Source organism: Pecten maximus, chromosome 5 (genome assembly GCF_902652985.1).
Source record: "Pecten maximus chromosome 5, xPecMax1.1, whole genome shotgun sequence".
Taxonomy (NCBI): domain Eukaryota; kingdom Metazoa; phylum Mollusca; class Bivalvia; order Pectinida; family Pectinidae; genus Pecten; species Pecten maximus.
Window position 1 is genome coordinate 1,851,019 of NC_047019.1, and position 129,882 is coordinate 1,980,900.

The 129,882-nt window shown below is 37.9% G+C and overlaps 4 protein-coding genes across 5 annotated transcripts; all 4 read right to left on the reverse strand.

Annotated features, from left to right (window-relative positions):
* Positions 1-11,979: 11,979 nt before the first annotated feature.
* Positions 11,980-33,386, reverse strand: LOC117326818. Its single transcript, XM_033883554.1, has 2 exons — positions 32,972-33,386; positions 11,980-14,102 (listed from the first exon to the last, which is right to left on the reverse strand). The coding sequence occupies exon 2, from the start codon at positions 14,091-14,093 to the stop codon at positions 12,117-12,119; it is 1,977 nt and encodes a 658-aa protein (XP_033739445.1). The 5' UTR covers positions 14,094-14,102; positions 32,972-33,386; the 3' UTR covers positions 11,980-12,116.
* An 11,698-nt stretch (positions 33,387-45,084) lies between these two features.
* LOC117326819 (complement C1q-like protein 2) lies at positions 45,085-46,920 on the reverse strand. The gene is made up of 2 exons (XM_033883555.1): positions 46,298-46,920; positions 45,085-45,506 (listed from the first exon to the last, which is right to left on the reverse strand). The coding sequence occupies exons 1-2, from the start codon at positions 46,617-46,619 to the stop codon at positions 45,106-45,108; spliced, it is 723 nt and encodes a 240-aa protein (XP_033739446.1). The 5' UTR covers positions 46,620-46,920; the 3' UTR covers positions 45,085-45,105.
* Positions 46,921-51,632: 4,712 nt separating this feature from the next.
* On the reverse strand, positions 51,633-52,481 carry LOC117326697 (uncharacterized protein K02A2.6-like). Its single transcript, XM_033883418.1, has one exon. The coding sequence runs from the start codon at positions 52,479-52,481 to the stop codon at positions 51,633-51,635; it is 849 nt and encodes a 282-aa protein (XP_033739309.1).
* Positions 52,482-59,941: 7,460 nt separating this feature from the next.
* Positions 59,942-107,552, reverse strand: LOC117326820 (mitochondrial glutamate carrier 1-like). 2 transcript variants are annotated; one of them, XM_033883556.1, is made up of 10 exons: positions 107,391-107,552; positions 83,614-83,831; positions 82,748-82,882; positions 82,369-82,424; positions 76,199-76,289; positions 73,401-73,522; positions 69,272-69,456; positions 66,004-66,106; positions 64,240-64,315; positions 59,942-60,686 (listed from the first exon to the last, which is right to left on the reverse strand). In XM_033883556.1, the coding sequence occupies exons 2-10, from the start codon at positions 83,622-83,624 to the stop codon at positions 60,533-60,535; spliced, it is 933 nt and encodes a 310-aa protein (XP_033739447.1). In that variant the 5' UTR covers positions 83,625-83,831; positions 107,391-107,552; the 3' UTR covers positions 59,942-60,532. The 2 variants fall into 2 exon arrangements, with proteins under 2 accessions (XP_033739447.1, XP_033739449.1); XM_033883558.1 differs by lacking the exon at positions 107,391-107,552 and adding an exon at positions 106,277-107,290.
* Between the last annotated feature and the right edge of the window lie 22,330 nt (positions 107,553-129,882).

Here is a 129,882-nt window from a genome sequence, read left to right on the forward strand (position 1 = left end):
AGGGTAGTGGTTTAGTGTGAGGTTTACACGTATGATGTAGGGTAGTGGTTTAGTGTGAGGTTTACACGTATAGTGTAGGGTAGTGGTTTAGTGTGAGGTTTACACGTATGATGTAGGGTAGTGGTTTAGGGTAAGGTTTACACGTATGATGTAGGGTAGTGGTTTAGTGTAAGGTTTACACGTATAGTGTAGGGTAGTGGTTGACTGTAAGGTTTATACGTATGATGTAGGGTAGTGGTTTAGTGTAAGGTTTACACGTATGATGTAGGGTAGTGGTTTAGTGTGAGGTTTACACGTATGATGTAGGGTAGTGGTTTAGTGTGAGGTTTACACGTATGATGTAGTGTAGTGGTTTACACGTATGATGTAGGGTAGTGGTTGACTGTAAGGTTTATACGTATGATGTAGGGTAGTGGTTTAGTGTGAGGTTTACACGTATGATGTAGGATAGTGGTATAGTGTGAGGTTTACACGTATGATGTAGGGTAGTGGTTTAGTGTGAGGTTTACACGTATGATGTAGGGTAGTGGTTTAGTGTAAGGTTTACACGTATGATGTAGGGTAAGGTTTACACGTATGATGTAGGGTAGTGGTTTACACGTATGATGTAGGGTAGTGGTTTAGTGTAAGGTTTACACGTATAGTGTAGGGTAGTGGTTTAGTGTGAGGTTTACACGTATGATGTCGGGTAGTGGTTTAGTGTGAGGTTTACACGTATGATGTAGGGTAGTGGTTTAGTGTAAGGTTTACACGTATGATGTAGTGTAGTGGTTTAGGGTAAGGTTTACACGTATAATGTAGGGTAGTGGTTTAGGGTAAGGTTTACACGTATGATGTAGGGTAGTGGTTTACACGTATGATGTAGTGTAGTGGTTTAGTGTAAGGTTTACACGTATGATGTAGGGTAGTGGTTTAGTGTGATGTTTACACGTATGATGTAGTGTAGTGGTTTAGTGTGAGGTTTACACGTATGATGTAGTGTAGTGGTTTAGTGTGAGGTTTACACGTATGATGTAGTGTAGTGGTTTAGTGTGAGGTTTACACGTATGATGTAGGGTAGTGGTTTAGTGTGAGGTTTACACGTATGATGTAGTGTAGTGGTTTAGGGTAAGGTTTACACGTATGATGTAGTGTAGTGGTTTAGTGTGAGGTTTACACGTATGATGTAGGGTAGTGGTTTAGTGTGAGGTTTACACGTATGATGTAGGGTAGTGGTTTAGTGTGAGGTTTACACGTATGATGTAGGGTAGTGGTTTAGTGTAAGGTTTACACGTATGATGTAGGGTAGTGGTTTACACGTATGATGTAGGGTAGTGGTTTAGTGTAATGTTTACACGTATGATGTAGGGTAGTGGTTTACACGTATGATGTAGGGTAGTGGTTGACTGTAAGGTTTACACGTATGATGTAGGGTAGTGGTTTAGTGTGAGGTTTACACGTATGATGTAGTGTAGTGGTCTAGTGTGAGGTTTACACGTATGGTGTAGGGTAGTGGTTTAGTGTGAGGTTTACACGTATGATGTAGGGTAGTGGTTTAGTGTGAGGTTTACACGTATAGTGTAGGGTAGTGGTTTAGTGTGAGGTTTACACGTATGATGTAGGGTAGTGGTTTAGGGTAAGGTTTACACGTATGATGTAGGGTAGTGGTTTAGTGTAAGGTTTACACGTATAGTGTAGGGTAGTGGTTGACTGTAAGGTTTATACGTATGATGTAGGGTAGTGGTTTAGTGTGAGGTTTACACGTATGGTGTAGGGTAGTGGTTTAGTGTGAGGTTTACACGTATGATGTAGGGTAGTGGTTTAGGGTAAGGTTTACACGTATGATGTAGGGTAGTGGTTTAGTGTAAGGTTTACACGTATAGTGTAGGGTAGTGGTTGACTGTAAGGTTTACACGTATGGTGTAGGGTAGTGGTTTAGTGTCAGGTTTACACGTATGATGTAGTGTAGTGGTTTACACGTATGATGTAGGGTAGTGGTTGACTGTAAGGTTTATACGTATGATGTAGGGTAGTGGTTTAGTGTGAGGTTTACACGTATGATGTAGGATAGTGGTTTAGTGTGAGGTTTACACTTATGATGTAGGGTAGTGGTATAGTGTGAGGTTTACACGTATGATGTAGGATAGTGGTTTAGTGTGAGGTTTACACTTATGATGTAGGGTAGTGGTTTAGTGTAAGGTTTACACGTATGATGTAGGGTAAGGTTTACACGTATGATGTAGGGTAGTGGTTTACACGTATGATGTAGGGTAGTGGTTTAGTGTAAGGTTTACACGTATAGTGTAGGGTAGTGGTTTAGTGTGAGGTTGACACGTATGATGTAGGGTAGTGGTTTAGTGTGAGGTTTACACGTATGATGTAGGGTAGTGGTTTAGCGTAAGGTTTACACGTATGATGTAGGGTAGTGGTTTAGGGTAAGGTTTACACGTATAATGTAGGGTAGTGGTTTAGGGTAAGGTTTACACGTATGATGTAGGGTAGTGGTTTACACGTATGATTTAGTGTAGTGGTTTAGTGTAAGGTTTACACGTATGATGTAGGGTAGTGGTTTAGTGTGATGTTTACACGTATGATGTAGTGTAGTGGTTTAGTGTGAGGTTTACACGTATGATGTAGGGTAGTGGCTTAGTGTGAGGTTTACACGTATGATGTAGGGTAGTGGCTTAGTGTGAGGTTTACACGTATGATGTAGTGTAGTGGTTTAGTGTGAGGTTTACACGTATGATGTAGGGTAAGGTTTACACGTATGATGTAGTGTAGTGGTTTAGTGTAAGGTTTACACGTATGATGTAGTGTAGTGGTTTAGTGTGAGGTTTACACGTATGATGTAGGGTAGTGGTTTAGTGTGAGGTTTACACGTATGATGTAGGGTAGTGGTTTAGGGTAAGGTTTACACGTATGATGTAGTGTAGTGGTTTAGGGTGAGGTTTACACGAATGATGTAGGGTAGTGGTTTAGTTTGAGGTTTACACGTATGATGTAGGGTAGTGGTTTAGTTTGAGGTTTACACGTATGATGTAGTGTAGTGGTTTAGTGTGAGGTTTACACGTATGATGTAGGGTAGTGGCTTAGTGTGAGGTTTACACGTATGATGTAGTGTAGTGGTTTAGGGTAAGGTTTACACGTATAATGTAGGGTAGTGGCTTAGTGTGAGGTTTACACGTATGATGTAGTGTAGTGGTTTAGTGTGAGGTTTACACGTATGATGTAGGGTAGTGGTTTACACGTATGATGTAGGGTAGTGGTTTAGTGTAATGTTTACACGTATGATGTAGGGTAGTGGTTTACACGTATGATGTAGGGTAGTGGTTGACTGTAAGGTTTACACGTATGATGTAGGGTAGTGGTTTAGTGTGAGGTTTACACGTATGATGTAGTGTAGTGGTCTAGTGTGAGGTTTACACGTATGGTGTAGGGTAGTGGTTTAGTGTGAGGTTTACACGTATGATGTAGGGTAGTGGTTTAGTGTGAGGTTTACACGTATAGTGTAGGGTAGTGGTTTAGTGTGAGGTTTACACGTATGATGTAGGGTAGTGGTTTAGGGTAAGGTTTACACGTATGATGTAGGGTAGTGGTTTAGTGTAAGGTTTACACGTATAGTGTAGGGTAGTGGTTGACTGTAAGGTTTATACGTATGATGTAGGGTAGTGGTTTAGTGTGAGGTTTACACGTATGGTGTAGGGTAGTGGTTTAGTGTGAGGTTTACACGTATGATGTAGGGTAGTGGTTTAGGGTAAGGTTTACACGTATGATGTAGGGTAGTGGTTTAGTGTAAGGTTTACACGTATAGTGTAGGGTAGTGGTTGACTGTAAGGTTTACACGTATGGTGTAGGGTAGTGGTTTAGTGTCAGGTTTACACGTATGATGTAGTGTAGTGGTTTACACGTATGATGTAGGGTAGTGGTTGACTGTAAGGTTTATACGTATGATGTAGGGTAGTGGTTTAGTGTGAGGTTTACACGTATGATGTAGGGTAGTGGTATAGTGTGAGGTTTACACGTATGATGTAGGATAGTGGTTTAGTGTGAGGTTTACACTTATGATGTAGGGTAGTGGTTTAGTGTAAGGTTTACACGTATGATGTAGGGTAAGGTTTACACGTATGATGTAGGGTAGTGGTTTACACGTATGATGTAGGGTAGTGGTTTAGTGTGAGGTTTACACGTATGATGTAGGGTAGTGGTTTAGCGTAAGGTTTACACGTATGATGTAGGGTAGTGGTTTAGGGTAAGGTTTACACGTATAATGTAGGGTAGTGGTTTAGGGTAAGGTTTACACGTATGATGTAGGGTAGTGGTTTACACGTATGATGTAGTGTAGTGGTTTAGTGTAAGGTTTACACGTATGATGTAGGGTAGTGGTTTAGTGTGATGTTTACACGTATGATGTAGTGTAGTGGTTTAGTGTGAGGTTTACACGTATGATGTAGGGTAGTGGCTTAGTGTGAGGTTTACACGTATGATGTAGGGTAGTGGCTTAGTGTGAGGTTTACACGTATGATGTAGTGTAGTGGTTTAGTGTGAGGTTTACACGTATGATGTAGGGTAAGGTTTACACGTATGATGTAGTGTAGTGGTTTAGTGTAAGGTTTACACGTATGATGTAGTGTAGTGGTTTAGTGTGAGGTTTACACGTATGATGTAGGGTAGTGGTTTAGTGTGAGGTTTACACGTATGATGTAGGGTAGTGGTTTAGGGTAAGGTTTACACGTATGATGTAGTGTAGTGGTTTAGTGTAAGGTTTACACGTATAATGTAGGGTAGTGGTTTAGTGTGAGGTTTACACGTATGATGTAGTGTAGTGGTTTAGGGTGAGGTTTACACGAATGATGTAGGGTAGTGGTTTAGTTTGAGGTTTACACGTATGATGTAGGGTAGTGGTTTAGTTTGAGGTTTACACGTATGATGTAGTGTAGTGGTTTAGTGTGAGGTTTACACGTATGATGTAGGGTAGTGGCTTAGTGTGAGGTTTACACGTATGATGTAGTGTAGTGGTTTAGGGTAAGGTTTACACGTATAATGTAGGGTAGTGGCTTAGTGTGAGGTTTACACGTATGATGTAGTGTAGTGGTTTAGTGTGAGGTTTACACGTATGATGTAGGGTAGTGGTTTAGTGTAAGGTTTACACGTATGATGTAGGGTAGTGGTTTAGTGTGAGGTTTACACGTATGATGTAGGGTAGTGGTTTAGTGTAAGGTTTACACGTATGATGTAGGGTAGTGGTTTAGTGTGAGGTTTACACGTATGATGTAGGGTAGTGGTTTAGTGTGAAGTTTACACGTATGATGTAGGGTAGTGGTATAGTGTGAGGTTTACACGTATGATGTAGTGTAGTGTTTAGTGTAAGGTTTACACGTATGATGTAGGGTAGTGGTTTAGTGTGAGGTTTACACGTATGATGTAGGGTAGTGGTTTAGTGTGAGGTTTACACGTATGATGTAGGGTAAGGTTTACACGTATGATGTAGTGTAGTGGTTTAGTGTAAGGTTTACACGTATGATGTAGTGTAGTGGTTTAGTGTAAGGTTTACACGTATGATGTAGTGTAGTGGTTTAGTGTAAGGTTTACACGTATGATGTAGGGTAAGGTTTACACGTATATATGATGTAGGGTAGTGGTTTAGTGTGAGGTTTACACGTATGATGTAGGGTAGTGGTTTAGTGTAAGGTTTACACGTATGATGTAGGGTAGTGGTTTAGTGTGAGGTTTACACGTATGATGTAGTGTAGTGGTTTAGTGTAAGGTTTACACGTATGATGTAGTGTAGTGTTTAGTGTAAGGTTTACACGTATGATGTAGGGTAGTGGTTTAGTGTGAGGTTTACACGTATGATGTAGGGTAGTGGTTTAGTGTGAGGTTTACACGTATGATGTAGGGTAAGGTTTACACGTATGATGTAGGGTAAGGTTTACACGTATCATGTATGGTAGAGGTTTAGTGTGAGGTTTACACGTATGATTTATCTATCTTTTAGTTTATATTTTAAAGGGATTTTCACTCAAACTTAGTACATATGGTCTATGTCCGCCGAGCTTATTTATTTGTGTGTTAACATTCCTTTTAATTATTAATCTGTGTCAGTTCTTTAATAACATCCTGAACATAGACGTTTTCAAACTTCAAAACTCTCGTTGATAGATGTTTGTTCAATAAATGAGACATCTCACCTTTAGGGGGAATGCTTGTCACATTTAAAGACTACCTACATTGTTTCACTGTTTGCGGACAGAAATAAAATATCTCCATACAGGTAATGTGTTGTTCTTCTTCGACCTTCATGTCGCCCGCCACTTTGTGTACACGTGTATTCGAGTGTTTGGATTGATAAGCAAAATAGCGAGTAAAACTTACCGCAGGGTTAACAACTTAAATATACATATTGACACAACAGATGGACATTTTGGGCTAATATTGACCATGCCGAGATCAATATCAAAGTGTATTGATCTATCGCATTTACTTGTCTAACACATCCATATAGCTGTGTGTACAGTCAATCGTCATTATACACTTCAACACTCCCTCAACTAAACAGGGGCGCTTTGGTATTTGTTCTCAACAATATGGTATACTTACCTTAAAAGGGAAGCGCGAGGTCAGCGTGACCAGATATTCGTCCTATACTCCACGTTACGATAGGTGTAATTTAAGGTTTGGAAATAATTTCCATTCTAGTGCAACACCAAAAATCTATTAAAATTAGTATTTAAAAAACATTGAATCGTAGTATTGAAGAAACTGATGTTTCAGTATGTGCCACGAAATGATGATATACACCATTACAGATTCTGTTACATGGAGTTATCTCCCCTGTCAAAGGGTTCCTATATTAACAGGTTATACTGATATTTAATAGTAAGTTGTCTAATTTTGATTTTTTTTTTTTTTGCCTTTTGTGATTTGATGCAGCACCAACAACCCTCTAAATGGCAGCATGACTCACCGGTCAGTCACATAATGCTTGACCACACCTCTAAATGGCAGCATGACTCACCGGTCAGTCACATAATGCTTGGTCACACCTCTACGTGACAGCATTACTCACGCAATACAACTATCTAAACTTAGAGAGCAAAGTGCTAGTGCTACTTCCGGGCAGAATCTTTATCGTGACAACACATGTACAGCTAGCCCCGCAGCGAGAAAACCATGGTCTGGAGGAGGAGCTTGTTTGTGGCCAGTTCGGGCATTTCAGGAGGGATCACTTTGTCTGATTAGACCAATCAAAACACTGCTTACAAATAAGTAGAAGTTGATATGAATAGAAATATAGTTATCAACATAGTGTTGTACAATAAAGCACGTGACGTTATGTACATCAGACACTAACAACTATAAGATTGATAAAACAGCTTTATGTTTGTATTTACTGAATACAAGACTGATTTAACGTTTACAAATTACAAGTTTAGTTCATCTATAAAACCGTCCATTATGTACACATGATGGATGTCGCTTGAATGTTTTCTCTCCCTACGTAATGTGTGACTGTGTAGTCTGTATAATGTGTGACTGACTGTGTAGTCTGTATAATGTGTGACTGACTGTGTAGTCTGTATAATGTGTGACTGACTGTGTAGTCGGTATAATGTGTGACTGACTGTGTAGTCTGTACAATGTGTGACTGACTGTGTAGTCTGTATACTGTGTGACTGACTGTGTAGTCTGTATAATGTGTGACTGACTGTGTAGTCTGTATACTGTGTGACTGACTGTGTAGTCTGTATAATGTGTGACTGACTGTGTAGTCGGTATAATGTGTGACTGACTGTGTAGTCTGTATAATGTGTGACTGACTGTGTAGTCTGTATAATGTGTGACTGACTGTGTAGTCTGTATAATGTGTGGCTGTGTAGTCGGTATAATGTGTGACTGACTGTGTAGTCTGTACAATGTGTGACTGACTGTGTAGTCTGTATAATGTGTGACTGACTGTGTAGTCTGTATAATGTGTGACTGACTGTGTAGTCTGTATAATGTGTGACTGTGTAGTCTGTATAATGTGTGACTGACTGTGTAGTCTGTATAATGTGTGACTGACTGTGTAGTCTGTATAATGTGTGACTGACTGTGTAGTCTGTATTAATGTGACTGTGTAGTCTGTATAATGTGTGACTGACTGTGTAGTCTGTATAATGTGTGACTGTGTAGTCTGTATAATGTGTGACTGACTGTGTAGTCTGTATAATGTGTGACTGTGTAGTCTGTATAATGTGTGACTGACTGTGTAGTCTGTATAATGTGTGACTGACTGTGTAGTCTGTATAATGTGTGACTGACTGTGTAGTCTGTATAATGTGTGAATGACTGTGTAGTCTGTATAATGTGTGATGACTGTGTAGTCTGTATAATGGTGACTGGTACGTCGTTTAATGACTGTGTAGTCGTATAATGTGTGACTGACTGTGTAGTCGTATAATTGTGTGACGTGTGTAGTCATGTATAAGTGTGACTGACTGTGTAGTCTGTATAATGTGTGACTGACTGTGTAGTCTGTACAATGTGTGACTGACTGTGTAGTCTGTATAATGTGTGACTGACTGTGTAGTCTGTATACTGTGTGACTGACTGTGTAGTCTGTATAATGTGTGACTGACTGTGTAGTCTGTATAATGTGAGACTGTGTAGTCTGTACAATGTGTGACTGACTGTGTAGTCTGTATAATGTGTGACTGACTGTGTAGTCTGTATAATGTGTGACTGACTGTGTAGTCTGTATAATGTGTGACTGACTATGTAGTCTGTATAATGTGTGACTGACTGTGTAGTCTGTATAATGTGTGACTGTGTAGTCTGTATAATGTGTGACTGACTGTGTAGTCTGTATAATGTGTGACTGACTGTGTAGTCTGTATAATGTGTGACTGTAGTCTGATATGTGGACTGTGTATCTGTATAATGTGTGACTGACTGTGTAGTCTGTATAATGGATGACTGTGTAGTCTGTATAATGTGGATGACTGTGAGTCTGTATAATTGCGGTTGTAGTCTGTATAATGTGTGACTGACTGTGTAGTCTGTATAATGTGTGACTGTGTAGTCTGTATAATGTGTGACTGACTGTGTAGTCTGTATAATGTGTGACTGTGTAGTCTGTATAATGTGTGACTGTGTAGTCTGTATAATGTGTGACTGACTGTGTAGTCTGTATAATGTGTGACTGTGTAGTCTGCATAATATGTGACTGTGTAGTCTGTATAATGTATGACTGTGTAGTCTGTATAATGTGTGACTGTGTAGTCTGTATAATGTGACTGTGTAGTCTGTATAATGTTGCTGACTGTGTAGTCTGTATAAGTGTGACGACTGTGTAGTCTGTATAATGTGTGACTGTGTAGTCTGTATAATGTGGACTGACTGTGTAGTCTGTATAATGTATGACTGTGTAGTCTGTATAATGTGTGACTGTGTAGTCTGTATAATGTGTGACTGACTGTGTAGTCTGTATAATGTGTGACTGACTGTGTAGTCTGTATAATGTGTGACTGTGTAGTCTGTATAATGTGTGACTGACTGTGTAGTCTGTATAATGTGTGACTGACTGTGTAGTCTGTATAATGTGTGACTGACTGTGTAGTCTGTATAATGTGTGACTGACTGTGTAGTCTGTATAATGTGTGGGACTGTGTAGTCTGTATAATGTGTGACTGACTGTGTAGTCTGTATAATGTGTGACTGACTGTGTAGTCTGTATAATGTGTGACTGACTGTGTAGTCTGTATAATGTGTGACTGCCTGGTTAGTCTGTATAATGTGTGACTGACTGTGTAGTCTGTATAATGTGTGACTGACTGTGTAGTCTGTATAATGTGTGACTGACTGTGTAGTCTGTATAATGTGTGACTGACTGTGTAGTCTGTATAATGTGTGACTGACTGTGTAGTCTGTATAATGTGTGACTGATGTGTAGTCTGTATAATGTGTGACTGACTGTGTAGTCCTGTATAATTGTGTGACTGACTGTGTAGTCCTGTATAATGTGTGACTGACTGTGTAGTCTGTATAATGTGTGACTGACTGTGTAGTCCTGTATAATGTGTGACTGACTGTGTAGTCCTGTATAATGTGTGACTGTGTAGTCTGTATAATGTGTGACTGACTGTGTAGTCTGTATACTAGTCTGTATAATGTGTGACTGACTGTGTAGTCTGTATAATGTGTGTGACTGTGTAGTCTGTATAATGTGTGACTGACTGTGTAGTCTGTATAATGTGTGACTGACTGTGTAGTCTGTATAATGTGTGACTGACTGTGTAGTCTGTATAATGTGTGACTGACTGTGTAGTCTGTATAATGTGTGACTGACTGTGTAGTCTGTATAATGTGACTGACTGTGTAGTCTGTATAATGTGTGACTGACTGTGTAGTCTGTATAATGTGTGACTGACTGTGTAGTCTGTATAATGTGTGACTGTGTAGTCTGTATAATGTGTGACTGACTGTGTAGTCTGTATAATGTGTGACTGACTGTGTAGTCTGTATAATGTGTGACTGACTGTGTAGTCTGTATAATGTGTGACTGACTGTGTAGTCTGTATAATGTGTGACTGACTGTGTAGTCTGTATAATGTGTGACTGACTGTGTAGTCTGTATAATGGGGACTGTGTAGTCTGTATAATGTGTGACTGTGTAGTCTGTATAAATGTTTGACTGACTGTGTAGTCTGTATAATGTGTGACTGACTGTGTAGTCTGTATAATGTGTGACTGACTGTGTAGTCTGTATAATGTGTGACTGACTGTGTAGTCTGTATAATGTGTGACTGACTGTGTAGTCTGTATAATGTGTGACTGTGTAGTCTGTATAATGTGTGACTGACTGTGTAGTCTGTATAATGTGTACTGACTGTGTAGTCTGTATAATGTGTGACTGTGTAGTCTGTATCAATGTGTGACTGACTGTGTAGTCTGTATAATGTGTGACTGACTGTGTAGTCTGTATAATGTGTGACTGTGTAGTCTGTATAATGTGTGACTGTGTAGTCTGTATAATGTGTGACTGACTGTGTAGTCTGTATAATGTGTGACTGTGTAGTCTGTATAATGTGGACTGGTAGTCTGTACAATGTGTGACTGACTGTGTAGTCTGTATAATGTGTGACTGTGTAGTCTGTATAATAGTGATGACTGTGTAGTCTGTATAATGTATGACTGTGTAGTCTGTATAATGTGTGACTGACTGTGTAGTCTGTATAATGTGTGACTGTGTAGTCTGTATAATGTGTGACTGACTGTGTAGTCTGTATAATGTGTGACCAACTGTGTAGTCTGTATAATGTGTGACTGTGTAGTCGGTATAATGTGCGACTGACTGTGTAGTCTGTATAATGTGCGACTGACTGTGTAGTCGGTATAATGTGTGACTGACTGTGTAGTCTGTATAATGTGTGACTGACTGTGTAGTCTGTATAATGTGTGACTGTGTAGTCTGTATAATGTGTGACTGACTGTGTAGTCGGTATAATGTGTGACTGACTGTGTAGTCTGTATAATGTGTGACTGACTGTGTAGTCTGTATAATGTGTGACTGTGTAGTCTGTATAATGTGTGACTGACTGTGTAGTCTGTATAATGTGTGACTGACTGTGTAGTCTGTATAATGTGTGACTGACTGTGTAGTCTGTATAATGTGTGACTGACTGTGTAGTCTGTATAATGTGTGACTGACTGTGTAGTCTGTATAATGTGTGACTGTGTAGTCTGTATACTGTGTGACTGACTGTGTAGTCTGTATAATGTGTGACTGACTGTGTAGTCGGTATAATGTGTGACTGACTGTGTAGTCTGTATAATGTGTGACTGACTGTGTAGTCTGTATAATGTGTGACTGACTGTGTAGTCTGTATAATGTGTGACTGTGTAGTCTGTATAATGTGTGACTGTGTAGTCTGTATAATGTGCGACTGACTGTGTAGTCTGTATAATGTGTGACTGTGTAGTCTGTATAATGTGTGACTGACTGTGTACTCGGTATAATGTGTGACTGACTGTAGTCTGTATAATGTGTGACTGACTGTAGTCTGTGTCGTGTCTCCAACTCTGTTATGAATCCGTTCAATTGATTCCCGAAGATTTGAACCTGGGGTCGTTAGTCAGTTTAAATATTTTCACTAATATCACGCCTGGTCCTTTAACTCGGACATGTTGTTATCCCCATTCATTGACCACGAGTTCGATATAGTCTGTAGAATGTTATTCCGCGAATGCAAGCGCCGCAGTCGTTCCTGACGGATGAGCTCCACAGGGTCTGTGCTTTGTTCCTCCACGAGTTTGTTGAGCGCGCGTTTTCGTGCCATTTTAGAGAAAGCTAGCGCTGCCCTGACTACCGCAGTTACTGTCACAATTTTCTTCTGCGGCACAGGAGCCGTATCTGCGGCAACGTATTGTCGCCATTTGCTCGGACGTCGCTGTCCATCAGACCCGATGGAGTAAATGTCACTCATGCTACTGTACATGCCAGACAGGCGGTCGGACTGAGATAGGCTGCTGGTCGTACTCGGACGTCGGTGTCGTGACGTCAGACGGGACGATGAACTAGGTGTTGTTGATAAAACGTCGTCACCATGATTACGATTCACATTGCTCAATTCTTGAGTTTTTTCTTCTATAGTCAGTACCTTGTCCTCAGCAATTCCTGTGAGGACACGATTGACCTTTCGTTGTGACCTGGGATATTTACTGCCCATTATGTCACTGTGATCTGTAGGTATCAGTAACTGGTCAGCTAATTTGGGTTGACCACCATCTACCTTAGGACCGATGTCAGTTTTGATAATATCACTCGATGTTTGCATGACTTGTCCACTGTCTGTGTCATCGTGACTTTGGTTAAGATCTGAGATTGTATATGGTCCTTCATTACTCTCTCTTGTTTCCGATTCTGTATTTTCACTGAGTATTTTCGTTCCCTGTTGGTCGTTATTATCGCCATTTTCCTCTGTATTGTTGCCTGGCTCATCATCTTCATCATAGATGATAGTGACGGACGAATTGATATACGTTCCCTTTAACCTGTCTTCTACTTCCGGCATAAGAGCTCTCATACGATCCGATATAGTTCGTGGACTAGGGTTCGAAAAAGTAGAACTTCCTCCCTCACTTTCGCATTCGGACATTTCGTCGGTATGCGCACGCTCAGCTGTATCCATGGCGATATTAGATGAAATATCCTCAGAGAACTGTTCCGGTTTAAGAGACGGTTCAGTCATGAAATTATTCACGAGCATTTCCGTAGGTTTGTCTAAAACGGAATGGCTTTCTGAATTAGTTTTGACCAAGTCTGTCCTCTTTTCGTTAACCTGTGACTTTGACCATGCCGTCGCAGGTCTAGCAGGAATGAATCTTAATGGCGTCCTCTTTGTATGTGACGGTATTGCTGTATGCGGCCGGAATCGTAAGCATTTCTTTTCTTCTTTACCCAAATCACTATCGGACCGCACCTGGCGCGTCATCTTCAATTTTAAAACGTCAGAAGTCGATGGTATGCGCGTTTTATTAATAGATTCTTTATACTGCTGAAATATTTGCTTTTCTAGTTCCTGTGGATTCTGGTTGACCACACTGTCCGGCTGAGTTGTTGTAGTATTCCCATTACTGTTTGTGAAAACGTCATCATCAAGAACTTTCACCTCCGTGTAACCGCCGACTGATGATGTTGAGCGGTTAGAATATTTCGCACGTTGTGCCCTCTTGGGAAGTTTATTACCTTCAGGAGATGAATGGCGTCTGTGTTTACCACTGACTTTAGCGAGTTCCCATGCTGACTGATGCATGAACTTTTCTACTTGTTTTTCATTTTCGCGCCATTCTAACAGTCTCCGTTCACTGAGGCGGAGCCCCATCCGATAGTTTGGTGCACTTTGGTAACCCGTGTCCTTGTCGTTACGGGGCGGAACTCCCTGGTCACTCACACCGGAAGTACGACGTACCAGCGTCAGATCCTTGACAACGGTTCGTTTTTCCCGGTCTATATCGTGGGTCAAGTACATCTGTTCCTTGTCCATATTTTTCAATAGAATATCTAAACGAGATTTCTCCATTCGGTTCTTCCGGTCCGCCCAGAAAAGCTTCTCGTTTGACGAAGATGTAGGCATGGCTGCTATCTGAAACAAAGCAAAATACAAATAGAGTAGTTTAAGTTCCGTATTGAACAAAGCAATCATCAACAAACAAAAATGACATTGAGTATTAATTCTACAGTTATAGTCATATTGATGTATAATAGCATTGAGTGAGAATTGTACAGTTATAGTCACTTTAATGTATAACATCGAGTTGAGGGCCCAGCTCTGGTGCTGTATAATTAACATCGAGATAAGGGACCAGTTCTGGTGCTTTATAATTAACATCGAGTTGAGGGACCAGTTCTGGTGCTGTATAGTTAACATGGAGTTGAGGGACCAGTTCTGGTGCTGTATAATTAACATCGAGTTGAGGGACCAGTTCTGGTGCTGTATAATTAACATCGAGATTAGGGACCAGTTCTGGTGCTGTATAATTAACATCGAGTTGAGGGACCAGCTCTGGTGCTGTATAATTAACATCGAGTTGAGGGACCAGCTCTGGTGCTGTATGATTAACATCGAGTTGAGGGACCAGTTCTGGTGCTGTATAATTAACATCGAGTTGAGGGACCAGCTCTGGTGCTGTATAATTAACATCGAGTTGAGGGACCAGTTCTGGTGCTGTATAATTAACTTAAGGATTGATTGTCAATTTTCTTGCTTGCATGGACTGATGAAGGGAAGTGAACCTCGTGCAAATGAAGTGAACTGCGAAGCAGTTCATGTACCATTTGCACGAAGTTCTCTTCCCTTCATCAGTCCATGCAAGCAACAAAATTGTCAATCAATCCTTATATTTACGTTAACCAAATTAAAAACTTCGCCACCAGATTGCAAAATTCGGTCGCAACGGTGTGACGTAAGTATGTCACTTTGTAACATTGTTATACTTATCGTACATGTGTGCACAGTAGTTGAACAGCAGATAGTCAGCTATTCTCGTCGCCAAGGCAACACAAAATATAGTCCCATGCACGTCTTGATTATTACGATGTTGATACACATAAATACGATATTTTCAAGGTAAAATATTCATTTATAACAAATATTTATGATATTTTGTAATAAAAACTTAGCAATACCTATATAAATACGAATTTAAAGTGCAGTGTTGACAGTATAGTATGTGTGTGATTTGGTCACTCGAGACACAGGGACTCGGTTAAAAAAATGAGCTCAAGGTTAACGTGACGACAGTTCAGTGAAATATCATAACATTAAAAACAGTGTTTATATACTGTCTAAAGCCTTGAAAAGAAATCGATTTTGTAACGTTTTATAATTTGAATGAATGTTGGATTTTTAGTCTTTCGATTATTTATAGATGTCATATGTTACTCAAAATTTAACGCCGAACCCCTGTGACCGTATGTGATGCAGTCTAATAGCCGGGGTATTCAGAGCTCGAGAAAAACTGTAACAATGTGGATTTTAGTCGCAGGTTAGCTGATGATGTACATGGTGTTCTTGAAATATTGGATTTCATTGTCGCACTGGCGTTTTGGGATATAAATTCTGATAATAGTAAGTAGAGAAACATTGATTTGAAAACTGGCGGTATTCGACGGCCGGAAACTTGTGTCCTCCATATGTTTAGATTGAGTCAAATTACGACAATAATGTGTCCCTGTTCTCGATATAGCATACTGCTGCTACAGTCTGTTTTGTGTTGTTAAATAGTGTTAAAATTGAGGTTTATTTTCTGTGACCACTAAAATGGTATCAAGTATGGCATTCGAGATACAGCTAACGTTAGACCTACTGCGCTACGTAGGTCATGAGCTCGGTGCTATCGGGAGTGTCAGTGTTCTGTCAGATCCTGTTTTCTAAACTGTCTGCATTATACTGACATTTTTATTAGCACATAAAGCGACTATTTCACTTGTGTTCATATACGTTTATAACAATGTTACACAATTCACAAAATGAAAGTGCATTCAAGTCTGAGGCGGTACAGAACTCGATCGCCATTGTAAACTCATGCAGTGAATGTATTCACACGCCGGCAAGGAAGTGATTCGTCTCTCAGAACAGAAGCATGCGACCCAAAATCTTCAACGGGAAATGAAGTGATCTGAGTTTACTATGTTCATTAAGGCGGAGTGAAGTGAAAATGTAAATATATTGAGTTGAGGGACCAGTTCTGGTGCTGTATATTTAACATTGAGTTGAGGGACCAGCTCTGGTGCTGTATAATTAACATCGAGTTGAGGGACAAGCTCTGGTGCTGTATAATTATCGCCGAGATTAAGGACCAGCTCTGGTGCTGTATAATTAACATCGAGTTGAGGGACCAGCTCTGGTGCTGTATAATTAACATCGAGATAAGGGACCAGTTCTGGTGCTTTATAATTAACATCGAGACTAGGGATCAGGTCTGGTGCTGTATAATTAACATCGAGTTGAGGGACCAGCTCTGGTGCTGTATAATTAACATTGATATTAGTTATATAGTTACAGAGATGTCTCGTTATATAGTTACAGGGATGTCTCGTTATATAGTTACAGAGATGTCTCGTTATATAGTTACAGAGGTCTCGTTATATAGTTACAGAGAGGTCTCGTTATATAGTTACAGAGATGTCTCGTTATATAGTTACAGAGATGTCTCGTTATATAATTACAGAGATGTCTTGTTATATAGTTACAGATCTTGTTATATAGTTACAGAGATGTCTCGTTATATAGTTACATATCTCGTTATATAGTTACAGAGAGGTCTCGTTATATAGTTACAGAGAGGTCTCGTTATATAGTTACAGAGAGGTCTCGTTATATAGTTACAGAGAGGTCTCGTTATATAGTTACAGAGATGTCTCGTCATATAGTTACAGAGATGTCTCGTTATATAGTTACAGGGATGTCTCGTTATATAGTTACAGAGATGTCTCGTTATATTGTTACAGATCTCGTTATATAGTTACAGAGATGTCTCGTTATATTGTTACAGATCTCGTTATATAGTTACAGAGATGTCTCGTTATATAGTTACATATCTTGTTATATAGTTACAGAGATGTCTCGTTAAATAGTTACAGATATGTCTCGTTATATAGTTACAGAGATGTCTCGTTATATAGTTACAGAGATATCTCGTTATATAGTTAGAGAGATGTCTCGTTATATAGTTACAGATCTCGTTATATAGTTACAGAGAGGTCTCGTTATATAGTTACAGAGATGTCTCGTTATATAGTTACAGAGATGTCTCGTTATATAGTTACAGAGATGTCTCGTTATATAGTTACAGATCTCGTTATATAGTTACAGAGATGTCTTGTTATATAGTTACAGATCTCGTTATATAGTTACAGAGATGTCTCGTCATATAGTTACAGAGAGGTCTCGTTATATAGTTACAGATCTTGTTATATAGTTACAGAGAGGTCTCGTTATATAGTTACAGAGATGTCTCGTTATATAGTTACAGAGATGTCTCGTTATATAGTTACAGAGATGTCTCGTTATATAGTTACATATCTTGTTATATAGTTACAGAGATGTCTCGTCATATAGTTACAGAGAGGTCTCGTTATATAGTTACAGATCTTGTTATATAGTTACAGAGAGGTCTCGTTATATAGTTACAGAGATGTCTCGTTATATAGTTACAGAGATGTCTCGTTATATAGTTACATATCTTGTTATATAGTTACAGAGATGTCTCGTTATATAGTTACATATCTCGTTATATAGTTACAGAGATGTCTCGTTATATAGTTACAGAGAGGTCTCGTTATATAGTTACAGAGAGGTCTCGTTATATAGTTACAGAGATGTCTCGTTATATAATTACATATCTCGTTATATAGTTACAGAGAGGTCTCGTTATATAGTTACATATCTCGTTATATAGTTACAGAGATGTCTCGTTATATAGTTACAGAGAGGTCTCGTTATATAGTTACAGAGAGGTCTCGTTATATAGTTACAGAGATGTCTCGTTATATAGTTACAGAGATGTCTCGTTATATAGTTACAGAGATGTCTCGTTATATACAGTCGATATTTTTACAGACAGATACTTTATTAGTGTAACGGTCAATAAAACAGTGATGTAATTAAGATACAGTGTACAATACAGTGTAGAATCATAGTATTCGTGTTAGTGTATAAACGATTTCTTTACACGATTAACATACATACTACGTATTAAGTGGTGCTTTTATTCCGGTACAAAAAGTTACAATATCTGAAATAAGTGTGTAAGAACAAGTGAATAAGACACTTTAAATGTCCTATAGGAAGTCGTGTTTACGTAGGTATGATCATTACACTAGGTCGGGTATATATACATAGTGGACCATTACCGTGACGGCTCGTCAGGACATTTAAATCACCGTTAATTTCGTGATTATATCTTTCATTATATTGGAAGTCTATGTGAGTGTCCCTGATCCGTCCATACACCCGGCTTTATAATCCTGTCATGTTTACTTTTAACCATACAACCAGACGGAAATATGTTAGGTTCAACAAGTATTTGGCAATTAGAGTCAAAACATATCTACATGTAGATGTAGATTAATTAATAGGACTGAAGAAGTTTCTCTTTAGCCAGATTTAATCTCGATATAATGAAGTAGGAGGATTGTGTTTTAAAATATCCATTTTGATTTTGATAAACGTTCGCTTATATCACGATATCTAAAAAGATGAATATATATTCTCTACCTCATAATACAACGAATTACAAATGGTTATAATCAAATCCCCTGATATTAACTTCATGTGATAATCAACATTTACTGTTTTCGATCATTCAGAAAAACGCATTTCAGTTTGTGTTTTTCAACCAATCTCTCCTGAAATTCTCACAGTCTAATAGCAAGTATATATCGTGAAACTCTCCCAGTCCAATAACGTGTATATATCGTGAAACTCTCCCAGTCCAATAACGTGTATACATCGTGAAAATCTTCCAGTCCAATAACGTGTATAGATCGTGAAACTCTCCGAGTCCAAGAACGTGTATATATATCGTGAAACTCCCCCAGTCCAATAGCATGTATATATCGTGAAACTCCCCCCGTCCAATAACGTGTATATATCGTGAAACTCCCCCAGTCCAATAACATATTTATATCGTGAAACTCCCCCAGTCCAATAACGTGTATATATCGTGAAACTCCCCCAGTCCAATAACGTGTATATATCGTGAAACTCTCCCAGTCCAATAACGTGTATATATCGTGAAACTCTCCCAGTCCAATAACGTGTATATATCGTGAAACTCTCCCAGTCCAATAACGTGTATATATCGTGAAACTCTCCCAGTCCAATAACATGTATAAATAGTGAAATCTTAGTGAAGAATTGTTACCCCGTGGAGGAAATATTCCAACAGATAAAGCGATTTCGCTCCTAACAATAGATTGTTTACAAAGGAATAAAATCATTAATCTCGTAAATTCGTATTGTTTTCGAATATTTGCCTACGATAACGGAATTCAATATTCTACCAGTAAAATGTCCTCATCTTGATACAGCTATTGTGTCCAATCACATACAATAGCGTTGTTATGTCGCTATACCGTATTGTTTCTGGCCGATTGTTTGACTATATAGAGTGGGTTTACTGTTGCTGAAGCTTTTACAAAGCTGGCGTTGTTTTGTTCACTATGTTGTATTTACATTCTGTGTTTACCTATGTTACGAGGCTGTGATTCGGTCAGTGTAGGAATACAGCTCCGGGTGTTCTATGTAAAACAAATTAAACATGGCTGCGAGGTACTTTCGGTGAAGTCGTAAAAGCCACCACGAACAAAATAAAGTTATGACGCTATAAATGTATTGTAAGACATACAGTGGTAACACATTAATATACTGTAAGACATACAGTGGTAACACATTAATGTACTGTAAGACATACAGTGGTAACACATTAATGTATTGTAAGACATACAGTGGTAACACATTAATGTACTGTAAGACATACAGTGGTAACACGTTAATGTACTGTAAGACATACAGTGGTAACACATTAATGTACTGTAAGACATACAGTGGTAACACATTAATGTACTGTAAGACATACAGTGGTAACACATTAATGTACTGTAAGACATACAGTGGTAACACATTAATGTATTGTAAGACATACAGTGGTAACACGTTAATGTACTGTAAGACATACAGTGGTAACACATTAATGTATTGTAAGACATACAGTGGTAACACATTAATATACTGTAAGACATACAGTGGTAACACATTAATGTATTGTAAGACATACAGTGGTAACACATTAATGTATTGTAAGACATACAGTGGTAACACATTAATGTATTGTAAGACATACAGTGGTAACACGTTAATGTATTGTAAGACATACAGTGGTAACACATTAATGTATTGTAAGACATACAGTGGTAACACATTAATATACTGTAAGACATACAGTGGTAACACATTAATGTATTGTAAGACATACAGTGGTAACACATTAATGTATTGTAAGACATACAGTGGTAACACATTAATGTATTGTAAGACATACAGTGGTAACACGTTAATGTATTGTAAGACATACAGTGGTAACACATTAATGTATTGTAAGACATACAGTGGTAACACATTAATGTATTGTAAGACATACAGTGGTAACACGTTAATGTATTGTAAGACATACAGTGGTAACACGTTAATGTACTGTAAGACATACAGTGGTAACACGTTGATATACTGTAAGACATACAGTGGTAACACATTAATGTATTGTAAGACATACAGTGGTAACACATTAATATACTGTAAGACATACAGTGGTAACACATTAATGTACTGTAAGACATACAGTGGTAACACATTAATGTACTGTAAGACATACAGTGGTAACACATTAATGTACTGTAAGACATACAGTGGTAACACATTAATATACTGTAAGACATACAGTGGTAACACATTAATGTATTGTAAGACATACAGTGGTAACACATTAATGTATTGTAAGACATACAGTGGTAACACATTAATGTATTGTAAGACATACAGTGGTAACACGTTAATGTATTGTAAGACATACAGTGGTAACACGTTAATGTACTGTAAGACATACAGTGGTAACACGTTGATATACTGTAAGACATACAGTGGTAACACATTAATGTATTGTAAGACATACAGTGGTAACACATTAATATACTGTAAGACATACAGTGGTAACACGTTAATGTACTGTAAGACATACAGTGGTAACACGTTAATGTACTGTAAGACATACAGTGGTAACACGTTAATGTACTGTAAGACATACAGTGGTAACACATTAATGTACTGTAAGACATACAGTGGTAACACATTAATGTACTGTAAGACATACAGTGGTACCACATTGATGTACTGTAAGACATACAGTGGTAACACGTTAATGTACTGTAAAACATACAGTGGTAACACGTTAATGTATTGTAAGACATACAGTGGTACCACATTAATGTACCTTAAGACATACAGTGGTACCACATTAATGTACCTTAAGACATACAGTGGTAACACATTAATGTATTGTAAGGCATACAGTGGTAACACATTAATGTATTGTAAGACATACAGTGGTAACACATTAATGTATTGTAAGACATACAGTGGTAACACATTAATGTACTGTAAAACATACAGTGGTAACACGTTAATGTATTGTAAGACATACAGTGGTACCACATTAATGTACCTTAAGACATACAGTGGTACCACATTAATGTACCTTAAGACATACAGTGGTAACACATTAATGTATTGTAAGACATACAGTGGTAACACGTTAATGTATTGTAAGACATACAGTGGTAACACATTAATGTACTGTAAGACATACAGTGGTAACACATTAATGTACCTTAAGACATACAGTGGTAACACATTAATGTATTGTAAGACATACAGTGGTAACACATTAGTGTACTGTAAGACATACAGTGGTAACACATTAATGTATTGTAAGACATACAGTGGTAAAACGTTAATGCATTGTAAGACATACAGTGTAACACGTTAATGTATTGTAAGACATACAGTGGTAACACATTGATGTACTGTAAGACATACAGTGGTAACACATTAATGTACTGTAAGACATACAGTGGTAACACATTAATGTACTGTAAGACATACAGTGGTAACACATTAATGTACTGTAAGACATACAGTGGTAACACATTAATGTATTGTAAGACATACAGTGGTAACACATTAATGTACTGTAAGACATACAGTGGTAACACATTAATGTATTGTAAGACATACAGTGGTAACACGTTAATGTATTGTAAGACATACAGTGGTAACACATTAATGTACTGTAAGACATACAGTGGTAACACAGTAATGTATTGTAAGACATACAGTGGTAACACATTAATGTATTGTAAGACATACAGTGGTAACACATTAATGTACTGTAAGACATACAGTGGTAACACGTTAATGTACTGTAAGACATACAGTGGTAACACATTAATGTATAGTAAGACATACAGTGGTAACACGTTAATGTACTGTAAGACATACAGTGGTAACACGTTAATGTATTGTAAGACATACAGTGGTAACACGTTAATGTATAGTAAGACATACAGTGGTAACACGTTAATGTACTGTAAGACATACAGTGGTAACACGTTAATGTATTGTAAGACATACCGTGGTAACACATTAATGTACTGTAAGACACACAGTGGTAACACGTTAATGTATTGTAAGACATACAGTGGTAACACGTTAATGTATTGTAAGACATACAGTGGTAACACGGTAATGTACTGTAAGACATACAGTGGTAACACGTTAATGTATTGTAAGACATACAGTGGTAACACATTAATGTACTGTAAGACATACAGTGGTAACACGTTAATGTATTGTAAGACATACAGTGGTAACACATTAATGTATTGTAAGACATACAGTGGTAACACATTAATGTATTGTAAGACATACAGTGGTAACATATTAATGTATTGTAAGATATACAGTGGTAACACATTAATGTATTGTAAAACATACAGTGGTAACACATTAATGTACTGTAAGACATACAGTGGTAACACATTAATGTATTGTAAGACATACAGTGGTAACACATTAATGTATTGTAAGACATACAGTGGTAACATATTAGTGTACTGTAAGACATACAGTGGTAACACATTAATGTACTGTAAGACATACAGTTGTACCACATTAATGTACTGTAAGACATACAGTGGTAACACATTAATGTACTGTAAGACATACAGTGGTAACACGTTAATGTATTGTAAGACATACAGTGGTAACACATTAATGTATTGTAAGACATACAGTGGTAACACATTGATGTACTGTAAGACATACAGTGGTAACACATTAATGTTTTGTAAAACATACAGTGGTAACACATTAATGTATTGTAAGACATACAGTGGTAACACGTTAATGTACTGTAAGACATACAGTGGTAACACTTTAATGTATCGTAAGACATACAGTGGTAACACATTAATGTACTGTAAGACATACAGTGGTAACACATAATGTACTGTAAGACATACAGTGGTAACACGTTGATGTATTGTAAGACATACAGTGGTAACACATTAATGTATTGTAAGACATACAGTGGTAACACGTTAATGTATTGTAAGACATACAGTGGTAACACGTTAATGTACTGTAAGACATACAGTGGTAACACGTTAATGTATTGTAAGACATACAGTGGTAACATGGTAATGTACTGTAAGACATACAGTGGTAACACGTTAATGTACTGTAAGACATACAGTGGTACCACATTAATGTACTGTAAGACATACAGTGGTAACACATTAATGTATTGTAAGACATACAGTGGTAACACATTAATGTATTGTAAGACATACAGTGGTAACACATTAATGTACTGTAAGACATACAGTGGTAACACATTAATGTATTGTAAGACATACAGTGGTAACACGTTAATGTATTGTAAGACATACAGTGGTAACACGTTAATGTATTGTAAGACATACAGTGTAACACGTTAATGTATTGTAAGACATACAGTGTAACACATTAATGTATTGTAAGACATACAGTGGTAACACAGTAATGTATTGTAAGACATACAGTGGTAACACATTAATGTACTGTAAGACATACAGTGGTAACATGATCATTATAAGCGCCATTTTAAATAGAAAATATCAAAATGATCAACGTTGTCACAATGACTCGAGAAATGTTAAACACTGTAACATTAAAAGTCTAGCATTTATAAAACAAAAACAAAAAAAAACTTGTGAAAATCAAGGATTTCTACATGGCGCAGAACGAGTATAGCTGCTGGCTATTCATTAGTGTCGGAGGTCTACCTTACTTCGAAATAAGAAATCGAGCCCTTTTGGACGTCGTCTGCGATACTGATCTGACCAATAACGCTTTGAATATTTTTCAAATAAAATATCATTGGCAATGGAATTGTTGTAACCTATTGCCAGGACAACTTTCATTTAAAATATTAAAATTCTTCTTCAGTTCTTTTGAAAATAACGTAAATCCAGTCAATAGAAACAATTGAGACTGTTGGGTGCAAATCCCGTTAACGTCATATCCCTTCTATATGATAAATGTATATCAAGGTGTAAATTTCAAACATTCAAACATTGTTAACAATATTGTAGATAAACAGGAATTACTCTATGAAGTAATAAGTGAATAAGGCATAGCATACCAGAGACTATAGAGGTGACGTACGACATCTAAATCTGACTATAGAGGTGACGTACGACATCTAAATCTGACTATAGAGGTGACGTACGACATCTAAATCTGACTATAGAGGTGACGTACGACATCTAAATCTGACCATAGAGGTGACGTACGACATCTAAATCTGACTATAGAGGTGACGTACGACATCTAAATCTGACTATAGAGGTGACGTACGACATCTAAATCTGACTATAGAGGTGACGTACGACATCTAAATCTGACCATAGAGGTGACGTACGACATCTAAATCTGACTATAGAGGTGACGTACGACACCTAAATCTGACTATAGAGGTGACGTACGACACCTAAATCTGACTATAGAGGTGACGTACGACATCTAACTCTGACTATAGAGGTGACGTACGACCTCTAAATCTGACTATAGAGGTGACGTACGACATCTAAATCTGACTATAGAGGTGACGTACGACATCTAAATCTGACCATAGAGGTGACGTACGACATCTAAATCTGACTATAGAGGTGACGTACGACATCTAAATCTGACCATAGAGGTGACGTACGACATCTAAATCTGACTATAGAGGTGACGTACGACATCTAAATCTGACCATAGAGGTGACGTAGGACATCTAAATCTGACCATAGAGGTGACGTACGACACCTAAATCTGACTATAGAGGTGACGTACGACACCTAAATCTGACTATAGAGGTGACGTACGACATCTAAATCTGACTATAGAGGTGACGTACGACATCTAAATCTGACCATAGAGGTGACGTACGACATCTAAATCTGACCATAGAGGTGACGTACGACCTCTAAATCTGACTATAGAGGTGACGTACGACATCTAAATCTGACCATAGAAGTGACGTATGACATCTAAATCTGACCATAGAGGTGACGTACGACATCTAAATCTGACTATAGAGGTGACGTACGACATCTAAATCTGACCATAGAGGTGACGTACGACATCTAAATCTGACTATAGAGGTGACGTACGACATCTAAATCTGACTATAGAGGTGACGTACGACATCTAAATCTGACTATAGAGGTGACGTACGACATCTAAATCTGACTATAGAGGTGACGTACGACATCTAAATCTGACTATAGAGGTGACGTACGACATCTAAATCTGACTATAGAGGTGACGTACGACATCTAAATCTGACTATAGAGGTGACGTACGACATCTAAATCTGACCTATAGAGGTGACGTACGACATCTACATCTGACTATAGAGGTGACGTACGACACCTAAATCTGACTATAGAGGTGACGTACGACATCTAAATCTGACTATAGAGGTGACGTACGACATCTAAATCTGACTATAGAGGTGACGTACGACATCTAAATCTGACTATAGAGGTGACGTACGACATCTAAATCTGACTATAGAGGTGACGTACGACATCTAAATCTGACTATAGAGGTGACGTACGACATCTAAATCTGACTATAGAGGTGACGTACGACATCTAAATCTGACTATAGAGGTGACGTACGACATCTAAATCTGACTATAGAGGTGACGTACGACATCTAAATCTGACTATAGAGGTGACGTACGACATCTAAATCTGACTATAGAGGTGACGTACGACATCTAAATCTGACTATAGAGGTGACGTACGACATCTAAATCTGACTATAGAGGTGACGTACGACATCTAAATCTGACTATAGAGGTGACGTACGACATCTAAATCTGACTATAGAGGTGACGTACGACATCTAAATCTGACCTATAGAGGTGACGTACGACATCTAAATCTGACTATAGAGGTGACGTACGACATCTAAATCTGACCATAGAGGTGACGTACGACATCTAAATCTGACTATAGAGGTGACGTACGACATCTAAATCTGACTATAGACGTGACGTACGACATCTAAATCTGACTATAGAGGTGACGTACGACATCTAAATCTGACTATAGAGGTGACGTACGACATCTAAATCTGACTATAGAGGTGACGTACGACATCTAAATCTGACTATAGAGGTGACGTACGACATCTAAATCTGACTATAGAGGTGACGTACGACATCTAAATCTGACCATAGAGGTGACGTACGACATCTAAATCTGACTATAGAGGTGACGTACGACATCTAAATCTGACTATAGAGGTGACGTACGACATCTAAATCTGACTATAGAGGTGACGTACGACATCTAAATCTGACTATAGAGGTGACGTACGACATCTAAATCTGACTATAGAGGTGACGTACGACATCTAAATCTGACTATAGAGGTGACGTACGACATCTAAATCTGACTATAGAGGTGACGTACGACATCTAAATCTGACCATAGAGGTGACGTACGACATCTAAATCTGACTATAGAGGTGACGTACGACATCTAAATCTGACTATAGAGGTGACGTACGACATCTAAATCTGACTATAGAGGTGACGTACGACATCTAAATCTGACTATAGAGGTGACGTACGACATCTAAATCTGACTATAGAGGTGACGTACGACATCTAAATCTGACTATAGAGGTGACGTACGACATCTAAATCTGACTATAGAGGTGACGTACGACATCTAAATCTGACTATAGAGGTGACGTACGACATCTAAATCTGACTATAGAGGTGACGTACGACATCTAAATCTGACTATAGAGGTGACGTACGACATCTAAATCTGACTATAGAGGTGACGTACGACATCTAAATCTGACTATAGAGGTGACGTACGACATCTAAATCTGACTATAGAGGTGACGTACGACATCTAAATCTGACTATAGAGGTGACGTACGACATCTAAATCTGACCATAGAGGTGACGTACGACATCTAAATCTGACTATAGAGGTGACGTACGACATCTAAATCTGACTATAGAGGTGACGTACGACATCTAAATCTGACTATAGAGGTGACGTACGACATCTAAATCTGACTATAGAGGTGACGTACGACATCTAAATCTGACTATAGAGGTGACGTACGACATCTAAATCTGACTATAGAGGTGACGTACGACATCTAAATCTGACTATAGAGGTGACGTACGACATCTAAATCTGACTATAGAGGTGACGTACGACATCTAAATCTGACTATAGAGGTGACGTACGACATCTAAATCTGACTATAGAGGTGACGTACGACATCTAAATCTGACTATAGAGGTGACGTACGACATCTAAATCTGACTATAGAGGTGACGTACGACATCTAAATCTGACCATAGAGGTGACGTACGACATCTAAATCTGACTATAGAGGTGACGTACGACATCTAAATCTGACTATAGAGGTGACGTACGACATCTAAATCTGACTATAGAGGTGACGTACGACATCTAAATCTGACTATAGAGGTGACGTACGACATCTAAATCTGACTATAGAGGTGACGTACGACATCTAAATCTGACCATAGAGGTGACGTACGACATCTAAATCTGACTATAGAGGTGACGTACGACATCTAAATCTGACTATAGAGGTGACGTACGACATCTAAATCTGACTATAGAGGTGACGTACGACATCTAAATCTGACTATAGAGGTGACGTACGACATCTAAATCTGACTATAGAGGTGACGTACGACATCTAAATCTGACTATAGAGGTGACGTACGACATCTAAATCTGACTATAGAGGTGACGTACGACATCTAAATATAACTTAAATTTAAAAGTGTAACATATCACCGCGGTACAACTAAATGAACATCCTCGGGTGGCTTTAAATTTAATAAATTTAACGACATGAAAATAATCTTTTAATCATAATTTGTATTTCTAAGGAACACTTAACACTAACATTTTAATTGTGGAGATCTATATAGGACATACCGATGATTACTTGCCCTAGATGCACATCGTTATGATCTAACATGAAAATCCGATGGTTATCTGAATTTAAACTGGTTGTAGTGGGTCTTCCAACATGGACATGACATCATATGTATGTATGGCCCGTGGGATGGGAATTCCCCAGTGGCTTCCTCCTACAGTAAGACCCCTCGCGCGCCTCCATTTGGGCCAAGTTATTAATATAAATGCCTATAACTTGAGTCAAAAAGGTTGTGAAATAAATACATGTTAGTATAGTTTTGGGTGATCAGGTGTAGGTTAAATGCCTGATGTTTTCAGTTAAAGTTTCCATGAGGTGACTTAATTGTGTGACTTCAGATCGCCTCTTCTACATCCATTAGTACTTTCTATCCGTCTTTCTCCTATTATAAACTCTTTCCTTCCGTTTTCATATCCTTACACATACTTCCGCTATCAAGTTAAGACATTCCTTATTGTACATATGATTATCCGTAAATATGACATGTGGCTGGACTGTCTCATTGGTAACCTTGGATAATAGAGGTCATTTTCTGTGCAATATTGCCTTTCAATAAAACGATACAACATCAGTACAGTGACGTCATATTATTACGTCATAGGTTAAAGTTTACATGGTGTAACTTATTTATCATACTTATAATGCTTTAATACATGACTTATGATTTGGTATTTTAGCCTTGATATCGTTATATTACTATATTATTTCGGGCAACATTTATACTACAAACCTAATGACATTATTTGAACAGGACACCTGTCATCTGACATCGGCCTGCTCAATTTATCCACAGTCAACACGACACTGGTGTGAAGTGGGACACCAGTGACGATAATTGACCCAAGTGTCATTGGATCTAAATCAAGATCTTAATTCATTTCTCGACAAATAGGAAGTTAAACTCGGCAAATGTCCGACTTATAGTTATTTTAGGATATTGAATCAATAAAAGAAGTTATCAGTGACATGCACATCTTTATTTCAACAACTTTTCCAGGAGATTTAATTAAATAGCTATGATAGGCTATATAATGTGGCTAGGTGTTATTTATGGAAACCTTTGAGAACATATTGCCATATTTCGCTTGGAGCAGTATTTAAATGACGATTGCAGTGAACATATTTTCAAAAAAGTTTTTACAGCCGATAATTTTGATGATAATAGTTTTATTTTGAGACTGTGGACTCTAGTAGTTAGTATTTTCTATGAGGCTTTTGACTCCGGGAACATGAAAAGAAGGGGGTCAGGAAATTGAGCGATATGCAAGGACATATACATGTACACAGATAATTTGTCACGAAGCCAATTAAAGGTGTAATGGCAATAATTAAATAATCAGGCCGAAAATTCCACAACAGAGAGTCCCGTTCTTATTCTCTTTAAGAAATTTACAGGCAATTTATATAGACCGCTGTTATGTAATCCCAAATCTGGCATAACATCCAAACATGGTTTTTTTCAATCTGTAAATCACAATAACATAAAGGACCATTTTTTTTTTATTCAAGTAATAAATGTGTAAGTGAATTGACGTGACAATGCCGTAAATTATTATTGCTGACGATCTTTACTGAGTCGAGTTTTCTAGGACCAAACCAACACATGACACAACATCTAGAGTGAATTCTCCACCACATACCAGGTACATTCCCGTATTGAATTATCCCCGACATACCAGGTACATTCCCGTATTGAATTATCCCCCACATACCAGGAACATTCCCGTATTGAATTATCCCCCACATACCAGGAACATTCCCGTATTGAATTCTCCCCCACATACCAGGTACATTCCCGTATTGAATTCTCCCCCGCATACCAGGTACATTACCGTATTGAATTATCCCCGACATACCAGGAACATTCCCGTATTGAATTCTCCCCCACATACCAGGTACATTCCCTTATTGAATTCTCCCCCACATACCAGGTACATTCCCGTATTGAATTCTCCCCACATACCAGGTACATTCCCGTATTGAATTCTCCCCCACATACCAGGTACATTCCCGTATTGAATTCTCCCCCACATACCAGGTACATTCCCGTATTGAATTCTCCCCACATACCAGGTACATTCCCGTATTGAATTCTCCCCGACATACCAGGTACATTCCCGTATTGAATTCTCCCACACATACCGGGAACGTTCTTATTGAATTCTTCCCCACATACCAGGTACATTCCCGTATTGAATTATCCCCCACATACCAGGTACATTCCCGTATTGAATTATCCCCCACATACCAGGTACATTCCCGTATTGAATTCTCCCCACATACCAGGAACATTCCCGTATTGAATTCTCCCCACATACCAGGTACATTCCCGTATTGAATTATCCCCAACATATCAGGTACATTCCCGTATTGAATTATCCCCCACATATCAGGTACCTTCCCGTATTGAATTATCCCCCACATACCAGGAACATTCCCGTATTGAATTCTCCCCCACATACCAGGAACATTCCCGTATTGAATTCTCCCCCACATACCATGTACATTCCCGTATTGAATTATCCCCCACATACCATGTACATTCCCGTATCGAATTCTCCCCACATACCAGGTACATTCCCGTATTTTGACGGAAAGAGATACATTTTCTGAATCCGACAATTTATATCAATGTTGCATTGCTGGTTACTTATATCGATTCATCGATGAAATACAGTTTAAACTAAATTTGAGAATACACATCAAACGCAGCTATATTACGAAAACGTCACGAATGACAAAGTGATGACGTCATCAGTTTTATGAAGTGTAACCTTTAATCTTTCGGAATATAACGACAGGAATATGTAGAAGAAAACTAATTATTACAATGTATATAATTATATACTACAAACAGAGATATTTCAATTCCTGGGATAAGATTTTTTTTTTAATTATCAGTCCGCAAAGCCTCGCACCAAACTGAAACATCTTACCTCTTTGGATGAAATGTATCTTTGTCTAGGTCGTACAGCGACGATATAATCTATTATTGTTATATTGAAATAAAAATAGTATAAAGTTGACCCTCCCGCTTCAATTCTAATAGTCCCTTGACCAGCAAAGATGGATGACATCACAGTAATGGCTGACATTATTTCTATTTTGTGATGTACAGTAAATACCTCACCTGAATGGTGTCGCTACCATCGGGTAAACTGTACTATTCAGTCAAAATACCAGCTTCATAGGGATAGGTGTGCTGTTAATGAGTCTATTGTCATTTAAATGAAGTTATAGCTGGGAATATAGTGTTTGTATTTGCTGTTTTTCGACATTTTTTGTTTTGTTTTTTGTTTTTGTTTTTGTTTTGTGTTTGTTTTGTTGTTTTTTTTTGGTTTTTTTTTTGGTTTTTTTTTCGATATTCTAGTAAATACTTTACTTAATTACGGCAGTATTTTTTAATCAAAGATAACAACCAATCCATGGAAATAAGATAAACGCGCCAGTAATAGGCGACCACTTTGTTTATTTGTTAAGGGATTACCGACAACAGCTATGGCCAAACAAATCTCCTGGATGAATGGTAACCTTATACAATTAACACTTCTGAAATACACATAATCCTCAAAGTAACCAAAGTAAAACCTTCCTGTGCCCCTGGGAATTTTTACTGACGATATTCGTTCTTTACAGAAATATGTTGTAGACTATTTGAAAAAGAATGAAAAAAATACATCCAATATGTACATGGACTCGTTATGTGATCGATTTGGTATGATAACCAGATCGTGTCCGGTTACTACATTGTTTACCATGGGCGGATATTGGTAAATTAATCGTGATAACGTATGGTTGTTTTTGTTATATACGTATAATATTACATGGATGTATTACAACGGAAAGTTTAAATTTAACAAGTTTTGATTTTTTTTACTTAGTTTGTCATTTAACAAGATAAAAAATAAAAATAATGTCAATAATGTTCCCGTTATATCTTACAAACTAGCAAAACACTTGAATATAAAAAAGGACGAAATCAGAAATAAGCTGTGGTACTATAAACATGGCTTGTAATGTTTTAGTTAGTACATATATCAGTCGATCAGAAAGTAATTTTAGACTTAACAATGCAGAGGAATAAGAAATTCGGAAAACAAAATATCAAATTATGAAAAATATTAAAAGGAACATAGTAATGAGTAGCCAGCCGCTTGATAGATGAATATATCATAAAATAGAAATACCTATTTTAACCAGTTGGTGTATTTGTTTGATGATAGGATCAGTGAAGAATGCCAAACAAGTATGTCACATATACCAGGCGTTACCTATATGATCTGTAGCAGTGACTGTAGCAGTACAGCGAAGATACAACACCATCTTAACATCTTGGTAAGTGGTATACTTACATTTTCAGAAACTGATACAGATTTTCTCTGACGTCATCTTTGTGTGAAGCACACGGGCTTATATCCACATATAAGTTTCTTCTCCAACAAAATCATTCCGCTTTTAAAATGTCAGAATTCAACATTAGATCCTCCGATCGTCCTCCAAAGAATCCAATTAAACTCCAATTAATCCGTCAGTTAATTATATGGCTGTTATTGTCCTAACCAGATGTCATTTAATTTTTCACTTGATATGCTCCATTTTAAATGTTCCAAATAGTCCATATTGATTACAAGCTCTCCGCCATGACAGCGACAGTTTATACACTTTATAACACACGGCCCAGTATGACTGTGATATAGTTTCCATTGATCTTTATTTAAAAACCTCCTATCAGTAGACGGTGTTAAATGTTTTTAATTGGTTGTGTGTGGTGTGGTAGTTACGAACACCACATACACGTGATCCTATAATTAAACAACTCAGTCATATACCTCTCTTGATCCTCATCGAAATGGAATTGTTCCACTTTGTTTGCACTTCTCCCCGTCCGTAGACCAATAAGTTCACAAAGTGTTGTCCCCTCGTTAGAGAGTATATGTCGACAGCTACCGGTCTATGTACTTAGTCAATATTTGTGAGCCGTTGAGATTACAAATGCACTAATATTCGATCAAATATTTTTAAAGACAGCAAGAATTGATTCTTCAAAAAATGTCGACAACCCATTATAACCTAGAAAGTTTGATGTCGATTTAAACGAGACAAAGTGTGAGAGCTATCTAGTGGTACATAACGAATAATAGACACACTGTGTCCTTTGTGTTGATTACAATTAATACAGAAGAGATACACTCAGTACCCACACATTTAATACACAAGTGTTACACTCAATAAAACAGGAGAGACACTATCAGTACCCACACATACAGAAGTGTTACACTCAATAAAACAGGAGAGACACTATCAGTACCCACACATACAGAAGTGTTACACTCAATAAAACAGGAGAGACACTATCAGTACCCACACATTTAATACAGAAGTGTTACACTCAATAAAACAGGAGAGACACTATCAGTACCCACACATACAGAAGTGTTACACTCAATAAAACAGGAGATATACTATCAGTACCCACACATACAGAAGTGTTACACTCAATAAAACAGCAGATACACTATCAGTACCCACACATACAGAAGTGTTACACTCAATAAAACAGGAGAGACACTATCAGTACCCACACATTTAATACAGAAGTGTTACACTCAATAAAACAGGAGAGACACTATCAGTACCCACACATTTAATACAAAAGTGTTACACTCAATAAAACAGGAGAGACACTATCAGTACACACACATACAGAAGTGTTACACTCAATACAACAGGAGATACACTATCAGTACCCACACATACAGAAGTGTTACACTCAATACAACAGGAGATACACCATCAGTACCCACACATACAGAAGTGTTACACTCAATAGAACAGGAGAGACACTATCAGTACCCACACATACAGAAGTGTTACACTCAATACAACAGGAGATACACCATCAGTACCCACACATACAGAAGTGTTACACTCAATAAAACAGGAGAGACACTATCAGTACCCACACATACAGAAGTGTTACACTCAATAAAACAGGAGAGACACTATCAGTACCCACACATACAGAAGTGTTACACTCAATACAACAGGAGATACACCATCAGTACCCACACATACAGAAGTGTTACACTCAATAAAACAGGAGAGACACTATCAGTACCCACACATACAGAAGTGTTACACTCAATAAAACAGGAGATACACTATCAGTACCCACACATACAGAAGTGTTACACTCAATAAAACAGGAGATACACTATCAGTACCCACACATTTAATACAGAAGTATTACACTCAATACAACAGGAGAAACAGTATCAGTACCCACAAATTTAATACAGAAGTGTTACACTCAATAAAACAGGAGAGACACTATCAGTACCCACACATTTAATACAGAAGTGTTACACTCAATAAAACAGGAGAGACACTATCAGTACCCACAAATACAGAAGTGTTACACTCAATAAAACAGGAGATACACTATCAGTACCCACACATTTAATACAGAAGTATTACACTCAATACAACAGGAGATACACCATCAGTACCCACACATACAGAAGTGTTACACTCAATAAAACAGGAGAGACACTATCAGTACCCACACATTTAATACAGAAGTGTTACACTCAATAAAACAGGAGATACACTATCAGTACCCACACATACAGAAGTGTTACACTCAATAAAACAGGAGAGACACTATCAGTACCCACAAATACAGAAGTGTTACACTCAATAAAACAGGAGATACACTATCAGTACCCACACATTTAATACAGAAGTGTTACACTCAATAAAACAGGAGATACACTATCAGTACCCACACATACAGAAGTGTTACACTCAATAAAACAGGAGATACACCATCAGTACCCACACATACAGAAGTGTTACACTCAATAAAACAGGAGATACACTATCAGTACCCACACATACAGAAGTGTTACACTCAATAAAACAGGAGAGACACTATCAGTACCCACACATTTAATACAGAAGTGTTACACTCAATACAACAGGAGAGACACTATCAGTACCCACACATTTAATACAGAAGTGTTACACTCAATAAAACAGGAGATACACTATCAGTACCCACACATACAGAAGTGTTACACTCAATAAAACAGGAGATACACTATCAGTACCCACACATTTAATACAGAAGTGTTACACTCAATAAAACAGCAGATACACTATCAGTACCCACACATACAGAAGTGTTACACTCAATAAAACAGGAGATACACTATCAGTACCCACACATTTAATACAGAAATGTTACACTCAATTAAACAGGAGAGACACTATCAGTACCCACACATACAGAAGTGTTACACTCAATAAAACAGGAGATACACTATCAGTACCCACACATTTAATACAGAAGTGTTACACTCAATAAAACAGGAGAAACACTATCAGTACCCACACATACAGAAGTGTTACACTCAATAAAACAGGAGAAACACTATCAGTACCCACACATTTAATACAGAAGTGTTACACTCAATACAACAGGAGATACACTATCAGTACCCACACATACAGAAGTGTTACACTCAATAAAACAGGAGATACACCATCAGTACCCACACATACAGAAGTGTTACACTCAATAAAACAGGAGAGACACTATCAGTACCCACACATACAGAAGTGTTACACTCAATAAAACAGCAGATACACTATCAGTACCCACACATACAGAAGTGTTACACTCAATAAAACAGGAGATACACTATCAGTACCAACACATTTAATACAGAATTTACCTCAATTTAACACAGGAAGACCAATAAACAGTGATATAAACAACTCAGTCAAATACGATTCTTATCCTCATCGAAATGGAATTGAATGTCCACTTTGATTTGACACTTCTCCACGTCCCGTAACCCATCAAGTTACAAAGTGTGTACCCTCATTAAGGAGATACATATCATGTCCACACTACCGCATGTACTTAGTCAAATTTGTGAGCCTTAGATGTACCAAGCACTAAGTATTTCGATCAAAACGATTTTTAAAAGACCACAAGAATTGATTCCTCAAAAAAATGTCGACAAACCCAATTATACCAGAAGTTTATGCTCAATTAAACGGAGACAAAGTGTCAAGCATCAGAGTGTACATAAACGAATAGCTACAGACCACACTGTGTCCTTTGTGTTGATAACAATTAATACAGAAGAGATACACTCAATACAACAGGAGATACACTATCAGTACCCACACATACAGAAGTGTTACACTCAATAAAACAGGAGAGACACTATCAGTACCCACACATACAGAAGTGTTACACTCAATAAACAGGAGAGACACTATCAGTACCCACACATACAGAAGTGTTACACTCAATAAAACAGGAGATACACTATCAGTACCCACACATACAGAAGTGTTACACTCAATAAAACAGGAGAGACACTATCAGTACCCCACACATACAGAAGTGTACACTCAATAAAACAGGAGAGACACTATCAGTACCCACACATACAGAAGTGTTACACTCAAAAAAAACAGGAGAGACACTATCAGTACCCACACATACAGAAGTGTTACACTCAATAAAACAGGAGAGACACTATCAGTACCCACACATACAGAAGTGTTACACTCAATAAAACAGGAGATACACTATCAGTACCCACACATACAGAAGTGTTATACTCAATAAAACAGGAGAGACACTATCAGTACCCACACATACAGAAGTGTTACACTCAATAAAACAGGAGAGACACTATCAGTACCCACACATACAGAAGTGTTACACTCAATAAAACAGGAGAGACACTATCAGTACCCACACATACAGAAGTATTACACTCAATAAAACAGGAGATACACTATCAGTACCCACACATACAGAAGTGTTACACTCAATAAACAGGAGATACACTATCAGTACCCACACATACAGAAGTGTTACACTCAATAAAACAGGAGATACACTATCAGTACCCACACATACAGAAGTGTTACACTCAATAAAACAGGAGATACACCATCAGTACCCACACATACAGAAGTGTTACACTCAATAAAACAGGAGAGACACTATCAGTACCCACACATACAGAAGTGTTATACTCAATAAAACAGGAGAGACACTATCAGTACCCACACATACAGAAGTGTTACACTCAATAAAACAGGAGACACTATCAGTACTCACACATACAGAACTGTTACACTCAATAAAACAGGAGAGACACTATCAGTACCCACACATACAGAAGTGTTACACTCAATAAAACAGGAGAGACACTATCAGTACCCACACATACAGAAGTGTTACACTCAATAAAACAGGAGAGACACCTATCAGTACCCACACATACAGAAGTGTTACACTCAATAAAACAGGAGAGACACTATAGTACCCACACATTTAATACAGAAGTGTTACACTCAATAAAACAGGAGAGACACTATCAGTACCCACACATTTAATACAGAAGTGTTACACTCAATAAAACAGGAGAAACACTATCAGTACCCACACATACAGAAGTGTTACACTCAATAAAACAGGAGAGACACTACCAGTACCCATATAATTAATATAGAAGTGTTACACTCAATAAAACAGGAGATACACTACCAGTACCCACAAATTTAATACAGAAGTGTTACACTCAATAAAACAGGAGAGACACTATCAGTACCCACACATACAGAAGTGTTACACTCAATAAAACAGCAGATACACTATCAGTACCCACACATACAGAAGTGTTACACTCAATAAAACAGGAGATACACCATCAGTACCCACACATACAGAAGTGTTACACTCAATAAAACAGCAGATACACTATCAGTACCCACAAATACAGAAGTGTTACACTCAATAAAACAGGAGAGACACTATCAGTACCCCACCATACAGAAGTGTTACACTCAATAAAACAGGAGATACACTATCAGTACCCACACATACAGAAGTGTTACACTCAATAAAACAGGAGAGACACTATCAGTACCCACACATACAGTAGTGTTACACTCAATAAAAAGGAGATACACTATCAGTACCCACACATACAGAAGTGTTACACTCAATAAAACAGCAGATACACTATCAGTACCCACACATACAGAAGTGTTACACTCAATAAAACAGGAGATACACTATCAGTACCCACACATACAGTAGTGTTACACTCAATAAAACAGGAGATACACTATCAGTACCCACACATACAGAAGTGTTACACTCAATAAAACAGGAGAGACACTATCAGTACCCACACATACAGAAGTGTTACACTCAATAAAACAGGAGATACACTATCAGTACCCACAAATACAGAAGTGTTACACTCAATAAAACAGGAGATACACTATCAGTACCCACACATACAGAAGTGTTACACTCAATAAAACAGGAGAGACACTATCAGTACCCACACATACAGAAGTGTTACACTCAATAAAACAGGAGATACACTATCAGTACCCACACATACAGAAGTGTTACACTCAATAAAACAGGAGATACACTATCAGTACCCACACATTTAATACAGAAGTGTTACACTCAATTAAACAGGAGATACACTATCAGTACCCACACATACAGAAGTGTTACACTCAATAAAACAGGAGAGACACCATCAGTACCCACACATACAGAAGTGTTACACTCAATACAACAGGAGATACACTATCAGTACCCACACATACAGAAGTGTTACACTCAATACAACAGGAGATACACCATCAGTACCCACACATACAGAAGTGTTACACTCAATAAAACAGGAGAGACACTATCAGTACCCACACATTTAATACAGAAGTAGTTTTGTTCACTATTTTAAGATTATTTTGAGTATTAAGTATACAGGAATAGAGGGAATAAAGGGAAGGAGGTCCCACTAAACTGCAGGGGAAGCTCCTTCTAAACTTGTGAGGGGACGAAGGTCCCCTATACCCCTGACGAGGTGTCTCCCTAAACTTGTGAGGGGACGAAGGTCCCCTTTACTCCTGACGAGGTGTCTCCCTTAACTTCTGAGGGGACGAAGGTCCCCTATACTCCTGACGAGAAGGTGTCTCCCTTAACATCTCAAGGGACGAAGGTCCCCTATACTCCTGACGAGAAGGTGTCTCCCTTAACTTCTGAGGGGACGAAGGTCCCCTATACTCCTGACGAGAAGGTGTCTCCCTTAACATCTGAAGGGACGAAGGTCCCCTATACTCCTGACGAGAAGGTGTCACTAAATTCCAGAGAAGAGAGAAGAAGGTCTCCCTAAACTTCTTAGGAAAGAAAAGTCCTTCTTAATTTCTGACGAGAAGGCGAAGAGGCCCACCTAAACTCCTGAAGAGAGGGACGTCTCCCTAAGCTCATTAGGAGAGGGACGTCTCCCTAAACTCATTAGGAGAAGGACGTCTCCCTAAACTCATTAGGAGAGGGACGTCTCCCTAAACTCATTAGGAGAGGGACGTCTCCCTAAACTCATTAGGAGAAGGACGTCTCCCTAAACTCATTAGGATAGGGACGTCTCCCTAAACTCATTAGGAGAGGGACGTCTCCCTAAACTCATTAGGAGAAGGACGTCTCCCTAAACTCATTAGGAGAGGGACGTCTCCCTAAACTCATTAGGAGAGGGACGTCTCCCTAAACTCATTAGGAGAGGGACGTCTCCCTAAACTCATTAGGAGAGGGACGTCTCCCTAAACTCATTAGGAGAAGGACGTCTCCCTAAACTCATTAGGAGAAGGACGTCTCCCCTAAACTCATTAGGAGAAGGACGTCTCCCTAAACTCATTAGGAGAAGGACGTCTCCCTAAACTCATTAGGAGAAGGACGTCTCCCCTAAACTCATTAGGAGAAGGACGTCTCCCTAAACTCATGAGGAGAAGGACGTCTCCCTAAACTCATTAGGAGAGGGACGACTCCCTAAACTCATTAGGAGAAGGACGTCTCCCTAAACTCATTAGGAGAGGGACGTCTCCCTAAACTCATTAGGAGAAGGACGTCTCCCTAAACTCATTAGGAGAAGGACGTCTCCCTAAACTCATTAGGAGAAGGACGTCTCCCTAAACTCATTAGGAGAGGGACGACTCCCTAAACTCATTAGGAGAAGGACGTCTCCCTAAACTCATTAGGAGAGGGACGTCTCCCCTAAACTCATTAGGAGAAGATGGTTCCCTTAAACTTCTGAGGAGAAGTGAAACCGAGGGGAATAAGGGTGAAAATAACAGCCCAGCTCGATTTAGTTTTTTTTTCGGAACCAGTGATTACTACTCTCACACATCACATTATCGATACACATATTACAGATACGGTTGCAGTCTGACAATTAACACTTAACTATAAGATACGTACATTTAACCGGGAATAATACAATAACAAATGATGACATGGAAATATGAGATTCTGTATTTCCTTATCTATTAATTACAATATATATAACCAATTACTTTTACAAGTATTTCATTAACATGTACATAGACATGGCGAAATAGGTATATAAATAATAATGGATAATCACCTCTGTGTGGCAGAAGGCCTTTACTAATTCCCAGCTCATACAATTCTGTATATTAGAATTGAGATCTGTAAACATAAATGAAACTGATAGTCAGATATAATGATAAAAATGAACACAATCGTACCAGCCAGTGTAATGGCGGTCACTCAGGTAAACCCCGCGTACGCACGTACACATATGTCTTTTATTTAAATAGGATAAAATGCCGTACAAATAATATTGAAACTGCTCACGCCGGACAGGAAAAAAGATCAAATAAAATAGACAGATACATTAGAGTGTTAGTTGTAAATCGATTTCATGCCTCACTCTGGTCAGTCTTCACCGTTGTCTACCTATTGTCACATAAAGGTCTCGCGCGCCAACCCAACCAGCCAGTCAGATATCAGATATATCAGATATATACTGACGTCACACTTTTAGACTTGACCTCTATACTGGACATAACGTAAATATAACTTTACACAACTAGACAAATACATTCAATACATTAAATCCTGCCACAGAAGGAGTTCCCCTTAATTCCTGCCACAGAAGGAGTTCCCCTTAATTCCTGCCACAGAAGGAGTTCCCCTTAATTCCTGTCACAGAAGGAGTTCCCCTTAATTCCTGTCACAGAAGGAGTTCCCCTTAATTCCTGCCACAGAAGGAGTTCCCCTTAATTCCTGACACAGAAGGAGTTCCCCTTAATTCCTGCCACAGAAGGAGTTCCCCTAAACTCCTGAGAAGAAGACGTTCCTCCTAAATTCCTGAGGCGAAGGAGTTTTTCCCCTAAATTCCTGAGGAGAAGGAGTTTTCCCTATATTCCCGAGGGGAAGTTCCCCTTAACTGCTGTAAAGAAGGAGGTCTCCCTAAACTCCTGATGAAAAGGGAGAACCCCTAAAACTCTAAGGAGAAGGTCTCCCAAAACTTCTGAGGAGAGGAAGGGTGCCTTAACTCCGGATGAGAAAGATTTCCCCCTAAACTCCCGAGGAGATCTCTCTAAATATCTGATGAGAAGGAGGTCTCCCTTAACTACAGAGAAGGAGTTTCCCTGAAATACTGAGCAAAAGGAATTTCCTCTAAACTCCTGAGGAGAAGGAGTTAACCTAAACTCTGGAGGAGAAAGCGTTCTCCTAAACTCATGAGAGAAGGAGGTCCCTCTAAACTGCAGGGGAAAAGGAGTTCCTCCTAAACCTTCCGAGGAGACGAAGGCCCCCCCTATACTCCTGACGAGGTCTCCCTAAACATCTGAGGAAAGGAAGGTCCCACTTAACTCGTGGCGGGAAGGAGTGTCCACTTAGTTCCAGAAGAAAAAGGAGTTTAAGGAGTTAAACTTCAGACGAGAAGGAGGTCAGTCTTCCAAAACTCCCGAGGAGGAGTTCCCTAAACTCCAGAAAAGAATGAGGTCTCCCTAACCATCTAAGGAGAGGAAGGATTCCGTAACTCATGAAGAGAAGGATTCCCCCCTACACTCTTGACGTGATGGAGTTCTCTCCAAATACCTGAAGAGAAGGAGGTCTCTCTTAATTCCTGAAGAGAAAAAGGTCTTCCTAAACTTCTGAGGAAATGGAGTTTCCCCTTAACTACCGAGGTGAAGGGGCTCACCTAAACTCGTGAGGAGAAGGAGGTCTCCCTAAACTTCTGAGGAGAGGAAGGTCCCTCTAAACTCCTGACGTGAAGGAGTTTCCCCTTAATTCCCGAGAAGGAGTGTAAGGGAAAAAACTTCTGACGAAAGGAGTTTCCCTTAACTCCTCAAGAGAAGGTGTCACTAAACTTCTGAGGAGAAGAAGGTCCCCCTTTAAACTCCAGAGGAGTTCCCCTAAATTCCTGAGGAGAAAGTCTCCCTAAACTTCTGAGAAGAAGGAGGTCTCCCTTTACTCCTGACGAGAAGAAGTTCCCCCTAAATTACTGAGGAGTTCCTCTAAATCCCTCAGAAGGAGTTCCCACTAAATCCCTCAGAAGGAGTTTCCCCTAAATCCCTAAGAAGGAGTTTCCACTAAATCCCTCAGCAGGAGTTTCCCCTAAATCCCTCAGAAGGAGTTCCCACTAAATCCCTCAGAAGGAGTTTTCCCCTATATTCCCGAGGAGAAGGAGTTTTCCCTATATTTCCGAGGAGAAGGAGTTTTCCCATATATTCCCGAGGGGAAGTTCCCCTTAACTGCTGTAAAGAAGGAGGTCTCCCTAAACTCCTGATGAAAAGGGAGAACCCCTAAATCTCTAAGGAGAAGGTCTCCCAAAACTTCTGAGGAGAGGAAGGGTGCCTTAACTCATGAAGAGAAGGATTCCCCCTACCCTCTTGACGTGATGGAGTTCTCTCTAAATACCTGAAGAGAAGGAGGTATCTCTTAATTCCTGAAGAGAAGGATGTCTCTCTTAATTCCTGAAGAGAAAAAGGTCTTCCTAAACGTCTGAGGAAATGGATTTTCCCCTTAACTACCGAGGTGAAGGGGCTCACCTAAACTCGTGAGGAGAAGGAGGTCTCCCTAAATTCCTGAGAAGAAAGAAGGCTGTCTCCCTAAACTTCTGAGGAGAGGAAGGTCCCTCTAAACTCCTGACGTGAAGGAGTTTCCCCTTAATTCCCGAGGAGTGTAAGGGAAATAACTTCTGACGAAAGGAGTTTCCCTTAATTCCTCAAGAGAAGGTGTCACTAAACTTCTGAGGAGAAGAAGGTCCCCCTTTAAACTCCAGAGGAGTTCCCCTAAATTCCTGAGGAGAAAGTCTCCCTAAACTTCTGAGAAGAAGGAGGTCTCCCTTTACTCCTGACGAGAAGAAGTAACCCCTAAATTACTGAGGAGTTCCTCTAAATCCCTCAGAAGGAGTTCCCACTAAATCCCTCAGAAGGAGTTTCCCCTAAATCCCTAAGAAGGAGTTTCCACTAAATCCCTCAGCAGGAGTTTCCCCTAAATCCCTCAGAAGGAGTTCCCACTAAATCCCTCAGAAGGAGTTTCCTCTAAATCCCTAAGAAGGAGTTTCCACTAAATCCCTCAGCAGGAGTTTCCCTAAATCCCTCAGAAGGAGTTTCCTCTAAATCCCTAAGAAGGAGTTTCCACTAAATCCCTCAGCAGGAGTTTCCCCTAAATCCCTCAGAAGGAGTTTCCCCTAAATCCCTCAGAAGGAGTTTCCCCTAAATCCCTAAGAAGGAGTTTCCTCTAAATCCCTAAGAAGGAGTTTCCCCTAAATCCCTAAGAAGGAGTTTCCCCTAAATCCCTCAGGAGTTTCCCCTAAATCCCTGAGAAGGAGTTTCCCCTAAATCCCTCAGAAGGAGTTTCCCCTAAATCCCTCAGAAGGAGTTTCCCCTAAATTACTAAGGAGTTCCCCTAAATCCCTCAGAAGGAGTTTCCCCTAAATTACTGAGGAGTTCCCACTAAATCCCTCAGAAGGAGTTTCCCCTAAATCCCTCAGAAGGAGTTTCCCCTAAATCCCTCAGAAGGAGTTCCCCTAAATCCCTCAGAAGGAGTTTCCACTAAATCCCTCAGAAGGAGTTCCCCTAAAGTCTTGATAAGAAGGAGGTCTCCCTTAACTCCCTTGAGTTGACAAATTGAATATGTTACTAAGTCTTTTCCTTTCAGAAATTTTAGTCGGTTTTCTCCAGCAAAATAATTCATTCTAGACTTTTCAGTTAATCAGCAGAAGACATTTGGGTGTTTCAACTAATTGGACTCCCGTGACCTTGAAATGATATCGAGGTCATTTCGTTTTGCAAATTTTATCCTGCGTCAACCTAGAAACCAACAAGCTAAATTTGAGTCCATTTTAAAACCTGACGCCACGATACAAGATGATATAATTGACACTCTCAGTGATTGGCAAATGACTAAATTTGTGTCTGAAGAAAAGGTATCTAACCATTTTATCCTTCTGCCAAATATGATTCGATGTCTTTCGTTTTATAAGAAGTCATTTAAAGGAAAAGGTTGACGGACGGAGAGAGGGACGACGGACACCGCACCACAACATAACATCTGGGAGCAAGATGAGCGGCGAATAAATGGAGCTTAACAATGAAACAAACAATCACACTGACTTTATTAGTCGCTCAACCGAAATGCGGTAAATGTGCTGACATCCCTAAGCACTGATGACCCCTTCGTTTTCATCCTGACCCACACCGTATCATGGTTGTCGAGGTGTAAGATGACCGATGACGAAGAAGAAGCGTAGCTGTCATATGCAACCTGCATACCAATCCAATCCCCGTTCTTTACTAGGGACGTTTCAGCAGAGGATCCTTGCCCAGTCGCGCCAGTTGCCCACGAAAAAAAATAAAATCCTTCCAGAAGACACGTATATTTCCCAGTGGTCGTGTTGTAGTGAATATGGCGAGTAGGGTAATCAGCGGATACGAAATCAAACGGTACCACCTCATTGTCCTGAGAGGCGATAAAATCACTGGAAAGGATTGCGTGGAACGCAAACACTGGCATATGTCCTGCAAGGAAATACAAAAAACAGAGCTTTCATAATTTATGATGACTAATTCCTTAAACTTTGCATGCTTCATTTAAATAAACGAAAGGTTCAAGGGATTGTTCCAACGACATCAGGTATCAGAACATTTCAATACCAATCGTGTAACCCTAACCCTAACCCTAACCCTAACCCAATACCAATCGTGTAACCCTAACCCTAACCCTAACCCAATACCAATCGTGTAACCCTAACCCTAACCCAATACCAATCGTGTAACCCTAACCCTAACCCTAACCCAATACCAATCGTGTAAGGAACAGTAGAATCATCGGGAGCCTGAAGTTGGTTCCGAGTTCCGAGTTTCGAGTTCCGTTTAAGTAAAACGAAACTCGGAAACAGTTCCGAGTTCCGTTTATCTTAAACAGAACTCGGAACTCGGAACCAACTTCAGGCTCCCGATTTATCGCACAGCTGTTTCGTCCTTCTTGGACTTATCACTGATGCAATGGACCTAAATTTAATTTAAAGTGTTAGTACCAAGAGTGCGAGGTATGCAATCTACCTGGTTTCAAAAGCATATGAATTTAACGTCTTCATATGACATTGGATGTAACAGAGTCACCAAATCATAAGTCAAACATAACTGACAAGATATAGTTGTGTTTTCTAACCACCGATCAATTACCTGTTCTGATATTCCTGTCTAGATACAGAGTTCTGTCACCACTGACGAGACCGATCAATTACCTGTCCTGATATTCCTGTCTAGATACAGTAGTTCTGTCACCACTGACGACAGTGATCAATTACCTGTCCTGGTATCCCTCGCTAGAGTTGTGGCGGTCCTGTGGTGTGAATATTGCAGATCAGAAAGAGACTTTTCCAATGAAAGTCGTTCATTACGCTCCCTGGTGTATAAATTTTCCAAACGCTGGATTTTCTGGTGATTCTCTTGACTGAGGACAGACAATTGCTCGACTTTAAGTTTAAGATATTCCAAATCCTGATCTTTGTCATGCACACCATCTGAGCGAGTCTGAGTAACCAAACTGGTCAGAAATATTAAAATCAGAGAACACATTACTGCTTGGTTGAAATACGAATATTCTGTCTTGAAAACGTAGATAAGCATCGATAAACGAATGTACTATGAATGTTATACCTTATCAATTCAGGCCAAATGAACTTAACGTTTCGTTGTCGTAAGTTATATTGATAATGGCAAATGCAGACACTAAATCTATATTACATTGATTGAAATCTATATATCATGTTTGCTTCATGACTTATATAATCAGATACATATACATCATTAAAGATATCTGTGACCTGACCCAAATTTAATGTTCACTGGTTAATCCCGATCAGACGGATTATTTAATATTTTTAACCAGATATATCATTTTATGTATGTGTGACCTCACCCAGTTTAAATTTTCACAGTAAGACCCCGAGAAGATGGATTACCTAACATTGGTAAAAAAAATGCTTGGGTCAGATGACATGGCATGGTTCACGACTTATAGTACGGCTTGGATCAGATGAGTTGTCTTTGTTCACGACTTACAGTACGACTTAGTCAAGATGAGTTGAGCTGGTTCACGACTTACAGTACGACTTAGTCAAGATGAGTTGAGCTGGTTCACGACTTACAGTACAACTTAGTCAAGATGAGTTGAGCTGGTTCACGACTTACAGTACGACTTAGTCAAGATGAGTTGAGCTGGTTCACGACTTACAGTACGACTAAGTCAAGATAAGTTGAGCTGGTTCACGACTTACAGTACGACTTAGTCAAGATGAGTTGAGCTGGTTCACGACTTACAGTACGACTTAGTCAAGATGAGTTGAGCTGGTTCACGACTTACAGTACGACTTAGTCAAGATGAGTTGAGCTGGTTCACGACTTACAGTACGACTTAGTCAAGATGAGTTGAGCTGGTTCACGACTTACAGTACAACTTAGTCAAGATGAGTTGAGCTGGTTCACGACTTACAGTACGACTTAGTCAAGATGAGTTGAGCTGGTTCACGACTTACAGTACAACTTAGTCAATATGAGTTTGCATGGTTCACGACTTACAGTACAACTTAGTCAATATGAGTTTGCATGGTTCACGACTTACAGTACAACTTAGTCAAGATGAGTTGGCTTGGTTCACGACTTACAGTACAATTTAGTCAAGATGAGTTGAGCTGGTTCACGACTTACAGTACGACTTAGTCAAGATGAGTTGAGCTGGTTCACGACTTACAGTACAACTTAGTCAAGATGAGTTGAGCTGGTTCACGACTTACAGTACGACTTAGTCAAGATGAGTTGAGCTGGTTCACGACTTACAGTACGACTTAGTCAAGATGAGTTGAGCTGGTTCACGACTTACAGTACGACTTAGTCAAGATGAGTTGAGCTGGTTCACGACTTACAGTACAACTTAGTCAAGATGAGTTGAGCTGGTTCACGACTTACAGTACGACTTAGTCAAGATGAGTTGAGCTGGTTCACGACTTACAGTACAACTTAGTCAATATGAGTTTGCATGGTTCACGACTTACAGTACAACTTAGTCAATATGAGTTTGCATGGTTCACGACTTACAGTACAACTTAGTCAAGATGAGTTGGCTTGGTTCACGACTTACAGTACAACTTAGTCAAGATGAGTTGAGCTGGTTCACGACTTACAGTACGACTTAGTCAAGATGAGTTGAGCTGGTTCACGACTTACAGTACAACTTAGTCAAGATGAGTTGAGCTGGTTCACGACTTACAGTACGACTTAGTCAAGATGAGTTGAGCTGGTTCACGACTTACAGTACGACTTAGTCAAGATGAGTTGAGCTGGTTCACGACTTGGTTCAGATGAGTTGGCTTGGACTACATTCCTCCCTTTCTAATTGAGAATTTTATAATAAAATTGATCAATAAACATAACTGTAAACTGAATAGACTTTTCCCTACAAGGAACTAAAACAGTTCTATCTATAATAGAACAATGTCTCAGCAGCACTTGGTTCACGACTTACAGTACAATTTAGTCAAGATGAGTTGAGCTGGTTCACGACTTACAGTACGACTTAGTCAAGATGAGTTGAGCTGGTTCACGACTTACAGTACGACTTAGTCAAGATGAGTTGAGCTGGTTCACGACTTACAGTACGACTTAGTCAAGATGAGTTGAGCTGGTTCACGACTTACAGTACGACTTAGTCAAGATGAGTTGAGCTGGTTCACGACTTACAGTACAACTTAGTCAAGATGAGTTGAGCTGGTTCACGACTTACAGTACGACTTAGTCAAGATGAGTTGAGCTGGTTCACGACTTACAGTACGACTTAGTCAAGATGAGTTGAGCTGGTTCACGACTTACAGTACGACTTAGTCAAGATGAGTTGAGCTGGTTCACGACTTACAGTACAACTTAGTCAAGATGAGTTGAGCTGGTTCACGACTTACAGTACGACTTAGTCAAGATGAGTTGAGCTGGTTCACGACTTACAGTACAACTTAGTCAATATGAGTTTGCATGGTTCACGACTTACAGTACAACTTAGTCAATATGAGTTTGCATGGTTCACGACTTACAGTACAACTTAGTCAAGATGAGTTGGCTTGGTTCACGACTTACAGTACAATTTAGTCAAGATGAGTTGAGCTGGTTCACGACTTACAGTACGACTTAGTCAAGATGAGTTGAGCTGGTTCACGACTTACAGTACAACTTAGTCAAGATGAGTTGAGCTGGTTCACGACTTACAGTACGACTTAGTCAAGATGACTTGAGCTGGTTCACGACTTACAGTACGACTTAGTCAAGATGAGTTGAGCTGGTTCACGACTTGGTTCAGATGAGTTGGCTTGGACTACATTCCTCCCTTTCTAATTGAGAATTTTATAATAAAATTGATCAATAAACATAACTGTAAACTGAATAGACTTTTCCCTACAAGGAACTAAAACAGTTCTATCTATAATAGAACAATGTCTCAGCAGCACTTAACTTTACTGAACACATAAACAATTAACTCACACAATAACTTGTTAACAATGTTCACAGATCCAGTGTTTAGAAGCTCGTCGTTCCCGGACTTAACATCGTCTCTCTGGTTGGGGAGCCACGACACTCAGCGCGGTCTCACTAGCTTTAGGTTCTGCAATGACCTTGGGAACATTTGGTGAAACACAAGTGGTTTGTCCTCAATATGAATATTCGGCTGTTCAATCACGATTGGTTTGTCTTCAATTGAAATATTTGTTGGGGGACTCGTGATCGGTTGGTCATCATGTTGAAATGGTTCAACAAATTCCTCACCAATAGCTAGAATATAGTCAACATGCACATACCTCATTCTACCAATACGTATCAAGCATGTCAATGGCCCAAGTCGTTTCACCACAGACCCCATCATCCACTTTCCCTTCCCTCCACGGGAGCTCCGAACACGTACCGACTGGTTACGCCAGAATGTCTGTACTCGAACACGGCCCTTGTCGTGATGCCTTTTCTGTGACTCCTGTTGAAGGCCCACTTGTTTTCCTAAATCGGGTTTTAGCAAACTGAGTTTGGTACGAAGTTGCCTCTTCAGGAACAGCTCTGCAGGCGAGACCCCTGTCACCGTATGGGGTGTTACACGATATGGTATCAAAAAGGTTGGCCAGTCTGTTTGATAGAGACTTATCTCCGTTCAAGCCTTGTTTTAACAATTTTCGTTTAAATATTTGGACACTGCGCTCAGCAGCCCCATTAGAAGCTGGGTGGTAGGGCGCCGCCAATGTGTGTTTTACACCATTTTGCCTCATAAACGATTCAAACTCTGACGATATGAACTGTGGTCCGTTGTCGGACACTATCTCCTCGGGGAAACCATATGATGCAAACAGTGAAGGCCAGACCTCGATGGTCTTTGTCGATGTAGTTGTTGTCATATCCACACACTCCAACCACGTTGAGTTACTATCAATAAGGAATCAAGAACTTTTGCTGGTCCTTCTCTGCAAAATCAATATGGATACGCTGCCATACACGTGTTGGCCAACTCAATGAATGGAGTGGGGCTGTCACAGGGAGAGTCCGTACCGACTGACACACTCTACAAGCGCTAACTTTCTGTTCAATTTCTTGATCGAGTCCTGGCCACCATAGGTAGCTCCGAGCTAACGCTTTCATCCTACATATACCTATATGTTGATCGTGAAGATCTGCGAGTTATTCGTTATCTGTTTGCGGGCGGAATGATAATACGGAGACCCCACAGGATACACCCCTGCTCTGTTGACAACTGCTCTCGGCGTTGAAAGTAGGGTTGGAGCTCAGCGTCTGTTACACTGTTGGGTAATCCTCTCAGAGTGATATTAAGTTCGCGCGACAAAATCGGATCTTACAGTGTTGCTCGACTTATATCTTCGGCTACTACCGGAAGTTCATCTACATGCGAGAATTGAAAAATGTTGGCCTCTTCGGGCTCTACCTTTCCTTGAACCGGTAATCTCGAGAATGCGTTAGCATTGCCTTGTGACGCTGACTTCCGGTACACGATATCATATTGGTATGCAGACACAACTAACGCCCAGCATTGCATGCGGGCCGCTGCTAGCGATGGTACTCCAATTTTTGGTCCTAAGATGATCCGTGACGAGTGTAAACCTAAGACCATACAGATATTTATGAAACTTCTTCACACCAAATATAAGTGCTAAGTCCTCTTTTTCCAGTTGGGCATAGTTCATTTCGCTCGGATCCAGTGTGCGCGAAACAAATGCAATTGGTCTTTCCTCGCCATTGTACATTATGTGCGATATAACAGCACCCAATCCGTAGGCAGATGCGCCACATGCTAGTTTGAATGGTTTGTTCCATCATAATGTACTAGCATAGGTGTTCTCGGAAAGCCTTTCCTTATACTTCTGGAACGCTTGTCTCACATTCACAGGTCCATTTCCATGGCTGTTTTGTTTTCTGTAAGAGTTCATGCATTGGTTGCAAGATCGTTGACAAGCTGGGAAAATATGACCCATAATAATTCAGTAGCCCCAAAAATGACTTCAACTCTGTCACATTTGTTGGGCTGGGTGCTTTCCCTAATGGCTTCTACCTTCGCTGACGTTGGGTGTGAACCTTCTCGGTTGATCATATGACACATGTATTCTACCTCATCCTCCATGACCTTACACTTGTCAGCCTGTAAACGAATGCTATGATTGTCCAGGGCTTATCTTCCGCTGTTGCGAGATGTTTCACCTTGGTAGGAGCGGTAATGAGTATGTCATCAATCCTACACAGGATGTTATCCAAATTCTGTAAGATCTGTTCCATGACTGCATGGAAAATGGCAGGAGCTGAGGACACTCCAAACGGCAACTTTTGATATCGATACAACCCCAGATGGGTGTTGATAGTCGGGTACTGTTCTGAATCATTGTTCAACAGTAACTGTTGATAAGCTTGTGACAGATCAAGTTTAGTAACCTGTTCTCCCACTGCTAACTGTGCAAACATGTCGTCAACATTTGGTAGTGGGTACTGCTGCTCATCCAGACACTGATTGACAGTAACTTTGAAGTCACCACACAACCGTATAGACTTATCAGACTTTGGAACTATCACGATGGACGTTGCCCAGTCACTGCGGTCTACTTTGCTGATAATCCCTGTGGTTCTAATCGGTTCAGTTCCTTCTCGAGAAACTCTCTTAAGCGCGAATGGTATTGGCCAGGCTTTACAGAATATCGGTTTTGCGTTTTGATCTAAGTGTATCTGAGCCCTAAAATGTTTGATTTTTTCCACATCTTTTTCGAACAAACGACTGTACTTTGACTTTAACTCCTTCACTCTGACTGACGGACGACTGGTAGCTTCTTTTGAATCTGTGAGAACACTGAAAATTTCTTTCCAATTAAGCTTGATAGTTTTCAACCAATTTTGGCCAAGCAAGGAAGGCTTGCCTCCCCTTGCTATAATCAAAGGTAAAGTCACATGTTGATCTCCATACCCCATTGGTATATCAACCCTCCCCAACAACTCCACTTTGTCACCACTGTAGGTTTTCAACTGTACTGAAGTTGATTGTAAGAGTAAATTAGTCAATTTTTGTTCAGCTTCTCCGATATTATACTCACAGCTGCCCCAGTATATAATTCATCTTTAAAGAGTCCCCATCCAACTCCACATTGACTTGATATTCAGATGTCGAGCCGCGTTTTGTTGACATTCCCAAGTCTAGGTCACTTCATGCCCCTTTGACCTCTTGTACATACTTTGCATTGACAGTTTGATCGATGACCTCTGTCATTAACTTTTAGCAACTGTAAGAATGTTGATCTTCCGATTGCGATTAATCCATATTGCTGTTTACTTAAGAGATTATCATTTTTGAGATGGGTAAGTATTCCTTCCCTAACAATTTTCTCCGTCGTTTTTGCATAGTACACTTACTGGCCTATAATTCACGGACATTTTCTGGTCCCCCTTTTTGCGTATTGCAGTTACCTGACCATCCTTCTCAGCTGTAAGGAAGTTCTGCAGCTGGGGCCGCGGTGGCCGAGTGGTTAAGGTGTCCCGACACTTTAACACTAGCCCTCCACCTCTGGGTTGCGAGTTCGAAACCTACGTGGGGCAGTTGCCAGGTACTGACCGTAGGCCGGTGGTTTTTCTCCGGGTACTCCGGCTTTCCTCCACCTCCAAAACCTGGCACGTCCTTAAATGACCCTGGCTGTTAATAGGACGTTAAACAAAAACAAACAAACAAAAGCTCTGCAGCTAAAGAGTTGAAAAAGAAGGGCGTCTAGTATATCAGTAGTTTCCTTAAGTAGTTTCGAATGAATACTGTCTGGTCCAGGTGATTTTTAAGTTCTTGTAGCCCTGACATTTCAGTAGTAATGCATGGACTCTTACGGTAAATTCTTTACTCTTTATGCAGCTTACTAAGAATTCAATGGAGGGGTTCACAGGATACATATAATACAAAGCTTTCTACTAGGGATGGACAGATTCACTATATACACCAACTTTACTAAGTGGTGGTAAAAAAAGCATGGAGATAGAGACAATTGTTGATCTCAAATCTTGAATCGGCGACAGATTTATTTAAGTCACTTTCGTGTTCTTCATGTAGTGGGCGCATAAACAACCCTGGATTCTGTATGGATAACCACACTATTCACCTCTGACATGCTGCAGGTACAACGTTTTGTATACAACGTTGATGGGATGTTAATCTAAACTGCTTTCAATAATCACACAAAACATCAGTAAATGGATAAATCCATATTTCTGTTTATTCAACCCAACATTCATATTTCACCAGTACATAAGACTAGATTATTTATTTGTGAAAACACATACTAAACTAATACACTGCCTAAATGTTCTACCATTATCAATCTAATCTAACTCAGAAATAGGAGAAACAAAGACAAGAGGCCCACAGGGTCTGCAGCACTCACCTGGATATTTAAGTAATTATGGCAAAATGCTCTAATTTAAGTCATATTTCAAACATTTTCCTTCTTTTGAGCTGTCTCTCCAAACAATGGGTCAAACTACAGGTGGACCAAATCCTATCCCTAGGGTAGCCACACCCTTTGTTTATACAGGCTTACATCTCCTTTGCCCAATAATGCTCAAGACCAAATTTCATCAAAATCCATTCAAGTGTTGAGAACTAGTAGGGATTTAAAGGAAATGTTGACGGATGCCAAAGGATTAAGTCGAGATCAATTTAAAATACTGCTGAAGTGACTTGGACATTTCATGATGCATAATAATGCAGGTATATATTGAACACAGGTACAAATACGACAGGAAAATTCAAATCTTTACCTTGGAATCAACAACACATAGTGCATTTTATCTATTTTGTTCATAATTAGATACGTAACATAGTAACACAAATGCTGAAGGAAGACAATTTTATGACTCCTGCGCTTGAATTCACGATCTACTGCACTTAATTGCCTAGCAAGAAATAGCAGCTTATACCACTATGCCATAATGATGTGGATATGGCCCTAGGTCTGTTTTTTTGTTTCCCGGGAAACACAAATTGACACAGGTACTAAAGTATATAGGGAGTGTGGAACATGTTGACATGAAATATCATCAACCTTGTCAAAACAATATTAAGATGTATAAGGATCAAAACCATGTTCCTCATCAAGGATGGCATTTCTTATAAATGCCCTAAACATTTTTTTCATTATCACTTCGTTTTTTTCTCATTAACATTTTTTTAAGATTATGACAATTGTTATATCCTTTGATGCTGCAGGAAAAATTACATGAACTGGGTTCTCCATCTTCACATTTCTTAATTTTATCTCCTATAAACCATTGGCACAGAGAATGGAAAACATCTTTTACTCCAGGGTTAAAATCATTACAATATAAAATTATGCACAAAATAAGTGCTAAATCACATATACCTTAAATAATGGAATGACTTCTCATTTTAATTCACTATCACAAGTCTGAATCACACATTTGAGTAAACAACATAAGGTGTTTTTAGGTGGATTACATATACACTGTATATAACTATACTGAACTCATCCAAATATGACAAACCTCAAATTACTTAATTTTGCAAAAACACATGTCAAATATATATGAAGAATATATTACTTACAACAGAAATAACTACAATCATTCATGTTTTCAAAAGATATCTTCACCTTATTTGCTTCCTACTTTTTAACAAGAGATCCCAGACGGATCTTTGTGCCAAGCATTGAATGAACATTATTGGTTCTCTATTTTCCCCCTCTTTCCATTTCAATCATTTAATAACAATGGGAATCAACAAAGGAAAGTCTAAGAACTAGCAAATTTCAACTAACCCTAACTGTCAAAAACAAAAATAGATCCCTGTCAGCCATTTTGTTTCAAATCCATCTCAAAATTAATTAGCACAACTGGGATGGGGACCAAGAGGAAGATACAAATCAAGTTTAAGAAATATCATTTCCAATACTTCTGAAGAAACACATACAAAAAATATAACTTGACAAAGGTCCATACAGTACTTTCTGAACAAGAGCTGTTGGAAATCAGCATAGCTCGTCTCGCAAATGTTTGTCAATAAATAATTAAAATATATTAATTGGAATGGTTTGGCAAATTGCAATAATAATATTTATATTGTATACTTGATCAGATTGTGTTTTGTGAATTCATGCAATTTTCAAAACCATACAAATTTATATATATATAAACTATTTATTGACAAACATTGGGGAGACAAGCTATGCTGTTGTAGATTAAATGAATATATATTAAATACAAATGTAATTGGACATATTTCTATAATCTTTTTTTATAAAATATTATCCTTATGAGAGTTGTCTCTCTTGAAAAATGTGGACCGGTATAAATTGTCTAATGTGAGCATTTTCACATTGTTTTATTTTCAGTTTTACCCCAAGAAGGGATAGTGTAACTCCATAGGGACTCTTTTACCAAATATCAGCACCCTAGTACAATCATAAAGTGATGTGTTAATAGCTTTCAACACTTGCATCAAACACTTAAAGCAGAAATATTCTAAGTCCAAAAATTTGAAAATTCTGGTTTTTTCCCCAAAAAATCTTTTAGTTTAACTCCGGCAGGGGATAGTTTAACCTCCACAGGGACCATATTACCATAAATTACTATGTCTTTCAACACTTGCACCAAAAATTTAACATTTGAAACACCAATGCCGATGCCGACGACGACGCCGGAGTGACAACATAAGCTCTAACTCCTTCTTCGAAGAGATGAGCTAAAAAGTGTGGTAACAAATTTCAACCTGTTAAAATTCAAACGGCCTCGAATTCAATATACACAACAAGTTACCATGGGGAACCTACCTGTAAAATTTGCAAATGATCCACAATAAATAGTGATAACAAATTCCATCTATCAAATGTTTTAACAATCTCCACATAGAGCATGCACAACTAGGGATTATGGAATCCTACAAATTTGTAAGATCTGAAGAAAACTTTCTGAGAAATAGCAGTAACAAATTAAACTCCATCTTGATAGAAAACAAAATGGTTGCCTGTTGGCTTTCTGATCAGTTTCAAAATTTAATATGCACATCAACAAGGGACCAATGGGAACATACAAACGAAATTTGAGAAAGATGAATTAAAACTTTCTGAGAAAAAGGAGTTACAAACTTGTCACAATTAAAAGTGGTACAGTTATAAATAAACACACTTAGTTTTCACCTTGGCAGCCGCGGTTCAATTCCCCCATCAGACCTAGAAACGTGTAGAGTCACCTGTATCTTGACATCTTGGCCGAAAAGTGTGGTTAATATAACTTGTTTCATAATTGTTGTAAAATAAAGCTCATGGTTTTCTCCCTCAGATCCCTCTCACACTTCCATCTGGGCCAACAAGTGTGATTTTCTATTGTGGTATATATATATTTTTTTTTCCAGATGAAAAAGAATAAATTATCTAGTTGAAATGATGAATACTGTGAATACATGTAATTTCAATTTTCTTTCTACATCAATATCTATCTTAAAATAAAGAAATAATTTAAAAGAAAAAAGTTTAATCACTCATTGTTAAAACAAATATCCCTGATATTAAGACTTTGGTGTAACATAATGAACACATAAATTAATACTTACAAAAATTAATAAACTCTATTTCATTAAATACACAATATAATTTGACATTTTTTCAGCTGACTTAACATTTTGGCATGTCTTGAAAAGGGAACTTGTTTATATGAAAAGCACATCACAGCAGTTTGGCAAACATTTGATTATCTTATAAACTTTTATTAGAGACCTTCACCATTCAAAAATGAATTAATTCTACATAATATTAACAAGAGGCCCAGAGGGCCTGTATCGCTCACCTGGATTGTATGAGATATGAAACAATAAACAGTTCCTTCCTTTTTTTTGAATTTTTTTGAATCCCTACCCAAAAGGATACTACCAGTCAAACCAGTCAAATATGAGCTGTTTCAGAGAAAAAGTTGTTCATATCAATTTAGTTAAATTGACCCCTTTTGGCTCAACCCCTCAGCCCCCTGGAGGGTCAACCCCAAAATTTGTGCAATTTTGAATCCCCACCCCAAGACCATGCTACCATACAAATGTGAGTGATATCCATTGCTTAGTTTCAGAGAAGGAATTGTTTATATCAATTTAACCAGATTGACCCCTTTTGGCCCGTCCCTGAGCCCCCAGGGGGTTGGCCCTGTCAGTTGTACAATTTTGAATCCTTAACCCAAGGGAATGCTACCAATCAAATATTAGAGATATCCATGGCTTAGTTTCAGATAAAAATTTGTTTACATCGATTCTGCCAAAATGCCTTTTGGCCCCGCCTCTTAGCTCCCCAGGGGTCAGCCCTGTCCTTTGTACAATTTTGAATCCCCACCCCATGACCATGCTACCAGGAAAATATGAGCAATATCCACTGCTTAATTTCAAAGAAGAAATTGTTTATATCAATTTAGCCAAATTGACCCCTTTTGGCCCCACCCATCAGCCCCCAGGGGGGTCAGCTTTTGAATCCCCACCTATAGTGATGCTACCAGGCAAATATGAGAGATATCCATTGCTCTGTTTTAGAGAAGAAGTCATTTATATCAATATATCCCAATTGATCCCTTTTGACCCCACCCCTCAGGCCCCTGGGGTCAGCCCCATCATTTGGACAATTTTGAATCCCCATCCAATAGTGATGCTACCAGGCAAATATGAGCGATATCCATTGCTCATTTTCAGAGAAGAAGTTGTTTATATCAGTATAGCTATATTTACCCCTGTTGGCCCCGCCCCTCAGGCCCCTGGGGGGTCAGCCCCACCATTTGTACAATTTGGAATCCCCAACCAATAGTGATGCTACCAGGCAAATATGAAAAATATCCCTTGCTTGGTTTCAGAGAAGAAGTCGTTTATATAAATATAGCCCAATTGACCACATTTGGCCCCGCCCCTCAGGCCCCTAGGGGGTCAGCCCCATCATTTGTACAGTTTTGAATCCCCACCTCATAGTGATGCTACCAGGGAAATATGAGTGATATCCATTGCTCGGATTCAGAGAAGAAGTTGTTTATATCAATATAGCTATATTGACCCTTTTTGGCCCCGCCCCTCAGACCCCTGGGGGGTCAGCCCCACCATTTGTACAATTTTGAGTCCCCAACCAATAGTGATGCTACCAAGTAAATATGAGCAATATCCATTGCTCGGTTTCAGAGAAGAAGTCGTTTATATGAATATAGCCCAATTGACCACATTTGGCCCCGCCCCTCAGGCCCCTAGGGGGTCAGCCCCATCATTTGTACAATTTTGAATCCCCACCTCATAGTGATGCTACCAGGGAAATATGAGTGATATCCATTGCTCGGATTCAGAGAAGAAGTTGTTTATATCAATATAGCTATATTGACCCCTTTTGGCCCCATCCCTCAGACCCCTGGGGGGTCAGCCCCACCATTTGTACAATTTTGAGTCCCCACCCCATAGGGATGCTTCTGACCAAATTTGGTCGAATTCTGATCAGTGGTTATGAAGAAGAAGTCAATTGTTGACGGACGGACGGACGACGGACGGACGGACGGACGGACGACGGACGACGGACGACACGGTATGGCATAAGCTCACCTTGGTCCTTCGGACCAGGTGAGCTAACAATGTGTATATATGGACCAGCACCATTGATCAACATTGTGTATATTGCTTATGTAATGTTAGACAGTCAAAGATAACTCTATCATTAGACATCTGATATATAGTCAAAGATAACTCTATCATTATAGACATATGATATATAGTCAAAGATAACTCTATCATTAGACATCTGATATATAGTCAAAGATAACTCTATCATAATTATATGTCATCGTAAATAGACCTATTATTTCAGTGTATGTACCATATGGGAAAATATCAATTTTGAACAATCATTTTTCAAATGGAATTCATCCAGTTCCTTTTATGTTAAATGCAGTTTTTATTGTGTCTATAAAATCAAAGGATCAATTTGGTTAAATTCCTTTTTCCTACTGATGAAATTTCTGTTTAATAATGTAATAATTGAGAAAAACTAATTTGAAATAAATGTTTCATAGTTAACTGCACCTCTGTCATGAGCATGCGGTTGTATACATGTAAGGATTAGATAGCTGAAAGTGGCTTTGTTATAGAATAATATATCAACATTAGCAAAATAAATGTCTCTACTCAAAACAAAATCAATATAAATCATATAATTTCAGCACTTTCATGAAAACTAAAAAGTTCTTCAACAGTTTTCACAGTATCAAAAGACTAGTCATTCAAGTTTAGGTACAAGGTTCACAGTATCAAAAGACTAGTCATTCAAGTTTAGGTTAAAGGTATGTGTTACATCAATAACAATATCCTTAAATGAAAAAAAAAAAAAAAAAAAATAGATAAAAATAAAATGAAAAAAATAAATAAAAACAATAATGCCTCACCTGACTATCCCCAACTGGGTAACTCAACAGAACTGCTGCCTGTACAAAACCTCTAATTACTTCTCTACAATATGGGTCATCAGAGCGTATTAGTTAAACATGGATGTAAAATAGGAAACAAATAACTTCATACAGGAATGACACATTAACTGGATTGTACGTCGTTTACCATTTCTCTAGATTAACTACAAATACATGACATTATGTAAAATCATCTTTCTGGTGTTACATATATATAGAAGTAAAGTCACTTTGTTAGCAGCAGTGATGAATCTTATCAACACTTTTTCCAAACAAAAAATGAATAAAATAAACCATGTATCTTTTTTCTTAACAAATAATTATTATACAAGTTAGATAGTAGTACTTTAAAACATAAAACCTCTGTTATACAAGTTAAACAAAATGGCACTAAAAATAGCACTGTACTGAAATAGTTGATACAAACTAATGTTAATCATTCCATATTTGCAAGCACCTGAAAGATGACATTTCATAGTGAGACTTATGTACATGTAAATGTAAGGCCCAACACCATGCTGTTATGAGTTCTCCGCTGTATTGCTGTGGGGCAGACATGTGGTTGTAACCTAATTTCTGGAATGAGTGGCAGTAGAGACAAGGAACTCTCCGACCCCAATGTAGTATACAGTTTGTGCTATACCAAACAGTGGAGCTATGACTAGGATCCGACATAAGCCACCCTTGTAGAATGCCTTAAAGCCTTCATATTTGTACACTTTCCTGAAAATAGGAGAAGAAAACAACATCAGTTATTATGTATCTCGTTCTATTATATTTCAAACACAATGCACTGTAAACATTGTACTGAACTACTGCTTTTAACCACTTTCTATACATATATATATGTATATATCTTTTTTTCCTCTTAATTAATCTGATAACATGAACACATAGAACCTACAAACTTCAATTCTCAAAATCTAATATGGCCACCTGTTTTGTTTTTCTGATCAAAAATCTAAATTCAGTTGGCACAACTAGGGACAAAGGGAACCTACACATCACATTTGAGGATAATCCTTCCAGTACTTTTCAAGAAATAGTGCATGATAATAATCTTCAATTCTCAAAATCTAAGAAGGCCATTTTGTTTCTCTGATCAGGCTCAATATCAAAATGGCACAAGACAAAGGGTAACCTATATGTGAAGTTTGAGTAAAAATCCCTTAAGTATTTTCCAAGAAATAGCTTTAACCAAATTCAATAGTAGGATTCAGTAAATTCAGTAGGATGTCAGTCATTGTTTTTCCCCAATCAGAATCAAAATTATATGGGCACAACTACTGTACAGGCCAACGGGAACCTTCATGTGAATGAAGTTTGAGAAATATCTCTCCAGTACTATACTTTTCCAGAAATAGCATTTACAAACTCCAACTGTTAAAATCCAAGATGGTTGTCTGTCATCAATTTTGTTTTCCCAATCAGACTCGATATTGAAGGGGCACAACTAGGGACCAAGTGAAGTTTGATGAATATTCCTTTAGAACTTTTCAAGAAATAGCAATAACAATGATTGTTTATGTACCGATGATGAACCATTGATGTAGGGCGATCTGACTCGCCCACCCTAACTAATGACAGTGGGCTAATAAAAAACATGCTATGACTTACTGGAAACAATCTACAATACCTCAGTAACAGTGGGCCTACAATACCACAGTAACAGTGGGCCTACAATACCACAGTAACAGTGAGCCTACAATACCACAGTAACAGTGGGCCTACAATACCACAGTAACAGTGGTCCTACAATACCACAGTAACAGTGAGCCTACAATACCACAGTAACAGTGGGCCTACAATACCACAGTAACAGTGGTCCTACAATACCACAGTAACAGTGGTCCTACAATACCACAGTAACAGTGGGCCTACAATACCACAGTAACAGTGGGCCTACAATACCACAGCAACAGTGGGCCTACAATACCACAGTAACAGTGGTCCTACAATACCACAGTAACAATGGGCCTACAATACCACAGTAACAGTGGGCCTACAATACCACAGTAACAGTGGGGTAATAAAAACATACTATGACTTACTGGAAACAATCTACAATACCACAGTAACAGTGGGCCTACAATACCACAGTAACAGTGGTCCTACAATACCACAGTAACAGTGGGCCTACAATACCACAGTAACAGTGGTCCTACAATACCACAGTAACAGTGGGCCTACAATACCACAGTAACAGTGGGGTAATAAAAACATACTATGACTTACTGGAAACAATCTACAATACCACAGTAACAGTGAGCCTACAATACCACAGTAACAGTGGGCCTACAATACCACAGTAACAGTGGGCCTACAATACCACAGTAACAGTGGTCCTACAATACCACAGTAACAGTGGGCCTACAATACCACAGCAACAGTGGGCCTACAATACCACAGTAACAGTGGACCTACAATACCACAGTAACAATGGGCCTACAATACCACAGTAACAGTGGGCCTACAATACCACAGTAACAGTGGACCTACAATACCACAGTAACAATGGGCCTACAATACCACAGTAACAGTGGGCCTACAATACCACAGTAACAGTGAACCTACAATACCACAGTAACAGTGGGCCTACAATACCACAGTAACAGTGAGCCTACAATACCACAGTAACAGTGGGCCTACAATACCACAGTAACAATGAGCCTACAATACCACAGTAACAGTGGGCCTACAATACCACAGTAACAGTGGGCCTACAATACCACAGTAACAGTGGGCCTACAATACCACAGTAACAGTGGTCCTACAATACCACAGTAACAGTGGGCCTACAATACCACAGTAACAGTGGACCTACAATACCACAGTAACAATGGGCCTACAATACCACAGTAACAGTGGGCCTACAATACCACAGTAACAGTGAACCTACAATACCACAGTAACAGTGGGCCTACAATACCACAGTAACAGTGAGCCTACAATACCACAGTAACAGTGGGCCTACAATACCACAGTAACAATGAGCCTACAATACCACAGTAACAGTGGGCCTACAATACCACAGTAACAGTGGGCCTACAATACCACAGTAACAGTGGGCCTACAATACCACAGTAACAGTGGGCCTACAATACCACAGTAACAGTGGGCCTACAATACCACAGTAACAGTGGGCCTACAATACCACAGTAACAGTGGGCCTACAATACCACAGTAACAGTGGGCCTACAATACCACAGTAACAGTGGGCCTACAATACCACAGTAACAGTGGGCCTACAATACCACAGTAACAGTGAGCCTACAATACCACAGTAACAGTGGGCCTACAATACCACAGTAACAATGAGCCTACAATACCACAGTAACAATGGGCCTACAATACCACAGTAACAGTGGGCCTACAATACCACAGTAACAGTGGGCCTACAATACCACAGTAACAGTGGGCCTACAATACCACAGTAACAGTGGGCCTACAATACCACAGTAACAATGGGCCTACAATACCACAGTAACAGTGGGCCTACAATACCACAGTAACAGTGGGCCTACAATACCACAGTAACAGTGGGCCTACAATACCACAGTAACAGTGGGCCTACAATACCACAGTAACAGTGGGCCTACAATACCACAGTAACAGTGGGCCTACAATACCACAGTAACAGTGAGCCTACAATACCACAGTAACAGTGGGCCTACAATACCACAATAACAGTGGGCCTACAATACCACAGTAACAATGAGCCTACAATACCACAGTAACAGTGGGCCTACAATACCACAGTAACAGTGGGCCTACAATACCACAGTAACAGTGGGCCTACAATACCACAGTAACAGTGGGCCTACAATACCACAGTAACAGTGAGCCTACAATACCACAGTAACAGTGGGCCTACAATACCACAGTAACAGTGGGGTAATAAAACATACTATGACTTACTTGAAACAATCTACAATACCACAGTAACAGTGGGCCTACAATACCACAGTAACAGTGGGCCTACAATACCACAGTAACAGTGGGCCTACAATACCACAGTAACAGTGGGCCTACAATACCACAGTAACAGTGGGCCTACAATACCACAGTAACAGTGGGCCTACAATACCACAGTAACAGTGAGCCTACAATACCACAGTAACAGTGGGGCTACAATACCACAGTAACAGTGGGCCTACAATACCACAGTAACAGTGGGGCTACAATACCACAGTAACAGTGGGCCTACAATACCACAGTAACAGTGGGGCTACAATACCACAGTAACAGTGGGGTAATAAAACATACTATGACTTACTTGAAACAATCTACAATACCAGAATAACTCTGTTCTCCTGCTCCCTTCTCTATCGTCTGTAATCGTGTTTTAACAACTGAAATGAAGATGAGTTCAGTTTAAAATACATAATAATGCAAAATAATCTGTTTTCTTCACCAGAAATTCATCAAAAAGTTTTTGTGGTTTAAAAGAGTACTATCATATCATATAGTTTAAACACGAACTAGCTATTGTAACTCAGTTGATGGTTCATGAGATACATGTATTTTGTATTGTAAATCTGTTGATAGTTCATGAGATACGTGTATTTTGTATTGTAAATCTGTTGATTGTTCATGAGATACGTGTATTTTGTATTGTAAATCTGTTGATAGTTCATGAGATACGTGTATTTGTATTGTAAATCTGTTAATAGTTCATGAGATACACGTATTTTGTATTGTAAATCTGTTGATAGTTCATGAGATACATGTATTTTGTATTGTAAATCTGTTGATAGTTCATGAGATACATGTATTTTGTATTGTAAATCTGTTGATAGTTCATGAGATACACGTATTTTGTATTGTAAATCTGTTGATTGTTCATGAGATACGTGTATTTTGTATTGTAAATCTGTTGATAGTTCATGAGATACGTGTATTTTGTATTGTAAATCTGTTGATTGTTCATGAGATACGTGTATTTTGTATTGTAAATCTGTTGATAGTTCATGAGATACGTGTATTTTGTATTGTAAATCTGTTGATAGTTCATGAGATACGTGTATTTTGTATTGTAAATCTGTTGATAGTTCATGAAATACGTGTATTTTGTATTGTAAAATTGTTGATAGTTCATGAGATACATGTATTTTGTATTGTAAATCTGTTGATAGTTCATGAGATACGTGTATTTTGTATTGTAAATCTGTTGATAGTTCATGAGATACATGTATTTTGTATTGTAAATCTGTTGATAGTTCATGAGATACATGTATTTTGTATTGTAAATCTGTTGATAGTTCATGAGATACGTGTATTTTGTATTGTAAATCTGTTGATAGTTCATGAGATACATGTATTTTGTATTGTAAATCTGTTGAGGGGTTCATGAGATACATGTATTTTGTATTGTAAATCTGTTGATAGTTCATGAGATACACGTATTTTGTATTGTAAATCTGTTGATAGTTCATGAGATACACATATTTTGTATTGTAAATCTGTTGATTGTTCATGAGAAACATGTATTTTGTATTGTAAATCTGTTGATAGTTCATGAGATACGTGTATTTTGTATTGTAAATCTGTTGATAGTTCATGAGATACACGTATTTTGTATTGTAAATCTGTTGATAGTTCATGAGAAACATGTATTTTGTATTGTAAATCTGTTGATAGTTCATGAGATACGTGTATTTTGTATTGTAAATCTGTTGAGGAGATAGGTTTAATGCTAAACTACAATCGACTGACATTTATTTGTATCTTACCATCCATTGGGACTACAATCGACTGACATTTATTTGTATCTTACCATCCATTGGGACTACAATCGACCGACATTTATTTGTATCTTACCATCCATTGGGACTACAATCGACTGACATTTATTTGTATCTTACCATCCATTGGGACTACAATCGACTGACATTTATTTGTATCTTACCATCCATTGGGACTACAATCGACTGACATTTATTTGTATCTTACCATCCATTGGGACTACAATCGACTGACATTAATTTGTATCTTACCATCCATTGGGACTACAATCGACTGACATTTATTTGTATCTTACCATCCATTGGGTTGACAAAAAGGGATGCGGTGCCCCCAGCAATGATTCCAGATAGAAGAGTATGATAAAACACAGCTTCTGTACTGTTTTCTCTTCGTTTGCCCTGGAATCAAATATTACTGCTATCAATAACATCAACCTGGTACAAAATACAGTTCCGGAGTTTAGAGTGATGATACTGCAGCTAGATTCTCCACATTTTACAAGAAATCTTTAAAACATTCTTTTCTTCTGTTTCTTAATACATGCATGTAAGACCATGGCCCCATATATCACTTCAGAATTACACTGTTTCTTCAATGATCGAGGCTTGTTAGGGCACAAAACATACACTATTTAAACTTCCATGGCAGCTAGCTAGCATGTCATATTGAATATTGGACCACATGCACCCTGAAAAATAACAACACTTTGTCATAACCTTTTCAGGATTATTTCAGGTAAGTGTTAGCTGAATCCCACTGGTGAAACTTGAGAAGAAGTTCAAAATAGGTATTGTTCAGGATAGCCAAGATTGTTTTTACAATAAATAATAACATTTGTTGGCTTCCCTTCCTTAACATTCCTTACAAATTTTCAGCTAAACAACACCTGGAGAAGTTGAACATGGGTCAAGATCAATCATGTTATCAAATTTGATAGCATGAACATGATATTTACCAACTACCATGACATTGGGTGCATTTGGTTATTGAGAAGAAGTTTTTAGAAGCTTAAAAATTTCACAAAATTACACATTTTACAAATGTAAACTTTGACCCCTGCTAAAAAACCAACAGTTAATGTTTTGTGGACATACTTGTGCAAGCGACTTGATAGCCCATCACCAGGACACCGATGCTTGCTAAAAACCACCAAGAGTATACTGCAGGCAGAACAATATATTCCCCTCGAATGCCAATATATATTATATACTATATATCATTCGAATACCATATATTAATATATACTTAGTGAGTACTACATTTGTATATTGTATATATCACTCGAATACCATATATTAATATATACTATATTGTATATATCACTCGAATGCCAATATATATTATTATATATTATATATCTTGTATTAAAATATGATTTGCTTTACCTTAGGAGTGGCTATAGCTGGCATTCTATAAAAACAAGAACTCAAGTCTAAAACATCAGAAATTGACTGCAATAACTTTCCGACCAACCAAAAAGACTGACACCATGACTACCATGTCAAAGTTTTTATGAGGCTGAAACATTAACAACACTTCGTTGGCTCCCCTCCCTTAACATCCTCATCAATTTCTAACTAAGTGGCACCAGTAGAACTGGAGAAGAAGTTTGAAATGTGTTTTTCAAGATGGCTGCTATGGTGGCCATCTTGCATTTTGGAAAGACCTGAAAAATAACAACACCTCGTCAGGACTATCCCAGGATCATTTCAGGCATGATTCAGCTCAATCCCACTGACTGTTTGACATGTGAAAAGTTTATGCATGGCAGAAAGTAGATGATGGTCACAGGTCTGACGATAAACAGAGTTGATTGCATGCTTACCGGGAGTTGTCAGCTCCTAAGCGAGTGTTCGCTATTTAGCGGAGATGAAACCAACTTGAATTATGACGGTGTTCAGTAGCCACAGCCGTTAAATTAGCCATATCGAAGATGGGTGTTCTACACATAGGCTAGGCACGTTGCCGGGTAGGCCACTTTACCGGAAGTAGGAACGAGGTGTGAAAGGTAGATTCTGATTGGTCCATAGCCCGCTAATCACATCCGCATGCAGACACATTGGCGGGTCTTATAAAAGCTTGTGCATTGCACATTCGAATTAGTCTGGAGGCTCGAAAACAGCCTGACAGGCGAGTGCTTAGGAGAGGCCCTGCCTCTCCATTCACCACTATAATATGGGGTAGAATATCTACCCACTCCGGCTTGTCTGGTTAGGGCCAGCCCTTACTAACCCAAGTAAGAATGTCAGCTCCAATACATTATGCTAATAGTCTACTCATAGTATAAAATAGGAATTATATTCATTTATAGGAATGACATCGTAAATCAGAGAAGAGACTAATTTCAGGCAAATATAATGTAAGGGCAAGCATCCAAACAGAACTGCCCAGATCAGACCGGAAGTTAGATATAAGTTGGGAAAGTTTAGAAATATAAAAAAGTTAGGGTACATATGTAGTTTGTCACTCAGCCAACCTAGCTAGTGGGTTGGGGAAGGAGGAAATTAAAACCAGACTCAAGATATTGGCGTAGCAAAACGTCTAGAATATTGTACCAGACTTTTAGCCTTGTATATTTTGTACAAAGTGTAAATAGTTTCAATGTATTGACTACAGTAATTAACCGGGAATAAATCAAATACACCTTTACGTCAGATTATAAAGGGCGATAACTGGGTGTAGCATAAGCCTCACAACTCCCAGCTTAGGGATATGAGCCAATATGGTGCATTTACCTACTTCTGTTTATACATAATCTTGTTACATGTTAAGTCTGAAAGAAGTTTATTAAATGTTGAAATTTACTTGGGACTTTTAGTATTATTTCCCATGGCATCCCACCGGAATGGATAGTTGAATGATCAAACTGTAAACTCAACGCGAAGTACACTTTAGTCCACTATCATCGGGACTGCATGTATCCATTTGCTGCTAAAAAGTGTGACTAACAAAATTTACCCATGTTAGAGGTAAGATCCTAGTACAAAAAATTGAATGTTGAAATAAAAAAGGGTAATAATTAACTTTTGTGAAAACAGCCAAGTTGGAACTTTTTTAGACAAAGCTTCCTATCATTATTATAACATATATTCCATAATTAAAAATTAAATTTTTGATTTTGACTTATTAAATTATGGTGGTGATATTGGATTTTTGGTTTACTTTGTTTAAGGTCCTATTAACTGCCAGGGTCATTTAAGGACGTGCCTGGTTTTGTAGGTGGAGGAAAGCTGAAGTACCAGGAGAAAAACCACCGACCTACAGTCAGTACCTGGCAACTGCCCCACGTGAGTTTTCGAACTCGCAACCCAAGAGGTGGAGGGCTAGTGATAAAGTCTTGGCCGGGACACCTTAACCACTCGGCCCCCGTACTGGTCGTGGATTTTTGATGTACTTGATAACATAAAAGTAATAACACCTTCATACCAGGCTCTATAACAGACACTGTAGACAACAGTCATATTTATTACTGTTCAAGAGATTAAGCACCCACAAAATCGTCCCAGAAGAAGAAAGATAGCAATTCCAATAGGCCTTTTCACTATAATCTCTAAAAATCTCACCATGGCATTTAGATGAGCAAAGTAAGGGAAGTATAAGGCTGAAAATGTAACATCTCTCAGCATTGTGGCTGCACATCCCTGGTACAGGCCAGTTAGGCCTTTTTCCTTCAGTAGAGTTGAGATGATTTTCATAGCAGTTAACTTGGAGGCAGCCCCTGTTCCATTGGCAGCGACATTTACCCGGGCTGTAACAGACCAATGTAAATGTTTAATATACAGTCAGGGTCTATCATTTACCCGGGCTGTAACAGACCAATGTAAATGTTTAATATACAGTCAGAGTCTATCATTTACCCGGGCTGTAACAGACCATTGTAAATGTTTAATATACAGTCAGAGTCTAGATATCATTTACCCGGGCTGTAACAGACCAATGTAAATGTTTAATATACAGTCAGAGTCTATCATTTACCAGGGCTGTAACAGACCAATGTACATGTTTAATATACAGTCAGAGTCTAGATATCATTTACCCGGGCTGTAACAGACCATTGTACATGTTTAATATACAGTCAGAGTCTATCATTTACCCGGGCTGTAACAGACCATTATACATGTTTAATATACAGTCAGGGTCTATCATTTACCCGGACTGTAACAGACCAATGTACATGTTTAATATACAGTCAGAGTCTATCATTTACCCGGACTGTAACAGACCAATGTACATGTTTAATATATAGTCAGGGTCTATCATTTACCCGGGCTGTAACAGACCATTATACATGTTTAATATACAGTCAGGGTCTATCATTTACCCGGACTGTAACAGACCAATGTACATGTTTAATATATAGTCAGGGTCTATCATTTACCCGGACTGTAACAGACCAATGTACATGTTTAATATACAGTCAGGGTCTATCATTTACCCGGGCTGTAACAGACCAATGTACATGTTTAATATACAGTCAGAGTCTATCATTTACCCGGACTGTAACAGACCAATGAACATGTTTAATATACAGTCAGAGTCTATCATTTACCCGGGCTGTAACAGACCATTGTAAATGTTTAATATACAGTCAGAGTCTATCATTTACCCGGACTGTAACAGACCAATGTACATGTTTAATATACAGTCAGAGTCTATCATTTACCCGGACTGTAACAGACCAATGTACATGTTTAATATACAGTCAGAGTCTATCATTTACCCGGGCTGTAACAGACCAATGTACATGTTTAATATACAGTCAGGGTCTATCATTTACCCGGACTGTAACAGACCATTGTACATGTTTAATATACAGTCAGAGTCTATCATTTACCCGGACTGTAACAGACCAATGTACACGTTTAATATACAGTCAGGGTCTATCATTTACCCGGGCTGTAACAGACCAATGTACACGTTTAATATACAGTCAGGGTCTATCATTTACCAGGGCTGTAACAGACCATTATACATGTTTAATATACAGTCAGGGGCTATCATTTACCCGGACTGTAACAGACCAATGTACATGTTTAATATACAGTCAGGGTCTAGATATCATTTACCCGGACTGTAACAGACCAATGTACATGTTTAATATACAGTCAGGGTCTATCATTTACCTGGACTGTAACAGACCAATGTACATCTTTAATATACAGTCAGGGTCTATCATTTACCCGGACTGTAACAGACCATTGTACATGTTTAATATACAGTCAGGGTCAATCATTTACCAGGGCTGTAACAGACCATTATACATGTTTAATATACAGTCAGGGTCTAGATATCATTTACCCGGGCTGTAACAGACCAATGTACATGTTTAATATACAGTCAGGGTCTAGATATCATTTACCCGGACTGTAACAGACCAATGTACATGTTTAATATACAGTCAGGGTCAATCATTTACCAGGGCTGTAACAGACCATTATACATGTTTAATATACAGTCAGGGTCTAGATATCATTTACCCGGGCTGTAACAGACCAATGTACATGTTTAATATACAGTCAGGGTCTATCATTTACCCGGACTGTAACAGACCATTGTACATGTTAATATACAGTCAGAGTCTATCATTTACCCACACTGTAACAGACCAATGTACATGTTTAATATACAGTCAGGGTCTAGATATCATTTACCCGGGCTGTAACAGACCATTGTACATGTTAATATACAGTCAGGGTCTATCATTTACCCACACTGTAACAGACCAATGTACATGTTTAATATACAGTCAGAGTCTATCATTTGTAACACAATTATCCTGGAATAAGAGCATTACAGTATGGTTATTGTTTACTGTAAATCACTTACACTTTGTGTTGGACTTATTTTCATGTTAATATGCAAAGAGAGTCAATCCCGAATTGAAATTCTTTGTGATTATTTGTTTGATATGGAGTTTTGCATGCATAATCCATGACTATAATAGCTCATCATTTGCAAATTTTACATCATTTCTTAATTAGATAAGCAAATCTTGTATTTGTGAATATGTAGGAAGAAAGAAGTTCGCGAAAAAAAGTATTTTGGATATCTAAGTGATTTACAGAATATTATTATTATTTTCAATATTGATGATTTTAAGAAACTACATGTGCGGACAAACAATTTATAGTGTACTAGCTATTATATTACTGATTGTTTTGTGCAAGTTTGAGGATATTTGTTTTCAAAATTATTTCTCTATATAGATCTAGATGGCCCTTAACTTTACAGGCTCGCCGGGCTCCAAATTCTGGTAGCATTGAAGTTCTGATATATCTCTCACAGCTATTTAACAAAGTTTCTATCTAAATAATAAGCAAAGAATAATTCAAAAAAGAGATCCCAGAGTGATATTTGCACCCCAAAATGAACATTCTTTATCAGTCCTATACAATATAGTACACAAATATTGTCATTGGTACACTAATACTGTCATTAGTACACTAATATTGTCGTTGGTATATATACACTAATGTTGTCATTGGTACACCAATATTGTCATTGGTACACTAATATTGCTGTTGGTACACTAATATTGTCATTGGTACACTAATATTGTCATGGGTACACTAATATTGTCATGGGTACACTAATATTGTCATTGGTACACTAATATTGTCATTGGTACACTAAAACTGTCATTGATACACTAATATTGTCATGGGTACACTAATATTGTCATTGGTACACTAATATTGCCGTTGGTATATATACACTAATGATGTCATTTTTACACCAATATTGTCATTGGTACACTAATATTGTCATTGGTACACTAATATTGTCATTGGTACACTAATACTGTCATTGGTACACTAATACTGTCATTGGTACACTAAATATTGTCATTGGTACACTAATATTGTCATTGGTACACTAATATTGTCATTGGTACACTAATATTGTCATTGGTACACTAATATTGTCATTGGTACACTAATATTGTCATTGGTACACTAATATTGTCATTGGTACACTAATACTGTCATTGGTACACTAATATTGTCATTGGTACACTAATATTGTCATTGGTACACTAATATTGTCATTGGTACACTAATATTGTCATGGGTACACTAAATATTGTCATTGGTACACTAATACTGTCATTGGTACACTAATATTGTCATTGGTACACTAATATTGTCATTGGTACACTAATACTGTCATTGGTACACTAATATTGTCATTGGTACACTAATACTGTCATTGGTACACTAATATTGTCATTGGTACACTAATACTGTCATTGGTACACTAATACTGTCATTGGTACACTAATATTGTCATTGGTACACTAATACTGTCATTGGTACACTAATATTGTCATTGGTACACTAATATTGTCATTGGTACACTAATATTGTCATTGGTACACTAATACTGTCATTGGTACACTAATATTGTCATTGGTACACTAATATTGTCATTAGTACACTAATACTGTCATTGGTACACTAATACTGTCATTGGTACATATACTAATATTGTCATTGGTACACTAATACTGTCATTGGTACACTAATATTGTCATTAGTACACTAATATTGTCATTGGTACACTAATATTGTCATTGGTACACTAATATTGTCATTGGTACACTAATACTGTCATTGGTACACTAATTCAACATAGTATTTTAACATGTTTATCTACTGATGTTGGGATGATTTTGTAATGAGGAGTACCTACCACTTCGCCCAGCATCCTGGAGTTGTATCTTGATAAGTTCCATGGGTGTAGTGACGATGATCTGGAACAGCCCAGCTCCTGCCCCACACACAATCTCCCGTGGCAGTGACAGCTTACCACTTCTGAAATTTTGTTACCAGCACAATCTGATCATCTTAGTTAACACAATACAGCGATCTGATCATCAAACTTATCACAATACAGTGATCTGATCATCTTAGTTAACACAATACAGCGATCTGATCATCAAACTTATCACAATACAGCGATCTGATCATCAAACTTATCACAATATCGCAATCTGATCATCTTAGTTAACACAATATCGCGATCTGATCATCTTAGTTAACACAATACAGTGATCTGATCATCTTAGTTAACACAATACAGCGATCTGATCATCAAACTTATCACAATACAGCGATCTGATCATCAAACTTATCACAATACAGTGATCTGATCATCAAACTTATCACAATACAGCGATCTGATCATCAAACTTATCACAATACAGTGATCTGATCATCTTAGTTAACACAATACAGCGATCTGATCATCAAACTTATCACAATACAGCGATCTGATCATCTTAGTTAACACAATATCGCGATCTGATCATCTTAGTTAACACAATACATCAATATATCTGATCATCTAAGTTAACACAATACAGCAATCTGATCATCTTAGTTAACACAATACAGCGATCTGATCATCTTAGTTAACACAATATCGCGATCTGATCATCCAAGAAAACATTGTAAATGTCAACACACTTTTTCTCAGAATGTAGTCAGAATGATTATTAAAATCAAATACTTGGAAATTATCAGAAATGTATTCAAAATTGCTAAGTATGGAAGTGTATCAATCAAGAACTTGAGACTTTACCCTCTTAGATATGGTACATGTACTTAAAACCTGTTCAATCCAGAACCTGTCTATTCTGAAAACTGGTGTTATTTAACTGACCATGGCATATAAGTATGCTTCTAAAATTGACCAGGTCAAACCAGCTGCCACGTTTTCTCAAAAAGCAACAATCAAAACAAAAGCTTCAAAGACCTCCACCAATTATTCAAGTTCGCTGTTGAATGAAATGCCTACTTGTGTGATATTCCAGGCCTGTAATTTTATTTGGCATCTTGAGATGGTTGATGACTAACACACTTAAATGATTACCACCACATATATTGAATACTTTTCAAATCATCAAATGTATTCTTTGAAATAGGCCTAAACACATGCATGCTTTTGAAGTGTCCAATTCTTACAGTCCTCAAGAATGCCCTGAAACGTGTCAGCTGACTTACTCAACTGACTAGGAAGTGATCTGGTAAGCAACCATTATACATGAAAATAGCACAGATGTGTTTCACAGCTTCATCTGTTATTCCCATTTGCAATGAATAAAGATATTGCTATTTACGATCTGTATCAGACTTTAAAATCATCACAGAAATTATTATAATTTCAATACATGAAATATCTGCTTTTAACACACAGTAAACAAAAGGCTGAATGGGCCTGAATTGCTCACCTGATTCTATAGCAACTTTGAAGTTGATCTAGGTCATTTCTGCAGATACTATCTTAAAGCTGATTACCACCTTATTCAAATATCAGAGTAAGCTAGGCTTATTCATGTCAATAAATTTTTATTCCAGCATACTATTGGCCTAATATCAGATCTTGGAGTCTCTTGGCTATCGAGAAATCATTGTTTAAAGAGTTTCGCCTGTTTGACCCCTGTCACCTTGACTGTAGGTTAGGCTCATTCATTTGAACAATCTTACAGCCCTTCATAAGCCAAGCCTGCTATACAGACCCAATATCAAGTCCCTGGGCTTCATGGTTATTGAGAAGAATTCATTTAATAGATTTTAACCTATTTGACCCCTGTGACCTTGAATGTAGGTCAAGGTCCTTCATTTGAAGAAACATGGTAGCCCATCATCCAAGCATGCTACAGACCTAATATCAAGTTCCTGGGCCTCTTGGTTATTGAGTAGAAATTGTTCAAAGATTTTAGCCTATCTAACCCCTGTGACCTGGAATGTACATCAAAGTCATTCATTTCAATAAACATGGTAGCCCTTCAGCCCAGCATGCTACAGACCAAATATCAACATCCTGGGCCTCTTGCAATCGGTTATTGAGATGTTAAAAAATTTAAGCCTATTTGACCCCTGTGAGTAACGTTGTCAATATTTGTAAGTTATTAACTATAGCTATCATATAGCAGACAATTTGCCTATCTGTTAACAGTTGAGGGAATTAAAATTATTCAAAATACGTTAATATTTACAACTTTTATACAAAAGAAATTTTGGTCACAGACCTTATCAGGGAGCGAGGAACATCTGTTAAAACGACACCTATTTGAGCTGGCGCACTGCGTATGCTCTTAATTATAATCAATCATTTGTGGTTGATAAGGGAGAAATAGTAAGGCTGTGTACAACGTTTAACCCAACAGTGTCACCTAGCTAGTAGGAGTTATAGCTTACATGGTGTTGTCTACTGAGTATATATACACTGGTATACATGTGCTTCACAGTTTTTGCTAGAAATAGAGATTAAACTTAAATTTTCCTAAATTATAAGAATTTGAGTTGATATCGAATAATTTTGATTATCACAAACATAATACCTATTGTCTGGCATCACAGCCATGAATGCACAGTTAGGCTAAAAATCAGTTTACATCTGATGATTTTTCAACTGATGGGTTAGTTCTCAGGGGCTATAAATAGTAAATACTAACAACCAGTCTTAGACTACGAGTATATAGCTACCTGTTATCTTTAAGGTGATGACGAAGAAAGTCATTGCCCACAAGTTTGATGGCCTTCTCTGGAGTTATCAGGACTAGGTTTACGCCAGACCCTGCAGAAGATAAACGACTGTATATTATTGTCAAATAGAATTCCACTGGATCTAAATCCCCTCCTGCTCAATACACTTGAATTTTGTTGATTGTGTTAAAAAAGAGAAGTTAAAAGTAATCTAATGAACAACTTGGAGTTAAGTACAAATGTTGACACCACCGCCTAAAAATAACATGTCTCAAAGGGGTGGTGATGGGGGATTGACTACTACCTACTGTATATCTCAAAGGGGTGGTGATGGGGGATTGACTACTACCTACTGTATATCTCAAAGGGGTGGTGATGGGGGATTGACTACTACCTACTGTATATCTCAAAGGGGAGGTGATGGGGGATTGACTACTGCCTACTGTATATCTCAAAGGGGTGGTGATGGGGGATTGACCACTACCTACTGTATATCTCAAAGGGGAGGTGATGGGGGATTGACTACTACCTACTGTATATCTCAAAGGGGTGGTGATGGGGGATTGACTACTACCTACCCCTGTATATCTCAAAGGGGAGGTGATGGGGGATTGACTACTACCTACTCCTGTATATCTCAAAGGGGTGGTGATGGGGGATTGACCACTACCTACTGTATATCTCAAAGGGGTGGTGATGGGGGATTGACTACTACCTACCCCTGTATATCTCAAAGGGGGTGGTGATGGGGGATTGACTACTACCTACTCCTGTATATCTCAAAGGGGTGGTGATGGGGGATTGACTACTACCTACCTGTATATCTCAAAGGGGTGGTGATGGGGGATTGACTACTACCTACTCCTGTATATCTCAAAGGGGTGGTGATGGGGGACTGACTACTACCTACCCCTGTATATCTCAAAGGGGTGGTGATGGGGGACTGACTACTACCTACCCCTGTATATCTCAAAGGGGTGGTGATGGGGGATTGACTACTACCTACTCCTGTATATCTCAAAGGGGTGGTGATGGGGGACTGACTACTACCTACCCCTGTATATCTCAAAGGGGTGGTGATGGGGGACTGACTACTACCTACCCCTGTATATCTCAAAGGGGAGGTGATGGGGGACTGACTACTACCTACCCCTGTATATCTCAAAGGGGTGGTGATGGGGGACTGACTACTACCTACCCCTGTATATCTCAAAGGGGTGGTGATGGGGGATTGACTACTACCTACTGTATATCTCAAAGGGGAGGTGATGGGGGATTGACTACTACCTACCCCTGTATATCTCAAAGGGGTGGTGATGGGGGATTGACTACTACCTACTGTATATCTCAAAGGGGTGGTGATGGGGGATTGACTACTACCTACTGTATATCTCAAAGGGGAGGTGATGGGGGATTGACTACTACCTACTGTATATCTCAAAGGGGTGGTGATGGGGGATTGACTACTACCTACTGTATATCTCAAAGGGGAGGTGATGGGGGATTGACTACTACCTACCGTATATCTCAAAGGGGTGGTGATGGGGGATTGACTACTACCTACTCCTGTATATCTCAAAGGGGTGGTGATGGGGGATTGACTACTACTTACTGTATATCTCAAAGGGGAGGTGATGGGGGACTGACTACTACCTACTGTATATCTCAAAGGGGAGGTGATGGGGGATTGACTACTACCTACTGTATATCTCAAAGGGGTGGTGATGGGGGATTGACTACTACCTACCCCTGTATATCTCAAAGGGGTGGTGATGGGGGATTGACTACTACCTACTCCTGTATATCTCAAAGGGGAGGTGATGGGGGACTGACTACTACCTACCCCTGTATATCTCAAAGGGGTGGTGATGGGGGACTGACTACTACCTACTGTATATCTCAAAGGGGTGGTGATGGGGGACTGACTACTACCTACTGTATATCTCAAAGGGGAGGTGATGGGGGATTGACTACCTACTCCTGTATATCTCAAAGGGGTGGTGATGGGGGACTGACTACTACCTACTCCTGTATATCTCAAAGGGGAGGTGATGGGGGACTGACTACTACCTACTGTATATCTCAAAGGGGTGGTGATGGGGGATTGACTAATACCTACCGTATATCTCAAAGGGGTGGTGATGGGGGATTGACTACTACCTACTCCTGTATATCTCAAAGGGGAGGTGATGGGGGATTGACTACTACCTACCCCTGTATATCTCAAAGGGGAGGTGATGGGGGATTGACTACTACCTACCCCTGTATATCTCAAAGGGGAGGTGATGGGGGATTGACTACTACCTACCGTATATCTCAAAGGGGTGGTGATGGGGGACTGACTACTACCTACTGTATATCTCAAAGGGGAGGTGATGGGGGATTGACTACTACCTACCGTATATCTCAAAGGGGTGGTGATGGGGGATTGACTACTACCTACCGTATATCTCAAAGGGGTGGTGATGGGGGATTGACTACTACCTACCGTATATCTCAAAGGGGTGGTGATGGGGGATTGACTACTACCTACCGTATATCTCAAAGGGGAGGTGATGGGGGATTGACTACTACCTACCGTATATCTCAAAGGGGTGGTGATGGGGGACTGACTACTACCTACCGTATATCTCAAAGGGGTGGTGATGGGGGATTGACTACTACCTACCCCTGTATATCTCAAAGGGGTGGTGATGGGGGATTGACTACTACCTACCCCTGTATATCTCAAAGGGGTGGTGATGGGGGATTGACTACTACCTACCCCTGTATATCTCAAAGGGGAGGTGATGGGGGATTGACTACTACCTACCCCTGTATATCTCAAAGGGGTGGTGATGGGGGATTGACTACTACCTACTCCTGTATATCTCAAAGGGGAGGTGATGGGGGACTGACTACTACCTACTGTATATCTCAAAGGGGTGGTGATGGGGGATTGACTACTACCTACTGTATATCTCAAAGGGGAGGTGATGGGGGATTGACTACTACCTACCCCTGTATATCTCAAAGGGGAGGTGATGGGGGATTGACTACTACCTACTGTATATCTCAAAGGGGTGGTGATGGGGGACTGACTACTACCTACTGTATATCTCAAAGGGGAGGTGATGGGGGATTGACTACTACCTACCGTATATCTCAAAGGGGTGGTGATGGGGGATTGACTACTACCTACCGTATATCTCAAAGGGGTGGTGATGGGGGATTGACTACTACCTACTCCTGTATATCTCAAAGGGGTGGTGATGGGGGATTGACTACTACTTACTGTATATCTCAAAGGGGAGGTGATGGGGGACTGACTACTACCTACCCCTGTATATCTCAAAGGGGAGGTGATGGGGATTGACTACTACCTACTGTATATCTCAAAGGGGTGGTGATGGGGGATTGACTACTACCTACCCCTGTATATCTCAAAGGGGAGGTGATGGGGATTGACTACTACCTACTGTATATCTCAAAGGGGTGGTGATGGGGGATTGACTACTACCTACCCCTGTATATCTCAAAGGGGTGGTGATGGGGGACTGACTACTACCTACCCCTGTATATCTCAAAGGGGAGGTGATGGGGATTGACTACTACCTACTGTATATCTCAAAGGGGTGGTGATGGGGGACTGACTACTACTTACTGTATATCTCAAAGGGGTGGTGATGGGGGATTGACTAATACCTACTCCTGTATATCTCAAAGGGGTGGTGATGGGGGATTGACTACTACCTACTCCTGTATATCTCAAAGGGGAGGTGATGGGGGACTGACTACTACCTACTGTATATCTCAAAGGGGTGGTGATGGGGGACTGACTACTACCTACCGTATATCTCAAAGGGGTGGTGATGGGGGATTGACTACTACCTACTGTATATCTCAAAGGGGTGGTGATGGGGGACTGACTACTACCTACCGTATATCTCAAAGGGGTGGTGATGGGGGATTGACTACTACCTACTGTATATCTCAAAGGGGAGGTGATGGGGGATTGACTACTACCTACTGTATATCTCAAAGGGGTGGTGATGGGGGATTGACTACTACCTACTGTATATCTCAAAGGGGTGGTGATGGGGGACTGACTACTACCTACCGTATATCTCAAAGGGGTGGTGATGGGGGATTGACTACTACCTACTGTATATCTCAAAGGGGTGGTGATGGGGGACTGACTACTACCTACTCCTGTATATCTCAAAGGGGTGGTGATGGGGGACTGACTACTACCTACCGTATATCTCAAAGGGGTGGTGATGGGGGACTGACTACTACCTACTCCTGTATATCTCAAAGGGGTGGTGATGGGGGACTGACTACTACCTACTGTATATCTCAAAGGGGTGGTGATGGGGGACTGACTACTACCTACCGTATATCTCAAAGGGGTGGTGATGGGGGATTGACTACTACCTACTCCTGTATATCTCAAAGGGGTGGTGATGGGGGACTGACTACTACCTACTGTATATCTCAAAGGGGTGGTGATGGGGGACTGACTACTACCTACCGTATATCTCAAAGGGGAGGTGATGGGGGATTGACTAATACCTACTGTATATCTCAAAGGGGTGGTGATGGGGGATTGACTACTACCTACTCCTGTATATCTCAAAGGGGAGGTGATGGGGGATTGACTACTACCTACTGTATATCTCAAAGGGGTGGTGATGGGGGATTGACTACTACCTACTCCTGTATATCTCAAAGGGGTGGTGATGGGGGATTGACTACTACCTACTGTATATCTCAAAGGGGTGGTGATGGGGGATTGACTACTACCTACCGTATATCTCAAAGGGGTGGTGATGGGGGATTGACTACTACCTACCCCTGTATATCTCAAAGGGGTGGTGATGGGGGACTGACTACTACCTACTGTATATCTCAAAGGGGTGGTGATGGGGGATTGACTACTACCTACTGTATATCTCAAAGGGGTGGTGATGGGGGATTGACTACTACCTACCCCTGTATATCTCAAAGGGTGGTGATGGGGGATTGACTACTACCTACCGTATATCTCAAAGGGGAGGTGATGGGGGACTGACTACTACCTACTGTATATCTCAAAGGGGTGGTGATGGGGGACTGACTACTACCTACTGTATATCTCAAAGGGGAGGTGATGGGGATTGACTACTACCTACTGTATATCTCAAAGGGGTGGTGATGGGGGATTGACTACTACCTACCCCTGTATATCTCAAAGGGGTGGTGATGGGGGACTGACTACTACCTACTGTATATCTCAAAGGGGTGGTGATGGGGGATTGACTACTACCTACCGTATATCTCAAAGGGGAGGTGATGGGGGACTGACTACTACCTACTGTATATCTCAAAGGGGTGGTGATGGGAGATTGACTACTACCTACCGTATATCTCAAAGGGGTGGTGATGGGGGACTGACTACTACCTACTGTATATCTCAAAGGGGTGGTGATGGGGGACTGACTAATACCTACTGTATATCTCAAAGGGGTGGTGATGGGAGATTGACTACTACCTACCCCTGTATATCTCAAAGGGGTGGTGATGGGGGATTGACTACTACCTACTGTATATCTCAAAGGGGAGGTGATGGGAGATTGACTACTACCTACCCCTGTATATCTCAAAGGGGTGGTGATGGGGGATTGACTACTACCTACTGTATATCTCAAAGGGGTGGTGATGGGGGACTGACTACTACCTACTCCTGTATATCTCAAAGGGGAGGTGATGGGGGATTGACTACTACCTACCCCTGTATATCTCAAAGGGGAGGTGATGGGGGACTGACTACTACCTACCCCTGTATATCTCAAAGGGGTGGTGATGGGGGATTGACTAATACCTACTGTATATCTCAAAGGGGAGGTGATGGGAGATTGACTACTACCTACCCCTGTATATCTCAAAGGGGTGGTGATGGGGGATTGACTACTACCTACTGTATATCTCAAAGGGGAGGTGATGGGAGATTGACTACTACCTACCCCTGTATATCTCAAAGGGGTGGTGATGGGGGATTGACTACTACCTACTGTATATCTCAAAGGGGAGGTGATGGGAGATTGACTACTACCTACCCCTGTATATCTCAAAGGGGTGGTGATGGGGGATTGACTACTACCTACTGTATATCTCAAAGGGGTGGTGATGGGGGATTGACTACTACCTACCCCTGTACATTCCAAAGAATCCTTCATTTCTGTAGGTTTTTGAAAAGCAGTCCCACCTGTGATAATGGAAATAAAACAAAATAATAGTTAATGAAAATTGTACATGCATATATTAAAAGACATCTGAACCTCGATTCAAAATTCAAAATTTAATACAAATAGATTTGGCTATGATGTTAAGGGGTTAAGTTTTAACTCATTAAAACTACAATTGGGTCAGTTGACTTAGTTATACAAAAAGATATAATAATATATTTATTACATTGTAATGTTTTTACAATAACAACATCGAATATTTTAGAAATTGTGATATCGTACTTGGATCATACCTACATACAGTGTGTGGTTAATGGAGAGATTTTTAAACCTATAGACTTACAGGCTGCGGTAGAGAAGCTGGCCATTAGGTCCTGGCTGTTGATTCTGTAGCCGTGTCTTTGTCAGGTCGATGGGGAACACACAGGTTACCCCTACTATTCCCGCTATACCCCCATTGATTACTTTAGGAATTAACCTGGAAGAATCAACAATCAAAGTTAAACATTTCACAGTGACACAATTCTAAATCATCGAATTCCTGTAATCTTTTGTAAAAGTGGAGATTCTGTTTGGCTAATCTGATACCTCAGACTAGAAGGATTTTAGCTTGGTAGTATAGTGATTGCTTTGAGAAGAGGATGCTAAATCAAGCTTTGGCTTTATTACTTAATTGATATGTACTCAGTCATATAAATTATATGGCAAGATTCAAAAACATTTAATTATTATTTTTTGTTATTTCCATCCTTTCACCTTTAACTATTTATTATTACCAAATAAATTTCATACAGATGTTTCTTATTTAAATCAAACTTAATCAGTGAATCTGTATGATTAGTACAAGAGGCCTATAGATCCTGTATTGCCCACTTTAATATTTCAGTGATCATGGCAAACACTCCATTTTCAGTTATATTACGAATACTGTCTGAGTTTGGGATCTGTCACTCGCTATTATGTAATTCAATCAAAACTGTCTTTTAATTAACATTTAGCTTTCTGGTTCAGTTCCAAATATCTGGACTTGAAATGGAATCACTATTGATGAGACTCCAGCCCTTTATATGCCTCCCATATTAACAGTTCATTGTCAGCTATTGTAGCCCCACCATGATACTGACGACAGACAAACAGATACATTGTACTCTAGTATGGCAAAAAGTTACCTTGGTGCTTCTGCCCAGGTGACTTGATAAAAATACTTACGAAAACTCCATCAAACAGTAATTTGCTTGGCAAAATTTAAAGACAGTGACTTCAGCTGGTAATCACTATATTGTCCTGAGTTGTTATTTCATGAAATTTCCAGTAGTGACCAGTCTCTGCCTTAATTGTGTTAAGATGGACCACACCTTCTTGTGATGAGCACCTCAGCTATTCCAGTCACTCAGGTATTGTCTTCCTTTAATGTGTGGCACTGACTCCTGAAATCAAAGTAAAACTATAATAATAATTAGTAACAATACTTCCCTAAACAACCCGTACAGTCACTTATGAAGTTTGGGAAAAGAGGCAATGTTGTTTCCTAGTCCCCACAGTCACTAATCAAGCTTAGAGAAGAGGCAATGGTGACCACTAAGTCCTCAGAGTCACTAATCAAGCTTAGAGAAGAGGCAATGATGTGGCAATATTGGTGTAATGAAGCTTAGAGAAGTGGCAATGTTGTTATAATGAAGCTTAAAGAAGTGGCAATATTGTTGTAATGAAGCTTAGAGAAGCGGCAATATTGTTATAATGAAGCTTAGAGAAGTGGCAATGTTGTTATAATGAAGCTTAGAGAAGTGGCAATATTGTTGTAATGAAGCTTAGAGAAGTGGCAATGTTGTTATAATGAAGCTTAGAGAAGTGGCAATATTGTTCCCCAAGTCCTTTAATATGCCTATATACATCAAATCACATAATAATAATAATGTATATACAGTGCAACTTCCAAGAACCGAACCTTCTAAAAACCGAACACCTCTGAATACCAAACAAATTGTCATTGTATGGAATTGGTCCTTCTTTATCATAGTATTAAAAAACTTCCAAATACCGATCCCTCTGAATTCCAAACACCAAACCGATTTTGTGACCGGTTCCTGTTAAAATATACCAAAAATTACTTCTGAAAACCGGCCTTACCTGAGCGATTATGACACGAGGTCAGGCCAGTCAACCGTGAAACAACACCCATGATGGGTATTGTGTGAAGCCTAATTGTCTCAGGGCCTACGTATACATGTAGGTGATTTGTACAGGTATCCAATATATACCCCAAGGGGGGCATTATGACGGTAGGCTGAGTGTATAATCAACACGACAATTATGAAACAATGCCACACTTCATTGAAGCCAGCGGTTTGTTTATCTTTTCAATGCAAGTAGAGCTAGAAGCCCAATCGCGAGTTTCGTATCTAATTTAAATGAGGCCCAAAGGGGGTTGTTTTTGCATGGTCGTAAATGAAGCCTGTAATGTTTTTTAGACAATACCGATGTCGGAAATACAACCGCAGTATCAACTGATCAATTGTAATTAATATTGAAACAAAAAATCTTCACACCCTTTCAAATTTTTCGATGTGTAAAATATTCCGTATCGGCCCCATCCACATGACGAAGCTTCACCGGATGTAACAAAATGCAGGTCGATCGTAAAGTGCAGTTATAAATGTAAAAATACTGTTTAAAACTACAGTTATATTTATTTGTCTTTCTTATATAATCTGCAATATATATATGGATTGACTTTCATAATAATCATATTATTCAGATAAACCAAATTGTCTACGCATGTAGTAGGTCGTGCCGGTTTGTAATCGGGTACATTCTAACAAAACATCGTCCCGACCAATTATATGCGACTTGTCATTTTTCTGTCAACTTCTCCAAACTGAACCCTCTGTAAACCGAATGAATATCCTTGTCCCGTGCATGTTCGGTTTATAGAGGTTCCACTGTACAATCTAAATTTTGACCAATTTGAAAATCTCCTTTTAGTTACTATGGCTACAAAACTTGTTTGAACTATATTACAGCTTTGTTTGGCATCCCTCATAACCACTATGAAAATTTTTCCACCAAGCAACAAAACCTTTTCAAAATGTTACGATTATGTTCAGTATATTAGTAACTGGAAACTCCCTCTGAACTAATTTAGGAGGAAATCAGAAAATATCTTAAAACATTCTCATTTAAATCTTTTTTATTGATTTTCAACACAATTAATTACTGTAACAGCGGATATTTTCGTGTGTTGAAATTCTTGTAACTATAATGTTGAGAATATATTTTCTCGCTGCAATGTCATTGGGCATGTATCATCTGAGTATGAGTTATCTCCCTTTTCCTCCTACTTGGATATTTGTCAAGGTACCCGATAAGTACTCAAACTTGAATAGTACTTACATATTGTTATAGAGTTAGTACTAATTACACTTGGTCAGTATTGGAGCAGTTAGAGGTTTGAATTTCAAGAAGGACAGTTCTACTAAATGATGCTACACCAATGGTTGAAATCTCATTACTTATCACTTTTCAAATTAATATACATGTAGCCATGTCTCAATTAATTGAGCAACCATGACAACATCACACATGGATGACATGATGCTTGAATGCCGACATGGTTTACCAGTCTTGGATTTTGTTGTATTAAGATCATTTGATGGAAATATATTCGCACAAGTGTCAACATTTATACATATTAATATGTTCGTGTGTGGATATTTTTCGCAAAGATATAATAATCCTGAAATAAGCTAATTTTTGACGCCACAAACATTTCCACTTTTGCAATAATGACATGATATAACAAGTAATACAACATGGAGATATGTAATAATAAGTAATTACAAATCACACTCAACCTCTTTATGGTATATGATATTATGGATACAAACGGATAAATGCCTTTATTTTTCTGTGTTAGTAGTTTAAACGTTTTTGAATTATTGCTAGAAGAATGACTAATCAATTGTGCAATAACTTTGTTAGAGGCCCTGGAGAGGACCTGTATCGCTCATCTGGATATTTCATTAATTGTGGAATTGGAGAGGTTGAGAAGGAGGTAACTACACTGTCTAATTACACTGTGACGGTTGGTATGAGCACATTATTGTTACTGTATTTGAAATGATAGAATCTTCATGCTACATGTATGTGTCATTATAGTAAGGAAGGAGGCCACCATTTATCTGTGACATATAAGGTATACACTATAGGAGTTATTTCCCTTCCACTACATGTACAACAGTCTATGAAAGCTTATCCCTCTTGCTGTCATGGCCCAGTTAATAACACATTGATTAAAGTGTAAATTGTATTTAATCTACTGTCCAACAATACAAACAGATGTTCATTATCTATTTTGAATGACTTTTTAATCTATATTAGCAGTTTTCATAATTTTTTGTCAACTTTTAAAGTTTTAACTGAAGTCCAAATAAAAAGTATTGTGCTTTTCAAAAATCAATTTCTGATTAGTATACTGTAATGTATAGAGGTAACAATGTATAGAGGGTAACAATGTATAGAGGGTTACAATGTATAGAGGTAACAATGTATAGACGGTTACAATGTATAGAGGGTTACAATGTATAGAGGTTTACAATGTATAGAGGGTTATAATGTATAGAGGGTTACAATGTATAGAGGGTTACAATGTATAGAGGGTTATAATGTATAGAGGGTTATAATGTATAGAGGGTTACAATGTATAGAGGTTTACAATGTATAGAGGGTTATAATGTATAGAGGGTTACAATGTATAGAGGTAACAATGTATAGAGGGTTACAATATATAGAGGGTAACAATGTATAGAGGGTTACAATGTATAGAGGGTTACAATGTATAGAGGGTTATAATGTATAGAGGGTTAAAATGTATAGAGGTAACAATGTATAGAGGTAACAATGTATAGAGGGTTACAATGTATAGAGGGTTACAATGTATAGAGGTAACAATGTATAGAGGGTTACAATGTATAGAGGTAACAATGTATAGAGGTAACAATGTATAGAGGGTAACAATGTATAGAGGTAACAATGTATAGAGGTAACAATGTATAGAGGGTAACAATGTATAGAGGTAACAATGTATAGAGGTAACAATGTATAGAGGGTTATAATGTATAGAGGGTTACAATGTATAGAGGTAACAATGTATAGAGGTAACAATGTATAGAGGGTTACAATGTATAGAGGGTTATAATGTATAGAGGGTTACAATGTATAGAGGTAACAATGTATAGAGGGTAACAATGTATAGAGTGTTACAATGTATAGAGATAACAATGTATAGAGGGTTACAATGTATAGAGGGTTATAATGTATAGAGGGTTATAATGTATAGAGGGTTACAATGTATAGAGGTAACAATGTATAGAGGGTAACAATGTATAGAGGGTTACAATGTATAGAGGTTACAATGTATAGGGGGGAAACAATGTATAGAGGGTTACAATGTATAGAGGGTTACAATGTATAGAGTGTTACAATATATAGAGGTAACAATGTATAGAGGGTTACAATGTATAGAGGTTACAATGTATAGAGGTAACAATGTATAGAGGTAACAATGTATAGAGGTAACAATGTATAGAGGTGACAATGTATAGAGGGTTACAATGTATAGAGGTAACAATGTATAGAGGTAACAATGTATAGAGGTAACAATGCATAGAGGGTTACAATGTATAGAGGTAACAATGTATAGAGGGTTACAATGTATAGAGGGTTACAATGTATAGAGGGTAACAATGTATAGAGGGTTATAATGTATAGAGGGTTATAATGTATAGAGGGTTATAATGTATAGAGGGTTATAATGTATAGAGGTGACAATGTATAGAGGGTTATAATGTATAGAGGTTACAATGTATAGAGGGTTACAATGTATAGAGGGTTACAATGAATAGAGGTTACAATGTATAGAGGTAACAATGTATAGAGGGTAACAATGTATAGAGGTTACAATTTATAGAGGGTTACAATGTATAGAGGGTTATAATGTATAGAGGGTTACAATGTATAAAGGAAACAATGTATAGAGGTTTACAATGGAAAGAGGGTTATAATGTATAGAGGTAACAATGTATAGAGGGTTACAATGTATAGAGGGTTACAATGTATAGAGGTAACAATGTATAGAGGGTTACAATGTATAGAGGTAACAATGTATAGAGGGTAACAATGTATAGAGGGTTACAATGTATAGAGGGTTACAATGTATAGAGGGTTACAATGTATAGAGGTTTACAATGTATAGAGTGTTATAATGTATAGAGGTTACAATGTATAGAGGTAACAATGTATAGAGGTAACAATGTATAGAGGGTTACAATGTATAGAGGGTTATAATGTATAGAGGGTTACAATGTATAGAGGGTTATAATGTATAGAGGTTACAATGTATAGAGGGTTACAATGTATAGAGGGTTATAATGTATAGAGGGTAACAATGTATAGAGGGTTACAATGTATAGAGGTAACAATGTATAGAGGGTAACAATGTATAGAGGGTAACAATGTATAGAGGGTTACAATGTATAGAGGTAACAATGTATAGAGGTAACAATGTATAGAGGGTTACAATGTATAGAGGTAACAATGTATAGAGGGTTACAATGTATAGAGGTAACAATGTATAGAGGTAACAATGTATAGAGGGTTATAATGTATAGAGGTAACAATGTATAGAGGAAGCAATGTATAGAGGGTTACAATGTATAGAGGGTTACAATGTATAGAGGGTTACAATGTATAGAGGTAACAATGTATAGAGGTAACAATGTATAGAGGGTTATAATGTATAGAGGGTAACAATTTATAGAGGGTTACAATGTATAGAGGGTTACAATGTATAGAGGTAACAATGTATAGAGGGTTACAATGTATAGAGGTAACAATGTATAGAGGTAACAATGTATAGAGGGTAACAATGTATAGAGGTAACAATGTATAGAGGGTTACAATGTATAGAGGTAACAATGTATAGAGGGTAACAATGTATAGAGGTAACAATGTATAGAGGGTTACAATGTATAGAGGGTTATAATGTATAGAGGTAACAATGTATAGAGGGTTACAATGTATAGAGGTAACAATGTATAGAGGGTTACAATGTATAGAGGGTTACAATGTATAGAGGTAACAATGTATAGAGGTAACAATGTATAGAGGTAACAATGTATAGAGGGTTACAATGTATAGAGGGTTATAATGTATAGAGGGTTATAATGTAGAGGGTTACAATGTATAGAGGGTTATAATGTATAGAGGGTTATAATGTATAGAGGGTAACAATGTATAGAGGGTTATAATGTATAGATGTAACAATGTATAGAGGGTTATAATGTATAGATGTAACAATGTATAGAGGTAACAATGTATAGAGGTTACAATGTTAGAATGTATAGTTAACAGAGGGTAACAATGTATAGAGGGTTACAATGTATAGAGGTAACAATGTATAGAGGGTTACAATGTATAGAGGTAACAATGTATAGAGGTTACAATGTTAGAATGTATAGTTAACAGAGGGTAACAATGTATAGAGGGTTACAATGTATAGAGGTAACAATGTATAGAGGGTTACAATGTATAGTTAACAGAGGGTTACAATGTTTGTATGGTTACAATTGATAGCACCAATCTCATACACAAAAACACAAAAGAATTACATGTCAATGATATTTGTAGGTCATTTAACCAGTAATAGGTTGTTGTCTCCTGACATGTTGTAAGCATTAATACACATGTCTGTTGATGTAATCTGTCCTATGTACCAGAATGTACCATCAATCTTACAATACGGCTTACCTTATCTCTGTGGGTAGCAGTCTCCCAGATAAACATTGAGTTGTCTGGCTCAAGATACACTGTTATATAGTGGGAGTCTGACAATGGCAGACAGTGCAATGGCACTCAGATGACATAAAAATCAATAGATCCTAGCCACACCTTCATTCCATTAGATAGCCTTCAGTTAATCACATCTGTAGCAGCTGTGAACCAAATCAGTTAGAACTGGAAATAGTACCTAGTACATGTACTTGAACCAGTGCCTTATAACATATTAGGATACAAGCCTACAATGATCTAATTAGGGTTTTTTAGCATTTTGTGAAAAGCCCTATTGGAATCGTTAATTTTCTTATTCTTCATTTTTTTTCTGCTATATTTTGTGGCCCCTTAATCTTTTCATTGGTAGGTAAGATGTTCAAAGTCTGTCAAGTATAGAATAGGACATATAATAAAGAAGTCCTTGCAACATTTAATTTGTACATGTAGGTCAAAAATCAAATATGACAGCCATGTATGTCATACCTTGAAATTTATAAATGGCCAAATGGCCGAAATTCAAAACCATTTGATATGATACCTTTTATTTCTGTCATTTCTAGAACCTATTGGGCTAATTTTTTCCCATTACATGTTATTATACATGTATGTACAAACAAGAGGCCCAGAGGGCCTGTATCGCTCACCTTGATTTCATGAGATATGAAACAAGAATAATGATTAAGTATATATGTCACTGGTATTGCTATGTCAATATATAAATCATAGGCATTTTATATATGGGTACGTGAGGTTTTTATGCCAAAAATGCATTAATCCATGAAATGAAATTGACTTTTGGCGCAACCCCAGATGATACCACACAAATGTGAGCGATATCCATTGCTTAGTTTCAGAAAAGAAGTTGTTTAAACCAATTGACCCCTTTTGACCCCGCCCTCTGCACCCCGGGGTCAGTTCCTTCCATTATAAAATTTTGAATCCCTAACCAAAAGGATGCTACCAATCAAATATGAGCTGTTTCATAGAAGAAGTTGTTCATATCAATTTAGCCAAATTGACCCTTTTTGGCCCCACCCCTAAGTCCCCTGGGGGGGTCAACCCCAAAATTTGTACAATTTTGAATCCCCACTCCATGACCATGCTACCATACAAATGTGAGTGATATCCATTGCTTAGTTTCAGAGAAGAAGTTGTTTATATCCATTCTGCCAAAATGACCCCTTTTGGCCCCGCCTCTTAGCTCCCCGGGGGTCAGCTCTGTCATTTATACAGTTTTGAATCCCTACCCCGGGGGTTGTACCAGGCAAATATGAGTGATATCCATAGCTTAGTTTCAGAGAAGAAGTTGTTTATATCAATTTAGCCAAATTGACCCCTTTTGGCCCCTGCCCCTCAGGCCCCAGGTAGGTCGGCCCCACCATTTGTACAATTTTGAATCCTGGCCCCAAAGGGATGCTCACAGTCAAATATGAGCAATATCCTTTGCTTGGTTTCAGAGGAGAAGTTGTTCATATCAATTTAGCCAAATTAACCCCAATTGGCCCCGCCCCTCAGGCCCCCGTGGGGTCAGCCTCACCATTTGTACAATTTTGAATCCCCACCCCATAGTGATGCTACCAGGCAAATATGAGCAATATCCATTGCTCGGTTTCAGAGGAGAAGTCGTTTATATCAATATAGCCCAATTGACCACATTTGGCCCCGCCCCTCAGGCCCCTGGGGGGTCAGCCCAGTCATTTGTACAATTTTGAATCCCCACTCAATAGCGATGGTACCAGGCAAATATAAGCAATATACATTGCTCAGTTTCAGAGAAGAAGTCGTTTATATCAATATAGCCCAATTGACCACATTTGGCCCCGCCCCTCAAGCCCCCAGGGGGTCAGCCCCATCATTTGTACAGTTTTGAATTCCCACCCCATAGTGATGCTACCAGGCAAATATGAGTGATATCCATTGCTTGGTTTCAGAGAAGTCGTTTATATTAATATAGCCAAATTGACCCCTTTTGGCCCCACCCCTCAGACCCCTGGGGGGGTCAGCCCCACCATTTGTACAATTTTGAGTCCACACCCCATAGGGATGCTTCTGACACAATTTCGTCAAATTCTGATCAGTGGTTATGAAGAAGAAGTCAATTGTTGACGGACGGACGGACGACGGACGTAACAGTATGGCATAAGCTGCTTAGCTCACCTTGGTCCTTTGGACTAGGTGAGCTAAAAAGGTTAAATCAAAATCATCACTAATTGGTCAAAGGTCAAAATTTTTTCAAAATTAATTTTTCAAAAATTCTTTTTGTAATCGAAGCAATACGTCATCACACAGGATTTTATGTCTTTACTTTTTCTATGACATTCTCTGTTTGCACATATCACCATTTTCCTTTTATCGTATAACAATAACAATATGTTAAAAAGGATTTTTCTCTTGTTTCAATGAGATTTTTTTACATTTGTTGCATAAAAGTTTTCCAAGATAGTCGTGGCCGCCATGACATTGAACATAATTTTTTTCTTTTTTTTGATTTTAGGAACTAGCTGAGGTTTTTTCCATCGTAGTTAACAACCTTTGTGGTAGCCAATAAGCAGTCAAGCCAAATGCTGTTTAACAAGATGAGCTACTCAATGACCTAACCTTTGCAGAAAAGATTGCATGATGTTACCAACCACCCAATCGAAGTTCAATATTTCTTTACTTAATTATTCAAGGTAGAGTTGATGTTTGATCGTGATGGCATCAACAAGATGAGTATTGAAGCACTATGGCTCTCACACCTGTGGAATATTAAATGAAGAACTGAAACCATACAGTTGGCTAAATCAATAGGCTGAGTTATCTGATGTGTACTGTTATTTATCATGTATAGTTTATGTTGATTGTGGAAGTTTAATACAATATTATATGTTGAAAAATATCCCGCCATTCTGACGATATTTCAATATTATGTTACAATCCATTACGAAGCCAGGACTTTTTTGGGCCATTAATGGACACCATTCCCAATTGAAATAATTCAGATTGAAGTGAAATTCCCAAAATTTGCAATTTACTTCTGTAAAGATCTTTTTCCAATTCACCAACATGCTTCTAAATATAAACAATTTCAATACATATATACGTACTTATATTCAAATTGTACAATTCATGATTTTTTTAAATATTTTATTTAAACAAGAGGCCCAGAGGGCCTGAATCGCTCACCTGGTTTCATGAGATATGAAACAAGAATGATGCTTAAGTATATTTGTTGCTGGTATTGCTATGTCAATATATATCATAAGCATTTTATATGGGTACATGTACATTGGTTTTATTTTAATACTAAAAATGCCAAAAGGTGCATTAATCCATGAAATGCAATTGACTTTTGGCGCGACCCCATAGGGATGCTACCACACAAATGTGAGTGATATCCATTGCTTAGTTTCAGAGAAGATCTTGTTTAGACCAATTGACCCCTTTTGACCCTGCCCTCTGCCCACTGGGGGGTCAGCTCCTTCCTTTATACAATTTTGAATCCCTACCCCTGCCCCAATAGGATGCTAATAGTCAAATATGAGCTGTTTCAGAGAAGTTGTTCATATCAATTTAGCAAAATTGACCCCTTTTGGCCCAGCCCCTGAGCCTCCAAGGGGTCGGCCCCATCATTTGTACAATTTTGAATCCTTAATCCAAGGGAATGCTACCAGTCACATATTAAAGATATCCATTGCTTAGTTTCAGAGAAAAAGTTGTTTATATCAATTCTGCCAAAATAACCCCTTTTGGCCCCGCCTCTTAGGTCCCCTGGGGTCAGCCCTGTCATTTGTACAATTTTGAATTCCTACCCTAGGGGGTTAATTGCTACCAGGCAAATATGAGTGATATCCATTGCTTAGTTTCAGAGAAGAAGTTGTTTATATCAATTTAGCAGAATTGACCCCTTTTGGTCCCGCCCCTCAGCCCCCAGGGAGGTAGACCCACCATTTGTACAATTTTGAATCCCTACCCCAAAGTGATTCTCACAGTCAAAATTGAGCAATATTTATTGCTTAGTTTCAGAGGAGAAGTTGTTCATATCAATTTAGCCAATTGACCCCTCTTGGCCCCGCCCCTCAGGCCCCCCAGGGGTCAGCCACACCATTTGTACAATTTTGAATCCCCAACCCATATTGTTGCTACCAGGCAAATATGAGCAATATCCTTAGCTCGGTTTCAGAGAAGAAGTTGTTTAAATCAATATAGCCCAATTGAACACATTTGGCCTAGCCCCTCAGGCCCCTAGGGGGTCAGTCCCATCATTTGTACAATTTTGAATCCCCACCCCAAAGTGATGCTACCAGGCAAATATGAGTGATATCCATTGCTCAGTTCCAGAGAAGAAGTTGTAAATATCAATATAGCTATATTGACCCATTTTGGCCCCACCCCTCAGGCCCCTAGGAGGTCAGCCACACCATTTGTACAATTTTGAATCCCTACCTCATAGTGATGCTTCCAGGCAAATAGGAGCAATATCCTTTGCTCGGTTTCAAAGAAGAAGTTGTTTATATCAATATAGCCCAATTGAACACATTTGGCCCCGCCCTTCAGGCCCCTGGGGATCAGCCCCATCATTTGTACAATTTTGAATCCCCACCCCAAAGTAATGCTACCAGGCAAATATGAGTGATATCCATTGCTCAGTTCCAGAGAAGAAGTTGTTAATATCAATATAGCTATATTGACCCATTTTGGCCCCACCCCTCAGGCCCCTAGGGGGTCAGCACCACCATTTGTACAATTTTGAATCCCCACCTCATAGTGATGCTTCCAGGCAAATAGGAGCAATATCCTTTGCTCGGTTTCAGAGAAGAAGTTGTTTATATCAATATAGCCAAATTGACCCCTTTCGGCCCCGCCCTTCAGGCCCCTGGGGGTCAGCCCCATCATTTGTACAATTTTGAATCCCCACCCCAAAGTAATTAATGCTACCAGGCAAATATGAGCGATATCCATTGCTCGGTTTCAGAGAAGAAGTCGGTATAATCAATATAGCTATATTGACCCATTTTGGCCCCGCCCCTCAGGCCCCTAGGGGGTCAGTCCTATCATTTGTACAATTTTGAATCCCCACCCCAAAGTGATGCTACCAGGCAAATATGAGTGATATCCATTGCTCGGTTCCAGAGAAGAAGTCGTTAATATCAATATAGCTATATTGACCCATTTTGGCCCCGCCCCTCAGGCCCCTAGGGGGTCAGCACCACCATTTGTACAATTTTGAATCCCCACCTCATAGTGATGCTTCCAGGCAAATAGGAGCAATATCCTTTGCTCGGTTTCAGAGAAGAAGTTGTTTATATCAATATAGCCAAATTGACCCCTTTCGGCCCCGCCCTTCAGGCCCCTGGGGGGTCAGCCCCATCATTTGTACAATTTTGAGTCCCCTACCCATAGGGATGCTTCTGACCAAATTTGGTCAAATTCTGATCAGTGGCTATGAAGAAGAAGTCAATTGTTGACGGACGGACGGACGACGGACGACGGACGGACGACAGACGACGGACGACAGACGACGGACGCCACGGTATGGCATAAGCTTACCTTGGTCCTTCGGACCAGGTGAGCTAAAAATTTATTCGCTTCAACATTAGAAATGATCAAAAGCTACATCAAAAACGACCTTTTCTGTCCTGAGATATATAAAGCTTAAAAACTGCACGGTTACAACTTGAATTGGGTTGATACACTTGTTTCATTTGCATTCGGTCTGAAACGTACTTTTCATTACTATAAACAGTGAATAACCTTATCTTCTGTACAGGTTTGGTATATTGTTGGTAATGTCACAATGATCGATTTGTAATAAAAAATCAGTTGCTTAACTATACTTTTACAATGAATTCATAGCTTGTGAGTGGAATAAGATGTTAGACACACAAAACAAGAGGTCCAGAGGGCCTGTACTGCTCACCTGGTTGGATTTGACCAAACATCAAAATATTGTTCATGTTCAATTTATTAATACAATGTAGTTTTATTTGTTGATGCTGAAGAGTGCTATATATATGGTTATTGTGTGGGGATCTCAACTGGTTTAAAGATCTAACCCTGAAACAAAGTCCAGACTCCTTTGGGGTGTGACAAGATCTGAGGCATTGTTTTTACAACATGATTCACAGTGTTTACATCAGGATTGTGTTTATCTCTTGATGCCCAACAATGCTATATATTGTTATAGGGTGGGGATCTCAACAATTTCAAATATATAAACAAAGAAACTGTAAGTCCCTTGGGGTGGGGAAAAACCCAATTGGGCCTTAAATTTCACATCAGAATTGCATGTGATTATCCCTTGATGTCCAGCAATGCTACATATGGTTATGGGGTGGGGATCTCAACGGTTTCAAAAATATAACCAAGAAACTAAGTCTCTAGGGGTGGGGAAGACCCTAGGGCCTATTTCTACAACATGATTGTGTTTATCTCTTGATGCTCAGTGATGCTTTATTTAATAATGGGGCAGGGATCTCAAACAGAACGGTTTCAAAAATGGAACAAGCAATTTAAAAAGGACTAAGTTACTTCTATTGGGCCCAGCCCCTCTGGCCCCAGGGGGATCAGAGCCATTATTAATACAAAATCTGTTCCATTTCCCTGAAGGATGTTTCTGAGTGAATCTGGTTCAAACCCATTCATAACTTTTAGTCTAGCGATTTTAAAAGTTTACCTCTATTTCCCCTATTAGGCCCCACATACCCCTCTGGCCCCTAGGGATGTCAGTCACCATTTATGCAAAATCTATTCCCCTTCTCCACAAGATGTTCCTGAGCGAATTTGGTTCAAATCCATTCATAACTTTATGACAAAAGTAGCGATTTAAAGGAATTACCTCTATTTCCCCTACTCACCCGGGCCCCTGGTCTTTTACAGATTATGGTGTGTATGTATATACAATGTAAGTATGGTCTTTACAGATTATAGTGTATGTATATAAGTATGGTCTTTACAGATTATGGTGTGTATATAAGTATGGTCTTTACAGATTATGGTGTATGTATATAAGTATGGTCTGTAAGTAATATCTAATAAGTATGGTCTTTACAGATTATGGTGTATGTATATAAGTATGGTCTTTACAGATTATGGTGTGTATGTATAAGTATGGTCTTTACAGATTATGGTGTGTATGTATAAGTATGGTCTTTACAGATTATGGTGTGTATGTATATAAGTATGGTCTTTACAGATTATGGTGTATGTATACAAGTATTGTCTTTACAGATTATGGTGTATGTATATATATAAGTATGGTCTTTACAGATTATGGTGTATGTATATATGTATGGTCTTTACAGATTATGGTGTATGTATATAAGTATGGTCTTTACTGATTATGGTGTGTGTATATAAGTATGGTCTTTACAGATTATGGTGTATGTATATAAGTATGGTCTTTACAGATTATGGTGTATGTATATAAGTATGGTCTTTATAGATTATGGTGTATGTATGTATATAAGTATGGTCTTTACAGATTATGGTGTGTATATAAGTATGGTCTTTACAGATTATGGTGTATGTATATAAGTATGGTCTTTATAGATTATGGTGTATGTATGTATATAAGTATGGTCTTTACAGATTATGGTGTATGTATATAAGTATGGTCTTTACAGATTATAGTATGTATATAAGTATGGTCTTTACAGATTATGGTGTATGTATATAAGTATGGTCTTTACAGATTATGGTGTATGTATGTATAAGTATGGTCTTTACACATTATGGTGTATGTATATAAGTATGGTCTTTACAGATTATGGTGTGTATATAAGTATGGTCTTTACAGATTATGGTGTATGTATATATGTATGGTCTTTACAGATTATGGTGTATGTATATAAGTATGGTCTTTACAGATTATGGTGTATGTATATAAGTATGGTCTTTATAGATTATGGTGTATGTATGTATATATGTATGGTCTTTACAGATTATGGTGTGTGTATATAAGTATGGTCTTTACAGATTATGGTGTATGTATATAAGTATGGTCTTTATAGATTATGGTGTATGTATATCAGTATGGTCTTTACAGATTATGGTGTATGTATATATATAAGTATGGTCTTTACAGATTATGGTGTATGTATATATGTATGGTCTTTACAGATTATGGTGTATGTATATAAGTATGGTCTTTACTGATTATGGTGTGTGTATATAAGTATGGTCTTTACAGATTATGGTGTATGTATATAAGTATGGTCTTTACAGATTATGGTGTATGTATATAAGTATGGTCTTTATAGATTATGGTGTATGTATGTATATAAGTATGGTCTTTACAGATTATGGTGTGTATATAAGTATGGTCTTTACAGATTATGGTGTATGTATATAAGTATGGTCTTTATAGATTATGGTGTATGTATGTATGTATATAAGTATGGTCTTTACAGATTATGGTGTATGTATATAAGTATGGTCTTTACAGATTATAGTATGTATATAAGTATGGTCTTTACAGATTATGGTGTATGTATATATGTATGGTCTTTACAGATTATGGTGTATGTATATAAGTATGGTCTTTACAGATTATGGTGTATGTATGTATAAGTATGGTCTTTACAGATTATGGTGTATGTATATAAGTATGGTCTTTACAGATTATGGTGTATGTATATAAGTATGGTCTTTACAGATTATGGTGTGTGTATGTATAAGTATGGTCTTTACAGATTATGGTGTATGTATATATGTATGGTCTTTACAGATTATGGTGTGTATATAAGTATGGTCTTTACAGATTATGGTGTGTATGTATAAGTATGGTCTTTACAGATTATGGTGTATGTATATAAGTATGGTCTTTACAGATTATGGTGTATGTATATAAGTATGGTCTTTACAGATTATGGTGTATGTATATATGTATGGTCTTTACAGATTATGGTGTATGTATATAAGTATGGTCTTTACAGATTATGGTGTATGTATATATGTATGGTCTTTACAGATTATGGTGTGTATATAAGTATGGTCTTTACTGATTATGGTGTATGTATATAAGTATGGTCTTTACAGATTATGGTGTATGTATATCAGTATGGTCTTTACAGATTATGGTGTATGTATATATGTATGGTCTTTACAGATTATGGTGTGTGTATATAAGTATGGTCTTTACAGATTATGGTGTATGTATATAAGTATGGTCTTTACAGATTATGGTGTATGTATATAAGTATGGTCTTTACAGATTATGGTGTGTATATAAGTATGGTCTTTACAGATTATGGTGTATGTATATATGTATGGTCTTTACAGATTATGGTGTGTATATAAGTATGGTCTTTACTGATTATGGTGTATGTATATAAGTATGGTCTTTACAGATTATGGTGTATGTATATAAGTATGGTCTTTACAGATTATGGTGTGTATATAAGTATGGTCTTTACAGATTATGGTGTATGTATATAAGTATGGTCTTTACAGATTATGGTGTATGTATATAAGCAAATATCTAATATGTATGGTCTTTACTGAATATGGTGTATGTACATAAGTATGGTATGTAAGTAAATATCTAATATGTATGGTCTTTACTGAATATGGTGTGGGTCTGTAAGTAAATATCTAATAAATATGTATTACTTTGAAGTTGGATTTAAGTTATGACTATAAATAAAATAACATGCAGTGCATCCTGCTTACATTCACACACATATATTACATTGTATGTCACTAGTCCCTACCATGTCTAGCCTGATGATATATTTAGATAACTGGTTTATTTGGTCAAGGCCATGTCCTTAACTTATCCCCAATCCAGCTGTTATGAGCATGAAACCTCACCACAGTGATAAATCAAGTACTCTTGAGAAACCCAGATACACATCATATAATATGTAATGATTGGTAACGACAATGAAAACCTCCAGAGGGCCTGTATAATCAAGATATAATGTCAGATAGGAAATCTGTTATTGTTTTATATATAAGTATATAGATATTGGGGTTAGTCTGCCCACTTCTATAGAGAGGTATCATATGTTTAACTCACACTAGATAAAGGGAGTCCGATCCTAAACAGTGACCACATGGTACAGAGTCTGATCCCCACAGTGACCACATGGTACAGAGTCTGACCCTCCACAGTGACCACATGGTACAAAGTCTGACCCTCAGTGACCACATGGTACAGAGTCTGACCCGCACAGTGACCACATGGTACAGAGTCTGACCCTCCACAGTGACCACATGTCCACAGATTCTGATCCCCACAGTGACCACATGGTACAGATTCTGATCCCCACAGTGACCACATGGTACAGAGTCTGACCCTCCACAGTGACCACATGGTACAGAGTCTGATCCCCACACGTACAGTGACCACATGCCGACAGATTCTGATCCCCACAGTGACCACATGGTACAGATTCTGATCCCCACACGTACAGTGACCACATGCCGACAGAGTCTGATCCCCCACAGTGACCACATGGTACAGAGTCTGACCCTCCACAGTGACCACATGGTACAAAGTCTGACCCTCCACAGTGACCACATGGTACAAAGTCTGACCCGCACAGTGACCACATGATATGGTACAAATTCTGACCCCCATAGTGACCACATGGTACAAAGTCTGACCCCCACAGTGACCACATGGTACAGAGTCTGACCCCCACAGTGACCACATGGTACAGAGTCTGACCCTCCACAGTGACCACATGGTACAGAGTCTGACCACCACAGTGACCATATGGTACAGAGTCTGACCCTCCACAGTGACCACATAGTACAGAGTCAGTCCACACAGTGACCACATAGTACAGAGTCTGACCCTCAGTGACCACATGGTACAGAGTCTGACCCTCCAGTGACCACATGGTACAGAGTCTGACCACCACAGTGACCATATGGTACAGAGTCTGACCCTCCACAGTGACCACATAGTACAGAGTCTGTCCACACAGTGACCACATAGTACAGAGTCTGACCCTCCACAGTGACCACATGGTACAGAGTCTGACCCCCACAGTGACCACATAGTACAAAGTCTGACCCCCACAATGACCACATGGTACAAAGTCTGACCCACAGTGACCACATGGTACAGAGTCTGACCCTCAGTGACCACATGGTACAGATTCTGACCCTCCACAGTGACCACACGGTACAGAGTCTGACCCTCGACAGTGACCACATGGTACAGAGTCTGACCCCCACAGTGACCACATGGTACAGAGTCTGACCCCCACAGTGACCACATGGTACAGAGTCTGACCCCCACAGTGACCACATGGTACAGAGTCTGACCCCCACAGTGACCACATGGTACAGAGTCTGACCCTCCAGTGACCACATGGTACAGAGTCTGACCACCACAGTGACCATATGGTACAGAGTCTGACCCTCCACAGTGACCATATAGTACAGAGTCTGACCCCCACAGTGACCAGATAAAAAGAAGCCATTTTGATAGGCCGGTAGGCCAATTCTATATCGAGATGAAGGGGCAAATACACCAAATAGACTCTTCACATATATGACCAGGTATTAGAGTAACAGAGACAAGTCATTTCGGTATAAATTACAATTACTACAGCAGTACTCTAATGAAGGTGACAGTGTACATACCATACAAGTCATTGTTAATATGTATACACTTTCATTGGTTGTGTAACAAAAATCCTTACATAAACCATACTTTCCAACCTGAAGAAAATGTTTAGAAATATCCTTGATAATACTTCTATGATGTACAACCTAACATGTACATCAAAACTTCTCAACTGTTTTCATTTCCACCTGGACATGGAGCTAGGTCCTTAAGGATACAATGTAGAATGCCAAATTTTCAGTTGTGAGGTATCTAATTTTCAGTTGTGAGGTATCAAATTTTCAGTTGTGAGGTATCTAATTTTCAGTTGTGAGGTATCTAATTTTCAGTTGTGAGGTATCTAATTTCAGTTGTGAGGTATCTAATTTCAGTAACATAAAAACATATGTTAATAAATCCGATTATAAAATTTAAGTGCAAAATATACATGAAGATATAAAGAGCTTGTGAGTTAAAAGTTTTCATAGCACATTGATATTTGACATTAACAAAAACTGAAATTAAAATGAATGTTCAATTAGTGTGGGATAGTATCAGTATATATAATCACAGAGATATACATGGGGCACAAATTTAAATTTCCAAACTCAGGACTTACTATTAACAAGAACATTAATCATGTTGTTTATATCCATGTACGCATACCACTTGTGAAGACCATGAATTGGACTTTGAGTCAAATCCTGCACTTATATAATTATTTAGTAGCTATATGTGAAGTTCATTCCAGTACAGGATTTATACAATCCTCTTCACCGGACTCAAAAACACACACATTATATACACTGTATATATAATAAAATAAAAAGCCAAACACAGATCTGCTGTCTCCCTAGTACTTCCGCGGCTACATTCTGCTGCTCTTCAGTACATAATCCTAATAGCATAGACAAAATGTATGTTATATGGATAATATAGACTGTTGGGCTATATCAATAGTCAAATTAATTGTTTTGTTCTATAACAAGGTCTTTGTTTTCCCAATCTTTATCTTCTAAACAAGTATTAGGGGCAGATGTTCACCTTAATTTTTTTTATAATCAATGAGATAGCAGGAATACAATAGGCCTGTATTCTCACCTGCTTCCAGAGCAAGTTATGCAGATTCTAAGCTGATTCACATATCAAAGCAGGCTAGGTTTATTCATTGAGATAACTATTCATATTGTAATCCTTCATTACAGAATTTATTCATTGGCACAATATTAGGTCTAGCTGGGATTTTTGGTTATTGAGAATAAGTCCTTTAAATATTTTAGTATATTTGACCCCTGTGAGTTTGAATGTAGGTCAAGGCCATACATTTGAACAAACTTGGTAGTTATAGTTGATGACTCACGGACGATGGACTCATCACCACGGCACATACTCATCACTTTCCCTTCTTTAAACACAAGAATTATAACACATTAATGAACTACAATACAGCTTAACGTCCATTGACCCCTTTCAGATACTATTCAGGTCCACATTGTTTGTCAGTTCCATTAGCAACCCTTTTGTCAAGCTTAAAATATATATTATCAAAAATTGTTTTGAAAAAAAAATGTTATTCTGATATGTCATTAAACATCTGACATCTCAATGATAAAAACAATAATATAGATATTGAACTGTAAGTGATAAAAACAATAATATATATATAGAACTGTAAGTGATAAAAACAATAATATATAATATAGAACTGAAAAGTGATAAAAACAATAATATATATATAGAACTGAAAAGTGATCAAAACAATAATATATATTTATTACATTTTTACCAGTGAAATATCAAAAATTATTCATTCTATAAAAGTGATATTTTTCACTAGTGAAGAATATCATATTTTTCACTAGTGAAAAATATCACTTTTGCTGATTTGACCAATCAAATTAATGATTAGAAAATACCAAAATAATTGACCAATCAGAAAGCCCGACATATATGTCAGCACCTGGACAGGGGGAACTACTTTTTTTGTTTTCAAATTATCGCTGTAGTCCTAGTTAGCATACGGGGTAGGGTTTTCGTTGATAAAAAATGTAATAAACAGAATATCTAACAGTGTCTTCAGTAAAACCAAATATATTTCACTCGTGTGGCTAATATTTTGATATTTTTCACTCGTGCTGCGCACTCGTGAAAAATATCAAAATATTAGCCACACTCGTGAAATATATTTGGTATTACTGAAGACACTGTTAGATATCCTCTATATATAGAACTGTAAGTGATAAAAACAATATTATATATATAGAACTGAAAAGTGATCAAAACAATAATATATATATAGAACTGTAAGTGATCAAAACAATAATATATATATAGAACTGTAAGTGATCAAAACAATAATATATATATAGAACTGAAAAGTGATAAAAACAATAATATATATATAGAACTGTAAGTGATCAAAACAATAATATATATATAGAACTGAAAAGTGATAAAAACAATAATATATATATAGAACTGAAAAGTGATAAAAACAATAATATATATATAGAACTGAAAAGTGATAAAAACAATAATATATATATAGAACTGTAAGTGATAAAAACAATAATATATATATAGAACTGAAAAGTGATAAAAACAATAATATATATATAGAACTGAAAAGTGATAAAAACAATAATATATATAGAACTGAAAAGTGATAAAAACAATAATTTCACATATATATAGAACTGAAAAGTGATCAAAACAATAATATATATATAGAACTGTAAAGTGATAAAAACCCTTAAAAGCTATTCAGGTCCTTTCAGGTCTTTTGGAGGACTCTAAATATTTGAAGCAATGTAACAAGAGACCCAGAGGGCCTGTATCGCTTACCTGGTTTATTTGAGCAAACATCAAAATAATGCTTATGTTCCATTTGCTAATAGCTTTATTTGTTGATGTATGATTATATACATAATTATGTTGTGGGGATCTCAACTGCTTTAAGGATATAACCCAGAAACAAAGTCAAGATTCAACATGATTGTATTTAAAGAAAGTATAATTCCCTCGTGGTGGGGTAAGACCCCTGGGCCAATTTTTACATCAGGATTGCACAGTGTTCATCTCTTGATGCCCAGCAAGGCTGTATATGATTTTGCGGTTGGGATCTGAATGGTTTCAAAGATAACAAAAAAAAATAATAAGTCTTCAGGTAGCAGACTACAGAAAGACTGGCTGCATGGCCATTGGTGATTATTTTGTAAAGCAAATAGCTCTAGTATTATGATATGCATAAAAAAATGAAAAAAAAAAATGTACACTATATTTCATTATTTGGTATATTCATTATGAAGTAGTACATACAGGCTTCACATTTGTTAAAACCAAAATAAATAGATAAGTTCCAGATCTGGATTTTCCGACAGTGTGTTTACACCGGAAATTTAGTTTTGCCTACAGCGAAAAATGGTGTCTTCCGATTAAGGTACATTGTAAGATTGCGGGAAAATTTAATGTGCAACATGGGTCAAAACAAGGCCCAGCCTTCCAGGGTTGTTACAACTGAAATATCAATGTCATACATACATTGCTTAGTTCCAGAGAAGTCATCAATCCCAATATTGCCAAATAGACCCCTTTTGGCCCCGCCCCCTCAAGGCCTCCTTCGGACCAGGTGAGCTAACAAATGAAAGCGGCATAGTTCATACTATATGCATTTCAATAAGATCTAGTGTTGGGTAATCGGTTGAACACGGCAACCGATGATCGGTTGTAAACGAATTATCTCGATAACCGATTATACGATTATAATCGGTTGTTATTGATTAGTCTGTTTGAAATTTAAAATGCAAACAAAATTAAGCCAGAGAAGGCAACTGGCACTTACTTATTCATTTGCTATTTATATCTATGGGACAAAGAATGTATAATGCCATTAAAACATCCCATTGAAATTAAAAATTATCAAATTAGTGATTATAAAACTTGACAAGTTTATCATGACAAGAAAATACACACATGATTGCAGCTTGTAAGTTAACACTTATTATCATTTAATGTTTCAAATGTTTTGTTTTGATGTCACATACTGCATGTATATACATACATTTAGATAAATATGTTTCAGTAATATCATGGTTCAACTACATTGCCTCAATGATTTTTCAATAATGAAGGGCTTAAAGATTAGAGCCAAAGATGCCCTACTCATATGAATAAAGAATATTGAATTTTAGCTGAACAGTGTCTTAAGAAATATGATTAGTTAACAATTAGAATAAAAATTCTGATGGCATTATGTATATAATTATAGGGACCCGATTAATCGATTATACAAAACATGATCGATGATCGTAATCGGTTGACAATAATCAACCGTTAATCGATCATTCCCGATCATCGACACATCACTAATACATACATAAATAAAAAGTCAATATGAAAACTTATTTATTGAATATTAATAAGTTAAAAATATTTACAAGTATAATAGAATGAAACTATTGTTATGTAGTAATTGAAATTGCACGAATATGTCTCTTAACATACCTTCTGTTTCTTTTCTTATTTTTTGGTTAATTTCTAAATTCTGGGTCCGGATTCCATTCTGAACATTAGTCACTCAAATAAGTCTGTACTTGATAAACAATGATCATTTTCCAGATACAAAATTCTTTCCTTTGTGTAATAAGAACATTTGCTAAAGTATAACAGAAACCCTTGTAACCCAGCCGCAGTTTCTCGTATTTTTCATCAGTGTAAAAGTCTTAAAAACATTCGTAAAGTGAAGGCCTCATACCCACCTAGAAAATTTGATTTACAGACACAGAAAATAAAAATATTTCAACAACTTATTGTTTATATTTCAATAAATTCCTATGCAATCACAGAAAAAAATCATGTTAGAAACATAGGATTATCTTACTTGCCTCTAGCAAGTGTACTGTACAATCACTTTTTTTACTTTCCTGAATTCAAATTTTGGTTTCCCTCCAGGACATTGGGCAAGTTATATACTCAAAGACTGAAAGTTGATGTAACTATAGATTTGCAAGAAAACTAATTAAATGTATACAAATTCTGAATATTTACCGCAAATTTACAGCAAACAGAAGCAGAAACTTTGCCGCAATAATTAGGCATATTAAACCTACAACATTGCTAACACAACTATGCAACTATATTCAAGGGAGGCCTCTCATTTCTGTATGGAATTATAATATTTATTTGCTTATTTTACAATAATACCAAATTATATTTATATATATGCAAATTATACTGAATACTTTCCAGTAATCTAGGGCTACGATAAATGTGTCTATTTATAAACATGTGGCCAACCACAACTGAAGCGTTAGAGCGTGAAATGTCCGTTATCGAATCGCGATAGGTTAATAATTTGTTGCCGTAACCTAACGTTAATTAAAAGGCCAATGCATGCTGACAATTTACATTCATTTCTATAACGGACTAATTGCATGTGAAATAGTATTTTAACCGTTACCCGATTCACGATTTGACTTGTACCGACTCCGAGCATGGCTGTCGTTTAACCCGCTTTTCTAAAAGTAAGCAATTGTGAATTAAAGGAGAGGACGTGTTGTTAATTTGTGCTGCATGGACAGAAACAGCACAAACGAATGAATGGTATAATATGCATTACCTGTTTGTGGTCCAAAACACTGTCGAAACAAATTCAGCCAAGACCTACCAACGTGGATGTAAGAATGTACATGATACACATATATGTGTGTGGTAACGTATACACATGACCGTAAGCGTTCAGGCAGACGATGTAAATAAAGGCCATCTCGCATCCCGACAAAACAGACCACAGTTTCGTAATTTTGGTAAATGTCGAATTTAACTTGACTTGCATTGTATAATCGTTATCATTTAAATCATTTGGTATACCTTGAGTAATTGCATGTGTATAAACGTCGAAAAGATAGTTAGAAAGCACGAAAAGTTCATCTCATCTCTCCAGTCGGAACATCTCTAGATTCTTCTGTTTCCTTACCGAAAAGCCCCGAGGATTTCCACTGCTCGCCTCTCGCCACATCATGCCACAGTTTCGCAATTTTTTTTAACGTTTGGAAGCTTCTAGTTAGCTGGCCCGCCAAGCCCACTAGAATATAGATATCGTGTCTAGTGAAAGGCCTTGTGGGCAGGATTACTAGAAATCTAAGGGTCTGTTTTTCTTCATCTTTTCCTTATCTTGTCGCGTATGGAATAGACAGGTCGCTATTGTTTTTTTGAGGTTTGAGTTATAAACGGGTTAATAAATCTATTTTCGATTTTGTCCTCATCAACATGCTCGTATATGTGTAGATCTATATGCGCACAGCCAGTGACACAACAGGCTATATGGTCTGTTGGCTGGGTTGCACGCCGAGTGACACAGCAGGCCCTGTGGGTTGCACGCCGAGTGACACAGCAAGCTTGTCCTAATCTCGAGGGGGACAGGTCTGTACAGTAATGTGCAACATGATACTTCTCTTACATTACCTAGGCTAGCTGTGAAAAAAACATTGTATCGTTCAATATTATTCTTAGATTTATAATGTCACAAAAAATAAAGATTTATCTATATTATTTGTTTAATTATTTATATATACTACACCTATTTATGGATGGCGATCCGTGCTAGTAACTAAACAAGAAATATCTTTAAAAAAAGATAAACGGCATAGTTTTAATGCTGGTGGTTATAATGCAAAACTGCTGGTGAAATAAATTAACGAACTAATTAGTAATGCGCAGTTTCAGCACGGATAACAAAATTGCATCAGTTTGAATCATTGTTTGTGATAATAAGACTGCATTTGAATCAGGAATATGATTTTATTAATGTGTCATTTGAATAGATATATCCACTTATTCAGCTTGCATTCAATCTTAATTTTGTTTCGTCTCTAACTGCATATCTGCATTTTGCATTCACCGCTACATTGACCAATCACATACTTCATCTTGACCAGTAACGCCACCTGTCGCGTCATATCCGGGGCCAAAAGAAAATTATACGGCTATGCCGAATTAAAGAAGCAAAAGTAATGTGTTAAAAAGCAAAAGTAAAGCGTTACCTTTGTAAATGTAGCAACCAATCAGTGAGCGTGTTACACAAGATGAATCCTAAGATACATACAATAAGAATTACACGTATCCCCCTCCCCTAATTATATATGTCCCGCGTATATTAGCTGCTGCGTCATTTATATTTAGTCAACTGTATCATATTGCTGTAATTGCGTGGACAAAAATATTACTAAAATATATTTTCCCCAAACATAAAACTGGGAAACTAAGCTCTCCAAGCTATACGGGAAACGTTAACAGTACATCTTCGTCTACTGTGTTGCAATGGTCAAATGAATCTTTAGAATTCAATACCTGATTTGTATATGTTTTAAAAGACAATTCAAATACTAATAACATCCATTCTAATTTTAGCACAGCAACCTACCTAATTAGATTTACCTGTGTATGCAGATCAAATCTATTTTATTTATTTTGATTAATTAGAAACACATAAAAATTAGATCAGAAATAAGAGATGATTCATAGAAAGAAAGGATAATTCACGTAATTCTTCACTGCCTTGTGAATATTACATGTATTTACGGTAGGGATAACATGTAACTATGAGAGGGACCGGGACTGCCAGCTACACGTGTAAACAGAGACTTGTATGGTATATACGTCTCTGGTGTAAACGAGAGTATGATCGGTAAAATGTCCAGGTGATCATTTCAATAAACAATATAACAACAGGACAATTAATATTGGGATTTATTCCCAAAGTATTGGATAAAGAATCACGTCAATGGATTTCTTGATGGTTATTATTGTAATATTTGTCTAAAATTGATATTAATTGGGAAATACACAAACAATATGATATATCAGGTGATCTAGTGAATTTGTTTAAACAAAAGTAGTAAATGGCGCCGCGGGACGTAGTGTTCGGTATTGTGGTAGATTATTTGACCTTGTCTAACTTATCTTACAGGTCAAATGGTGTTTAAATAGGTAGGTAACAGTGTTAGCCTTGTACGAGTTGCTTCCCTTGATATAATTCATTGATATGTTATTAACTCTTATCATTTTGCTATTAAAGAGCAATGTCTCGATAATATTTGTTTCGTTTTCTTACAGATCTAAATCAATAGAGAATCAATGTGATTTTCAATTGTTGATACCGTGATGACATTTGAAAAAGGTGTATAAATTGTTTTCAGTTAATGTTTTATTGAAACCTTAAAATAACGTTATCACCTTTTTTTAAACTCAAGATTTGTCTTTAGCTTGATTAACGTTTTCTATTCGTTCGCATTTTTGAAAAAGAAAAATGACAAAAAACAACGAAAGTTTCACGATAACTGGTAGATCTAGCGAGTAGCTTAATTATGGGTTATAACGAGTTTTCGTTTTTAATTATATGAGTTCTGAATTCAGTTTTTTTCACAGCACCGGCCTAATAAACCTATATCAGATTCTTTTATAAATGATATGACTTCATTATCAAACAAATCGTTGGGAATAACGAAAAATAAAGGATTTTGTGACATCAACCAATCCTTTAAGGAAGGGGCTTTTCTAAACTGGACTGTAATATTGCACGTTGTCAGTTACATAATTTATGTTGTGTGTTAACACGCTGTTTAGTGTTTATGTGGACATTAGATAGGGACATTAGATAGGGACATTAGATAGGGACATTAGATAGGGACCCTGTTTATTAGGAAGGATCAATTCTCGGTTAAGGTACAAACGTATTTATATAATGGCTCAAAGTCGTCATAATGAGTGCTGTCGTAATATAATGGCTCGAAGTCGTCATAATGAGTACTGTCGTAATATAATAGCTCGAAGTCGTGATAATGAGTACTGTCGTAATATAATGGCTCGAAGTTGTCATAATGAGTGTCGTAATATAATGGCTCGAAGTCGACATAATGAGTACTGTCGTAATATAATGGCTCGAAGTCGACATAATGAGTACTCTCGTAATATAATGACTCGAAGTCGTCATAATGAGTACTGTCGTAATATAATGGCTCGAAGTCGTCATAATGAGTACTGTCGTAATATAATGGCTCGAAGTCGTCATAATGAGTACTGTCGTAATATAATGGCTCGAAGTCGTCAAAATGAGTACTGTCGTAATATAATGGCTCGATGTCGTCATAATGAGTACTGTCTTACTCTCACAATTACCATTATATGACGCCTGAGAGCATACAGGGTAAACTTTGAAATCGTAAATGGTACACCCTGATGTCTAGTTCAATGGTACACCCTGATGTCTAGTTAAATGGGACACCCTGATGTCTAGTTAAATGGTTCACCCTGATGTCTAGTTAAATGGTACACCCTGATGTCTAGTTAAATGGTACACCCTGATGTCTAGTTAAATGGTACACCCTGATGTCTAGTTAAATGGTACACCCTAATGTCTAGTTAAATGGTACACCCTGATGTCTAGTTAAATGGTACACCCTGATGTCTAGTTAAATGGTACAACCTGATGTCTAGTTCAATGGTACACCCTGATGTCTAGTTAAATGGTACACCCTGATGTCTAGTTAAATGGTACACCCTGATGTCTAGTTAAATGGTACACCCTAATGTCTAGTTAAATAAGTCGATATCATGTAGTAATTAAATATTTCGACCGATACGTGTCGATATCATGTAGTAATTAAATATTTCGACCAATACGTGTCGATATCATGTAGTAATTAAATATTTCGACCGATACGTGTCGATATCATGTAGTAATTAAATATTTCGACCAATATGTGTCGATATCATGTAGTAATTAAATATTTCGACCGATACGTGTCGATATCCAAATTATTATTATTTCAATACACGCTATAACTGTTTCGAATATCGAGACTCAACGATATTGTTTGGTCGATATTTCCATAGGATTATTTAGCATGTCGAGAAAATCGTGTCGATGTCTTATTTCGCCCTTGCAAGACGTCGTCATAAAAAGGACGACTTATTTAGATATCGTTTAAAATTATTTCAAAATCTCAGCATATCGACTTAATTAGTCGATATCGCAACGCAAAGGGCACGTGATATGATAAAAAGCTTCAACTCAGCCATTTTCATCAAAAGCATAGGAGCAAGCTATAGTGGCAGAAATGATGGCTGTCCACTTTGTAAAGGTCGCTCTTTTATACAGTTTCTGTAGTTTTATAGCAATAATGACATTATAAATGACAAAGATTTGTTAATAAAAATCTTAATGCGCCCTAGAGCAGTTGTATGGTATTGCTACGGCGTAACCTTACCTAAAACTGCAAACAGTTTAGGGATAACATATATCAATGAGACAGGGTCTTTACATAGCAATAAAAAATGACCGAAACCAACTGGACATGGGTATGGCAATGCTTCCATATCCACTATTTACAAACGGTTTCGATGAGATTTCATAGATAATGTGTGTATGTCAATATTTCCATGTATTGTAATGTGATTCCGAAACGGACAGGAGAAAATAGGTTTGCTTAGATTAAATACCCTGTTTTTATTTTCCTATCCAACTAATTACATTTCATTTTCATTTCCAGATCGCCATATCCAGAGACCTATATTAAGGTCTCTGTCTAGAGTAAAAGTCGGGACAGCTCATGTGCCTCTGAACGTGGGAGCATCCACAGTTGTCAAGCCGGTGTAACGTTGAAAATGGACACCCGTGGAAAATGGAACCCGGTTCCATTTTCAACGTTCAAAATGGAACCGGGACGCCGTGGAAAACTGACTCTCCTGTTGAAAATGGACCCCATCAGGTCTCTCTTTTCCACGTGTAGCCTGTTGAAAACGGAACCCGTTGAAAAGTGAGCCACATATGTGTTGTTCTGGCACTGTTATAAGATACAAGTCTGTATACAATTTAACAAGTATAAAATATTGATCGATATTGATTAACAATTCGATATTTGGTGACCCATATAATGACTTTTGTATATCTTCAAATTGTATTGTGATATACATATATAATGTAAACGATATTGATCAACATTGATAAACAATTTGACCTTTGACCTTTGGTGGCCCATATTATGACCTTTGGTACAACTTATCACTATGATAAGATATTGATATGACACGTACACGATATTGATCGACACTGATTAAGAGTTTGACCTGTGACATTTGGTGACCCATATAATGACCTTTGGTACAACTTATCACTATGATAAGATATTGATATGACACGTACACGATATTGATCGACATTGGTTGTTAATTTGACCTGTGACCCTTATGATGACCTTTGGTATATCTTCAAACTGTAATATGATATAAATGTAAAATGTATACGATATTGATCGACAGTGATTGACAATTTGACCTGTGACCTTTGGTGACCCATATAATGACCTTTGGTATATCTTCAAACTGTAATATGATATACATGTAAAATGTATACGATATTGATCGACATTGGTTGATTATTTGACCTGTGACCCTTGGTGACCCATATAATGACCTTTGGAATAACTTCAAACTGAAATATGACATGCATATAAAACACATACGATATTGATCAATATTGATAAAATATTTGACCTTCGACCTTTGGTGACATATATAATGACCATTGGTAAAATTTATCACTATGATAAGATATTCATGTAACAACTACACGATATTGGTCGACATTGATTAACAATTCGACATATGACCTTTGGTGACCCGTACAATGACCCTTGGTATGAATTATGACTTATATAAGTTATGCATATATGTAACATGTACAAGATATTGATCGACATTGATTGACGATGTGATTTGTGACCTTTGGTGACCCGTATAATAACCTTTGGTTTATCTTCAAACTGTAATAAGATATGCATATAAAATGTATACGATATTGATCGATATTTACCTTTGAAATTGTTTGACCCATATAATGACCTTTCGTATAAATTAAAACAATAATAAGTTAATCATATATGATATTCATCGACATGGATCAACAATTTGTCCTATTAAGCGTTCGTTTTTTTTCTTTCATAAACCGAGATCCACTGTAACATTTGAATATGGAACTGGTGCCATTTTAAACATATAATATTGATATGGGTCAGTATGTCGTGGGGTCCATATTCAACGTTGAATATGGACCCAACGACATACTGACCCATTTCCATATCATTTGCTGAAAATGACCCCGGTTCTATATTCAACGTTGGAAATGGACCCCACGACATACTGACCCATATCAATATCATTTGAATCATTGGATTCTTCATAAATATGGACCAATGTCATGTACAGGTCATATGCATGTCTTATATAATTAAAAGTTACACCAAATGTCATAGGTCATTTTTTTTATCAATGTCGATCAATATCGTTTTCGTGCTATGTGAATATCTTATAGCCGTGATAAGTTATACCAAAGTTTATCAAATGGGTTACCAAAGGTCAAAGGTCAAATTATCAATCAATGTCGACCAATATTTTATACATTTCATATGCATATCATATTAGTTTGAATATATCCCAAAGGTCATTATATCGGTCACCAAAGGTCACAGGTCAAATTCTTAATTATTGTGGACCAATGTCATATACATGTCATATACATATCTTGTAAGAGTGATAAGTTATACGAAAGGTCATTATCTGGGTCACCAAAGGTCAAAGGTTAAATTGTTTATCAATGTCGACGAATATCGTGTACATGTCATATGAATATCTTATAACAGTGATGAGTTATATGGCAAAGGTCATTATATGGGTAACCAAGGGTCAAAGGTCAAATTGTTAATCAATGTCAATCAATATCGTGTACTTGTATAGGGACATCTTATTTAAAGTGTTGCTAATGGTCATTATCTTGGTCACTAGTTGTCACGAGTTAAAGTGTTAATCAATGTACATAAGTATTATATACATTTAATATACACTTCTCATAACAGCTTAATGTGAGATCAAAGGTCACCTGAGGTCACAGGCCATTTTATTTTATCAATGTCCTTCAATATCGTTTATACATTGTATCATGTAAGCATATCTTATCGCAACGTCTATGAAAATATAAACTGGTACCGAGATCCAATACTTTTATGTGGTTCACTATTCAACGGGGTCCATTTTCAAAGGGTATGTAAAGAAAATTTGATATTTGGTTCCGTTTTCCACGGCATCCCGGTTCCATTTTCCACGGGGGTCCATTTTCAACTGTGTTTCCTTCGACTGGTAGGCCTAGCATACGCTACTCGAAGCTTGATGTTGCTGGTTTAAAGTCTCGATTTAGGTTACAACCTCTACTCGCGACTCTAGGTTAGAACATTAGTCCGGGGTGACTGTTAGATGTTGTCAGTTGGTGCTCCCCTCCTCCTTTCTCAACACGGGCTTGGGACCGGCTACGGCGGAGTTACTCTACTCGAATCATTCCACATAGCTCGGCGACACTAAACAGACAAAGCGGTTTTGATTGGCTGACCAATCAGTGAACATAACCAATGGGAATGCAAACGCTTGATTGACGTACAAATGCATGTCTACTTTCTCGAGTAGGCGGGGTTACGATCACTCATCGCCGACTTCAACCAGACTCCAGACATGAGAGACAATCAGGCGCGGATCCAGGATTTTCGAAAGGGGGATGGGTCCAGTCATTTAGTGATATTGCGAGCGCCGTAGGCAATTTTTTTGGCGATGGGTCCAGGGCAACGCCCTGGTAGGGGGTCCCAAGGAGGCGAAGCCCCCCGGCGGAAAATGAATACTATAAAGTATAGCAAATATTCAACTTGTGAGCTGACAGTCTGAGCCGAGCAATTTCTTTCGTATAGCTGATATTAACTGATTTTGTTAGATACGATTGTAATAGAATTTTATCATTTAATTCCCTGTACAGCAAACCTTTCGACATATCTATAATAGCACTATATCCATTTTGATTAAAAATGTCAAATAATCTTTCCTTAATTATTGCAAAAGTAAAATCGTTTCCATTCTGGGCGTCCCAAATATAACCTAAGCCTAAGCGATTCAATTCATCTTTGATAAAACTTTGAAATTTTCAAAGCGCCATATCTCCGTCATTTTTTATCCGAGTATCAAAAAAAAATGCACGCTTTGTCTCAGTGGTTAATTTTCTTTCATGCAAGATGAAAAAAATATTTAGTTTCAGAATTTTTTTTCCGACATTTTGTTTACCCCATAGCGAGGTCGTGACCTTGACATATTTTCTGATAACATGGCATGGATAAAAGTTAGCCCCGACCATGATCTACATGACAAATTGATCGTGAATGAAATAAAACGATTCCTTATGATGTTATGATCGTTCAAAAAACTCTTTTAAATTTTTTTTTTAGATCTGTGACCTTGACCTTTAAACCTATGGTCACCAAAATGGTAATGTAATGATCAGCTCGATGTGTGCTATCATGTACTATAATATGAACGTTTTATCTTCATTCGTTTTTGAATGAAAGTGTTTACAAAATCTGGGGAAATAAGAAAAAGAACTAGATTTGATCAAGATCAAAACACGGGATTTCCAACCAGAAAATGATCACAGACATGTTCTCGTTCTGACGAACGCTTTTGTACGTTTTACCTACGTTTTCTCTTCGTTTTCTCATCGCTTCCCGTCTTTAACCGATCGGTGGACTTTCAACTGTATCTGCGACCTTGAACATCGAAGGTCAAGGTCAAAGATTTGCCTAACTTTTGTCAGGGTAACTTTCTTTACGGACAATGTTCCCTTAAGCTATGTTCTTAATTTGGCCAACTTATCCCCTGGAAGTCCCAAAACCATATTAAGAGTGTCAAACTCAACACCTAAGAATGTCAACACAAGGACCTACTGTTTTGTCATCGGCTAAAGGAACCGCCAGCAAAAAACAATTTTCATATAATACATTCATTGTATAAATCATCCAAAAAGTGTAGCAAAGATGGCTGGATTGTTTTTGTGTGTAAATTCATGTTATTTTTTACAGACCATTCTAAAAATGTAGCAATTTTTTCAAACAGAGCGCAGCTTATACTAGCCCCCATAGGCAGACACTTGTCAAAATAAAATTTACCTTCAACCTGAAAACCTAGGATATCAAAATCACTTAAGATATTGGCAGTAATCTAAAGGCCGACTTGATGTCAGATTTTCCAAGCAGTGCTCCCGGACCTAGAGTTTGTATCATATTGATAGCGTCATATATGTTAGTATATTTTACCGAGCACTCCGCTACATCTATAAAATCATTTACTGAAGTCGACTCAGGGAATGAAAGGTGGTGAATAACTCGAGAATCCCCATCTTTTTTTGGAACTAGGCCTAAAGGGGAAATTCGTAAAGTTGGCATAGGGGAGCAAGTAAATGGGCCTGCTATCCGACCGACCTGTATCTCTTTCTGGATTTTTGCCTTAATTATGTCTGGAGATAATACAGCACTTCGGAGATTTTTTGCTGTAGTGGGTAAGCGAGGCCCTTTATATTTCCAAACCATACCGAAAACCATGTATTGATTCTTCTGCCACTGTTTTTGGGGGTATGTAGATAAAAGATGTGACATTGGTTCTAATTTTATAGGGGAGTAACCTAATGAGTATATTGACCTATTTCTGGCTGCACTTTGATCTTGGGTGTTGTCCCCCACAAACCGCGCATGCGTGTGTAAATTTGCAGTTCGGCCCTAAGGAACAGTGCCCTTTATTGAACCCCCAGCAGTCTTTAGCCCGTGAGGTACGAAAACCGGGTGTTTTTCCAAGGTGATATTCGTAAACACCATGAAGGCGCTTGTCCAATGGTGAATGTTTGTTATGAGTTTCACGTACATGCGTTTTTGGACAACTTGCTTACCGTTTTTCATTACTAGATCCCTCCAGCTTGATCAAGGTCATTGTTTAAGTCCCTAGCATATTTGGTCCCCAGCCCATATTCTTCCCTTTAATTTCAGCGGAACATGCCCCCCGATTTCATCGAACACACTAGTTGCGGGGCGGGGATCCATATCAGGGATCATGACCCATTCTGTAGGGGGCTCAGCCCCTCCACATTTCCTGACGTTCCCGGTCTTTCAAGAAAATCGACCTCTGGAGTCGAAGCCCTCACAGCGGGGTTGGGCACATGGCTGGTATCGACATCCGCGGGGGGATGCCCACCACACCGGGAGAACTTTCTTTCCTCCTCTTATTTGCTGACTTGTCAGCCGTTTCTGCCCATGGCGATGATGATGGATTGTAGGTTTTCCAATTTTGTGAGTCAGTTATGCTGCAATGGAGCTGCGTGTAGTCAGGGTCACTAAGACGCTTAAAAATCAACTGTAGGGAAGACGAGTTATTTCCCCTGGCCCTAACTCTAGAAAGGCCAATACTTGCTTGTTTTAAAGGATATTATCTTACATTACATTAATAACCTTAAATACATGTAAATGTCCAATACCACATCACATTGTCAAGTCATGACACAATACATACCCCATATCACAACACATTGTCTAGTCATGACACAATACATACCCCATATCACAACACATTGTCTAGTCACGACACAATACATACCCCATATCACAACACATTGTCTAGTCACGACACAATACATACCCCATATCACAACACATTGTCTAGTCACGACACAATACATACCCCATATCACAACACATTGTCTAGTCACGACACAATACATACCCCATATCACAACACATTGTCTAGTACTACACAATACATATCCCATATCACAACAGATTGTCTAGTCATGACACAATACATACCCCATATCACAACACATTGTCTAGTCACAAGACAATACATACCCCATATCACAACACATTGTCTAGTCACGACACAATACATATCCCATATCACAACACATTGTCTAGTCACGACACAATACATATCCCATATCACAAGACATTGTCTAGTTACGACACAATACATGTCCCATATCACAAGACATTGTCTAGTTACGACAAAATACATATCCCATATCACAACACATTGTCTAGTCGTAATACACTATATGTTCCCTATCACACATATTGTTTAGTCGTGATACAATACATATCCCCTACCACAACATATTGCCTAGTTATGATGCAAGATAATATTATTACATCTCATACACACCACTTAATACATGTCATCAGTCGTCACCTACAACATTTCCACAACCTCAATACACTGTCTATTCACCACACAGAGCATGTCCTCTACAACAAAACACATCAACTATTCATGATACAATACAATTCCCTTGAGATATTGTCTATCTTCATATGTCCACAACACATATAGTATCACCTCCTCTCTCTGCCTTCTCCAACATACAACAATAATATATGTCTCCTTTTCTCCACCACACTGCATGTATTCCATCAATATCCTTGCCAGGAAAATTGATAAGTCGAGTGACAAAATAGAGTTAACACAACGAGTGGTTGTTGGATATGAAATTCCTTTCACTCAAGTAAGTTATTTGTTTAAAGTTACAAGAGACTCGAGTTTTAGCGAGTGTCTTTTGTAATTTTTAAAAAGTAACTTATTAGTATGAAATCAATTACATATCCGTCTTGTGTTTCGTGTGACCTTTTTCTACCACTATAATATCGGTTGGAATCGAAGACAAGTTTAATTACACTTGGTTTTGTTAACATCACTTACCTAGAACTCTCGGAATATGTGCTGCGGATTCCATGTATCAATCGGTCATCGGGTATGAACTATAGAAACGGATCGCCATACTGGTTGAGGTACTCGGTGAAATAGCAATCGTCACTGCGACGATCTGTTCAATAATAAAGACAAGTGTTTCTTCATATATAATCTCTTAGATGAAAAACAGAATACATGTAAATTTACATTACAATTTTGAGAGCTAGTCCACGTGTTACAACGGAATCACATGGACTATTATCAAGTATCTGAAACGTCACACTTCATATTGCCAAAGGAAATAGGATAACTTCAAATCAGATTATGATGTCGATTATATACAATTTGTCCATGATCTTCATCAACCTGCATCTCTCGAAACCTTGTGGTGTAAACGTTGTGGTGTAAACCTTGTGGTGTAAACATTGTGGTGTAAACGTTGTAGTGTAAACCTTGTAGTGTAAACGTTGTGGTGTAAACCTTGTGGTGTAAACATTGTGGTGTAAACCTTGTGGTGTAAACGTTGTGGTGTAAACCTTGTGGTGTAAACATTGTAGTGTTAACCTTGTGGTGTTAACTTTGTGGTGTAAACCTTGTGGTGTAAACCTTGTGGTGTTAACCTTGTGGTGTTAACTTTGTGGTGTAAACATTGTGGTGTTAACTTTGTACTGTAAACCTTGTGGTGTTAACTTTGTAGTGTAAACCTTGTGGTGTTAACCTTGTGGTGTAAACTTTGTAGTGTTAACCTTGTGGTGTAAACCTTGTGGTGTTAACTTTGTAGTGTAAACTTTGTGGTGTTAACCTTGTGGTGTTAACTTTGTGGTGTTAACCTTGTGGTGTAAACTTTGTAGTGTTAACCTTGTGGTGTTAACCTTGTGGTGTTAACTTTGTAGTGTAAACATTGTAGTGTTAACCTTGTGGTGTAAACCTTGTGGTGTTAACTTTGTAGTGTAAACTTTGTGGTGTTAACCTTGTGGTGTTAACTTTGTAGTGTAAACCTTGTGGTGTTAACCTGTGTTAACCTTGTGGTGTAAACCTTGTAGTGTAAACTTTGTAGTGTAAACCCTTGTAGTGTTAACCTTGTGGTTTTAAACTTGTGCTGTAAACACGTGTTAACCTTGTGGTGTTAACCTTGTGGTTAACCTTGTGGTGTTAACCTTGAGTTGTTAACACGTGTTAACATTGTGGTGTAAACCTTGTGGTGTTAACCTTAAGGTGTAAACATTGTGGTGTAAACATTGTGGTGTTAACCTTAAGGTGTAAACATTGTGGTGTAAACATTGTGGTGTTAACCTTGAGGTGTAAACCTTGTGGTGTAAACATTGTGGTGTAAACCTTATGGTTTTAACATGTGTTAACCTTGTGGTGTTAACCTAAAGGCAAACTATGTATTTCTTAATATTAAAAATTACTTTCACTACAAAGTATGGCATCTCCAACTTCTTTAATTAGGACAGTGCATGGGCTTGCAGGATTGCTTTCTTTCCCTGGAAAAAAAGCAAACAACTGTAATTGGGACAAGCTGAATCGAGTATCCAACCCCCAGAAATTATCTGCTGGCGTAATGCACCAATCACATAGGAGGAATATGTGTCTGATATGACATCTCAATTCAACATTTCATATCATGAAAAATTATTGATATTTGTAGTATTTATTTCGTGTCCACCTGATCTATCTGAATTTTATAACTTGAATATTTTGAATTGACAACTATTTTTAAAATGACGACATCTTTATTTGCCATGACTAAAGACACTTGTCTGATATTGACACGACTCCAAAATGGAAAAATTGTCATATATAATGACAGCTGTATAGGGTAATTAACTGAAACAATATTTTTTTTAGAATTTTAAGTTTTAGCGTACCATTTTCCTCGACAGTGTTGTCATCCTGGAATTCTGCTGTTGCGCTTGGTTCCTTTGACACCGATGAACCATCGTCTAAAAACAGTTAAAAAAAGGGGTAAAGTGCAGGAAGAAATGACATGTTTGTATTGACAAGTGTAACTTTGTCTTAAAACAAAGTAAAATGCCTGATAGGATCATTACGTTTTAACAAAACATGACATATTTTGGAGATTTAGACATGAAGTGGTATTATTGAAACAAGTCTGATATTGAGAGGCCTTGTAAAAAGGTCTGTCTGATATCAATGACATGTCATTTATTACAATGAGATGACAACATGGCATGTCTGATATGATTATGATGACATGACAACATGACATGTCTGATAGCATGACGTGTCTGATGTAGAAATGACATGACATGCCTGATATAGAAATGATATGACATGTCTGATGTAGAAATGACATGACATGTCTGATATAGAAATGATATGACATGCCTGATATAGAAATGATATGACATGTCTGATGTAGAAATGACATGACATGTCTGATATAGAAATGATATGACATGTCTGATATAGAAATGACATGTCTGATATAGAAATGACATGACATGCCTGATATAGAAATGATATGACATGTCTGATGTAGAAATGACATGACATGTCTGATATAGAAATGACATAACATGTCTGATATAGAAATGACATGTCTGATGTAGAAATGACATGTCTGATAAAGAAATGACATGACATGTCTGATATAGAAATGATATGACTGATATAGAAATGATATGACTGATATAGAAATGATATGACATATCTGATATAGAAATGACATGTCTGATAGAAATGACATGACATGTCTGATATAGAAATGACATGACATGTCTGATGTAGAAATGACATGACATGCCTAATATAGAAATGACATGTCATGCCTGATGTAGAAATGACATGACATGTCTGATATAGAAATGACATGTCATGCCTGATGTAAAAATGACATGACATGTCTGATAAAGAAATGACATGACATGCCTGATATAGAAATGACATGACTGAAATAGCAATGACATGAAAATTATTATTACCTTGTAAGTTCATCAGTGTGTGGTTGGTTCTTATTTTCTTTGCTGGCAGTTCCAGTTTTCCTTCAGATGCTGATAGAAGGCATTGGTTCCAACATTCTAACAGATGACCTTTCTGCTGTTTCAGATTAGTGGAGATGAAACTTCCAACTGATGGGCCAGCTTCCTGATGTTTGTGCTCTGATGGACCATCAAGGAATTCAACTGCATTCCCAATGAACTTCCACCAAATCCTCTTCCCACATAGAAGAAAATCAGAGATTCTTTGGAGATGGCTTTGGAACAGACTTGTGTTGTCTATGATGGATTGAGGGAAAATGGTGTTTTTGAAGGCTGGAAGAAGGCAGGCTTGTTTGGAAATAACAAAGTTTTGATGGCTGAAGGACTGGTTTGGATGGTGTTTCCTGGCTTGGTTTCGGAGAATGTCGTTTCCGATTATATTTGAAGGATGCTGGTTGCTGGTGGTCTTGGTAAGGGTTCTGATTTCTCCAAACATCCTTTCCTCTTTCTCAGCTAAAATGCTTTTGAGGCAGAGAAGACGGTACATATCTGGAGCATGGCATGTTATTGAATGGAAATGGCTTCCGAAAAATCGACGCTTGGACATTGTTTTGACATTGGAAAACAGGCTTCTGCACGGGACAAAAAACTTGAAAGACAGATTACATAGTCTCAAGATTTGTCATGGATTTCTTTTGTTGTCGCCGCTGTAGCAAATTTCTGTAATCTCCACAAGGCATTCAAGCAACTCGACAATGCAGTGATCAATTTTATTGCATTTTTGCAAGGAACATGCAAGAGACAAAAGCCTGACTATGAAAAGTCTGGCATCGCTAACTTTTGTCTGCGACTTTGCTCCAACAGAAACCTTTAGAAAAGATTCCAGGCTGGATTTTGCTTTTGGGAAGTGATGGGGCAATTCCTGCAGTATGTTATTGATAACTCCAGTTAAATCATGAAGTGGCTCTGATGACATCACTTAGTAATATTGTATACAATCAGGAATGCATTGTGCAGGATGAAGTGCCAGTAGAGCTGGTGGTCTCACTATTCCATGCAAAGTGGAGTTAATCAGCTGCTGAAGATCCTGCCGGCTGTCTACTTCAGGGAAGATCATACGCGCCTCCAGTTCAATAAGGATTTGTTCCTTCCTAAGATTTTGAAAAGGATTTAAAATTCCACCGTTCATTCTCTGCCAAAGAGTACCAGCAGTGACGTGTTTTCTGCGCTCTTCAAGTGCCATGACATTTTGTGCATTAAGAAAGCAGTTTTGGATATTGGAAAAGTTTTCCGCATGAACTCAACAAAAGTATGGATAATTCCCACCTCTTTGTTGACCGGATTTAAACTGCCATGCAGGCCCATCGCCCGAGAAGATCCTACAGACATCAAAAACTGGCACTCCCTCTGGCGTCCTTATTGGTTCAGCCATATGTGTGATGTCATTCAACCGCTCCTCAGTATACATCATTTGGTCAGCATCGGAGCTGCCAGACCGTCTCAAAAGATATAACTGTGGGCTTTCCACTAGGCTCTGGACATCAACATTCTTGCTGCCAGGATTGTTTGTTTTGTATTCCTCGTCTGTGAGAAAGCAAGAAGTATGATAGAGAATGGAAACCATTATCAGAAAATGTGAGTGATTGGAAATGTCACTGTGGTCGTGCCAAATTTTCCAGTGTCTGGTTCTTTCCAATGTGTTCAGCAAAGTCCGTTGATCTTCATTAGGCATATTTGGACAATTTTGGTTCATTCTCTGAAAACTGATTTTGATGTCATCTGGTGTTAGAGCCTCGTAATGCTCATCTGTAAAGGATCTAAAGATACCTAGCTCTAAATGACGTTTCAGTTCCTGTTGACGGATATTTGCCATGGATATTTTTCTTGCATGGATTGTTATTTGTTTTGATATGATTGTACCATCATTTTGGAGAACTTGTGTTTCAAATATTTTTGGAGCTACTAACTCGCCCATATAAAGATCCCCTTTGTTTACCATGTCTTTCATTGAGGTACGAAGGTGTTGAGATGATGGTGGAGTAGGAATAGAGAATTTTCCACTCGAGAGTTTCTTCTTTTGTCTTCGAACGAGCCGCGGGTAATCACGACCGGAAACAGCATAATTTGTGTTAAAACAATCCACAGGAATTCCATTTTCTTGTGCAAATAGCTTGAGCACTTGCCCACCATTGGAAGGGATTTTTCCTTTGGAGTTACGCACATCATACTTTTTTGCTAATTCGGACCAATTTATACTTGAACCTTTGTCTCTATTGTGGATATCTGACATAAATAACAGTTTGTTGAAATGGTAATATGAAAATTTACCAATAGCACTTCGTTTTTTACATATGCCGTCATTCTCCTTTTTCAAACGTTTTTCCACATTTTCTGTAGATTTTTCTGGTCTCTCATAAAAAGTTCTCAGACGTGTCCTTTCATATTGTGAATAAGAAGTCCCACTGGCAAGAAAGTTTATAACATTGTCTTCATTGTCACCATGGCCAATGGTGCATGATTGTTTTAACTGTTCTTTCACATGTTGTTGTTTTTTTTGTTTTTGTTTTTTCATTTTCCGTTTGTTTAATTTGAACGTTCAGGTCAACCTTACATAATTTGCGAGCATTTCGGTACTTAAAATGAATTTCTCAAAGACCCAGGTTATTTGGATTGACAGTAAAAAATACAGTGAAGATACTTACTCTACTGACTTCAATCTAAATTGGGGTTGTACTAGGTTTACTTTATTAGGCATTGAATATGACGTTGACCTTCATAGAATCACTAAATTAAACTTTGACAAGATACTAGCTAAGCTAAAGTCTCTAATATCTGCATGGAAAAGAAGAATACTTACACCAATTGGAAAAATAACAGTAATCAAAACTTTAATATCTCAGTTCAATCACTTGTTTCTTGCTCTGCCTAATCCTGACGATTTATATGTTAAAAAAAATAATATACCTTTTAACTATTTATGGAACGACAAACCAGATCAAATAAAAAGAGACATAATTATTAAGAAGTACATAGATGGAGGACTCAAAATGACACACTTGAAACACTACATAACTGCCTTAAAAAAACTTGGATTAGAAGAATTTATAACAAATTAGGAAATTGGGGCATTGTAATGGAAACATATTTTGATAAAGACATGCTTTCAAATGTAGGACCAGAAACAATAATACAACTGCCCTAACACTTTTTAGAAGGAAGTGCTAGAAGCCTGGTATAAAATCATTAATGCAAGCAACACTTGTAAAACTAATATTTCAGAAAATCCTTTGTGGTGCAATTGTACAAATCTTGGTATGATGTATATATAATATTATCAAAAATGATAAATCATTTTACAGTTTTGATGAAGTTAAGGACAAGTATAATATCCAAACCAACTTTTTAAACTATCAAGGTTTGAAAAACTCTGTTCAGGAATTTATTAGAGTTAATCAACAAACATTTAATCACGAACAAACTATTTTATTACTGGCTGTACCCCGAAACCTTAAACATATTTTAATAAACCAAAAAGTTGCACAAGAATTTTACAGAACCCTTTGTAAAAATAATTCAAAACCCACAGCTCATCGAAAATGGAACCACATTTTTAATTTTAATGAAGAAACATGGAAAGAGATATACATCTCCCCTTTCAAAACAAACACTAGTTCGAAACTTCATTGGCTTCAGTATAGAATAAATCACAGAACACTCACTACAAAGTCTTTTCTTTTTAAAATTGGTAAGTCGAATAACAATTTATATTCCTTCTGTAAAATTCATCCTGAAACAATAACACAAATCTTATGGGAATGTGACCATGTATCCAATCTTATTGAAAGATTTAGAATAAACATTATCAGTAAGAATCTTGGTTTAAGATTTAATAAACAAGAATTCGTTTTTGGCAAATTTATCAATAAGCAATAAAAGTTTAATCTAGACAACCTTATAATTTTGATTATAAAACAATTAATATACAAAAGCAAATGCTTGGAAATAGATCTAAATGATGAGTCTAAAATATCACATTAAATTTGAGTTAAGAGCACATAAAATTCTCATTTCAACTATGGACTATAAAAATAAAGAACATCATATTACTCAAATAAACGATTGGTTACAAATTTAAGCTTCGTTCCAACACATCAACATTTCTAGATCTTTCAGAGTGCAACAAACTATATAAGAAGTCAATAGAGTGAGCAGCTTATAAACAAATAACTGTAACCGGAATACTAATTCACTGATATTTGTTGTCAACAATGTCCTTGTCCATATGTCCGTGTCTTTATGTGTATACAGAAATCCATTTTGTTTTTGTTATTTGCTCATTTTGTCTTTGTTGTTCCTGTTCCCCCTCCCCTTCCCTCCAAATCTCCACCCTTATTCCAGTCTATTACATTCTTTGCTATTCTACAATGTTTCAATCAAAGATAAAGTCAGTATACTTCAAAAATAAATCCAACTACCTCATTCAGTTAATCTAATACATTTTGTATATCGTAATATATTTTTATACCACCATGGAGAATGTTATGTTGATGTAAAGTATATATTGTATGTAATGCTTCCCCATATGTATATATGTATGTTATTGTATGTCTTGAGAAACAATTAAAGTGAATAAAAAATAAAATAATCAAAAAAAATATTCTCGTCTCGTTAAATTTATAAGCACATCTGTTTGCAAATAATGTGCATGACGGTCGAAAATCATAGACTTGACAAATATGTCAATAGGAGTAGAGAGAACTATTACCCTTATCAACTATATTACATAAAAATATAATCCCTTTGCCTACCTTTACTTCAGTATTAAACCATAGTGGATACAACTGTTACTTCTTTGACCCATGCCTTTATTTAAGATATTAAGATTGCGAGATAACTGGATAATAATTCCTCAAATAAGTCATTAAAATACAGTATAAGCAAATTGCTGTTACTTGAATACTAATATTTCCCCTGTCATAGAATTTGTTTTGCATGATCTTATATATTCAAATATGCAGCCGCACCATGAAATAAAGCTTTGACTTCAAATGAAAAAGACAACCATACACATTGAGGGATACTCCGTATCCGTGTATGCTATAAAGGTGGATGTTTCTGAATGCACTCATTAGTATGCCTAATTGATGTGATAAAGAATGATGTGTGATATATCACTTTGAGGTCATGGTATTTACTTTGATGTGGCATATAAGATGACATAAGGTTGCACCTTTAAAATCAGTGTTTACTGTCAGGAGATACGCACCGAACCAAATTGTTCACTAAATAGGAGAAAGGCAAACAATTGATATTAGAGCAAAGCAAGAACGCATTCGGAAGCAGTAACATTCTCGTGACATTGTAACTGGTTTTTTGTTTGTTTGTATTTTTCACTATTATTATCATGTGATTGAGGATGATGCCCCAGTTCTCACTTTGAAATACATATTATCATGTATATAATTGAATTCAATGTATATTCATTATTTTAAACTTGAATGAAGTAATATATGCATCCTGATGTTATCATACAACTTTGTTTGTTGTTCTACTGAGACTTTTGTGTAGAAATTACGATGGAATGTTTGGAAAGTATTCATCTACCAAAATATTGAAAAATTGCAGATTTATTCTGACTTATTCTTTTGTATCGATATTTGTTGTGTCTCGTACTACCAAAAAAAAAAGAAGAAGAAAAATCAGATAATGCCGAAACTTCAATAAAATAATATTCCGAACTCATACTCTTTCAAAATAGGGACAAAATATGAACAAATGAAATATTAACATGAAGTTATTTGAAAAAATACAAGGCCATGTGTTTTGGAAGAGTAAGCGTTTTTGCCCCTTGTACGACACATGCTACGCTTACATCCAGGTAAATGTCATAGCCCCAAAGTGAGAACTGAGGCATCATCCTCAAACACATGTAGGCATGCTGATAAGCATATTCGAAAACGTCCACCTACAAATCATACAAGAATACATAATATTTCCCTATGAGACCAAGATGGGGCCCATACAAATTGTTCATAGTTTCCACCATCTGCGTCAGTCGAATCCCTGATTTTGTTGTTGTGTGCCAAGCCCTGGAATAATGAATCATCTGCAACATGTGCACCATCAGTTGGCGAAGTAGGGGTGTTACTATCAAGAACGAGAAAGTTGTGATCGGGAAATCGATCATGGTATAGCTTAGTAGTAATACATATCTTAATTCTCTTCTTATTGTTTTTATTTCTTCCTCCAGAAAAAAATGTTCATGCTCAAACAGGACATTGTAGTGATGAAATTTTGAGATTTAAGTATTGCAATCCCATATTGAAGTTACTGTTAATGTGTTTTGTTTTCCTTGTTTCAATTTTGAATACAGCTCCTGATTTACCCAAATGTTCCATTTTGTGATGTACTTTAAGCAAAATGGTGATTTTAGGGGGTTGCATTGGCGTCATTGATTTTGTTACCGTACTAAGAGCATTTGATGAAATGAGTGCCTGTTAATTGATAATTATTTTATGTATTTTACGTAAACCACAATGTTAATAGAATTTGGCTTAATTACGCTCGTGGGAAACCGTGTACACTTTAAATGTCTTAGTTACAATCTGAGTGCAATGCAAATATCATATTACATGTATCAACTGTCTTTACCCAACGAGTGGTTTTCAAATGCTCTGTAGGCATTTTGTTTTTTATAATGAATCATTAATTATACCAAGTTGGACAAATGCGTTAGGGGTTATAAGTACCAAAATTCGCAGAAATCAAGAGACTCCTCAAGAAACTGGCAAAAATATTCATGGATTTCTAAATTGCAGTGGTGATTTTCTATACATTTTCTTCGTAAGACAACCAATGAATGTTGATAGGTATTAACATTCATTGGTTGTGTTACCTTTTTCTTACATAAACCATACTTTCCAACCAGAAGGAAATGTTTCGAAATATCCAAACAAACTACGGACAAAATATTGTCAAAGCAAAATGTACGAGCTTAGAAAAGAAGTTTGTGAAATACAGAAATCATCTGGTGCAAATGATATAGAGACTTGCATAAAACACCTTCAAGTCTAAATATCAGATGCCCATCAATACCTGAAATATCCAATTAATGAATAAATATAACAAAGCAGACAGATTTAATAGGAAAGAGTCCTTTACAAAATAGACGCATCGACACACTGACCGAACGCTTATCGAGTGATACAGTAGGGTATGTGAACATGAAACGGATAGGTGAACGATTATTTAAAAAGACCAAACAACGCCACTTGATTAAATTAAACCGTCTTGTAGAGAAATGAACACAAAACAACAAAAATACATATAGATCTGAATGATTCTACGCTGAAAAATGGGTAGTTGATATAATATAATATCTAACAACGAGCTCAACAATAGCGAGAGAACTTTACTCGTTAACGGTCTATGCAAAATTTCCAGATAAAATCCCAGTTGTCGTTTTTGATATATCCACAGAGCAGACAGGAACTCTGCAAAGGCTCATCAATTTAGATGCAATGTGACGGGGGTTTTGAAATCAACAAAACTGCAACTGAGCAACATAACAAA

Excerpts from the sequence above, each read along its gene's own strand:
- LOC117326818 (XM_033883554.1), bottom strand. The coding sequence starts at position 14,093 with ATGCCTACATCTTCGTCAAACGAGAAGCTTTTCTGGGCGGACCGGAAG.
- LOC117326819 (XM_033883555.1), bottom strand. The coding sequence starts at position 46,619 with ATGCTTATCTACGTTTTCAAGACAGAATATTCGTATTTCAACCAAGCA. Across the intron at positions 45,507-46,297 it reads AGCGAGGGATACCAGGACAG|GACATATGCCAGTGTTTGCG; the intron begins GTAATTGATCAC and ends ATTTCCTTGCAG.
- LOC117326820 (XM_033883556.1), bottom strand. Across the intron at positions 66,107-69,271 it reads TTGCTCATCTAAATGCCATG|GGCAAACGAAGAGAAAACAG; the intron begins GTGAGATTTTTA and ends ATTTGATTCCAG. Across the intron at positions 64,316-66,003 it reads TTTTGTCAACCCAATGGATG|TTGTTAAAACACGATTACAG; the intron begins GTAAGATACAAA and ends TCTTCATTTCAG.
- LOC117326697 (XM_033883418.1), bottom strand. The coding sequence starts at position 52,481 with ATGGGGTATGGAGATCAACATGTGACTTTACCTTTGATTATAGCAAGG.